Here is a 130,569-nt window from a genome sequence, read left to right as displayed (position 1 = left end):
TGTCGCCGAATGTTGAGAAAACAAGAGTGCTTCATCTGTCGCCGAAAGTTAGCAAAACATTCTAATCCGCAATCATATCTTATATCATAATTTCGCAATTTTTAGATATTATGTCGAATGTTTTCCGCATACTTTCTTCTAGTTCTTTTCTTCGATAGCGTGCTTTTGAGATCAAGGTTAGAAGGATGCGCAGAGCGTTTTTTACTTATCTTTTGGAGAGAAGAAAAGTGAATTTTCTTGAAGTATTCGATAAAATTTTTTGTTAAGTCATCTGATAACAATTCTTTGAATTTAAAGATATGTGACGGATATCATTGAAATCCTTTATCGAATATCACCAAAGTTTCTCATCGGTAATCTGATGTAATTTGGAACACACAGACTTGAATTAAAGGAATTTATACAAAATGTGCCTCAAATTAAATAACTAATTTCATACTGCTTGCTTTAAAAAAAAACTTATTTAGAAATCAGGCTATCGCATTCATTTGATTTGTATCAGGTACTTTAGAACAATTTCAATTATATATCTGATTTGTAACAAACATTTTAGATTAAATTTATATATCTACGATTCTTTATATTTTGACACTAGAAATTCATTGAACTTCCAGTGGTCGAATGGATAAGACCGCTAAATTTGTTAGTTCGATCAAGATTCAGAATTTGGAAAACGGGCTACATACAGGGATATCTTCGGAATCTGCAAACGGATTGTTTGAAGAGGTATTTAAGTTAGTTTTCCATGTGTTAAGTAAATATGAGTCAGTTATGCCTTGAACGTCTTTTACAAAGGCTAAGTTAGGTTATTCGGATATGCAAAGCCACAAGAACTATCTGCCTAAAGGAAGGGATGCCTTCGTAGAGTACTTTCTAAAAGAAACTGGCTCGTGTTCACCTTACACGTGGAAAAAAATCCAAGAAAACCAACCATGAATTCAGTCCATTCACTCGGGTTCAAACCAAGCCAGGTCATACTATCAACTATTCAAGAGGTTTTAACCAATCTGCCACCGGTGAAGCTTTTTTTACTAAGGAATCCATAACCTTAGGCAAGTAAATTTGTAATGCTTTGCTGTACTCAGTCAACTAAATAGCTTGTAATTTCAGGATAGCGTACTGTTCTTCGTTTTATATTGTGATGTGCTCTCCTGTATACCTGGCAAATCTAATTAATTGTATTATATATAAAACTAAAGGGAATGTTGATACTCACTTAGGTGGTCATCGAAAGAATTATGGTACTTCATACGCGAGTAAAAGCTAATCTATCAAGCTCTCTAACACATATAAAAGTTGAGCTGACTCTGCTTTTACTAACGCTAGCCTGATCTTTCAAATCAGAACATTGGGAATGTCATTCTGCAGTCGAAAAACAAATAAATGCTTAAAAACTCAAGGGTCTTTATTTAAATAAAAGAGATGAGTTAATATATTGAAACATTTATGCTTAATATTTCTGCAAGAGTTTGTTTCAACTGTTGAATGCTGAAACTAGCTACTGATAACTCGAATAAACAACCTTCTACTGATTTGTAAAGCACAAACACATATTCAAGGTACCATGGTCTTGTTGCAGACTTTTAAGGGTTCGACAATGAAACAAAACTTTTTCATCTAGAGTGTAATACATTAATAATTATGGTGTAAACCCTTCTGGAGCCAATACTGCATTGATTCTTATGCAAATGACAGATATAAATTTTGTTTAAGTACTAAAACTGTTTTTAGTAATTTGTCTTATAAAACAGTTATTTGACTTCAGGATGGTGGAGGAGGAAAACCTTTTCCAACTCTACGCAGTCTCAATGCTGTTGAGATTAAGAAATTCTGTAATATGTGCAAAATGTTCAAGCTCTCTTTTATGTTCTTCAGACCACTCTGTCATAAGTTTTGTTGAGCGTACTGGTGCATTATCGTTCTGATATGCGGCATGTTAGGATATGAAGTTTAAATAACTGTGGGAACCTTGTAGAGACATTAGGATTTTTTTTGAGGCCGGAGAGATAAAAAATGAGCAAACGCCTTCGCCGGGAATCGAACCACGGACCTCTGAAATACCGGCTCAGGGTGCTTACCACCATACCACGAAGGCTCTTTAAGAAGGTGGGAGAAATACCTTATAACCTGATTCAGTGATATTCCTTGATGATAATGAGACCGTCAAAAATATTCAGTATTCCTACAAACATTCCCTATGCTGCGGTCCAAACCGTTACAATTCCACCTTCATGTTTCATTGTGGGTTAAAGATAGTAAGATTATCAAAACTTATCAAGAACTTAATTATAGAAATTATTAACAATAGGATTCTCTGGACAGGTAGAAGAATGTTAAGTTCAGACATAATTTGAGATATAGTATGTTTTGGGGGTATTTACGTATTAACACAACCACCTTAGTAGAAGTCGTCAGATTTTCAGAGTGTGACTAACTCTGGCAACCATGCTCATAACCATTCTTTCAGCAACCATTCTCATAACAATCGCTCAGTCAAGCAGCACTGCCATTTTCGTATCCGTCCTTTTTTGTTGTGTTTTAAGTTCTAACGGTTTTTATAAGCAAATCGTGATATTTTTTGCCTTAACGTAGTTTTAAAATATGAACTTGTGGAATGTCCCAACAATGGAAGGAATTACCGTAAGTTTCTGCAAGAATACAGATTTTTGCTGAAAATTTTTTAAATGGAACAACGAAATCCATTTTCTAGATAACCACTTTTGCCGAGTTTCCGCAATTCTCTGATGTTTTTTAAGCGAAAACTGATAGCTGTGTACTTCAGAAGAAGAATGTAAGGGTTTTATTTTTTAAAGTATCACATGATCCTTATTTAATAATTATAATTTATATTTGAAATTGCTAACGTATGTTTTCTTTTCATATGCTCATAATTTTTAGCAACTTTTGAAAAATTTCTATATTTTGGGAATCTTTCTTAAAGAAAGATGCAAAATTTACCAACTTGCACTCGATAAGCAATTTTTACCTCTTCATCTGTTAAAAAGTCGCCAAATTGCGTCAAGGTGGTTACGTTAATGCGCAAGTACCGCTGTTTTGTATTGTTTGACAATAATTCCTTTTAACACTCTACCGTCCTTTTTAATAAATTTCCTCCCTATTGGAAGGTTTTCCTGTTATAACTGCGAAAGATACCTCGATATATTCAAAACATGTGCTGGCTTTTTAACGCATACACTAGCCAGGCAAGTGGCAACAACCCCCCTCCATTTATGTCCTATAACTCTCAATATTTGAAGTTATTACTTCTAATGTCGCTGAAAATTCAAAATTCGCGTTCTGCTGCATAAAGAAATTGAAAATAATTCAGGATTCCAAAACAAAAGTGCACATGCTGGCGTAAAATTTAAAACGCTATTTTCGCCAAATATTCAGGTATTTCAATTTCATTTCTTGGTCACTGTGTGGGTCCATCTTAAAAAGGGCGCTAAAAAAGCGCTGAAAAGATCTACATGTATTACACTAAATACACAATACAGAGTGAAATTTTAGCTATTTAAGAGCGCAGTAAAAGTACTCAGTCTAATATAAATGTGTATGTTATCTTCTCAAAATAGCACTTTATTAACGAAAAAATATACCGCTGTAATGGAGTTTGCATGCTTGTTTCATTGCAGCATTATGAATTTGAAATACCAATACTAACCAAGACTAAAGACCATATCAAGAATAAAGATAGTTGCAATAGCTTTAACATAGTTGCAACGGCTACATTTTACGTCTAAAACAGCTCTCGCAGAAGCTATATTTTTAAATCTCAGTAGTAAACCTAGAAATTCCTTTGAATTAAATTGTAAAGAAGCTACAAGAATCTTCTGCGACCTCAAAACTCATAACCTCTAAATAAAAAATCTCAAGTATTTAATAAATACACACGTCAGTATCTCTAAAGAAATCTAATAATCTAAATAAAAAATAGATAGCAATCGGGGAAATTAAATAATTCATACCTCATCGCTGATAAAATGTTCAGTTGGAACACATTAAAATTGGAATTACTGAACCCAATATACTAAAATGCAAAGCTTAAATTGAAGTTCAAATTCCTACATTCTTAAAATTAAATATTTCTGCAACAAAAACAGCAAAGTATGTAGAATCCATACGGGTATTCCCTAGGAATGGTTGGTTTGTCTGGTTTGTTTTATTTGATTATTGCAAAGAACTCAAGCACAATATGCCTAAGAAAAGGAATGTCTTTGTAGAGGAGTTTTTAAGAGAAACTGGCTTGCGGGTATACCCACATTACACGTGGGAAAAACTACGAAAACGCCCACACAGCCAGCCCGTTCGCCTGGAATCAAAGTCAAGTCGAAGAAGTATTCAGCAATTTTACCGCTCAGCCGTTGGTAAGTTCCGTAAACAAAGGCAACTGAAATGTCCTCTCTAATATTTCAGTTCCATTTGCTCTAAAAATAACAACAGCCTACAAGATAAAGCCTTTAGTAGCCATCGACGAATATTTTATTCTTTTTCCGTCAAAGGATGTAAAAACAATCTTGACAGATAACTTTCAAAGACATTACTTACTATCCATAAAATTTTTGAAATGCTTTAACACCTTATGCAACTTGTATTAATCGAAACGAATTACATTACCAAAACTATTTAAATAGCAAAGCATAGTACATACTCGATGTTTAGACACGGAAAATCAGATTGAAATGTGGATCAATGCTTAACTTTGCACTAAAATTTCAGTAGTTAAACATTCAGCAAATATCATTTTGGCCATGCCAATGGTTTAGGAATCTGTTCACTATGCTTCGGTAAATAGTCCAGCTATTAAAAATAAAATTTCGCATTTTACAAGCTTTCTGAAACATAATCGCAATAAAATTTATGATTCGATGCGAAATGCCATTATCTCAACTTTTCCTATATTTTAAAAAAATGGACAAGTAGAAAAATGAGCTAACATGTATACTAGGTCAGCTAATAGTTCTTCACCGGCGTAGAAACGAAGTTGTTAAAAACGATTTTATGCTCTAGTTTTACACACATTATATTCAGCAGTCCTTAACAAAATTGTTTTGAAATAAAACAAAATTAATTTTGCTAACAGTTTTAAAATTATTATAAGTTTACATAACCAGTTATTTTATGATTTAGAGCTTTACTGTCACTTCGCCTTTCTGTTTTCCCTAACGGAATGCAAATTAGGTTAAGAGTATTTAAGGCGAGGTTTTCGGATTATAAAACAGAGCGTGTTTCTGTTTCTCGAGGGCACTTGCTAGGCTTCTGCTAGATAGAATTACATTTTCCGGCTTAACATTATAATTGCTGAAATTTAAATTGATACGTTGGTTTGAAGTTTGAGCCAACTTTGCGTTCTTACTTTTCATTTAGCCTGAGCGTTGGTAAAATTTGTCATTTTGGGTTAGTTCATTTTCAAGAAATGAATCATTGCTCATGTTACTCTTGATACGTATAATGATTATACGAACAGTTATTATAGGATAAGATAAAATGCCACAGTTAAAAATCTTGTGATTACCGTAATGAATTTATTTCACAAAAAGAGATATAACAGGAGAGGATAATATTACAGCTTTTATGAGAATTACAAATTTTTGATGTGGATCTTTTTGCAACTCGCCAGACCGTCTATGCGGTAGTCTAGGACTAGCCATGTTCGTGATAACATTTGCTATTGTAAGCTACAGAGCGATTTATTTTTTTTACCTCATTTGTTAGAATTAGGTAAATATGCTAGAATCAGTTTTTCTGTTTACGAGTACTACTGTATTCTTATGTTTCCAGAAGTTTGATAAACAAGAGAAAGCTTAATTTATCATCTATTTCCATTTGATTATATTTCCGATTTTCTATTGAAAATGATTTTTCAAATTTTGAAGTACACTGGTTGGTGTATGCCGAAAACAGCGCGGACGAAAACGTCGCGGAGAAAACAACGCAAACATGTCAGTTCTAAACATCGTAACTACAAAATATCGTCGTCAAAAATAAAGCGGCTCTAAAACTTCGCAGTTTAAAAACATCGTTGTCGAAAATATCGTGGTAAAAAATAAAGTATCTATAAATCATCGCATGACGATAACATCGCAGACATGCGTTTTTCAGGCTTTAATAATTGTGAAAGGATAATGATTTGTGAGCACAAGAGGGAAAGAAGATTAATTTTTATTTTCATAATAATTTTTATTATTAACTAATAAATATTTGCTAAAAATGTCAAATGGAAACTTAAGCGTAGAAAATTAATGCAACTTATAAGCACTTAATAGAATTTTAAACTGACATAGTTAACTAACAAAGGTCATTAATAAATTATTTTTTATAAAGTTTTATTGGTAATTTTTCATGAAAAGTATAATCTAAAAAGGATTAGAAAAAGGAAGATGAGTAACTGCATGCCCTGATCTATAACAAAATTGCTAAGTTAATTATAAGATTATTTTCTTCACTTTTGTTAATCTGATACTCTTATAGTGGAAATTATTATTTTTTTTTTTTTGCTTAAATTTCTTGTTTAAATTTTCATAAAATTCATTTTTCATTTATTAGTTAATAAAAATATGAAAGTAAAAATTTTCCTTCTTTCCATCTTGAGCTCACAAATCATTATACGAATATCCATTTACAATTATGAAAGCCTGAAAAATGCATGTCTGCGATGTTATCGCCATGAGATGATTTGTAAGCACTTTTTTTTTACCACGATATTTTCGACGACGATGTTTTTAAACTGCGAAATTTTTTAACCGCTTTATTTTCGACGATGATATTTTGTACCACGATGTTTTAGAACTGCGATGTTTTCTCTTTGCGATGTTTTGTGCCATGACGTTTTCGCTCTGCGTTGTTTTCTCCGCCACGTTTTCGCTTTGCGTTGTTTTCTCCGCCACGTTTTCACTTTGCGTTGTTTTCTCCGCCACGTTTTCGTTCGCGATGTTTTCGGTTGTAACCATTAATTAAGGAAAAATCACAAAAAATTATTATTCAAAAAGTTACATGTAGTATTTAAGGAAACTGAACCTCAATATACAATGCACAGTAAGGTATAAAATAATATGAAATGAAATTACCAGACAAATATCAACAAATGCAACAACAGTGCAAAGTTACGATAACAAGACAGGACAGGAATAAGTGGACTGTCCGAGTGATTTAAGACACTGGTTTTAAACACTATGCTCTTTGGAGGGGAGAGATCAAATTCCATCATCTAAATTTTGCATTAGCTATCCAAGACTCAGTAAATTGATATTAGACAAGTGGTCCAAATTGAAGAAACCTTTTGGCAAAAATGAAGCTTTGAGGTTAGACGGATCGAAAGACCCTTCTTTTTAAAGTAATACTATGAAATTACGTATCATTGTAAAGATAATTTAACCCTTTTCGGCACGCTACTCTTTAAAGTTGGAATTTTAGCAAAAACATTCGTAGGCAGTCTGTTTAGACCTAGGAGAGTATGCAGGTATAATTTTACAAAGATTGCACAAACCGTTTCCATTTTGTGGGTGTGTCCGAAGCGAACACACTGAGCCGCACGAGCTGCGATAGGTGAGCATTGCTGTGAAGCACGCATTACAGTAAAATACTTTGTCTATAATTTAAAAACAGTAGAATCTGATCTCTGTAGCAGATTTAGCATAACCCAGGGTGCAGCACGGGAAGGCCTTCTACTCTACACCCCCCAAAAAAAACCGGGGGGGAAGGAAACTCTCATTGCTTCGGCAATGCTGAAGCCTCTCCGAACCATTTACACAATTTTAAAATTTATAAGAAAAATAATTAAAATACTATAATATTTACAATTAATTATTGACTAGGAAAATATAATTATTAAATATATACACAAATAAAAATCTACTGAAATCAAAACTAAGCAAACTACGCACGATGAAAGCAAGAGAAAAAAAGGGTCTGCTCTCGCTGAAAATCAAATAGCTAAGCGAAAACAAAACACCGGGGTCTTCAAAACCAAAAACAGAAAAGAATAACAAATATAAATGAATCTGTGCTTTCAGCCTTCCCCGTGTTTGAAGCACGAGACCAGATTCTGTGACTCACTCCCACGTGACAGGCGCTACCAGTACAGTGTGTTCAGTCCGAACACACCATACACTGAAGGCTTCACTATATGCAATATTTTAAAGATAAATATTAAAAGTAATACAAAATAGGCAGATTAGCATACGAACAACAAAATTATAAAGATTTTTTCATTGATATTCTTTATATTTAAAAAAAAAATCTGAAACATTTCTTTGAAAAATCAGTGTCTTTAAAAACTGAATATATCTCAACGTTAATGATTTGCCGTCTATTATTCATAAAAGAGATTAAAAGTAACCATTAGTGGAGTTTTCGTGATATTTATCGATTATTTTCAGTGTCTAAAGAGGGAATATTTTTTGTGTGTTCACACCGAACACACTGCGCCGGAAAGGGTTATATCAATATTATATCCAAATAATCAGATAAAAGAAATATAACTTGCTTAGGTTATCTTAAATATCTGTTTACTCTTATCTATCGTGTTGAATATGTTAAAATATTTACTTAAATTTACTGAAAAGTTATGCATATGAGTTTTATACTGTGCCCAGAGGGGCGCGTATAACATTTTCAGCCAGATGAAGAAATAGCTAGGTAAGACTCTGAGAGGTAATAAAATGTGCAATTACTTTACTATTGTAAAGTATTGATGTTGACATATATTTCAATTGTTAATAAAAGTACAAGAGATCGGCTAAAAAATGAAATGTTTAACTTTTAGATTTCAAGAAAATGGCACTAAAACAATGTTGTCAAGAGAACAGACAAGTTCAAAAAACTTTTATGTCGTATTTAGTTAAGCTATGTTATTTAATCTGGGTCTGGATAGTAAATTTAAAGTCTGGCCTCTACTACAAAGAGTAATCACCAGTAGATATCTTGGTTCTTGGGCTCTTACTTTATTTTTTTTTCAATTAAAGGCACACTGTCTTGTGTGCCGCATCGTGGGGACGAAAAAACTAAGAAACACAGGTGGCAAGTCAGGAAAATCATTCCTTCGTGAAAGTTCAAGCATGTAAACAAAAATGCTGAAATTAGTCCATTTAAGCAATAATGCCTTCGTAAATACATGAATGCTGAAGTCTTACACACAGTTAGCAGCTACGCCCAGCGTGCATAGAGCAGGAGAAACAAGTACATCGTAAAGTCACATGACATAAAGTCAAATTCAGATTGATCCTTGCTTTAAGCAGAGCGGTTATGATGATGAGACGCAAAACGCTGATATCAAAAATACATGTAATTAAAAAAAAATAGCTGGGATTATTCTAACTGAACTTCAGAGAGTAAGTAATTTTCACGTTCGTAAACATTTAAATGGCTTTGCAAATTCAAAGTCCGTTGAAGAAACACGAAAAGCACATTTTAAAATAACACCAAACTTGGCTATACACAAAAACGCTGCACAGTTCGCTTTGTGAAGATGATTTATAAAAATCACAAAGTCCTTGGTGCAAAACACTAAACACAAACTAGACAAAAAAAGTGAGTAAATAAGATACGAAAAAAAAAATTCGAAATATTTACATTATGTACATCACCACCATTGTGGGTTGTGGTGGATTTCCATAGCTTGCACCATGCATCTATTTCATTAATTTGGTACTTCAGCTTGTCTACAGCATTTCGAGGGTTCAGGGAGTTAGTTAAAACCACGGTGTCATCAGCATACTTTTAAACAGTTGAAGAGAAAGGCTGAGGCATGTCATTGACAAAAATGCAAAATAATTTTGGTGAAAGTACGCTTCCCTGTGGGACGCCTTTGTACATTACTTTCTTGCTGGAGAGAGAATCACCGCATCTAACTTGAAAAGTTCCTCTTTTAAGAAATGGAATAATCAGTTTTAGAAAGCTATTAGGACGTATGCAGTTTGAAAGCTTGTACACAAGTCCTGCATTCCACACTCGATCGAAAGATTTTTCGAAATCGAAGTAACATGCAGCGACTGCGGTCTTTTTCTGGAAATTTAGAGCAATATATTCTATTAAGTTTAGGATTTGGTGTGTGGTAGAATGATGTTATTTAAAAAATGCAATAGGCTATTTAAATGTTCAAACACAATTATCTCAGAACCAATTAGTTGGATGTATACTGTTGATATGTTCTTAAATTTTTGGATTTATATTTAAAGTTCTGAGAATGTAATAGGAAATGTAAATATTATTTTACAGTTTGTGAACTTCACCCTAAAAATAACAACTTTTCGAATTGTTTGTAAAACTGCAGTCATCAAACGAGTAAAATATCACACTTTCTCTTTTCATATTTGCCCTTGCCGATAAACATTTCATGATAAATTCTCATAATATTTTTAAATTTAGTAGCAGTCTATCTGCAAATGCTTTGAACTCTATACCTTACCCATCCCTTGTTTTTCTGAGACGCAAACTGGAATAGACTTTCCAATATACGTAATCTTTAAGAGCTCAGTCACGTGTAGTCGTCCAAAAATGTGGGGACTAGTCAAATATGTGTCTGGGATATACGTCGTCAGCTACTTAGTCATTATTCTGCGATCAACAAATAACGCATTATGGTGAATAAGGTCACTCAAGAAATTGGCCAATGTGCCAGTCAATGGAAAAAAAGGACAAAGGTCAAACAGATACTGTTCTTTTCATCTCCCATAAAAACGAGAATGATAGGGAACTTCAGTTTTTATGCATTTCCTTGACCTGCAGAAATAGCTCTTTCTTACCGCGACGTGTATTTTCGATTTGATAAGATTACCCTTTAATCTCCTGGAGAGTTCTTTAAATCTGCGAAAGCTTCTTATATATTAGGTAGCTTTTTTATCTTCCCGCTTTAGAAGTTTGATACGAATGTATCAAGAGAGCACGGCATCTTCCTTCTGTACGACGGTGGAATAACAAATATTGTTGTTGAGTCATAAATTATTGCTAAAATCATTAACGATTTTAGATATATTCACTCTCTGTTATCTAATCAAGCATATTTATCGATTTATAAAAATCTGTTTTAAGATAACTTTGATCTGATTTACTTAACGTATATTTTGGTTTCCTTAGAGTTAGTGCATTACCATTTCTTACATTACATAAATTTATTTCTTGCTTTAAACAATGAAAGTTTCTGTTCGAATTCGGGGTGAATGGTTCGCTGTCCCTTGTAACAAGAGCAATACGACGATAGGATGGATTGGGGAAGAAGCTCTTCGCAGATATCAGAAACTGAAACCTAAAGGTTATCATGTATCTGGTAGAGAGGAACGTATCTATCAAATCCGAAAGACGAAGGGAGGCGCTATCTTGGATCCAGATGACGATGTGAGCATCGTCCTTGATGATAATGATTTTCTATCAGTAGGTAAGTTTCAACAAACTTCCCATCCAATATTTATGCTAAATGTTGTTTTAGATTAGCACTGAGAAAAACTGATTGAATAGATCTGTTGTTTTATTATCGGTAAAGTTATTACCTTATTACCAGTTTGTAATTAATGTGTTTATAAGAAACCAGTAATATATATTTAGTTAAAATTTACCATTAGAATGGAAAAATAGGAGGAATATAATATAATAAGTACGAATCTTACAAACTAAATATTTATTTTTAATGTCTACCTGTCTTTTAACGTCAAACTTACTAACTATTTATTTTTTAATTATACTTTATGGAAGCAACATATGTGTGTTATTTAAGTAATAACACAGCAGTAATTATATACTAAGAGAGTGGTATATAATTATTGCTGTCCTTTTGTATTATATAATCATATGTTACTATATAAAGCATGGCAGTAAGTTAGACATAATTTAATTTTGTTACATAACACATAGCGTTATGTTTAACTTAATGCAGCAAATATTTATAAAAAATATGAAATTATAATGAATAAAACTAACTAGTAGTTTTCAATAATCAAAATTATCGTTTGTTATTCTTTTGAAGTTGTCAGGGAGTTCGTAATAAAATGTTGCTAAGAAATTGCTTATTACGTTTTAAATAATAAAATAAATTTCTCTGACTTTCTTTTTTTTGTATAGTTTTGGAGACAGACAAAGCAAGTCCAGTTACAGGACCAGCGGAGATTCATTATGTACCAGAACAAGTGTATCCTTTCAATATTAATTTTCCCTGCAATTCTAAATTTGGCATTCAAATAAATTTTATATCACATTATTATAATTGTATAGTTTAAATCTGTTTTATGAAAGAAAACAAAATTTCAGTTTCGAAGAAAGAAATTGAGACGGTAAAAAGCAATAGTTCTTAAATTCAAAGAAAAACGAGAAGTATTTAAACATTAGCTGTATATCATCAAAGAGTCACACGCTTAATATATAGAATATTAAATACTGCTTAGAATTTTATATATCATATCAACTGTCAGAAATAAAAAAAGATTGAGGTTCTTTAAAATCAGAGCATTTCACGCAAATATGTAGTCTCTATAGTGGTATCAGAGAAGTAATTACATTGCTACAGCAAGAAAATAAATAAATAATCAAAGTAAATAATAACAATTGTTGAAAGAGAATATACTGTTATAAAATACTGATGTATCCTGTTAGTCATTAGTATCAATAATATTTAAAAATTATTATCTCTTACGCAGTGTACAACATACTTGATCTAATATCTGTCTCATAATTAAGGACATCTTTTACTAATCGCTGACCCAGTTTTCACGATTTTAGGTAATTTACCAGTATAATGTTTATTAAGAGGCAAAATATCATGTTATGAGCACATTTTAAGAAACATTAAAGCAAGTTTTTAGCTGGTACTGACAAATTTCATATTACTGCTGTTATTTAACATTTTATCTGTTGCTAAATCGAACTATGCTTTTAAGGTATTAGCTATTTTAATAAACTTTACTATCATTTATTAATTATATATATTTTGATGATCAATTATACAAATTAAAGATTCTTCAAATTAGTTTTATAACTTATGTTTAATATATGTAAATAAATTAATAGTTAAAAGTAATAATTTAACTATAATAATTTAGTTTATGTAAATAAGCTCACAATGGCGTTAATGAGGACTGGATCTCTGAGTAGGATGAAATATATTTATTTTATAATAAATTAAAGGAACTCGTATTCATTAAAATTTATACTATTATTTGATAGATTTGTATAGGTAAAGAAAAATGAAGCTATATTCGTTTTATTCTCTTTTTCAAACCTTTGGTATTTCTCTTCGAATACAGTTAATCATAATGAAGATATCTTTTATTTTCACATTTTGTCATAAAATATTCCATTTAAGATTAATTTTATTAGTTATTTCTTTGCTAGATATATACATAATCATTATTTTATACCGAATTAAAACTGAAAGATTATTAATTTGGTGGTCATAACATTATAATCTATTTTATTTTTCATTATAATGCGAATTCGTAGTTGAAGGCACCATATTAAATTGCAGTGATAATATTAACAATAAAAAAGAAGAAAAGGCGGGGAATTAGGAAATAAGTGTACAAAAACCTTTTGATTTGTGTTTCAAGCTCTCTTATTGATTTGAAAATTTTCAGCAAACTATGCATGTAAAATAAATTAAGTATGAGCCTATGAAGAAATAAATGTGACAGAATTAAAAAATACCAGAAAATATCAGTTTTGATATTTATATGAACCAAATCCTTTTACGAACTTTAGGATTCTGTTATGAATAAGGTTGTTTTGCAATATAATTATTTATATAGCCCCTTTTCCTCACATTATTGTGTACGTTTATGAGGTAATTTCTTCTTCCTTACGGTGCCTTCGTGAAGTAAGTGGTAGCACATGAGGCAAGTAATCGGTAAGTTCACAGATAAAATCCTGGCTAGTGTAACGCTGATTTCTGACGTTTCATGCTTGTAAACAGAATCCAAAAAGACTGTCCATTGTGCCCGACTAAAATATGGTGAACGACAATTCGTCACCAATCTGTAAACAACAATTTGGTTCTTCTCCTTCCCCAGTCACCTTTTTCAGTGAAGGAGTATGTAAAGAATTTTCTGCTCCACACATTTTCTTGAGTAACAGCTTGTTACTACACACATTTATATTTAAGTATTTATAAATGTTCTTTATAAAATGCTAGAATTTTGTATATATTTATGATTTCTTTCTTTTCCTTCCTTTTCCTTTTGTCCGCCTTTTTTTTGTAAAATCTCAGTTTTCCTTTAACGTTTACTGTTATCAGTCCAGGAAAATTTAAAATTCCTTCTGAGGTAAGTATATACTTAATAATGCACCTAAATTACTTTCAAATTTATTTTATATTAATCTACACTTCCTTAACTGTTATTGTACTAATTAGTTAAATTTGTTGTTGTTTCAGTTCCTCGTGTTGGATGGTTTCAATCTTTCCCCAGAAGATTTGTTAAAACTTGGAAAAGGAATGTTTAAAATTAAAGTAAGTGTTACACAGCGATAGTTTAGAATGCCTGCAAGCACAAACTTAGATATTATTTCATTATTAAATAAAACTGATATAGAAGAAGGGATTTATATCTAAACTGATTTAGTTAAATCTCCAGATTTTTTGGACGTGAATGATTAGATGCGTAATTTGGAAAATATTAAATTTTGGGTTTAAAATAACCATAAAAAAGACAACAAAAAAGCTTCGTTCTTTTGATATAATGTATCACATGTTTTGATATAATGTTTTGATATAAATATCACACCAGGGAAGTGCTTTCAAACAAATTAATAGTTTTAATAAAGTAGTCTTACAGAAGTCATGTATTTTGTTACATTTCTTACTTAAATTTTAGTAAGCTTCATTAATCATATATTTTGAACTTAAATTTACATTATAATATGATAGTTTTACAAGTTTATTTAGAACTTAATTGTTTTGTTAAATCATTTAAGACGTATTGAATTTCTCTTTACTTATTGATTTATTTCATTTCAGTTGAGCATTGACTCGCAGGCGAGAATCAACCGCTCAAGACAGTTACTAGAAACCATTCTTAAAGAAAATCGAGTAGCATATGGCGTCAATACAGGCTTTGGAAAATTTGCAACCACTGTGATCAGCGATGAGAAATTAATGTAAGATAATTTTTTTTTCATTTTGAAATATCATAAAAAGCATTTTATGCTCAAAACTAAACAGTAATACAATTTGCATTCTAGGTAGATTTGAATTAATTGAAATTCTGTCGATTTCGAGGGTAAAGAAGTACAAGTCCCTCTTCGTCGGAAGGAAAAAAAATTCTGCCATTCTGAGCAGAGCTTTTTCTCTTAACAAAGAGGAACCTACACTAAACACAAACTGTTACTTAAAATCTACACTAAACACAAACTGTTATCTTGCTTAATTATAAGTTTTATTTTGGCATGTTTCTCTTTTCTCGAGTTATTTGTAATTTATTAAATCGAAATAAGGGCTAAGAAATGAAATTTTATCTTTGCACTTTGCAGTTTTACTTACATTTATAAACTATTTCTAAGAACTACAAGTTTTTATACGATAATTTATTAAGTATTAATTTAATCCACATTAATGCTACTCTCTTGTTTTACAGACAATTGCAGGAAAATCTCATTAGATCTCACTCAGCAGGTATGTATCCATCAGAAGTTTTAATATTAAAAATTATGAGCTTATTTCATTTGCAAAATTATTTTGTTTATTCTGTACGTATATATTATTCATTAGGAAAACATATATGAGAATAACGCCGTGTTGTTAAGACACCTAAAAAAATCAAATCAGTTTAGAATACGGTCTAGCTTGCTTGGCTATGTTTCTTGGTTTTTCCGACATGGAACATTTATATTACCCAGTTTCTCTGAGAAAGTACTCATTCCTGTTTTTAGGCAGGTAGCCCTTATGTACTTTGCCACATCCAAATAAATAGCTCTCAAAATACTTCTCATTAAAAAATAAAAGTGATTCTGTTTCATATCCGATAAAGGTAACTGGATAGCCTAAATGAATTTCATTATTGTTCCAAGAGTACGAGTAATACAAACTGCTATTTCTTCTGTAAAAATACTTCTGTGAAAATATTCATGACGCAGTAATTTTAAAGTGTTGATAAAAATAAATAGTTAAATGGAATATCATGAATTGCAATCCAGTTTACAAATATGGCCTTTCTGTATGAAGGGATGAAATGTCTTAGCTTTTCTAAATTAGTGAAAATTTCTAAAATGTATAAATAACATAAAAAGGCGTTATACAAAAAATAAACGGAATATTCTTAATGATGGCAAAATATTATTAAAATACACTTAAAATAAATACATAATATTGCAACTTAATTTACATAAAAGTAAGTAAGGTATTTTTAATAACGTAGGAAAAAAATTATATGAAACGCCAGTCTTGTGCACTATTTTATATTTTAATTAGTAAAGCTAGTTTCCATTAAGAAGGCATTACCATTTTCATAGTATGAGAATATAAAACTATTGGATTGGCAAGAAAGTAATTTCTGTTTGCACAAATAGATAGCGTTATGCTCGTTTTGTTAGTCTTCTGTCAGTCGTACATATTTTCTCCTTTGAGATTCGGCAGCTGAAAACCTTTTGATTTCTGTAGAAACAAATTCCGTGTATTTTTGCTTACAACTGTCTGTTACGGTAAATTTTAACATGGGGTGCAAAAATAAACATTTTAAACATATTTTCATGACAGAAAGAAAGCGTCTGAGGCTCGCTAAAAAGATATGTGAAGTTCATGGTGTTGATTGCTTAACAGAACGCGTGAAACACAATTCGTTTAAAAGTTTTGTTCTGGAGGTATTTCACTTGAAGACGACCAACTTTCTGAACGACCTACTGAAGTTGGTGATGACAAAATTAAAGCCATAATTGAATTGAATCGTCATGTAACTATGCGAGAGATTGCAAAAAGGTTAAATACTATATCACACACAACAACTGAAAATCACATAAGATATCTTGGGCTCGTTAAGAAGCTCGAAATTTGGGTTCCACATGAATTAAAAAAACATTTAACTCAACGAATCAATACTTGCAATACGCATTTCAAACTAATGTAACTGGCTTTCTTTTTAAATGAATTATCACTGATGATGAAAACTGGATCGAAGTAACTCTAATAAAAAAAGTTCATGATTTAAGCATAATGAAAGAGCAGAAATCATAGCGAAATAATGCATAAAGTCATATTGTCAATTTAGAGGAATTACAAAGTTGTTGTGCATTTATAAGTTTCCAAGCAACCGAACGATCAGCTCAAATGTTTACTGCCAACAACTTATGAACTTGATAGAAGCAATCTAAGAGGAAAAACCATAACTGGCAAATAGTAAAGGAATCGTCTTCCACAACGACAATGTGAGGCCTAAAACATTTTCAGTAACCTGTACGAAATTATTGAGAAGTGATGTCACATTTCCCATAAAGTCGCGACCGTACACTATCCGGATTATCATTTATTTCGAAGTTTGTAAAACTTCCTAAATGGTAAAAAATACAGTAAAAACGATGACCCTCAAAATCTCACTTGGTTGAGTTTTTTGCTGATAAAGAACAGAATTTCTAGGAGCGAGAGATTATGAAGTTATCAGGAAGATAACAAAAGGTCATTAAACAGAATGGAATATATTTGACTGACTAACGTTCATTTTTTATAGAAAGACTGAGTTTTAAAACCATTTTGTTAACACAATATAGTATTATATTAGTTACTATAGAGATAAAAAAATATTACTTATGAAAATTTTAAATAAAAAGTCTAAATAATACAAAGTTTTCAACTCAGTAGAAAGTGTAGCATATACAAATAGCAAGTAAATGTTGGCAAATTCATTAATTTTTCTAGGTGTGGGTCAGCCTTTAACTCCTGAAAAGACACGGATGTTAATGGCTTTGCGTATCAATGTCCTGGCTAAAGGTTTCAGTGGCATTTCATTAGATACTTTGATGCATGTTGTAGCTGCGTTCAATGGTAAGACAAACTCTTTTACTTAATGACGATTTACAGTAATTAGCTGTAAAACTTATCTGTTCAATTTTAATTTATAGCATTAAATGGGTTTCATAAAATATACTAAATAATATTTTTATTAAATAAAAAATTAAAAAATATACTAAATAATATTTTTATTAAATAAAAAATTAAGTTTTCTTGTTAGAATGAGTCAGATACTTAGGAAATTATTTTTTAAGCATATGCTATCATTTTACATTATTTTTTCATATGTTTACATGTTTTTGTAACTTCATTTTATTTATCAATAAATTTGGTAAAATTGTTAATATGTTCTTATTTTGAAACAGGTCTCTATATATTATTTTATCCTAAAATGATGTTTTTAAAGTTTGAAATTAAAACAAAATTAAGCCTTAACATGATGTAAATTTTAAAGCACATCTGTATGCATTTCAAAAGAACATGACATGGGTCTCTCTTCTTTATAAGACAAAAATACTGCATGTCATTCTGGCAAAATTTTATAACTTAAATAAAAGAATAAAGGTAAGTGAATATAAAATTACAGGGCCAATTATACTGAGAAAATGGAAAGGAAAGAAGAAAACTTAAACAAATATTTTTCGAAGAACACGATTAGGAAAAAGTCGTACATTAAAGCTAAAATCTTGTTAAATGTGGAAAACTTCAAGGAAATCTAAATCATCAACGAAAGAATGTTTCGAAAATTTTAGTAGAAAAAAAGTGTAATAGATAGAAGTTAAGATAAAATTTGCGGAATTAGTAATGGAAGATTTAATAATTTTTAATTTTCTGACGTAAAATGCGTGAACTTTAATAAGAAATGACATAGCTCTATTACTTCGCCAGATATATCTAAACCACTCTGAATTCCCCCAAATTAAAAAACACGAATTTTACTCATAGAAGAGACAATAATCCGGGAATTGAATTTAGGGTAATTTTGATAATTTTGTTATCAATAGAAGGGGGAAAGGAAATTGCAGCGAAATTGTTGTTACGTTTTGTAATGAGTGAGGTTTCTTTACAATGATGAGGAAAACGTTCTAAAAGATTTATAAATAACAAAAAATAAGGAACATTTATTTTTGGAATTTTCATTAAACAAGAACAAAACAATTTTTTAATTTAAATGTGGCAAAAGTTTTAAAATTAAGCAACAAAGGAATGCAAAAGTTTGAAATTTTCAATTTTTAAGGGCATACTGTGCTAATCCTTTCATTGCCAATAAGTTTTGTAAGGCACAATTAAAATAAATTACTTATTTTTATTAATATAATTTAAATTATTAATCACATACTAAAAGGAAAAGATATATAAATAATACTACAAGTAACACTAAAAGGGACTAAAAGGAAACGAAATATAATGGCACACACTAAAAGGAAGACTAAAAGGGACTGAAAGAAAATAGATACACTAAAAGCTAACGCATACTAAAAGCGATATAACACACACTAAAAGCGAAAGATATAGAGCAATATATTTGCGCCTTGTAATTTCGGGAAACTGCTTAAAAGTTGTTTTTTTTTTAAAGCTGCATCTCTGCAGCTCTTATTTTTGCATTTATTAAAGTCTGTGTAATATATTTTTTCCAGCTTCTTGTCTTCCTTGGGTTCCTGAAAAGGGAACGGTAGGGGCCAGTGGTGATCTTGCACCACTTGCTCATTTAGCATTAGGTATGATTGGCGAAGGTAAAATGTGGAGCCCGGAAACTGGATGGGCAGAAGCGAAATATGTGAGTAATTTGCTATTCATATTTTTATAATAAGCAAGTGATGTATTATTACCACAGCTTATGACACAGCTTCATAGAAACATCAGCGACTATGAGAATATTAAAAAAATATCTGTCATTATGAAATTGCAAAAATATGGAACTGAATAAACGATTTTATCTTAATTTGTTTTAGAATTTCATTACAGAAGTATCGAATTAAATAAACATATTTTCTTCAAATTTGATTCGTCTGAAAATTTCACTGTTAATATTTCATTACAGAGATTTTAAGCAAATAATTTTTGGAAGCTTTTGCCTTTTTGAATGCTTTTAGATATAAGTAATTATTGAAACAAGTAAATTTTTATAACTAAAATTATCAATCATCTGCATATCATCTTATCAATCTATTGAAACTTGAGTTTTCCCAAAAATGAGCTAATAGAAATTTTAAAGCTGAAATTTAAAAAGAAATATAAAAATGTATTTAATTTTATTCCTTTGTAAGCTGTAAAAAGATGAAATGAAATGAATCTCTTGTTTTCTTCTTTCAATATTTTATATGCCTTTTATTAAATTGTGCCTTTTAATATTCTGATATAGTATTTTTAGTTATATATACTCTTAAACTATGTAATAAAAAAAGAGAACCGATGCAACCAGTTTTAGTATCGATGTCAAATATTTATTCATAAACAACAAGGAACATTCCTTGAAGTTCAGTGGTGCCTAAAAATTAAGATCTCTTGGATTCTGTAACAGACTTGCTTGAGTAGCTAATTTCATATGCACTAGACAATTTTATGTACCCTAGATATGCACATTTGTACATTAAATCTAGGCATACTGCGTATAATACCCATATTTATTTTTTTTCTTCATTACCTAGTAAAGTAACCACCTAGCAAACTACCTAGCAACCACCTAGGCAATTTGGAAAACTCAATCAATGAGCCTAATGTTTCTTTCTCATTCCCCCCCCAAAAAATCAAAATAAAAGGTTATTTCTTCCTCGTATTAGAGTGTAACTACTTCTATGAATATATCTATATCTATATATATTCATATATATAATCAAAAATATTATGAATGACGTTTAGTGAATTCCATAAAACTTTATCCACAAACAAAAAGTTTTAAACTTCAAAAAAATGTTATAAAAAGTTTAGATACAAATAAACAGATATTAGTTAAAATTATTAATGATAATTATTTCATGAATTTGCATAGAAAATACCTGAATTTTTTAATAGTTAAATTTCCTTAAACTTTTACATAAATGTTTCAATATGTTAGAATGATTTAAAGTAAAAGAATAAATGACTTATTATATGAATTAAAGATTTTGAGGGAGAGATGGTTTGGCCATAGGTGCACAGCATCAGAATCTTTGATATGTGAGTAACTGGAGTCCTTTATGCGATATAAATGTTTCAACATCTGTAACTTACTCTGCAAATTTACGATGCACAGTATCTTGGAAGTGAAGAGCTAATCGGAATCTTTCAATAGTTCGGATTTTATATTCATACATGATGCATATCTTCCTAAAAATTTGTATTTCTCATTCAAAAATATAGCATTACAAGTTTTAACTAAATGAAACCATTCACACTGATTGCTTATATAAAAAGTTTCTTCCTTTAGAAGTGTTGTTGCTTAAGTGCATCATAACGGCTGTTTGTAATTATTATTATAGCATAAACTATAACTGCTTTAACAATATTACATTTACAATGCATTTTCTCAGATTTTGTTAGCTCAATTAAACGTTTCTACAATAAATTCATTTCATGTATTACGCATTATTTATTTGAGGGCAAAACCTAATGAGCATAAGTAACTGAATAACGTCCTTTTAGGTTCTAGAAAGCCATAACTTGAAACCTGTCTCCTTGGGTCCCAAGGAGGTGAGTAGGCAATTTATTTTAAAGTTGAATTTTATACAAAAACATTGTTTTATATAATATAATAATCTTAATTTAGGTAAACTTTATATTTTCTAGGGAATAGCATTGCTGAACGGCACACAACTAATTACTTCAATCGGAGCTGAAGGTTTTATAAGATAAAACAATTAGCATTCTTGCATATTAAAAATAAATTATTATTATCAATAATTATTGAATTACTATTATTAAACATAATAATCTACATCAATAAATTGCAATATATAATAGTAAACAATTACTAAATTTAATAATATGTATCATAAAAATAATAATAATATTTAAATTAGTATTATAAATTATTAGTAATAATTATTAAATTATTCGTATGATTTAGTAATCATTTGTATTAACAATAATTACTAAATTATTACAGTAATTATTTTTACTATTATTAATTGCGTATTCAAAATAATTTTAAAACATAGGATTAATTAAGACACAATAACACGCCGAATAAATACTGATTCAGAAGTCAAACAACAAAAATCAGCGTTAATTCACAAAATTTTCACAGGACTAGTTTCGATGGTTTTACCGAACCATCATCTTCAGCTGCAAAACCGCAAATGAACAAGATAGGAAATAATGTTTAGATAAGATAAGAAAGCCTGGACAAGAATAAGCAAGTGGCGCCATCTGTTGGCGAAACCAGAACTAAAACATAATTTCTCTAAAAGCCGAAGGCAAATTTGGATTGGAATTAGGATCGTTAACTAGAACAGAAAGATTTTTATGAATGTGAAATGCCTCTAGAAAATCCAGTTCTCCAATGGAAGATGTTTTTTGAATAATTTTGGCAGCAGAAAATTTGAAAGTGTGATTTTCGGACCAACAATGTTGAGCAACAGAAGACTTCTGTGTTTCCTTTTTTCTAACATATGCCTCATGTTCTTTGACGCGAAATTTTAAGGCTCTCTTAGTTTGGCCAATGTAAATTAAACCGCACTGGCAAGGAATCCTATAAATACCCCAGGAATTCATATCCGGAATGGGGTCCTTGAGTATAGAAGTTGGAATTTTATTGATGGGAGAGTAAACAACCCGAAAGTTAAATTTCTGCAAAATATGTGCAACTTTATAGCTAATTGATGGAAAGAAGGGAATGACAACAGAATTTTTATAATCTCCTAAAATAAGAGTGTGGCTTTTAGTGTGTTGAGATGAGAATTTTTTAACTGCTTGATTAATAATGTTGGGTGAAAAGCCCCTGTCAATAGCTATTGCTTTTAAATAATTTAGTTCTTCATCAAGGGCTAGTTTGGAGGAGCAAACTTGAAGAGCACGGAAAACATAGGAATAAAATGAAGCTAACTTTTGTTTAGTCGGATGACATGATTTAAAGTGTGGTGGAAGGCAAACCGATGAAGGTTTACGGTAAACTGTAGTACTGAAGTTGGATGTGTTACGTGTGACCAGAATGTCGAGAAACGGAAGAGAATTGCAAGTCTCAAGTTCAAAAGTGAACTGAATAGCAGGATCAATAGAATTCATTGTTGAAAGAACTCTATTTAAATCATCTTTATTACCTTCAAACAGGGTAAAAGTATCGTCTACGTAGCGGAACCATGCCGGGAAGTTTAAAGTTTCAAACAATTTTGATTCATAATAATGCATGTAGATATCAGCCAGGATGGGACTGAGGGGGCTTCCCATGGCTAATCCCTCAGTTTGCTTGTAATATTTATTTTGGAAAACAAAATGTGTTTGTTTCAAACAGAGTTGAGTGAGAGAAATTAGCTCATCAATTTCGATGCAAGAGAAATGAAATTCGCGAAGTCTGGTTTCTAGACATCTTAATGCACCCTCCACTGGGACATTGGTGAATAATGATTTTACATCAAAAGAAACCATGAGTAAATTACGAGGAGAAATGTTTTTAACCTTTTTTACAAACTCTATTGAATTTTTTATGGTGTAAATGTTATTGTCTAATAGAGTGGAAAATCTAGAAACTAAATATTTAGCTAATGGATACGAGGCAGTACCTAAATTTGATACAATAGGGCGGAAAGGAATACCACTTTTATGAATTTTGGGAAGAGCATATAATCTGGCACAATTCGCAACAGATGGGATAAGCGAATGTTTTAAGTTGCTTGAAATGATTTGCGAAGATTTGATCGCAGTTTTTATTTTGGATAAGTCCGAAGGTGAAGGATCTTTAGGGATCGGATTATATGGTCCTTCGTTTAAGAGTTTAGTGACACCATCGATGTAAGTGTTCTTATCCATGACGACTATCTGGCCACCTTTGTCGGCCTTTGAAATGTTAATATCCGGGTTAACATTTCTCCTCGTAATTTACTCATGGTTTCTTTCGATGTAAAATCATTATTCACCAATGTCCCAGTGGAGGGTGCATTAAGATGTCTAGAAACCAGACTTCGCGAATTTCATTTCTCTTGCATCGAAATTGATGAGCTAATTTCTCTCACTCAACTCTGTTTGAAACAAACACATTTTGTTTTCCAAAATAAATATTACAAGCAAACTGAGGGATTAGCCATGGGAAGCCCCCTCAGTCCCATCCTGGCTGATATCTACATGCATTATTATGAATCAAAATTGTTTGAAACTTTAAACTTCCCGGCATGGTTCCGCTACGTAGACGATACTTTTACCCTGTTTGAAGGTAATAAAGATGATTTAAATAGAGTTCTTTCAACAATGAATTCTATTGATCCTGCTATTCAGTTCACTTTTGAACTTGAGACTTGCAATTCTCTTCCGTTTCTCGACATTCTGGTCACACGTAACACATCCAACTTCAGTACTACAGTTTACCGTAAACCTTCATCGGTTTGCCTTCCACCACACTTTAAATCATGTCATCCGACTAAACAAAAGTTAGCTTCATTTTATTCCTATGTTTTCCGTGCTCTTCAAGTTTGCTCCTCCAAACTAGCCCTTGATGAAGAACTAAATTATTTAAAAGCAATAGCTATTGACAGGGGCTTTTCACCCAACATTATTAATCAAGCAGTTAAAAAATTCTCATCTCAACACACTAAAAGCCACACTCTTATTTTAGGAGATTATAAAAATTCTGTTGTCATTCCCTTCTTTCCATCAATTAGCTATAAAGTTGCACATATTTTGCAGAAATTTAACTTTCGGGTTGTTTACTCTCCCATCAATAAAATTCCAACTTCTATACTCAAGGACCCCATTCCGGATATGAATTCCTGGGGTATTTATAGGATTCCTTGCCAGTGCGGTTTAATTTACATTGGCCAAACTAAGAGAGCCTTAAAATTTCGCGTCAAAAACATGAGACATATGTTAGAAAAAAGGAAACACAGAAGTCTTCTGTTGCTCAACATTGTTGGTCCGAAAATCACACTTTCAAATTTTCTGCTGCCAAAATTATTCAAAAAACATCTTCCATTGGAGAACTGGATTTTCTAGAGGCATTTCACATTCATAAAAATCTTTCTGTTCTAGTTAACGATCCTAATTCCAATCCAAATTTGCCTTCGGCTTTTAGAGAAATTATGTTTTAGTTCTGGTTTCGCCAACAGATGGCGCCACTTGCTTATTCTTGTCCAGGCTTTCTTATCTTATCTAAACATTATTTCCTATCTTGTTCATTTGCGGTTTTGCAGCTGAAGATGATGGTTCGGTAAAACCATCGAAACTAGTCCTGTGAAAATTTTGTGAATTAACGCTGATTTTTGTTGTTTGACATAGGATTAGTTTAAAAAACTCTCTAATTTAGTTTTTTAAGGAACAAAGTTAATAACAAACTGGTTCAGAAATACGTTTAATGTATAAATAGTTTTTAGTAAAGGAGATGTATAAATTTAATTAAGTTGAAATTATCACTCTATTATATCTACCGATAATGTATTATATTATTTCCATAGCTCTACAAAGAGCCGAAATTATTGCCAAACAAGCTGACGTTGTGGCGGCGCTGTCTTTAGAAGTTTTGAAGGGCACAACGAGAGCATTTGATGGAGGTAACATAACAGTATTTTATTACTGATGATTTATTTTTTGTAATTAGAAGAAACTTATCAGACATTTTATCTCACGGTAAAAGGGTCAAAATGGCAGTAGGTGCTTTGTTACTTTATGTCATTTACTTTAGTTCTTAATTTATAAAGTAAAACACAGATTCGATTTTTCTTGGAATGATGGGATAATTTGAATCGCATTTAAACTATTAATAAATGCCTTACCTGCAGTAAATGATGCAGTACAATAAAAGAAACTGTGATGTATTTGAATGTTATGTTTTGTATGCTTAACCTCGAATATAATGGAAATGCTGATTTGAATTTTATTTCTTTTGTAATAAAGATAAGGAAACAAATTCGCTGTCATTATCTGATCTCTGAGCTTTCATATTTTAAAAAGAATGTTCAACAAATAGCTACGTATTATTTAATATGGTAATTTCTTTTAATTCTGTTTAATATGGTAAATTTTTATATTTGTGTGTGTGTATTTAATTACGGCAAAGCACACTAGGGCTATCTGCCAAAGGGGAGGGATGCCTTTCGTAGAGGACTTTCTAAGGGAAACTGACTCGTATACACGTTACACATGGGGAAAACCACGAAAACACCCATGCAGCCAGCCCGTTCGCGGGATTCGAACCTCGGACCGAACTACCAGTGTTCAGCGACTTTACCGCTCGGCCGCTGGTGGGCGGTAAATTTTTATAAAAAGATCACTTTGCTGAATAGTGGTGTTCTGAAGCGTTCGTATAGATTTGTTTTATCTAATTTTGATGTAACATAGTGGTATATAGTTCTACATAATAATACAGTTATTTTTTTACACGATTTAGTTTGGTATCATATGGTTTCAAACAGTGCCTTTCAAAAATCTCTATGCGAATTTAATTACTAAAATATTCTAAATTAAATAATATTACTATAATTTCAAATTATAATAGAGATGCCATTTAAATAAAATTTTAGAAATAGTTTTGACTTTGAAAATGCACTTTTTTAACAATAAGACTTCGTCAAACTTGCACTTATGTAACTACATAACAACTTTTCTATTTTATTATATTAAAATAAACAATATTTTCTACCTTTGTTTGCTGTTACTTTACTTCAGTTTGCTAGCTTAAGTGCATTTAACAAATTTAAGTTGACGATGAATGGTTAAGTATGATAAAAATGGTTTTAAATTTATGTAAACACAAGAAAACAGAAAATAAGTACAAATTGTGTTTGACTCGGGATAAGAAGGTTAAAAGCTAAATTCGCTTTTCTTAAGAAATTTTGATGTTATGTGTATGAAACCGATTATATTTTTGTTTATGTATTTCATTCTGAAATCTCTGATCTGTTTTCCAGTGTGCATTATTTTTTTTAATAAACTTTTCTTTTGTGTACACTTTTTTTTGTGCAAACATTTTTTTAACAGCGTCGAGAGGGAACTCGTTTCAATGAAATGTATTTGAAATTCTGAAGCCTTATAAAGAAAGTGATTTTTTGGTCAATATCTCTTTCCTAAAATATTTCTGAAATAGCTCATAAAATCAAAATTCTATCAAGTATATTGATGTGGAAACGACAAACCAATATAATGTACTCAATATTGCAAACCCTGAAAAGCAAAATTTATTGTTTATTAAGCGAATGATAATTTAAAGAGATAAAAATAACTATAAGAAGGCAATTTTACATACGTTTTTAGTCTTTGGATATATGCATTTCTAATATGTTCCTTGAACATATTTCAAGATGCACATATAAATACTTCCTTAAAGACGTCACAAAAAGTATTCTAGACAGAATATACACGACTTTGTTGGTCAGAGGGCTAGTACATGTTTTCATTTTATTTTTAGTATAAAAACTGCTAATAAGATTAAATAAATGAAAGCACTGATATGGAATAAGAATACTATAAGAAAAGATGAAACTGAATTTAGTAATTTATGATTAATAAATATTTGGATGCAGTGAAATACATATTCTGTGCTTTTATCAGGTACTTTGTAATGAATAAAAATATATTTTTTATATTATAGATATCCAAAAAGTTCGTCCTCACAGAGGACAATCTCACGTGGCTAAGCGATTGAGATCACTTTTGCATTCAGATACTCATCCTTCGGAAATGGCAGGTAAGTTAAGAATAAGAAGTTAAATTTTTAGTACCTGAGTTAAGGTGTCTAAGTTTCCTTTACCGGCCTAATTTTAATGAAAAACCTGAATTGTAAGATAAAATAACATTTAAGTGTCATAAAACATATATAGTACACGGAAGTTTTATCAAATATAAATATAGTCTCAACAAGGATATTGTGATGTGACGTCGATTTAAAAATGTATATTAACAATAAACTCTACTTTTATGAAATTATTTATTTTTATTTTATATGTTACCAGTTACTCAAATTTTTATTATTACCGTACCGTTTCGCGTATTTCTCCCCTTTTTTAACTAATTTAACTAATTTCGAAAATCGAGAGGGGAATTATGCGAACAATTTGATTTTCGAAGAACGCGGTTACAGTAAAAACATAACAAATGGAAAGTAGTAATGCATAATAAACTAATGCTAAATATTACAACGCTATTTCTTTAAAAGAAACTTACATCAGTAAGGATACATAGTATCTAATATTAACATTACAATATTTGATGAATATCCAGCCGATATCTGACGGTAAATTAGCCGGACACGTCGAGATGGAGCAAGTCTCAGGAACACCTCGCATAAATGCGTCTTAGCCGCAGTTCCTAAGGAAGACATCGGAGGAACCAAGAAGAAGGGGGCGAATCCTAGAATTTTAATGATCAAGCAGATCAGTAGTGTACACTGTGCTGAAATGTAAATGGAAGAAATAATGGGAAATCACGTGTTTGAAGAGTTTCTTAAGTGTGAGAACACTTGCCACGTCCTGGTAGCTTAACGAAAAATCTGCATAAAATACGTTTCAAATAATAAATATAAGATAAAATAAAATGGACTGACTGCTACTAGAAAAGTGCAGATGCAAACTGAATACACTGAATAAAAATAGAAATAATCAAGGGAATAGAAGTTTCCAATAAACTAGATATCAGGCTAGAAAAATTGTGTATAACAGAGGAAGGGAAAAATTATGCGAATATTTAAAAAAAAATTTAGAAGGTAACGTTAAAAAGCTAGAAAAGGCGTGGGAATATCAAGGAAATACGGTATCTTATTTTATAAAGTTATCACTATTTTGATAATATTGCTTGTGAAGTATTTTAATTGCACATTTTTATCACTTAGACCCTATCAAAGCCTTTCGCTTAAATTTAGTCATAAATAAAAAGTTATTCAGCAGGTTACTATTCTCGCCTTTCTCCCTTGAATTATTTTTTTGAAGATGATTTTTCAAACATTTCCTCGGCCTACTTTCATTTCGTGCAGTTATTAGCTTTCGATCTTTCTTAAAGCCATTGTTTTAAAAATTACGGTGGATAGAATGGTCTCAATACTTCACTCATAACTCCTTGATAACATTTACGTTTTTGGTGATAGATTGTTAAGTTTGGCCTTCTTTGTGTCAATTGATTGAAAAAAACTGCTTAGATTTCAGTATGCGATAATTCTGTACAAACTTAATTGACAATAGTGTATATTTTAGAAAAGACAAATTTCTTTCGTAAACAACATCAAATCACTTTTGAAGTATTTAAGTAGAGTTTTAGTTTAAACAACAGATTGTATTAATCAAGCCACGATATTTCAAAAATAATATTTAGGATTTCTTTTATGTTTTACTTCTGAGGCACTGTATGTATTGTACTATTGAAACGATCTGGCACAAGTGAAAAAAAGTAAAAGGTTTTGCATTCTTATTATCTGCTTCTTGCATGTTTTAAGTGAAACTGTAAAAAAGCATGAATCCGATTTGTTGTTATGGTATTTTCATTGGATGATGGACATTATAATAATATATATTTTGATTACTTTTTATCTATTTTCATGATTAAATATACATATTGTGCTTTTATAAGAGGAAGCTAAATAAGATGTTGCATTTTAACACAGCTGTCTTCTTTGTTTTTCAGAAAGCCATCGGTTTTGTAATAGGGTTCAAGATGCATACACCTTGCGATGTTGTCCTCAAGTTCACGGCATCGTTCATGACACAATTGAATTTGTCCGGGACATCATCACAACGGAAATGAACAGTGCTACGGACAATCCTGTATCCCTTTTTTCTCAATTAATGTATAAAATGAAAATTAATTAGTACATTAATATATGACACGCGTTAAGGACTGAACTAAAAAAGGAAAAATGAGAGACTTATGCTTAATCGCCCGCAAAACCTATTGAATTTTATTAGCATAGACTGGCGATTATGAAAATCTTTGCCAGTCTAAGCTTGCCTTTTTTGTCTATATTTTAACTTTACATTGCCATGTTACTCTCTGATTAATAGTTCTTTCTATACAGATTTTGAAGTTTAACAGCTTATGAATTAACGGCTTGTGCATTCGGATAAAGTCCATCGCAATAAAATAGTTATTGCAACGAAAAGAAGAACAAATTTCCATTTTCAGTTCGTGTAAAAGTTGCGTTAGTCCCACATGTGATCTATAGAATAAGAAAGTTCCTTTGCTTCGCTGCAGTTTGCATGTTCACTAGATTAGTCTTTTTTAATTTCCTACAAGAGTTTTGATTTTGCGTTCAATAGCCCGCTTGGCTATTTGAACTAAGAAACTTTTCTTTACTGCAGGATTCACCTTTTGAAATAACTTTTCTTTGTGATTAATAATTTTCAGCTTTTAATTTAAAAGGAAACTCGAAACTCTTCTTTTCGCTTAATTCTCTTTACTAAGAGACCTAATTTTAATTTCAGGTTAGTGAGAAAAATGCTTGACGTGTTGCGAAAATTAACAGCTTGTGCATTCAGTATATAAAATTTTTATGTATATTAAGCTAATCTGAAAAAAATAGAGAAATTAAAGCATTTAGAAAATTTTAAAAAGACAGAAGATTAAAATAAAAGGTTTTTCTCTAAAGTTTTAAGCAGCAAAATACAGTATTAATCATAGAATACGTTGAGTCTATCTCAAAAATCGTGTTCAGGCTAATTTCAATATCATAATAAGGAAAATATTCGAAATCAAGAATTTAGTAGATTAGGACATTTAACGCAAAATAAGCTAGTGATATTATCACAATGGCACCCTGGTTCGATGGCTGGTTCGAAGCAAAATTGATCCCATCTTTCGATATAAATCGAAAAATAGAAGTATTTTCAAGAGAAAGAGTATGTGTGTGGTGTTGGGGGGGAGGGAGAAGCGATGTTGGGTGTGGGGTGTGATGTTGGGTTGGGGGGGAGGGAGAAGCGATGTTAGGTGTGGGGTGTGATGTTGGGTTGGGGGCGGAGGAAGAAGCGATGTTGGGTGGGGGACTGATGAAGGGTGTGGGTGGGGGAGGGAGAAGCAAGAAAATTGGGATATTTGATAGATGCTAAAATTAACCTAAAAATTTGGTGTTATCGCTTACAGTTTTTAAAGCAAGTTTAGTTAAAAAAAATTCATTTTAAGATATTTTGCTTCACGATGCATGATCATGAGTTCCGATAATAATTAAAATGGAGAAGTGTTTGGAAAGAGTAACCTATATTCAAACCCTCAAAGAAAGTGACATATACTTGACTGGTATCTAATTTTACATTTGAACGCTTGGCCATCCATGTCTAGTTGAACGAAATTTAAAGAGAGATTATCTGATTTTGCTGCCAATTTCAATGTCATATCTTATCGACTGATCTCATCCGATTCCGCTTGTACACGGTTCTCTTGATCTGATCAGATATCAGATGAGAATAAAGGAAATGGTAAGTTCAATCCTATAATTAAAGAAAGAAAAGTTTTCTAAATTTTCATGCTTTGTATTACAAAGTTTTTATTCACAGTTAACAGAAGACAATTAAAAAGAAATTTATTTAATAACTGTTCTTCATTTACACTGTTTTATTCATTCTTAAGAACAGTAAGTTAATCACACGTATTTAAGATGCTATTAGGACAGGATTTATTTTTGATATAATTTCTCCCAATATTTAATATTTTACCCTTGATTTTATAAACAATTTACTTTATCCTATCTGTTTCGAACCAGTATCATCATAACATTAGTTTTCATATTGAAAAAGATAGTAACTAATATTTCGTAACAGGTAAATAGGAATACTAAATGTAATCTACAAATAATAATGTGTTAGTAATAACAACGTATAAAAACAATATACAGAATGCGTTTTAGGAGTTAAACATCATTTATTCTTCTTTTTGCTGCTTACTTTTTTATCATAAAACAGGAACTTGAAAGCTATGATTTTTAGGTGACTATTGACATTTAAAACGTGAGAATGATTTTGAATATTATGAAACTAATACCTACCTGCTGTAAATTTAAGGGAATTCAGTCGACTGCTAAATCAAGGCATTTTTGGATTTTTCATTTTTATGTTCCTTTTTGACTTTTGATTTTGTAACAAAAATTCAAGAAGATTAATTGATTAGCTCTATTTCACACTAACGGGAAGGACGAATAAGTGCTCATTTCTAAAAGAATTTTATTGCAGATTTCTTTGAGAAGGACATTGTTCAAAAACTGATTTAGAAAACAGATTTACTTTACTATAAGTAAATTAACTCTGATAGTCATTAAATCTGTCACACATCTTATGTAATTAAAATGTGTAATACTTTCTCAAGAAGAATATTGATTGAGATGCTCTTCGAAATTTCATTCATAGTTAAAAAAACGACTTTTAGGAAGACATAAAATGTGTACTCTCTTTTGATGTTTAGACTTGGAATTCCTTAATAATAAGTGAGGAGTTTGAATAATTCATTGAACTAAATAAGTTCGAATTTCTAAAAAATATAATTAAAAACTTACATGTTTTTCGATGATTTTAGGATGCGTTGGTTCACTAAGAGTTTCATCATAAAGTGTTTCTGAGTTGCTTTAGAATATTTTATATCCAGTCAAATCTCTAGATTCCAATTTCTATTATAATTCGCTATAAAGTTGGAATGGTATTGTAAATTCTTAATTCATAAAGTTTTAATTATAATTAAGCAAAATAGCTTCTGATGATCTCGAACTCGAGCATATTTATTTGTAATATGTATTTAAACACATCGATATACTTGCATTAAATATTTTTGCACTTAGTTTCATTTAGCTGGTAAAAAATTAATTAAATAAATACCGCTCATTTATCAAAGTAATAAGTTTATTGGTTAATTTAATGAAGGGAGTCTTGATTTTTGAGTTTAATTGATCTTTTATGTTAAACTATGAATGTTATGTCTTTAACGAAATGCTAAGCTTGTGTTTGTGGAGAGGGAAGAAATCATATCTGGTGGAAATTTCCATGGCGAATATCCTGCAAAAGTGAGTGTACCTATCTATAACAAATTTCAGTTTAAAACTTGATTTACTATTAGGGGATGTCCAAAAACAATGTTTACACTTCTTGAATGCTAATAATAGGAAAACTAACAAGAACAAATATTAGCTTTTTTTTATATCTTTTAAAAATTTACATGCTTAAAAATTTAGATATTCAGAATGGCAGTTATCAGCAACAGTACATGAGTGCAACGGTCGACAAAAAGACAGGAGGGAAAGCACAGGTAGTCTCAACAGTTTGTATTATGTCATAATGCGTCCGTGGATTTGTGGCATATATTGCAAGTCTATGTTACTCCCTGTAACATCGGACGTTGCTGTTCTTGTTGTTGCATCATTCTTTCTTCGTATAACATGCAGTTCCACAAGCCACTTCCGTTTACTGTACTGGCTGAGATTCGTACTTTGATAGTTTTGACTTAGGGGTATACTCTGCCCTAACTGGTTATTTATTTCCCATCGTCCGAGCAGTTGCGCAACCGGATAGTGTTTTCTAGATACCAATTCGCATATCTTCGCCTGTGCTTTGTAAGTTGATGAAGTCAGCTTCCACTGAATTTGGTAGAGATCGGCAAGATTTAGCGACATGTTTTTCCAATAAACGCTTTAATTACCAGAAGTAAGTAAATAAATTTAATTGATTCTCAAGCTTGTTACATAAACTCGTAACTATTAAACATAATTAGCGCTGGAGTTTCAAATTATATCCTCCATCATCTTTGCAGTTTCTGAAAATGCTTAAAAACTCGTTTGCTTTTTCTTGAAAAGAAACGCTTGCTCACCTCTTCTGTTTAATGTACTATGATATCTGTCTCCTGGCAGACCGTGCCAAACTTGAACAGGACAAAGTACGCGTTCTCATACACACATTCAGCTTGGTCACCGAAAGTTCAAATACTCAATGGTTTCAGTAGCTCTGGTGTAATTTATGTTCAGCTGCAAACATAAACATTAGAAACTGTAACCTAAACATTATTTTAGGACACCATGTATTTTAATTAGTTTTTTATACGAAATTTTATTTTAGGCCCTAGATTACTTGGCTATTGGAGTTCATGAACTGGGAAGTATGAGTGAAAGAAGAACAGAAAGGTTGATTAATCCAGGTGAGAAAATTTATTTAAAATTAAGCAAATACCATTTTATTTTTTCACATTTTTATTTTTTTAGAATAGAAAATTATTTTACTGCAAGGGTAGATGGCATAAATGCTTTTTAATAAAAACACAAAACTTTAATTATCTTACGTTTGTTGGGTTTTTACCTAACATTATTGACCAAGCCTTTAAAAATTCTCATCTTAACACATCAAAAGCACCCTCTCGTTTTAGAAGACAATAAGAACTCTGTTATCATTCCTTTCCTTATATCGATTAGCTAGCTATAAAACTACACGCATTTTACAGAAATTCAAATTTTGGGTTGTTTTCTCTTCTGTCAATAAAATTCGCTGTTCAAAGACCCCATTCCGGATATGATTTTCTGGGGTTTACATACGGATACCTTGCCAATGCTGTTTAATTTACATTAGTCAGACTAAAAAAAAGCTTATATAAGCCTTAAAATTTCGAGTTAAGGAACATGAGACATAGGTTAAAAAAAGACAGATATAATTCCAACACTGTTGGCTAAAAATCCATTTTCCATTTTTTCTGAAGCCAAATTTATTCAATAGACATCATCCGTTGGTGAATTAGGTTTTTCTAGATGCGTTTCACATTCCTAAAAGTCTTTCAGTTCTTGTTAAAGATTCCAATTCCGATCCGTATTTACCCTCAGCTTTTAAGGAAATTATTGCATAATTGTTTTAATTTTTTCATCAATAAATGATAGCTTGACTTCCTTCCTCTCATTCATATCGCCTTATCTTTGCCTTCTCTTTCATCATTAGCTCTTCTGCAGTTGAAGATGATGTTCTATGTTTAAACCTCCGAAACTAGCACTGCAAATTTACAAATTTATAAATATTACTCTAAATTTTATTTTTGTAATTCCTCCAATAGTATTGAATTACTTTAAATATTATTTGAAGGTAAATTTTTCTAAGGGTATTCTCCGAAAAAAAAAAAAAAAAACACTAACGGTTTCGTGAGTCGACAAAGTTAGAAGATCACTGCTCTATACGATACCTCAACGCTTTATTGAGTAATGATAGAAGTCAATTAATGCAACATTGATTCATTTCTTACAACAAGATAAAATGCTGCATAGAAAAGTAATGCTGCTCAAAAAAATGCTGTATATTAAAATCCTTAAAGGCAATTAAATGCAAATGCTTTTGTGTAAAATTATTTTCATGATTCACATGAGAAACTTACATATTTTACATTTTTTTATCAAATGCTTAAACTGCATCGGCTACCTTATAATGCGGCAAAAGATAGAAATTCCATTGCATTTATGTGTTTATTTTTAGCTTAAAGTTACATGCAGTTATCATAATGTTCCTCTCCTTTATATGGATTCGTATATTCTCAAAATATTTCTCTAATCTATTCAGATTTTCGGATTGTAGCATGCCTAATATATATATTTAAAAACACATATTTGTTAGTTTCTTGAATTGTTTGAAGTTTTTATACTATAATCTGAAATTTTACTGTATTAACAGCTTTGAGTGGTCTTCCCGCTTTTCTTGTCAAAGATGGAGGTTTGAATTCGGGTTTTATGATGGCGCATTGCACTGCAGCTGCACTCGGTACGTATTCATTTATTTATCATATATGTGTTTCTAATATACATCCATTAATATTACGCAATTTTGTTTCTCATGTAAATTTAATTTAATATGTTTAAGAAAAATATCCAGCCCTTCTTTCCACGTGGTTTGATTTTATCTTATTTGGTCCAAACAGCGCCTTTTAGAAGTCTTACCTGAATTAATTTTTAAAAATTATTATTGTTCAATATGCTTATTATTTCCATTATTACTATTACTGTAGTATTTCTGTATACACATATTTATTCTGCATAAACAAAGATTCCTTCTTTTGTTTGTCAAAACCTACTTTAATATACATAAATGAAATTCATATTTTTGTACAACTTTTGTAACATCGAATTAGTGATATATTAATTTCATTATGAAGTCTACTTTATACAGGAGAAAATGAGATAAAAGTAGGACGTTGGGGGAAAGAAGTATATAAATGAACATATTAGCAAATTTTAATTTTATTAATTTACTTTGATGAATTTTGGCTTGCATTCCACATATTTAATATAAAATAATGAAGAGCACTCATTCAAAAAAATCACGGATTTACAACATGGTTGGAACAGAATGAGACACACGGCTGATCTTGTACTTGATTTTACCCCTCGAAATTCATGTACTCGGAAATGTAATATATGCTTTTACTTTGATTACAAATATTATAGATCATTGCTTTGTTTTCTTTCGCAGTTAGAGTAGTACTATAGTAAGGTACAGTATATTTATGGTGCATAACCTATAAGGGCTATGATGCACCAAATAAATGATGAATACTTAGCATATTATATATAATTTGCACAATAGCATATTATAGATAAATATGCAGTAAACTGCATATTTATCTATAATATGAAGTTATAAAAACAACTAAAATGATATTTTGGTCACAAACTGTAAATGTTGGGATATACAAACGAATGAAACATGAAAGGTGAATATGAGTATAAAATAATTCTCATGAGAATTATGACAAGAAAGATGACAAGTATAAAAACTTTTTGTATACTACAAGTATAAAAAAATCAAGCAAAATTTCAGTATCTAAAATAGTATTTTCTAACGGGGTCGGTATTAATCCCCTAGGGGTCGATGAATTTGAAAGGGAGTCAGTGATGATAAAGGGGTCGATAGCCTAATAGGCACCAGCAATCGATCGGCATGATCAAGATCCAATTTATTACAAAAAATTATTAACAAAATTGATAATTAATTAACTATTGATATAAAGTTATATCAAGTAAAAAGGTAGAAATCATATATAATAAATATAGAGGAAAAATTCATAAAAAGTATTTAATATATTCTAAAAATGAATAAATTTTTTTAAATATGTAAATGTTTTGGATAATAAGTGCATGATAAGGAAATATCAAACAGAAACGTAAATCCACAACCGAAAAATATGAAGAACAGGAAACTAATGAACTATAACAAAATTTACGTCTATTCATTAACTTATGTCAGCCGCTGAAACTTGTTAATACAAGTTTTCTGTTAAATGACAATTAGAATCTGAGGAATAAAACAATGTGATTTTATTTCTGAAAGCATGTCTGTACCTAAAAATTAGGAGTAATTAAACATAAACCCAATAAACCAATTTTAAAAAAGTTGTTCGTATTCTTTATCTAATTGCTATCTTTAAGTTATTTATGCGTAATTATTTGTTTTAAGATATTGCTGTATGGTGTATATTATAAGGGAAGAAAAACATTCTTTGATGAAGAAAAACATTCTTTTAAAAGAGGACAATGCAAGGAAAGGGTTGCAAATTATAATTAAGATGCACTCTATATCTAGCTAAATTATTTAAAACTATTTCATGTATAATAATAAAAATCAGTGCGTCTTAAATAATGGGAGGTCAAAATTGTTGCATTTTCCAATTAAATAATAAAGACAAAGCATCCATAGAATATTTGAGACGAAGTCTCTCAAAATGTATTAAAATATATCGTACTGGCAGAATAGCATTGCGAGGCTGTTCAGAATGGACAATAACCACTAGAAGGTTCATTTACCTAAAACTGATATTCAGCTACGCGTTTATCAGCATCCGTTTTTTGGAGCTGGAATTAACGCGGTTTGCTACAGTTAGTAATTTGGGATTAATCTAGAAGTTGACCTGTGACATTTCATTTAAGGTGATTAACAATTAAACTTACGTCGACTCTATTTTATGCCTTCTTTTGTCACATAGTCGCTCAGCCCAAAGGGTTGTGCAGATTTTAATGTAAGTGGCTTAGCTTAAAATGAAAAAAAAAAAAAAAAAAAAAAAAAAAAATTAGTAACTGGCATGATTTGAAGTGAAGTTCTGGCTGCTGCTGCCGCTACCTGTTTGTTTGTAGGAAGAAATTCGCTGATCAGAAGCCACGTGAACTCCTGACATTGGCGCAGCTGATATATGTTGAAATTAATTGCGTTTGTTGGCCCAGCCTAGTTAGATTATAGGTTTGTGTACATTTACTGGACTTTAAAATGCTGGAATTCAATAAACTGCTGTGTCAAGAACATTTTAATATTGTGTTACACTGTTTTAAGTTAAACGTACCAGCTCTGAGGATCTGATGCTGTAAGTAGTTAACTTTTATATTTTGTGGTGTATCTTGTGTAGGTAGTTAGGCATCTTTGAAGGTTATAAATTTTTCCTCTCTTATTTTCATCTAATTCAGATTTAATTGGTGATAACTGTCTACACGATACGCTGAAATATTTTTTTTCTCCGAACCGCATATGGTTTACGCAGATATCAGCAGGGAAATATACAGCCAGCTTGATACTGCATTCTTCGAAGTGTTGGTTGAGCTTGATTTTGCTGTTGACACTTCTATCAATAGTGGTTGTGTAGTATGATAGTAACTGATATTTTGTAAGCTCAGTTTCGTCAACAGTGACTTTGTCACTGGTTAAAGAAGAAACAAAAATTCTGGAAGAAATAAATACTAAGATTTAAAGCAGAAAACATAATTTTTGAGAAGATACTAAAAGCATGTTGTACCATTGCTGCCTTAGAATACGCTGTTCCATTATATTTTACGATCTGAAATTGTAGCATATTTGGAGGAAATTACTATGTAACCACGTGGCATTTTTTTGCAGGAAATGTGCTTAATAAGTCCTTAGTGGTTCGGTAAAGAAGTTGGAATTATTGATCTCAGAGCAGAGGAAAATTTTATATGATAACTTCATTATGTTATGATTCTTCTATCAGCATTTGAATTTTAGTGTCCTCTAGTATAAAATCATCTTTGGTTGTTTTAAAGAAGCTATATGGAAACGAAACAAAAATAGCTCAACATTACCATATTTATTTCAAACTGAATTTCTTCTGCCATTCCTGAATAATTTGCATACTCTTATCCAATACGCCTCAAAAATAACAACAGCAAAATATAACTTCAAAGCAAGTTTAAACAATAACATATCAAATAATGTTTATTTATAATAAAATACAGAACAATTCTACCGAAAATTTACTACTGATTCTACTCAGAAACTGTTTATAATAATCAATGTTAGCTCTTTTTAATATGCAAATTCTGTTATGTGTGAATTCTAAAAATTCTGTTTTATTTTAAAGTGTCAGAAAATAAAGTACTTTGCCACCCGGCGTCAGTTGATTCCTTACCCACCAGTGCTGGCACTGAAGATCATGTATCTATGGGAGGGTTTGCGGCACGAAAAGCTCTGACTGTAGTTGAAAACGTTGAAAGTATCATTGCTATAGAACTTCTTGCTTCCTGTCAAGCCATAGAGTTCTTGAGACCTCTGAAGACCACTGAGCCTCTGGAAGCAGCGTATGCTGTTGTCAGATCGGTAGTCAAGTAAGTGTTCTGAATAATAAGTGTTATAGTCTAAACAAGTTGACAAAATTTTTGATAAAAGAAACATAATCATTTCGTACTACCTTTTCATTCCCCTATACAACGAGTCTACAAATGTTTGTTTTGTGGCCGACCGTTATTTTCGCAACCGTTGGTCGTAGATATGTACTTCCAGCTGCAGATTTGTTTTAAATGATGAAAAGATTCATGTTCTAGCATTTTTAAATTAAAAAAAATTGTAAAAATTATGAAATTTAACTTTTTATGCTTCGCTTGGGTGCCTGTACTTACAATTAGAAAAAAATTGTGCTCGTTACAAAAAACTAAAACGCAAAAGTTTTGACCCTCGTAAGCAAAAATTGACTGAGGTATCTCTCTATACATAAAGAAGAAAGTCTGTGTGTTTGTTTGTTCGCGAATAACTCAGCCACTACTATAGCTATCGTCACCAATCTTCCTACAATTCTTTTCTGGGTCCTGGAAAAGATCAACGTCCACTTTAAAAAAAAGAAAAAACCAGCTAAAATCAGAGATATTTGTTAAAAACTCGAAAAAACGATAAATTTCGCATTCATTTTTCCGAGTGGCAATTGTCTCGCAAGCTGGAGTAAAAATCTGCTTCATTTCAAAAAGTTGTTGCCACTGCCCCCTTTCAAATTCTAGAGTTTGTTAACAAAAAAATCTAGAAGTTTTACGATGAAATAAAATTGCATTGCCAAACATTAAATACATTATTACCGATTACAAAAATGGGAAGCAATTTCGACTTTTCAAATCTTCGTATGACCTTAATCAGCCGAAATATTCATTAAAAATTTTTAAAACACTAATTTTCGCACTCATTTTTCCGAGTGGCAACAGTCTCGGGCGTTCGAGAGTAAAATTCTTTATTTCGAAAAGTGTTGCTACAGCTCGCTTTCAAATTCTAGAGTTTGTTAATCAAAAGTTTGTAAGTTTTACAGAATCTATACATATGAATAATGTCTCTTTGTGTGTTTGTTTGTTTGTTCTCGTTATTGATTTCTGATCAATTATGATAATTTTTTTGGCACATTAAATCGACTAAAATTGAATATAGGTGAAATATTGGATGGAACTTGAGCTTTTACTTGGTTAGAAAGACGAAAATCATTAAAAACTGCGTGCCATTGTTGGTGAAATAATGAGAGAGAATTAGATTATTTTTCTCTCGCAGTTTTTTATGTTGGTTCCATATCGCTTCATATGTATGACTATGAATCGTATTTTTTGCATCGTTATTAGAGAAAGATTACAGCGGTATCGTTCTCTCTGTTGTTAGATACATTACTATCAGTCTAACTTAACTGGCATCGGGTACTTCTGGTAGTTAAATATAAAAACGGAAATCATATTCAGGAGCAGTACACAAACTGAAGAAAGAAAATTTGCTTTTTTACATAACTAAAAATAAAATATTGTTTAGAAAAATGTTTCTGATATTTAGAGATTATACAAGAAGCTTTTCTATGCGGATTATTATGGAAAATACTGATCAGTATAAATTTTTTTTAAAAAGGAAACTCGTGTTCTTAACAAGTCGTGTTAAAAAACTTATAGAACTCGTGTTTTAGAAAACATTGGTAGGAGTCAGTATTGTCATGCAGCGAATATTATTCCCGTTTATTAAATAGGAAAAATATATATACTTTAATGAATTGTTTATGATTACCAGAAGAGATAATAATTGGTAGGAGTCAGTATTGTCATGCAGCGAATATTATTCCCGTTTATTAAATAGGAAAAATATATATACTTTAATGAATTGTTTATGATTACCAGAAGAGATAATAAAACTTCATGGGAGTATTAATGACGTACCTTTCGACGTTTGAAAACTTATAAATTGATTGAGTGAAAATTTTTTTAGCATACCAAACGTAACAAATTTATAAATAAAGCCATTAGGAAATTAAAATAAAAGTCATTGAATGGCATTTAATGGGAAAAGTCAGTCTCGAATCACCAGCCTCTTAATGCAAATTAAAAATGATGTCAAATATGGCATATTTTAAAATCAAATATGTCGGTCAATTTGCCGTACGGGTGTTAATATTTTTTGTTTTATTTTTTTAACAAATGCAAATTTTTCTTAGATATATTATAGAGGCCGGAAGAACGTGTAAAATGTTAGATTTATATTTTATATAAAATTTATTAATTTAATTTAAAAAATGGAAAAACATGAATCTGCGCCATTTACACTTAAGACTAAATTTCCAATTAAAATTAAATTAAATTATATTACCATTAAATTTCAAACTTTTTTTTTGGAGCAGCTCTATTAAGGCCGCATAAAGGTTTATTAAATTATGGCAAAGCACTCAAGGGCTATCTGCTTTAAGGGAGGGATGCCTTCGTGAAGGACGTTTTAAGGAAAACTGGCTCGTATACACGTTACACATGGGGGAAAACCACGAAAACACCCATGCAGCCAGCCCGTTAGAACCTCGGACCGGAATACCAGTGCTCAGCGACGTTACCGCTAGGCCGCTGGTGGCCCAAGGCCGCATAAAGGATTTTATGAACAAGGTGTATACGCATATCTTTTGTTTCATGAAATTATTGGTGATTTTGAGTAAAACTGAGTTATAAAAGCAATATATACTGTATACTTTCGAATATAAGTCGATCCATATATAAGACAGTTTGGCGTGAGATTGAAAATGTTTTTAATCAGGTTAATCGTAAGAAATGTTTTCCAATGAAATCGCTATAATGTAAAACGTCAAACCCCAACGTCGAAAGTTTTAACTGTGGTAATCCTGTCTCAAGCTAGCATATTTATTCTATACATTTATTGCCTTGTATATGATCTGTGGTATCTGTGTTAATCCTATATTCTATGCTATTTTATTTTTTGTCCCAAAGGTGAGGGAAGAGACGGCAAATTTCTAATTATACATGATTGCGATCGCGTTTTGAAGAAAATTCTAATAACGGTATGCCTGCTCTGCATAACTGCAAAACCACGTTCGAGAGTAAAGAATGTAGGGCGCAAATTTCGACAACAGATTATTTGTTTTGGTGATGACGTAATAAAAGAGCGTTATAAACTATTTTGAAAATAAAACAACTCATTTTCAAAAAGCGAATAAGTTAAAAGTTAAAATTAATTTTTTGCTTGCTCCCCGCTATCGGAAAAATACCTATTGTTTTTTTTTCGGGTTTAGCGGATACGTATATAAGTCACTCCCCCCCCCCGTAATTTTAGCGTTAGAAAAAGCTTGAAAAATTCTCGGCTTACACACGGAAATATATGGTAATAATTTATATTATTGTATATTTCCTTTTCAAAGCAGTCATATTTATAAATTGCTTAACAATAAGTAGAGCAAACATATTAAACTTAAGTATACTATTTTTGTTTAGACCTTTGGATAAAGACAGATTTATGGCACCTGATATTGATGCTGTTACTGAGCTTTTGCGTGAGGAAAAAATCTGGAATGCCGTAAAGCCTCACATGGATCGCTATTTCATGGAACAAGGTGTGGAGACTAGGCCTTCTTCACCCACCACGAGTAGCACCTCAAAGAAACGACGACGTGCCAGCACAAATTCCAACGGATACGCAGTGGAGAATTACATCATCCATGCTTTCGAAAATGATGATGAACTGAATCACAAATTACCTCTTAAAATGCAACGACCATTGTATGCTGTTGAGGAACAATAATATGTTAATGAATAATCTTACTTTCATAGGTCTTATTTTCATATGGTTTTATACCATTATTTAGATACGTTTTTTAAAATTTTGTAAAATCATAGCAAATTTTGAATTATTATTATAAAAGAGAACAGGACTGAAAAAGCAAAATCCTCAAAGCAAAAATTATCTTCAATTAACCTTTAATTGTCAAATATGCTTACAAAATGAAGTATGCTGAATTTCCTTTCCTGATGACTCAAAAATGCTTATCTAAATTAAACTGCGAATACGAGAAAAATTGTATTTCTGAATTAAACATTTTAAAATTAAACTTTAAACTGTGCTTTTCCCCCCTCAGAAATAATTCTACCATTAAAATTATGCACAAAGCTTTTAAAGAAAGTAAGGAACTAACTAGTGAATTTTGTTTTCTTTTAGGACCTGAAATTGTTTAATACGTATATTTCACCAGCTCTCTTTAAAATTCTGAAAATTATTCTCATTTACAAGGCTCATGCAAAATATTAAATAATTAGTAATATAGGCTTCCCTCCCCCCAAAAAAAGAATTCTTCTTATAGCAGGAATGGGCAAAATAAATTCCACCTTTAAAATAATGTAATTGTTTTAATCATTCAAAATTAGACGAATTCAACTTTAGATTGATTTGATTTTGTAAAAAACTCACGGGACTTTTGACGATGACGGATTCGTTTTCATCTTCAAAAACAAAATTTATAATATGAAATTAAGGATTTGTCATATCATCTATGAATACATTTTTTTATTTTTACTTTTTAAAATGTCAAATTATGCATTAAAAGTTTTGTTTTACTCAAGCTTTTAACAGTGATTTACCAGATATTAAAAAAATAATTTGTATTTGTGAAACATTTTGAAAATCACGTACTACTTACAATAGGTTTAATTCTTATCCGATACCTGCGTCTACAAGAATTACTTACTCAAATAAAAGATAGGTTAAATTATTTCGGGATTTTGATATTTGTTTATTGTATCTTCTTGTTATATGCTTTAGTACTTTCATACTATTAGAGTCTTGACACACTTCTTTATTATTTATTATGTATTTAGTATGTGCTGTATTTAGTAAGTGCTATTAATTTTTGAAGAACTCTGAGGCAGAAACTGATTGAGGTGACAAAAAAGTATTAAGTGATGCTTGATGGATGTACTTTTCCAGGCAGCAAACTTTAAACAAAAAGTTACTTTGTGCTCTTATACTTAGCATATTTTATCTTTTTATTTCTTTCCTTTTTTAACATTGCTTTCTTCAGCATACGTGTAACATTTCAAATAAATTTCTGTAACTATTTGACTGCCCACAAATATTCATTACGAATTTTGTTATTATTCATTCTTCCATCACTGAATTGTCACATTAACAAGTTATTTATGCTTATTTTTATTTCGAAATTTTATAATTTCGATCTATAGCTTTTTATCTATATTTCTATCTGTCAGCTCTCGAATTTTGCCTAAACTTGAGAGCTTTGTTGAATCATTGCTTCAAACAACTAAACTAATTTCTAATTCAAAAAAGTAAATAAAAAACCAGTAGATAATGATGCAAATTTTAAAAGCAAACATGAATTTAAATTTACTAGCTGAGGCTGTAACCTTCTGTTTAGTGTCATACTTCTAGAAATAATTCAGCATTCCGTGCTGAGTGTTTGTCTTTGTTAAATATTGAAATAATTATAACATTTTTACTCTTCCTTAAATTTTAAAAATACTGGGAGAACCGCAAATAAAGAAAACCTGAGGTGTTACTCAAATAACTTATATTTTTAAAAATAATGCTAAAAAAGTTCTAGACTTTTAAATGTCAGAATTTGAGATGTTAGTTAGGTATTTCTTTTACTTTTCATTGGTATGTTCTTAATAAATATAGGCATATTTAAAACAAAGTAATATTAAATTTGTTTTTCATGAAACGCTGATTTCAGATTAATGTTATAATTAAAAAAATGTGACATTAAGTGAAGTTTTTTTGTTACAATTATTCTCATATGAAGGATTCGAGAGATTCGAGATCCTCTCTGAGATTCGAATTGTAATTTTAGAAGATTTAGGATTCATCCGCTTTTAATAGAAGCTTATTTTAGACGCAAAATTATTTAAAAATAAACTATTTTCTGTTAATGAAAAGAGCAATGGAATTTAATAATATAATTTATAATTAAGTAAAATTACTTTTGGCACAATGTATTAAAAACGGGTTTTAAAACATATATAATATTTTGAAAACATTATTTTTACATAATGTGCATTTTATGAGTTAATATCAAAATTATCAGCAAAAGTTTTAAAGATTTTTATGTCTCATGCTGCCAAGTGTACTTCTCCATATATTTAAAGTTTATCTATGATTTCATATGTTTTAAGATGATTGATTATGTTTTCATTCATGATGTAATTTATACTTTCATAAGTATATTGAAGATTCGTTATATGTGTTATGTACAATGTCATATTCCAGTGTGTCACACTTTGTTGATCATTGTAAATAACATACTGGATTGTAAGTTTTGACTTTATAATAAAATCAGTTAAATTTATGTGTTTTTTTATCTTAATTTCTAATTACTGATCTTTTAATAAAAATATGAAAAAAAATTTTTTTAGAATTTATTTTTTATTACAAATACTTATTTATAATCTATGAAAAAAAAACAGAAAAAAAATGATTAAAAAAGCATATTTTTATTCAAGTCTATGTTGTTTAGAAATTTTTGAAGGCTTTACGATGACCCCCCCCCCCCGTAAAAAGGTCATTTTTACGGATCAGATGGTCAAAAAAAATATTCTTTTTCTTAAAGAAGTAAACTGACCATTTATTTACTATATTTACTATATTTTCTATATTTTCTTTGAATTTACAATATTTTCTTTCAATCTGTTACATGTTATTTTAATTAACCCAAATATTTTGTTATTTTGATTCCTATGACTTTCATCAGCTTCAACCATAATGCAAAGAGGTTTCTTATTTTAAACATTATCAGATAACTTACGTTGGCTTATACTCTACGTTAGATTTTTTGCTGTGGCAAATTAACGTGCCTCGAATTCTTTACCAGTGTTTTTCAAGAAAAATGTCTGTTTATTCAAGAGAAACCAATGCTTATACCGGGTTTTTGATAAGCTTATATTCTATACTTGGCTTTATGTGAGTTTGTGTTAAACACTAGTTCGCTACCAACAGAACGGAGTTCTATTCCTGTTACTTTTTCAGTTTGTTTAATCAGTTTGTTTAATGACATCTGGTCGAGGTGCTAATTAAAACTTTTAATTAAGCTTTTACTTTATTCATAATATTTCTTAATTAAGAACTAGGACTGAATAAAGGATCGTTCAGCAGTACCTTATGGATAATTTGATATTTTAACGTTACTAGGCGTAACTCAATGTTCCTCAAATTGTGGTTCGCAGACCACTAGTCCTCGAAACCTAACCTTTTGGTTGTCCCAGATTAAAAAAAAAAAATGTCATGTTATTTGCAAACGGAGTTAGCAAGATTTTACATCATTTCTTGCTGATGACATTTCGCCAAGTACATTAGAATATCTTTCAGATCTATTCCCTAAATGAATTAAATTAAATATCTGTCTACAAAGTAAATTTTTAACTGTTTATATTGTCTATGAGAAAATAAAAGGTTTTGAGAGGAAACTTGATGTTGAGTTAGTTGAATAAAATAGAGAAAGGTTTTCGTTACTTTCAATGTCAGAATCGTTTTCTTGGAAAATATCATTACCGAAAAAAATTAATGCAATAACATATGTTTAAATATTGAAAATGATGTCACAGTTTGAAATTTATTTAGTAGAAATATAGCGAACTTTATGTTCGTGATTCTTTTCGTTGAGATCTTAAAAACAATAAGTAGTCATTGAATGAAAGAAACGGTTTTTCTGATGACCGATTTTTCTAATGACACAGGGAAAATAAACTAAAAAACTTCAGGCTCAAAGCATTTTTAATTTAACCTCATTATCAGTGCAGACGGAATATAGAGAACTGTACAATGGTTCTTTAATAATTATAATTCAGTTGCTCCTAAGTATCTGTGCAAGGAAGGGGTTTTTACTATTAACGCAAATAAACACGAAACAGCGAAATAGATTAGGTGTATGCGTCAGTTTCAGACTTAAGCTTATCAACATGCATAGATCAAGTTGCCCAAGAATCGCAAGCTAATGTGAATCTCGTTAACGTGAGCGCAACATTATTTAATTTTAAGATAACAGGATAAAGGTTATCCAAACAGCTTTGGATTATTAAAAATAAATATAATATTTCTTTTGATAACTTAATAGGTCAATATCAACGTACACTAAAATGAATATTAATGAAGTGTGTTTTAAAAATATGAGTATACTGGTAGTAACTTACGCTAAAACACTGATTTCGAAAAGACCAAGAATAAGACGGTCCGCAGAAAATTTTAATTCGCAAAAGTGACCCCTACTTGAGAAAGGTTTCAAAAATGCTAAGTACATAGATCTCTAATCATAAATTATCTGCATGTCGGATCAGATTTACTCATATAAATGTATCCTATAATTAAAAAAACTGAACTCTTCATTCAGTTGGTTAAACGATAAATATTATTTTACTTTTCATTAGAATTATTAATTAAACTCTTTTTTCATCTAAGAAAGCTGATGTTTGCGTACATTAAAAATATCTCTGGATTATTCATTAAAAAATAAAATGTTAATAATTAAAGGTTCGGCAAAATGTTCAACATGTGAAAGGAATTCCTAAAGTTGGCGAAGTTAAAAAACCGCTACATTAGGAAATTAGTACGGCTATAAGAAATTTTCTTTTTAAACATTTCATATTTTTTTATGCATTTCAGATTTTTTTGGAACTGAATTCTGAACTCCACGATAAAAACAAATTTCGAAATATTGGTTTTGGTCGCAAAGCCTCTCTTTATTCGAAATTAGCCTAATTTAGTCAAACTTCTCAGTGACCGCAACTTCAAGCATCCGCGTAGTGCCGACAGCAACACCAAAGAAAAACAATGTATTCGAAGGAAATGCGAAGAGTGACTGACCATCACGCCAAGATGGCGAGCACACCGGAATTCACGCAAACAATATTTTGGAGTCGATTCCTCGAATTGATAAAAATTAGTGACATAAAGAAAGAATACTATCTCACCGGATACTGCGGCCAGATAGATACGATACAGTTACTACTCGTCTCAGAAACCACGAGTTCATCATCCAAGCAGTTTTCGTTGTTTTTTCTTTATCCGGTTTTGGTTCGCGTGCATCGCATCATACCGAAGATATTGCTGGTGGAACTAATTTGTGCCACTGTATTCAAAACACAACTCGCCGCATTTTGAAGACAAAGCTTCTTCTCTGACGCTGAATTTCACCCCTCGCCTTATTGTTCTCTTATTTCATTCGAGCTAGTTTACCAAAGAGAAGAGTCAACACATATTTCTTAAGTAATTATTTTTGACTAATCTAATCATTTAATACCTCATTTGAGTTGAAAGCATCAAATTTGTAAGATAAAGAAATACAGATATATATATTTAAATGGTATTTTGCGGCGTATGGTGCATATATGAATCTCACTGAGAAATCCCAAGTGCTTTCGAACAGACCATCTACAGAGACATGCCTTTTCGCAGCTATTTGTTGCATTATTTTTATCATTGTTGGATGCATCGGAAATTCTATGACTATCTTGGCTTTGGTGAAGTGTCGTAGGCTTCAAAATGCGACAACAGCATTTGTTGTGAGCTTAGCTGTATCAGATTTTCTTTTCTGTGTAGTGTGTCTTCCCCTTACAGCCACGCGGTATATTTACGAAGAATGGATTCTTGGTGAAGAGTTGTGCAAATTGTTTCCGTTCTTCTTTTACGGAAATGTAGCCGCATCTCTAATGTCTATGACAGCAATAACTTTCAACAGGTAATTACTTTTCTATTGGTAAAATCGGTGTGTTAATAAAACACATATGAATTATATTTTATTATCTTATATATCTGTAATTAACGCATTACTTAAAAGTATAAAAGTATTCCATTAACAGCTTTAGCTCTCCTTTCATAATTCTTAGTAGTAAAAAGTACATTAGGAAACATATCTTACCACCAAAATGTCTTACTACAGAAATTGCATTTAGCCTGTCATAAGTTTTAAACATTTTTTACTTAGTAATTTAACATATGTATGTTGCCATAATGTATGAAAAGCCGATATTCTATATAATACCTGACGTTTTTAGATAAAGTATGAAATGCGAGATTATATACTTTCCCTACGTTATATATAATACCTAGGCATTCTAAAGAACGCCAAGTTTTAGAAAGTTTAGGAAAAGTACGAAAAAAGGTCATGATAAAGCTATTATTTGAATGAGAAACATTCATCAAAAATACAAATTTACTTTGAAAAATACTGAAAAAGTGCCTTTAAGAAACTTTTATTTAAAATACTCAGATAAAAATGAAAGTTGAACAAAACAAGGTTTATGTCTTTCTTTTTAAATAAAACAATGTATGAAATGAATGGAATTACGGAATGAATGTACTAAACTTGTGAATATTCGAGAAGAATTGGACATGGAATTCGTACTTTCCCGGGCTGTCATTTGGAATTTTATAGAATGCCTAGGAAATGTTTGAAATATTAATCGTTTCATACATTGCCGGCCGCTTTTTGGCAATCTATAAAATGCCTAGGTATTTTATAAAATTCAGATTTCATACATTGCTGGTAGCATATATTATATATATGTATTGTATTGTGACTTATCTCACTTGTCTGACAGTAACATCAGAACAAGCCCACGAAATTCATCGTGGCAAGGAGAGCAAGACTGCGCCTGTCGTTGGCAAGAGTCCTGAGCACCATGCAGGCGAAAGTACGACTTTAAGCAGTCCGCTCCCAATTTTGATGGACAGTACCCCGGAGAGAGACGAAACCGGGGGTTTCCCACCCCTTTTCCCTACCAACAGCCTCTTGAGAGAACTTTCGGCTCGCCGCACATTTAGAGTGCCCCCATGCCGCACGGACACTATACATTTACAAACAACCATGGCTTCTCTGGGATTTGAACCCAGGCCCTTCGGCACCGCAGTAAGCTTCTCCAACCACTACACCGCCCGTGCGGTTCCTATTACATATATATTTCGAATAAACATATTTCTTAGAAAGGAACTGTTAGAAGAATGATTAGCTAAAGATTAATTTTATTTATGCATCAGATAATTAATATTTTTAAGATAGTTTGGAATTTTTGTATCAGCAAAATACTTCAGAAAATAATAATTATAGTCATTTCACGGTTAAAATCTTACAGCGATTAACTGAGAAATGATTCTTAATCAAGACTTTACTATTTTGTGTGACTTCTGTTCATTGTGAGAACCAGAAAAAATTTAGTAACGATGTAATATGTGATGTACCGCCTTTAGTTATTTATTTATTTTTTGGATGGCGCCACCAAAAAGCTATTTTTAAGTATGAAAATGTAACAAAAAAATAAATAAATATGTAATTACTGTAAAGGTACGAAATAAATAAAGTAAAAAATCTGAAGGGGTTCAAATTTTAATGGGGCTATTTTAAACTTTAATAGGGTTTATGAATAGAGATTATAGGTAGAGAGGGCGCAGGTGGAAGCTCTGTATATTTGAAAAGTGAAAAATATATAACTTGATTCTATAAAAATATATAATGTTTTTAATTTAGATACATCATGAATACAATGTATTTATATTTAAACCAAACCGATTCTAAAGTTAAAAAGAAGTGTTAGCAAGAACAGCATCTATTGCTTTTGAATTGCCGAACTCGTTAATTAATAATAGACTAATTAAATATGAAAAACAGATGAATATCTTATATTTTGCCGTATTGCAGCAGAGTCAAATGAAAAGTGAATCACTGTAAATCGTGTTTCGAGAAGTGTAATGAAATGGCAGGAAAAAGAAATAGTTAAAAACCACAATCAGTTCTGAACAATGTCTAAATTTTTATTAATTATGTAATAGTCTGGTGATTTTTTAGTACACAAAATTAATTAAAATTATAAATGATCAGTCAATTAAGAAATCCATATTTAACTAACTAATGTTTGAGTAAGCAATAAAATAGAGAATAAAAAATCACTATATTCTTCCAATCAAAAGTTTTGCTTTTGAAATGAGTATGCATTTACAAAGCTCATTTATGGCGAAAACTTTTTATTCAGCTATCTGAAAATATGTCTTAAAATTTTGAAATTACTAGCTAATCATCTGTCATCGGAAATATAAGAAAAAAGTAAAAATTTAAGATACTTAAAGAAAGTGACTGTTTTAAGAGTAGATTTTGAAAATATATTGAATTTTCTAAATTTTATGTAGATGAGAGATTATTATTTAAAAAGATATAAAAATCCTACATATTAAAATATGAAAAAATATAATATGATCCTTTAGAATTAAATTTGATAATTAGCCTGGATTCGCCTTCTAGACCCTTACTTGCCACATTTATGTGTGGCTTGATTTTACATTAGGTGAATAAAAATTTAAATCCATACAGTGTTAAATGTGAAAACTGATTAAAAACCTTTTTTTTAATAATTAGAAGGGTGTATTCGCCCATGCGAACGATATGTAAATGAAAGAGACGGATGGATTTATTGGATTATGCAAAATACATTAGGGCTCCTTGCCTAAAAGAAGAGAGACCTTCGTGGACGAATGTAAACTGACTTGTACTTATCTTGCACATGACAGAACTGACGAAAATGACATTTGGTGGGATATGAGCCCGGAAGGAACTATGAGTATAGTAAATCTTCGAACGCGGATTTCAGGAATGCGATTTTGAGGATGCGCATTATCTTAATCGTCTTCATTAAATATGCCAATCACGAGAATCTCAGTTGTACGGAATACGCTGCAAAGGATCGACCGCCCAGACCTTGCTTAAAACAGCAAAACCTGAGCTTTTGAGCTTAGAAGTTCTAATTTTCGATTATGTTCTAAAACACGGACTGAAGCCCTTACAGCATTGTATCTAAATGTAAAGATTTTGTTACTTTCACCGAACACCACTTCTGTAATCCAACAAATGGATGAAGGAATCATAAAATCATTCAAAGCTTATTATGTCAAGCATATTTACATCTTTGAAAATAAAGCATTAGATAAAGGAAAGCACATCACATGCAGTGTAACATAAGACGTTGCATAAAAAGGATTAAATTCGCATGGGAACAAATGAATTTATCAACAATGAATATTTGCCGGGATCGGCGCTAACCAGAAGTTGTCAATAGTTTTAAAGGATTTCCATAGACTGAAAATGAAGCCAAGGCACCCCACAAATTGCAAAAGCAATAGGCGACGAAGAATTTTCAGATATGGAAGAACTAACAGTTGAATTAGTCGAGAATAAGATCGTGAAAAGACAAATGAAGAATTGGATGATCTTAAGTGAGAGCAGTGATAGTGAAGAGCACAAAGACCCTTTAACGTACAAGAAATTAAACGAATTATTACAAGAGGTACAGGCATTGTCTGCATGTATAATGGGTATCGACGCATGGAAGAAATAAGAGGATATATTCTGAGAGGTACTAAAAAATTTTACACTGCTTACCACGAAACGTTTAATGAGTTACATCTACACTGATCCAAGCAAAAATCACCTGCTATTTAAAAAAAGAATTGTACCATAAACTACATATTTGCTGTAACAGAAATTCTTTCAATATACATTTGTTTCGTTTTTCCCCTTTTAATTACGATAACATATAGGTTTATATAAATTATACATGCTTTTTAAATTTGAACTATATTTAGGCCGTTTTTTTCATAAAAAGAAAAAAAAAAGAAAAAGTTTTTTTCATAAAAAACTTTATGGAACGTGATTTAGCTGTACTCGCAATTTGGTAATGAAGTGACTCGCATTCGGCAAGGGTTTAGTGTAGTTGAGGGTTTAAATTAATTTACTATGCCACTTGTGGGCATAAAAAAGTCATAAATTGATTTTTTTTATAACGAAAATATTTATTCATGCCTACTGATAATATGAAAACTAAATAGGACTTGTAAGGACTTTAGATTCCTCGAAGAAAATTTGCCTAAAATACGAAGCAATAAGAAGTAATATAAATATTTCGCTTCTTTTTTAAAGCAAAAATGATGTCCCTGATAAAAAATTCAGTTTTTGAATTTTTGGATGTAACATATTCTTGTTTGTCCTGTTTTCTTGAATAGAAGCAAGATCTTGAATTAGCCGTGTTGCTATTAGTGACACTGACGACGCAAGTCTCTTTTAGAGTAGTAACCTTTTTTGACTAAAGCATCTACGCGAATAAGCTCTTATGGAAGTCTTTTAAGCTGACAGTTTTCATTCAGTATCAAATATCAAATACTAGAAAAGTATTTTTAGAGTTCGAAAATTCTTTCAGCATCCCAGTGGTAACAAGCACTTTTTACTTTAGAGACATACTCTGTTAAGAAGAATAATTTTGGTCTTCTGAAAAACAGAAACTTAAGCGGAATTCAGTTAAAAAATCAAAGCCAGTTACTAAGCTACAGTCTGTTACTTTATAACAGGCATTAAAAGCCATTGCTAGACCCTCCCCTTCCTCGCCACTTGCGATTTAACTCGTGTCGTCTTCACTGCTTAGCACTTTATTTTGTCCACCTGATTTGAGACTACAGTTTAGTCAGTTATCATTCACATTCTTTTCACGAAGCAAAACATGCTAAACAGAAACGGAAAGAGGTTGGGGGAATTAAAAGACTTTACCTTTTTCCTCCGGTTCGCATGGTTGCGACTCGAATCGGGTAGCGGAAAAAATATTGAAGTTCCTACTTTAAAATAATAGATCCTAGGTACAGAGGTTTCTCAATTGCTCCCGAAAGGACACGGTTTTGCTTTTATGACGAAAAAACAGTATTAGGTATAAGTACAAGATGCTTTTGATTCCCAAGGTCTAGACCTACCGATAATGAGGCCCCGTGAAAAACATGCAAAATATTTCATTCGTTTCAATTCAGAGTACAAATAAACACTGTAGTTTAAGCCTGCATTTTCCATCAGCTTCTTGCCGTGAGGACTGCATTTCCTTTCCCAGTAGAAACTATTCTCTTTTCTTTCTCGCTTTCATTAGAATTTAGTTTTGTCGTGATAATCTCTGTATGCATGAGTGCGTCGCTTCGCTTTTCTTACTATTTTACTCCCTCAGACAGTTGTTGAGTTTTCATGCCTGATCAAAGACTGCGATAGCAAGTCTATTGTCAGCATTATGGCTTCAACAAGCCTATAATTTTCAACGAGTTTGTTGAACCTTTGCATAGGAGTTCAGCTATTTCTACACTCTATTCATTCGAAAATAAATATTTTCTGCCTACGTTTGTGTTAGTTTCACTTACATTCTTTAAAACTCTTGGAAATAATATAATGATTTTGACAGGAATCATCATCCTAATTTTGAGAAAGGTTCTGATCCGCTTCTTTTATTTTATCAGTTGCAGCATATGATACAGTTTAACTTCACAATTCTTTCTTTGAAAAAATTGTACACATTAAATCAATTATTCTAAAACCTTTCTTATCCCAGAACACTTTCCAAGTTTTAAACGTTTGAGTAACATTAGAGTAAATTTGGGGTTTTAGTAATAATAAATAAAACAGAAGATATACAGGATCCGCCAGTAAAGCGGAAAATTTTAAAAGCACCTAATTTTTTCATGAAGCATTTATTATCAGAACATTTTTCACAGACTTAAGTTGGGTATAATATGCCATTTTGCTTTTTAAAAATAACGTCGTTGAAGTTTCAACGTCGTTGAAGTGAAACTTTGGCATTTCTGTGTAAACATTCTTCTAATCGTGATCGAAAGTTTTCTATCACTTGACGAAGCAGGGTTTCTATCACTGCACTATCAAGTTTATTCCGTGAAAATTCTTGTCTGCTATTCATTTGTAATTCCGGATAGAAATAAGTATTAGGACAGAACTAAACATGGACAGAACTAAAATTTTCTGACTACTGAATAATCTCTCTTAGACTATTTTTGATTACTTTCATTTTCGAAAACTTTACTTGTAAGTATTGGTTAGCTGAGTATGCCCATGTCACACCCATTTTTTTCCCTTCGTCCTTCTTTTTCTCTTCGCCTTTCTGAATCATATTAACAGTGATGCTGATGTCACTGCTAATGCCGAAAATATAAATAAAGTAACTACAAATAATAAATAAAGTGGGAAGCTGATGCCTTAAAGCTCATTTGTCTCATAATGTCAGAAAACTAACATCAAAGCAGTTCGCAGAATGTAAATCATAAATTTAAGTCCTAATAATAAGGCTTATAACATAACATTGATTGTGTTAATGGAATTTTAAAATTCCTAAATATAAAAATATAAAAACATTTTATTTCTTTTTCAATATAAAAGTCTTAAAATGTAGGACTGCTTTTTAAATTGCTTTACAAATAGTTAGCATCCTTAGCTTCAAAACAAAGAATAGTTAAATTAAACGATTTGATATTTTCCAGTATTTTCAATATTTTTGTATAATAACGGTTTGTAAAAACTTTGAGAATAAGCACGCCAGAAGAGCAAAAAAATTAGCCCAAAATTTTGAATCATTTTTGCAGTTCCAAAGTGTAACAAATTTTGCAGGTGAAGATATCCTAAGCAAATCCGGATATCTTCATCAATTTACATGTGTGGGGGGCTTATTGGAGAGGGTCATAAAAGAGTCCTTTACGATCTAACAATAATTTATTACAATGATCAAGTTACATACGGACATGGCATATAATTTTAAGAATTATACAAAGCAAGGATCTGATACAACCTAATAGGTTCATCCCATGGAATTTACTGAAGTCTTCCTTTGGCTACTCACCAGAGGGGACCCTCACTGCTAGAGTCAGTCCACCATAGTTTATATTAACAACAGAGTTTATATTAAAGGATTGGTTATATGTGACAAATATAGTAAATACTCGTATTATACAGAATATTGAAAAAAATATGGCAATACTTAACACTCTGTAACGTAAATATTGATGAACTGAATGCGTCCACACCATACACATTTATGTCTCTTTGCCTTTTGTAATAAAAGATATAAGGAAGATACTTTACTAATGGCGCCTGAACTAAAATTGGGGGGGGGGAATTATAATTCTTCACCACCAGGATTTGGTTATTGGGTCCCCTCATTCGCAGTCGTCTTTTAAAAGGAGATGCATGTTCTCCCTCGTTTTCGAATGCCTTCATGGTGTCACTAGAAGGGCTACAAAGATTTTGCTGTTTTGATCTCTGTTTCACTAAAAGCACCAAATTTAAAAATTTTGCAATAGATTACAACGTGTTGGAAGAGAGTATCAGACTGTTTGCATTAACAATAACTATGAATTTTTTTAGAAAATTGAATGTAGATATTTCTATCGATAACATTTTATAGCTGCCCTAAAAGCTAATTTTAAGCTAGAAAAGAGCCGCATGCGGATAGTGGGCAGCGGTTTGCCCATCGCTGTACTACATGATCTTTTCTTCTCCCCAAATCAGAAGCTGGCTGAAGAAAGAAATGACTCTGGGTGAAATTATTTCCGCTGTGACAAAGAGCATCTATGAATAAAAGAAGGAAAAACGAAGTATTATAACCGATGTCATATATCATATTAATGATATATTTTACTATTGAGAAGAATAGAAATGAATCGAAAAAGAAAGGAAGCAGCGCATAAAAGACGCATAACTGCGAAAAACAGATAAACAGTGTTTCACTGCCCACCGATTCACCTGTTTTTGTTAGGAAAATTTTGAGCTTTTAACATTAGATTATTGTTCCTGAATTTTATTTCGGACAATTCAGTTTTCTTTAATATAGTCATTTAGCCATACCTATGATGCATGGTGTGTTTTAGTCACTTTAATAGCTTTTTCTTAGTAACCTGATACTGATTGGAAAGCGTGCATAGGTTCGTTTTGGTAGTTATTAATCTAACAATTTTCAAATTAATTTTTTAATGCAGTATTACAGAAATCATATTTCTAAATGATTGTTAGCATTGATTTTGTACAGCACAAATGATTATTTTGCACCGAGATACGCATACATCTCAGATATATCTTTTTTATTTATAAGTTAACATGTTTATAAAATTTATCAGTTAGATGTATTATAAACCAACATTACTTAAAATGTATTATAAATTACACCACTCTGAGACATTATTAAAAATAAAGTAAAGATATAAATTATCAAGAAGTAAGCTTATTGTTTTAAAATCACTCAATTAGGTAATCAGGATACTGTTTTAATTTGAAAGATACGTTAAAGATAATATGAACATTGAATTGCAATATCTCTGAGAATTGGAAACTTTTTTATTCTTATTTGGATGATAAATAACTTAACTCCGTAATGTGAAGAAATGGTGACAAAAAATGGAAAGATTAAATTACAGGAACTTGTAATTAAAATCTTTTCGAATAATATTTAAGTATGAAATATATAAATATAATATGAAAATTATAAACGGAGCTTTTAGCAAATCATAGTAAAATTCTCTGTGTTCCCAACTTCATCGGCTGTGATTAGGGGTCAGCTGCGGTATATCGAAAATGAGGGAGAAAACCCGTTTGGGTTCGTTTACAAGTATTTCTTATAATATTAATGGATTCCGAAAAATCTACTGCTCTAGGAGGCAATGTATGATTGAACGACTGAATGGAGGAAAAAATTTTTGCAATATCAATAAAATTTCTTAAAATTTGAATTTTTAAAAAATGTGCGAAATAACGAATTATGCATAAGTAGAATTGAGCGTAAGCAGAAAGTCGAAGGCCGCATGTTATATTTAAAATTAACTCCCGATGAGGCGTTTCGTGATCTCAAGAAAGATGCCAGTTCTACAGATAGTAGTGGGCAAGGAACAATGCCTGTTTACGAATATTAGTTACGAGATATCCCTGTCTTCTGTCACCTGCTACCATCCAAAAGGTTGCAGATTTCAGCCTGACCCAAAAAAGAAACAGTCAGAAACAACAATGATCCTCATTGATGCTATCTAAAGGCAAAGATTATCATTAATACCTAAAGTGCATATACAAACAAAACAATTCTCATTATCAAACAGACATAGCCTCTTAGGATCAGGGGGTCCTAAAACTGACTGCGGCCCATCCTCTTTAAGTCGCTAGACAGATATTATTCACACTGCTTATATTTTACTTATTATTATTATGTATTTATTAAACTCAAAACATAATCAAATTAAATTAAGTTATTATATTCAGTTTAGGAATAATGAACTGGCACAAAATTTCACAATTCCTAATGGGGAAAAAAAAAAAAAAAAAAAAAACTATTGTAAAAAAGCTAAAAAAAATATGAAAGTTGTTCCAAATCCCCAGACTCAATTAATGTAGTTTACTCCGCATAAATATTGTTTTTCAAGATGATTTGCCCTTTGTTTAATTTATTTAAGTATATATTTATATACATATACATAATAATCAAGCTATAATAATTACATAATTAAATCACAATTGGTGGTTAAAAGTTTAACAGTAAGAACATATATCAAATTTGGATAAAAATAAAACAACATACTAAAAAATAATATAATAAAACAAAGAGTTGAATTTTTTTTTCATGGAGCAACAGACACATTTTCCAGAGAGCTCGTTTTAGAACTACATTTGGATGTTTATAAATTTATGAAATAAATCCGAACAAAAAACCAAATTAAAATAATTTAAGGCCATTAAAATTTTTTATAATACAAGTAAAAATGTAATAAAATAAGCTATAAAAATATAAATATGTTAAATTAAAACTAAACAGGCAAAGAATGAACCAGAACGTTGAAATTTAACCAAATTAATGAAAATTAAATATAGTGGGATCTTTTCCACCCACAATTTATAACGATAATATTTTATTTATTTACTTTTTTTTTTTTTTTTTTTTTGAGACATCAACTTGAAGTTAGGCAGGTTCCTACTAGTTTATTTCATTGTTTCTTTTTATATTTTGACGCAGATTTTGTCATATTGCATGAAAGATTATTTTAATTAAATTACAGATTGTATAAAATCCTTTTCTTTTTGAAATCGTGTACAGTTTTTCAAGTTAGCCATTTTTTTGTATACTTTACAAATTTTGTTTCAATGAATATTTGTATCGATTTTTATTAAATTTATTTGAATTTTTATTATTGATTTACTTTTGTTTCGGCAAATTCGTTACGTCGGGGTACTGGCTTTAATTTTCAAAGGTGTTAATAATTTAAAATAATTAATTTAGATGTGTCAAGTAAAGTAATTGAAAGCGAGAGAAGCTTAATTGATTATGCTAGAAAAAGACGTAACTGTTACATTCACTCACCTTTTGGAAAAGTTTCAATCTGACTGAGATAATACATCTCTTTTCTTGCTGTATTTATTTATTTATTATTATATATTTTATTTTTATCTCCTTTTTCATCCATCTTTTCAAACTTAGTCCAGATTTATGTAATAGATTCAAATAACTTTACTTAATTTTTAAAAATTTGATTAAAATTCAACGTTCTCGTTAAATCTTTGCCTGTTTAGTTTCATTTAATTTAATTAGATACTTATTTCATGACAGTCATTGCTTATAATAAGTATATACGACATAATTAATAAACGTATATACTTATTATAAGAAATGAATACAAAAAGTTGATTCCGTAACATAAATTTTGAATCCCTTACGATAAAATGTGACCGAGATATTGAAGGCCAAAATTTGTCATGTTTGTCATCGTTTCCGATATGCCATGAGCGATTGGTGGGCAATTTGAAAAATTTTAGTCTAAATTTTTCCTTTAATATAGTTCAGTCATATTCTTTTGTGATTTACTAGTATGTAACATACTTTAATTTACAACTTTGTTGGATAAAGAGAGAAAATTTCCACACAAGTAACTTATAATTTTCCAAAAAATTCACTCAATTAAAAATATTTTTCAGTTTTAATTTGAGAATTTTTTTTTCCATTGCCGGGGGTCTAGCCGTTTATAGGCGTTGACTACAACTAAGGTCGGAATTAGTGGTCTCTTTATTATGGAGGCACCTAACAGGCAGACTACCGTTACCTCCTATGAAGGGATGGACAAATTAGATCCATGCCTTCTCCGAGATTCAAATACGAGCCCTTCAGTACGGCAATCAGAATCACGAACCACCTTCCCGTTTGCATGTTTTTAAAGTATTACGAAAATAGTCAAAATGAAAAGAAACCTGACAATTTAAAATTAGTCATACTATGCAATTTAAATATAATTAGTCAGAAAAGCAGCGTTATTTTGGCGTAGATTTTGAATAAAAGTCTAGTCTATCCTTCCTAACATTTTCGGAATTCTAATATCTCAGTCACGGCAGTCTCTCTTACCTTTTGTAAAAATGCTTTCGCTCCTGAAAGAGAGTGACATGTGTTTGCGACCCTCGAAATTGGGAGAGTTTTATTCAAAACCTACGCTAAAATAAAGTTGCTGTTTTGCTTAGGTTTAAACATTACCAAAATCATAACGGTTATCAAGATTTTAGCAACTCCGATTTACTGACCATTTATGAAATACCACCATTTTAGAAACCTAATTTAGTTCTGATGCTATCGAAATAAATGAATAGCAATAATAGAAGCTTATAATCATTAGTTTTGATTCTGGAACAAACTCATATAGACACGTGACTTATTTTTTATCTATAACTTGTTTTTTTTTCTTCCACAGATTTGTGTTGATCAACTGTTATTCTGTCTACAGCACAATATACAAAAAAATAAACGTAACTGCCATGATTATCGTATGTTGGGCTTTCAGTTACATTATTTTGGTGCCCACACTCATCGGTGTCTGGGGACGTTTTGGTTACGATAAAGCTTCATTTTCCTGCACCATTCTAAGAAATGCTGATGGAAAGTCTCCAAAAAAATTTCTTTTTTCTTTTGGATTTCTTCTGCCGACTATAACCATTATTATCTGTTATTCTTGCATATTTTATAAAGTAAGTATTTTATTGAGACTTTCTGTTTGTAAAGTTGATACATACTCTTTGTTGTCGAAATATTTATTTAATTATTTTTTAATTTTAACGAAATACAAATATTGTTTTTGAAAATGTTATATTGAATCTGAATGCTGTTCTTTGCATATTCAAATATTGTAGAAAGTATTTGGAATATTTTATGCATACATAAAAATTAGAGATTAAAATATATAATTTGCTGTACTTAATATTGCATCTTTTTACTTCCTTGTACGAAGTAAAATAAGTATTGTAATCACGAAAATTTTCGGGTGTTATATTTCAACGAAAATATCCATTTTGACCGATATCGAATGTTACATGGAAAGATGGGGTACAGAAGAGCGAACAGTAATAATAGAACTTTATTTCACTAGCAATTACTTAGTTATCACTGCTGAAAGAAGATTTCACGCTAGGCTTGGTTAGCTTGCAGCTTTTTCTCGGAAATGAATTCTGCGACATGTTGAATCTTATAGAAACAGAAAGGTTGTCACAAGAACTTGCTGTGAACAGAAAAACAGTTCGCAACATCCTGAGAAAAGATTTCAACTTGTTTACATATAAACTTCAGATATCCCACAAATTGAAACCAGTTGCTTTTAAACGTCGTTTAGAGCTATGAAACACTATGTTTGGACTGAACATAGCCAATTAGATTTTTGGACAGAGGCTCATAGTGACCGATGAAACACACTTTCATTTATCTGGGTACTTGAATAAATATATATACGTGAATATGGAATACGAGAATATGGATTGGACAAAGCCAATGTGAGATTCGTGAATGCCCTTTGCATAGTCAAAAAGCTATTGTATGGTGCGCAATATCATGATCATGGATAATAGGTCCGTATATTTTTGGAAATCAAAATGGTGCTGTAACTGTTAATGTCTATTGTTTTTACAGACAAATGCTTAGAGAGTTTTTTTAATTCTCGAGCTAAAGAATCGAAACCATAATGTAAGGGACGTGTTCATTCGGTATGGCGGTGCAAGAAGCTGCACAGGTCTTGAAACAAGGTAATTTCTGCAACAGACATTTCCTAGCCATGTTCCCAGTTCATCACTTTTGTGACACTGATGTCTATGTCAATTAACCAAACAACGTAGAGGATCTGAAAGCTGCCATAAGAAATGAAATTCACTTGATATCAAATGAAATACTTGCAAAAGTTATGGATGAGGTGTTAGTAGTGTTACGAAATGTACAGGCGCGGTAAGATGGCTTCCCCGCAAAGCAGTTTTAGGGTTGCCATAAAACGACAAGGAAAGGCAGGGTTGCCACATTTGGTGAGAAATCGCTCATTTGGCGATATGGCATGGACGGATGCCATAGACGGATGGAGAAACTTCTCGAACGAATTCTTACCGGTTAAGCCTAGAATGTTCTCGAACACAAGCCGAAAGTTATATAAACCCTGCTGGTACGCAGTCAGTTAGTGTGTGTGCCTCGTCGAGAGTGCGAGATAGTTAATCTCGAGTTAGTCAGTCCGTGCGGAGTCGATCGAGTTGACAGCCGGACAGTGAGTGCCGAGTCGAACGAGTGCATCGAAGAGTCTCTTAGTGTATCGCGGTTAGTGCATTGTCGAGAGAGTGTGTTAAGCTCCAGGAACGACTGAACCGAAGAGTCGGGAGCTGTGTTCTGTGTGTCGTCGAGTGCATCGCGAGTTGCAGCGTGGAGAGTCTCGAGAGTACGTGAAGTTCCGAGAACGACCGAGCAGAGTCGGGAGCTGTACTCTGGTGCTTTGCAGTGAAGTTGACTCCAACATTATTGCCTGGCAGTGTGAAAGCTGTGTTCCAACAGGAAAATCGGAAGTTTTTCGATAGTGTCTGCTCTTCGTCTGGAAAACTGCTTGACTTTACTGATCGGGAATTTCCTTCTCTCCAGATCTGCCTGGATTATTTCTTCCTTCATCGTCGATGGGAGACCCTTAAGAACAACCTTAATAGGTTTTTCGCTGAGTAACTGGAAAGTATGAAATGGTATATTTCTTTTCTGCAAAACCAGAGTTGCTTTTCTGTAATCGTCTACTGACTTTAAATTAACATATAGTAGTTTCATTTTCATATCGGCTTCGAATTCTTCACTGCAGGTATTGATAAGGATTTCATGAATTTTAGGCCAATCCACTTCGCTTTGCTGGAAAACTATAGGGGGTGGAGTTTCCTCTTTTTCGGCTCCTCCTTCTTCTTCCATACCTTCTACTTCACTTAGCTGCTCAAATCGATTTTCCGTCGTAACTTCCATTGGAGTTTCGTTTTCTGATACTTTCGCTGTTTTCTTAGGAGAAATCCATTCTTGTTCCCTGCTGTCTGTTCCTCTTTCAGTTATCTGCCCTGGATAAAATGTTTTCGTGAATGTCTCTACGTCCATCTCACCCTTAGTTCTTTTATGAAAGTAATTGCAAATTACGTCAAATCCAAATTTCGCATTCTGGTCCCGGATTTCTTCTTCAGAACATGACTTGAATTTTGGGATGTCCTCATCATTTCCCATTGATAAATCTTCTGGTATCTGTTCATCAGTAGCTTCTCCATTCGGTGTTTGAATGTCTCTTTTTTCCTTACCAGGTTTAGCATCTTTCTTCTTACTTGGTTATTCGCTTTCCGTATCTGACATAGTTTTCGCCTTTTTCGCTTTACTTTTCTTTTCTTTGGCCATAAGAATGAAATCCTCTTTCTTCAATGGATAGGTCTTGTTGGATTTGGACGAATGCTCGCTTCGGTAGTCCTCTTCATCAGAACTATCGAGTGGTGTCCTATAAAAGGTCATTTTTTACCCAAAGGGAACTAATCAGTCAAAGGTATAATCACCGACCGCCTACGGGACTGGGTCAGTATCCGAAAAATCTTAAGCGTAACCACAGCACAACCTACTAACTCAGAGTCACAGCTCAGAATCCAATCGTTCTTTCTTTCAAATAATGTTCTTTATATTATATTTTTAATTATAATTGTTATTAATTTTAAGCATTTTTTTCTTTTTCGAATTTCATTTTAATTGTTTAAGTTGCATGGTTTCTTTCGAATAACTTCTTAACGAATTTATCCTTCGTAAGGGCTAAGAAAGTTTTACAATCTCCATCCCCTATATAATTAACGTAACGAATATTATACTTTTCTTCGGATCGCGAAAACATATTTAACATACCATTCACTTCCATTTGTGCAGATGAACCTAAATGATTCTTACTGCATACTTTGTTATGTTCCATTTTCCATTTCAAATAGCTTTCCTTTGAGGATATATTTTTTTTCAGTCTCCCGTTTCACCACCAATAATGGAAGTTAACTGAAACGCGAAGAATGTCCTCTGGTTTTCCATGTGCCATCTCCGCTGACGGTCAAATCTGAAGAACCAGTCATTTTTATTTATTCGTCAGCTGCAATCTTTATACTATTTTCCGCAATATTGCGTGTAGCAGCATGCATATGACTTACAATTTTGTCGTATGACTTCTGTGTTACAGGTGGTGGTAGATCCATAATTCCACAAAATGTTCTGGATTCTGTCAATCCTTTTCCAATACACCTCATTGCTAAAGTAAATCTTCTGTTTAAATCAGAAGCATTTTGTTTTTCACTTACAAGTTTGGAATTTCATATAGATGTTAGTACTCCACAAGAGCAGCATGAAATATTTATTTTTATGGTTAAACCATATACTACTTCAGAAGTAATATTAATTATTATGGCAAATAATGACAGCATAAGTATTCTTCTAATCCAGAAAATAATAAACTTTTATCAATGATTGCATACCCTTCAAACTCGCTGTCACCTGATACTACTAAACAATCTAGAAGTTTTTTTTTGCTGATGCAGAGACATTTGCATCTTTATCATTAATTCTTGTGTATTGATTTCCACAAAAATTATTCCTTTTCTTCGGTCTTTGACCTGAAGCTCTTTTGATATTATTATTCATTTTTAAATTTCAAAACAAATATCTTTACATAAACGTTTACTCAGTAAAACAAACTTGATATGAAATACCGAAATAGAAACACTCGAACAGCGTTAGATTTAGCAGCGTGATAATAAGAATTATCATGTAAACAAACTACCAGCAGTGAAGTTGAGTAGTTGCCATCCTTCTTCCCTACACGAAAAGGAAATAAAAAAAACAGTATTAAATATTTCTTTGCATAATAATAAAAATATGAGCTCGTATACAGGGTAACCAAAATGTAAACAACCACCATATTTGTCCCTTTAAACGAGCGTCGCTGATTTACCGTACGATATAAACTTTCATAACTCAAGAAATAATTCGAATTTTACAACGCGGTTTTTTGCATTATGTTCAGAAATGTTTGTATATTCATAAAATGTAAAAATCTGAAAATCGATGTTTTGAAGATTTAAAGGTCCTGTGCCCCTTTAATTAGAATAAGAAAAATAGTTCCGACTTATGAACATATCGGATGTCGAACGGTCTTGAGGAACAAATTATATTCGAGGATCGAGGTTTCACTGCGTTTGTCAATGTTATTATTCAATTAAAACGTTTCTTTCTAGGTTCGACAAAGCGCACTCAAGTTGCTTTCTTATACCCCTGACAGCGGATCCAAGAGAAATTCCAGTTTCTTGCCAAAGAAGAGGGAGGAGATTCGTATCACTTGCACTATGCTTACAAGTTTCTGCACATTTCAGCTCTGCTTTCTGCCACTTATGATTGTCAATGTATTTGAAGAGAACATTGGGTAAGACAGATTTATTTTCATTAAAAATTTTAAAACGCAAATTTGGAATTGTTTCCACATTTGAGAAATTACCGAATTATAACGCCAAAGGAAAGAGCGAAATCTTTCACTGACAGTCTTGTTTCAAGGTATATGTCAGCATTCCAGCACTCACTATTTGCCATTCCTCTTCTTTCAGTCGTAGGAATACAAATATCATTAAAAATTATACTACAAATTATAAACATTTCGTATCAGCAATAAAATGAGCCTTCTCAAATGCCATCTTTAACTACTGCCTGATTAACATATGTTCGAACAGTCGACGTGATTGGCTGCAACATACTATATTTGCATACTGGCATCTACATCCGCAGCGATCTTCAGCCTCTCAAATTGAAATGTACTTTATTTTAAGTTGCTAATTTGCATTGCATGCTTAACTTTCAAAAGCGGAAAATCGCCTCTGAAAATTCGCCAAAATGCTCAAGTGTTTGCACTCCTAGAGTCATGATCTCGCATAGCCAAGGATTTAGTGCTGTGTCTTATTTTCATATAAGGGTGAAAGAATTCGAGCAAAACTTTTTTCTCGCTTTGGAGTCACATTCTGGAGCTCAAAGAGAATCAAAAGTAATGTCCACATTTTCTAAGAAACTAGGATGACAAATACTTATTTTCTGGAAACGCGTGTAAAATACCAAAAGTATTGGTTTGAAAATTAAAGTTTCAGATAATGGTTGAACATTTTACTTTTCAGTTTTTCTGGTTAGTTGAGACTATAGCGCTGATAATTCCTCCCCCCCCAGTTTACACTGGAGACTTATGATAATATTATCCATTTACCAGACCAATTTGAGATAAGAGCTCTCTTCCTTAGATACAATGAATACTTAAAACAGCTTAATATTTATGAACATTTAATTAAATGAAAAAATAATTCAATGAAATAAAATAATTGCAAATGTTCAGTTACACAGAAATATTTCAATCAAATATCATTAATAAATCACTTATAAGGGGATAAGCTAACTTACCAAAAGGGCATACTTAAGTATACACCCAGTAAAATTACATGTATTGCGTAACTTTTTGACTAATTAAAAATACAAAACATCATAAATTCTAAAAATGATTAAGGCAATTCTTTTAAAATAAATCTTTAAGATAATTGTTTTTCAATTTTATTGCAAACTTAACTGAAATAAAATTTCTCCTACTTAAGATTAGGAAAGCAAATAAAATATGACTAATAAAGACATCACAGGAATTCAATAATTGTCCCTTTTTCTTGTTATAGTTCAAATTAAAGAAAATATAGATTTCATCATTTAATCCCACGCGTTACGTTACGAGCGAGGACTCAATATGCTATGAAGAAAATTACGTAAAATTGAAGGGCAATCAGCTTTGGTCGCAGACAGCTCTAAACTTACTTTTTAGAATAATCAATGCTAAATGGTTCTGATTCAGAATTAGAAGAAAGAGAAGGAATTTACAGTAAAATTTAGTTTTGATTTTGGTGGATTCATCTATTTCACCGAAAAAAGTGAAATATCTTCTTTATTACTGGGTTTAAAAGAAAGCATTAAGATTGTGCCTGTCGTTATTTTTGTAATGTGTTGTCATCTAATCAATTAATCAGGTAATTTATCTCTAGGAAAAAGAAAAAATGCCATAAATATACTATCAATGAATGATGTATTGAAAATACATAGTAAGACCAAGCAGATACATAAAATGAGAAAATTAATAATTATTCATGTAATAAAGGCCTAACAAATTTAAAAAAAATAATCGACGTTTCATTTGCACATATAAAGGAAACAAACTGATAGTTTAAAATTAGGAAAAAAATTACAGAAAGCTAACAATATGCTGAATTAAAATATAACCATAATTATAATTGGAGAGGATTCGCAGTAAATGGCGGAACTGGAGAATTTGATCAATAGATGGCGCTACTAGCTTTATTTCCTTCCTCTCATTATTATCGCAGGAGCACAGGATTCTCTTTCGTCATTTGCACTTTTGCAGCTGAAGAAAGAAGTTCTATATACTTAAACCTTCGAAACTACTGCAAATTAATAAACAATACGTTGATTCTTGTTGCCCTACCACTTCCAATTAATAGTATACATTCTTAGTTGAATTTTCACTATTTCTGTATATATATAATTCATTAAAATGTCAACATTTTATTAAATTATATGACTAGTATCATTATTTGGTATCCCATTAACCAACAAAACTATTATATGTATTTCATCATTTAAAATTAATTTAAAAAGTCAACTTTCTTTCCTTTCAGGTATCCTATCCTCCATACATGCGCATCGATTTTGGCCTGGATGTCAGCATGCACTAACCCATTTATTTATGCATTGTTAAATAAGCCTTACCGAGACGCATACTGCCAGCTACTTTATGACTGGAAATTGTTGAGAGCAAATCGCGCTATGTCCTGTGACGGTTGCTCGGATGCCAGCAAGATATCTCAACTGAAGACCATATGTGGCGATAATAGCAAAACATCTGAACTCAATATATCCAAAGATATGGTTATCTGATTTTATACTGAGAATTTGAAATGACACGTTCAAGGACTGACATCACAAGCTTTATAGCAGTGTAATTGTTTGAGTTATGGGAGAAACAACAAAATTCTTTGCTATTACCCTGCAAAGAATTATTACCCGAATTTTGACTGGAAATAAAGACGGAAAAATGTTTTCAAATGCTGTAAGACGGGTATTGTATAATTATTGACTATTTTTTAACCAGATGGCCATCAAGTATAACAGAAACAGTTTGGCTCTGTTGTTTCTGTTGAAATCTTGCCACGAAAATTTTTGGAATATTAGATACTTTGTACCTTCGGATGCGAAAAAACTGTCAGTTGGGGAAAACCTAAAAACCACCGGGAGTATTAAACAGAATACTTAATATGTTTTTACTTTTTTATGCAATAAACTAATTTTTTTAAAACACTAATTCGTTGACGGAGACTCTTTAGCAATACGTAAGCAAATCCAGCAAATCTTTGGGTGTAAGATTCAGCAGAAGAAGATGCTTGCAAATTGAAGTACACATTAAACTTATGTACTGACTAATTTTAACAGCTAATCAACTGACCTAAGTAATATCTCACTGTTTAAGCTGTACCGACAAAGTAAATTAAAGTGGAATTTTCTGTAACAATAGTTTTCCAAGTAGGCAAGTGGAGACTGTATCCCGTCCATCAAATGTTGGAAAGTCAGATGGCAAGAGATTGATCAACTGATTGAAATTAAACACAGTTTTCTTCTTGGAACCGAATAAAACGTTTGAAATTGAATTCGTGTACGCATATATTTAAAATTGACTTTACTAGTATAATTTCACAAAAATATGTACGCTTGTCACCACTTCTTAGTATGGAAAATTCTGCATACTCTTTTAAAGTTTATTTCGGAATTTTAAAAATAAAAAACTTCTTAAGAGGGTATAAACATCTTTTGCGGGAGCTTCTTATCCGGGTTCTACTGATCCTTTATTAATTTCTATTCATCACAGCTATGCATATATTCATGCTAGACTGGTCTCAGTCACCAACACCTTGGGGAGATCAAATGAAACGACAACTTTTATCTGTTTTATCTGTACTAAACAACTGCAATAAAATTAGTGAGATCTGGATAAGTTAAGTGTTTCTATGTTCTAAAAATTTGATTCATTACAACTTAGGAAACATTGACATGTTCAAATGCTTCAATAAATTTGAAGAAAAATTATTGTAATTATTATGATTAAAAGAATAACTGCCATTTTCTAGGATTACCGGATTTCATTGATTATAAGATTCCAGTTACTACGATTATTATAAGAATAAGAGACAAACTTGCAGCGCATGCAGTTTATTTCATAAATTGTTTTGTAATGTTTCAAAATTAAGTCCAGAAATTCATTAAAGATTTATTTGAAACACAGTATACTTCATATAAATAACGTAGTACACGTCTGAAGACTCACTTCTAAAAGAAGCTGCCTGATTGCCAATTCTGTGAATTATTGCCATTCTATGTTTCAAAAATAAGCCTCGCTTACGCCACATAAAATTCAAGACCAAAATTAGAAAATATTTAGAAAGAGCATATTCTTAGAATTTCGATAGATTGCTAGGGGTTGCCACACGTTTTTACATATTTGCTATACTATTTGTCTGAAAACTACAGCCGCTTAAAGAAGTTATCATAAAAAAGAAAAAAGTGTATAATGATTTTAATGAGTCCAACTAATGTAATTTGGATTAAATGTTGATCAAAACTCTTCATACTGAGGGTAATCAATCATAGATCTAGGTTCCTGATTTTAAATTTTACGCTGGCATGTTTCTTTTCCAATTCGAAATTTATATGTTAAATCACGTTCTTAAACTTCCTTTTCTTTTCAGTTTCAGTATTCATATTTTATTGCACAGATTCTAAAATACCCTTACCAGAAACCATATAATTATATTCTTATGGAGAAATGAAATTCTTATGGAGAATGAAACATTTTCTAACATATCGAGCATCTTCAGGTTAGACTAAACACAAATTGAGGATTTAGAAGTCTTGTCGACAATCACATTTTACGACGTATTAGTGTCTTCGAACAGATGTCATTTATCTAATTTTTTTTTTTTTTTTTTTTTTTTTTTTTATAAAAGAACCGGGCCAAACATCCTATCATTATTTCTGTGAATATATAAGTATACTTATAGGATCATAGATTTCTGGCCAGTGTAGTTTTCTTTCGCATAGTGTTTTCTTTTTCTTTTTTTTTTTTTTTTTAATATACAGACTATGTTTGTGTAGTCCGAGAGTAAAGAGAAAATTCTGTCAAAGATTTTTTGAAGAATACACCAGGGGAGGAAAACAAGTTAAGTAAAATTTTAAAACAAACTCAAGATAACAGTACGAATTTAAGTAATTATAAAACTACTAGAAATACTAGTATTAGAAATATAGTAAACGACTACACAATTAAAAATTTCACAAAAGATCTGACAGATTCTTCAGTTTTAAATAACAAAGATTAGAAATGAAAATGCGGTGTTGCAAGAGATTGCAAATAGAGCGCGAGTTATTGGAAAAAAACATTTGTGGAAATGGAATTTTTTTAAATTATAAATTTAAAAAAGCGATTAAATAAATTTGAAAAAAGCTTTTTTTTGGAGGAACGAGCTCAGTTTAGGAAAGAAAATGTCACATTACAGTTTTTTACTGCAATAAATAATGCAGAAAAATAATTAAAAAATTATTAATATATAAAATATATACCTTGAGGCAGACGTGGTTATACGGCATTTCTATACTGTTTGCTGCAGCATTTCGCATTTCCGCGTGACATGATGTACTTCTACATTGGGCTTTGTGATGAGATTTTACCTTATGGTATTTCGAAGTGATCTTCACACTCTACAAAATATTTTACATAAGTATCTGTATTATTTTAATATCGAAATAAAATTATAAGTGATAATAAATTGTGTAATAATCTAAATATGCTACAGAAAATACAATTTTAAATGGAGCCACGTTAGGCGGCCAAAATTATAGCGTAAATTAATTTATTTTTAATCTTAGCTTTATTATAAGGGCAATCTTAGAATACAATTTTTCTTCTCTGGTAAAATTCAATAGATCCAATTTGATTTTAAAACGAAAACATATTTTTTTACTAATTAAGCATAATTTTTTACTTATTTTTTAGGTGCATTTATCATTTGTGATTAAAAACAACCGCTACTGTTCTGTTATGGGGACCGGATACAGAAATGTATGAAAGTGTGTTTTTATGTATATGCATAAATGTTGTATATGTATACACACACATACATTCGTACTTCCACATACAGTCGTATACATGCATACATTTCTGAACCCGGTCCTGACAACAGAACAGTACTAAACAACGTTTACCAATTGTTAAATAAATGAGCTTATGGTGTTGAGGTCAAATGTTCACAAGAGATGGCGCCACAGAAACTCTTAAATTTTAATCCACGCTCATGGAGGTAGGAAGTCTTTTCTTACCTCCATGCCCACACTATAACTGATGTTCTACCTAGTGCTTTAAATGATAACTTACAGAAAATTTTTATTGGTTTAATGTTCCTTGAAAACTGTGATTTTCGCTCCGACAATTTTATGTCCTCATGCCAAAGATATTAAAACTACTACTAGTACAACTAACAACAACAACAACAACAACAAAAATCAGAAAATAAAATATGTACTCCTAATTTTTTTAAAAACTTTAATTGATTATTAACGATTTCGTTGTAATTATTACAATAAATTTCCGAATTACTTCGAAATTAAACTCCATGTTTTATTCCGATATTTAAAAATGTAAAGTAAGACTTAAATTCGAAGCCAATATTTCAAAATTTTATTTCTAAAAATTGACGACTTTCAAAGATTTATTTATTAGATCGCATTTTATTTATATCAATGCTTAGACAAATAAATATAAGCGTGTCTTGTTTTTCTGTACCTATCATAAAATAATTTTTATGATTTTTCTCAGTTTTCAAATTTTAAATCCTAGTCGCTTATAATGAAGGGCTGCTATTTTTTATTAGTTTCTGAGTTTTCCAGTTAATGATCTTAATCAGAAGTCGCATAAATAGCCGTTGCCCCTTGATGTTGGCAAGTAGCCATTTGGACGGCGATTAGTTAAGGATAAAACTAGATGTCATTTTTTAGAGGATTTGAATTTGATAGTATAATTCAAAGCAGAAAATTCTAAGCAAAGCAGGTAATTGTACATTCAAACCAGGTAATTCTAAGCTGATTGCTAGAAATTATTACTGATGAGTAATCGATCCTTTAGTTTGGTAAATCATTGCTTTAACTGTAATGTACTAAGAGTAGCCATGTAAAATTTATTGCGTTTTAAAGCTGTGGCTGTATAAATTTGTAGTCTGGACTATAATACTTGACATTTAGTTAGTCAAGCGAATGACATACGCTTCTCGTTTTCAAAACAGAATAAGTCTCTACAACAGTGGGAAAGAAGTATAACAAATCACGTTAAAACATGCTCTTCCCAGTGACTTTAAAAAAATTTTTTGTGAAATGTGAGTTGGAATATGGAATATTTAAAGCTTTCCGAAATATGGTAACGAAATCTGGAGCTTGAAATCTATGGAATAGACTCTTACTGTAATATGATATTTGTTTTCTAAACAATAAGTCTTTATATACTGTGAATTGTAAGACATTTTACCAATGTACTTTGCATACAAAATACTTTTCATTAACATATCGTAATCACAATATTAAAAATTAATCATCTGCGATCACAATATTAAAAATAAATACATAATTTTTTCCCTCTTATTGAATATTTTATTTTGAATTTATTCTTTTTAATGCATCTTAAAGAAACGAATAATTTTATATTAACCTTTTTGGCAGGAATATAAAGACCAGTTTCTTATTTATTCGAACCATTCAGTCAATTATTTAAAAAAGACGGCACAGAAAAAATAATCAGCGTGGTTTTTTACATCCTACCCTATATTAAGTAGTAAATTTAAAATCTCTATAATGGGCTAAAATTGACCCTTATTCATAGTAGTAAATGCACGGGATATATATTCCTCAGCCCCAGGAAAAGTTTAACGAATTTAAACTACGATCGCGAACGATTTGTTAAATCTGGATTTGATTCTATAAGTATATATAAGACGTATAATAAAGTTCTGGGATTGGTAAGAAATACAAAGTGAGCCAAAAGTTCGTTAAAACTTTAAAAAAATTATATAAAAGGAAGAAATCATGATAAAGAAATGCGGTTCATAAAAAAGTCGTATTCTTTTTAGCAGGGGGAAAAAGTTAAAAATGCCACCGTTAGAGATTAGAGAGCGTTGACATGCGAAAGATTTGTGGTGATGGCGATAAGGAGCGCGCCTTGCGCCCTCCGATAAGTGTGGCAACCCTAGAGGAGAAGTTTTTCTTACGAGTAGCGAGCAGAGCGAAACAGGCAGGTTGTCGGGGAGTATGCGCGATGTTCCTAAATAAAGCTTAATTTTTATTGTGCACTATGTCTTGTTAATATTATATTAATGCAGTAAGAACATAATCTGTGATATGGAATTCGAGGATTGGTGGTAAAAACATAACAGGAAATTACCATAATGGTAACCCGGACTGTGTTAAATCGTATGAACAGTTCTCAAGCACTTTCGGTTTTGACTACAAGCCATCACTCAAGATCTCCAAACCAGAAGTAATGGATTACATCGGTTTTCATCCTCCGAATCACAGATGAGTACTAATTATAGATCATTTTATAATTCTGTTTTCTACTTATCATTTAATTTCATTTTCTTTAGTTAAATTTTTCCTTTTATTTTGGCTTAAAAACCTTGCACAATGTCTGATGTTCATGCCGTCCAAATTCCGGTTTATAACCGATCAGACCCATCTTTATGGTTTATTATGTGTGAAAGTACTTTTGCTCTTGCCACCCCCAAACCTATCACAGAATCCATTACTAAATATAATTATGTAGTTTCTCATCTTCCTCCAGATATCGCATCACTAGTACGGGATTTACTTATGAAACCAGACCCTATTGATCCATATGCAAAGCTTAAAACTGAGTTAATAAATCGTTCAGGAGAATCTTCTCAGCAAGAAATTCGCCAGTTATTATCTGGAGAAGAATTAGGTTCTCGAAAACCTTCCGATTTGCTTAGAAATATGAAACGTCGAGCAGAATCTTTAAATGTTCCTGATAACTTAATGTTAGAATTATTCCTTCAACGTTTGCCTTCGACTGTTCAGTCTATTTTGGCAGCGGTTTCCAATTTAACTGTAGATAAAGCTGCAGAAATTGCTGACAGAATTTTAGAAGTAAATCCAACCCCAGGGACTTGTGCCGTTTCTCGCACAGTCGATCAGTCTCTTGAGGATAAATTATTTAAACAAATAGAAAAATTAAACAAACGTATTGATCGCATTTCTCTTTCTCGTGGTCGCTCGCCAAATCGCGGAGATCGCAATAAGGAAAGAAGCAATTCCAAAAGGAGAGATTATTTTGTTTGCTGGTATCATAGACGTTTTGGGAAAAAGTGTAGAGATGACAAATGTACAAAACCTTGTTCATGGCAGGGAAACGAAACCAGCAAAGAATAGAGGCGACTTATTCTTTGCCTCAAGTTTCACGTCGCCTGTTCGTTCGTGACCGTAGAACAAACCTTTCATTCTTGGTCGATACCGGCTCTGACGTGTCCTTACTTCCAGCAAATAATTCTCAAAAACGGAATTCGTCCCAACAAACACTTTTCGCTGCTAATTCTTCTACTATTCATGTTTATGGTCAAAAAACACTTTCTTTGGATTTCAAATTAAGACGACAGTTTACATGGACTTTTCTTATAGCAAATGTTAGTACACCCATTCTTGGAGCAGATTTTCTCCATTTCTTTGAATTGGTGCCTGATCTCAGAAACAAATGTCTCAAAGATTTAAAAACGCATTTTAAAACCGTCGGTTGCGTGAAAAATGCAAGCATTTATTCAGTAAAAACTGTATTTAGTGATACACAATATCACAAAATTTTAAAAGAATTTCCTTCAGTTACTAGATTACCAGATCCTAACCAACCTGTTAAACATAACACCGTTCATTATATCATAACTAAAGGTCCACCTGTGGTTGCAAAACCTCGTCGGTTAGCTCCAGATCGCTTAAAAATAGCAAAACAAGAATTTCAAACTATGATGCAATTGGGGCATTTGAGACCTTCGAGCAGCAATTATGCATCCCCACTTCACATGGTTCCAAAAAAGGGAAGTCTGGAATGGAGACCTGTAGGAGATTATCGAGCATTGAACGCTCAAACGATAAAAGACAAATACCCTATTCCATGCTTAGCCGATTTTACTGCTGCATTGCACGGTACTAAAATTTTTAGTCATGTCGACCTGATTAAGGCATACCATCAAATACCAATTAACCCAGCCGACATCCACAAAACCGCCATATGCACACTATTCGGTTTATTCGAAAGTATCCGTATGCAATTCGGCTTATGCAATGCATCTGCGACTTTTCAACGTTTTATAGATGAAGTCACGCGGGATTTAGAAGGCGTTTACGCTTTCGTCGATGACTTGCTCATAGCCTCTAAAGATTCTGAGGAACATTGCAGGCATTTGAAAGCTTTATTTTCCAAACTTCAGAAATATGGACTTTGCATAAATGTTTCAAAATGCACCTTTGGTCAAACGTCTATTGATTTCTTAGGTTTTCACCTTAGTGAAAACGGAATTGAACCTCTTCCTGACAAAGTCAAATGTATTTTAGATTTTCCTCAACCTACCACTCTCACTCAGCTTCGCCGATTTTTAGGCATGTTTAACTTTTATAGATGTTTCATACCTAAAGCAGCACATATTCTTTCTCCTTTAATAAAATTGTTAGAAGGCTATATTAATAAAAAGAAATCTCGTTCTCGTGTTCAGGATTCATCCCCACAATTAAATTGGAACGAGAATGCTGAACAAGCCTTTATTGCTGCCAAAAATGCCATTGCTCAGGCTACCCTTTTGAGACACCCTATTCCCGGAGCCCAGCTAAGCATCTGGGTAGATGCCTCAGACGTCGCAATCGGCGGCACACTTATGCAGTTGTCTCAACAAACATGGGAACCTATAGCATTTTTCTCTATGAAACTCAATAAAAGTCAACAGAAATGGTCCGCGTACGATAGGGAATTATTTTCTATTTATTTTGCAATTAAGAAATTCCGACACATGTTAGAGGGCAGAAATTTTATAATTTATACGGATCAAAAACCGTTAATATACGCTTTTAAACAGAACCCTCATAAATGTTCACCTCGACAATTGCGACATTTAGATTTTATTTCTCAGTACTCTACTGATATTAGGCATGTGCAAGGTTCAAAAAACGTCGTTGCTGACGCTCTTTCAAGAATCGAAATTGATTCCATAACAAAATCTCCATTTTTGGATTTTAAAAAATTTTCGGAAGCTCAACGGCATGATCCGGAGGTACAAGACCTTCTCAAAAACAACACATCATCTTTGAAACTGGAATTTAAACCGTGCCAATATTCTGATGGTAATATTCTTTGTGACATATCAACAGACATTCCTCGTCCATTTGTTCCGAATTCCTTTCGCAGACTCATCTTTAATCATCTGCATAATCTGTCACATCCAGGAATTGCAGCTACTACGAAGCTTATTTGTTCTCGTTATGTATGGCCCGATATGAAACGTCATATCAAAAATTGGGTGAAATCCTGTGAATCTTGCCAAAAATCGAAAATTACTAGGCATACTAAAGCACCACTGGGCACATTCTCTCTTCCTGATGCACGTTTTTCAGAAATCCATATGGATATCGTCGGACCGTTACCTCCATCAGAAGGCAATGTGTACCTTTTGACTCTAATAGATAGATTCTCCAGATGGCCTGAAGCGATTCCCATCCCGGATATGAAAACGGAAACCATTTGCAGAGCCATCTTCAACTGTTGGATATCTCGTTTTGGCTGCCCATCGATCATAACAACAGACCAAGGTTCTCAAATGAGATCCGCACTTTTTGCAGAATTCACGCGCATTTTGGGTACGAACAGAATCACAACAACAGCCTATCATCCAATGTCCAACGGCATTGTTGAACGATTTCATCGACATTTAAAATCTTCTCTCAAGGCTCACGAGACCAATAACTGGACTGAAACACTACCAGTTGTTATGCTTGGTATTCGGACAGCCGTAAAGGAAGATCTACAGTCATCTTGTGCTGAACTAGTGTACGGCACAACTCTCAAGCTGCCTAGTGATATGATAACGTCATCTAAGATATCTCCGTATGACACACAATTTATCACGAATCTTAGGCATAGAATGCAACAGTTGAATCCAATAGCAACATCTGCACATTGCCAAGAAAAATGTTACGTAAGTGCTACCTTAAAGTCGTGTACGCATGTATACTTACGTGTCGATCGAGTAAAGCCACCTCTGTGCCAACCATACACAGGTCCGCATAAAGTCCTTTCTAGAACGGACGAAACTTTCACAATTGATGTTAACGGTCTGAAATCTACTGTGTCTATAGACCGTGTGAAACCAGCCTATTTGCTTTCGGACTCTAATTTGCCTGAACTGAAAACAAATAAAGACTTAAAGACAGTTCAGCAGAATAAATCTGCAAACGAACTCTCTAAGACACAAACTGTCACCAGATCGGGAAGACATGTTCACTTCCCTAAGAAACTTGCTTCTTACATAACAATTTAAAACACTTTTTTTAAATTCATATCTTAACATATTTCTTGTTATTTCATGTTTATTATATGTGTCAATACCTTGTTATACATTGAATTTCATTTTGATCTTTTCTAATTTTATATTTTAATTTTGTAATCATGTAAAAATACCCGACAGTACGGATACTCTGAGATAATTTCATAACCTATGTCGTTCCTTTGAATAGCCATTAAAGGAACTGGGGAGAAACTCTGTGGTGATGGCGATAAGGAGCGCGCCTTGCGCCCTCCGATAAGTGTGGCAACCCTAGAGGAGAAGTTTTTCTTACGAGTAGCGAGCAGAGCGAAACAGGCAGGTTGTCGGGGAGTATGCGCGATGTTCCTAAATAAAGCTTAATTTTTATTGTGCACTATGTCTTGTTAATATTATATTAATGCAGTAAGAACATAATCTGTGATATGGAATTCGAGGATTGGTGGTAAAAACATCACAGGAAATTTCCATAGATTCAGCAGAATTATGCAAATTAATCTTGCAATAAAATTTGCGATACATGAAGGATTTCTCATTCGGTTTCAGAATGCTATGATTACCCGAGCGAGCGTTCTTGGTGAAGTTCTTCTATTTGAAGAGAGTCAGCAGCTGTTGCGTAGCGAAAATTTCGCATGGCGAAAGGACTGAAGACAAAGAATTACCTCATACTGTGTTCTGGAATATTGAAGCTATTCAAACGATTCGAAGAAATTGGCTCTTTGGAGTATCGGCCACGAAGTGGAAGACCCTCGTTGGCAAAGGGCCGAATTACTGCGGTGGAAATCATTGTGAATGAATCATCTACAGTGCTGGCATAGCTGGAAGGATATTGGATGTGTCTCAAGCATCAACTCGACGTATCCTCCACGGGATATTGCATCTCTATCCCTATTAATTGCAATCACCAAGCCATCCACCCAAGTTGACAGTCTCATCTTTCATTGTCGGACCATTCTTCTTTGAAGAACCGGCTGGAAACGTCCTCAGCAACATCTGACCGTTATCTCACTTTTTTGCGTGAAAGTCGCGCCCACATTAAATCAAAGAGGTGTGTTATCTGTAATAAGTTTTATGTAGGGTTGCGCACCGCCACACTATGCCAATCTAGTAAAACGATTCCTATTGGGTACCTATGGTGAAGACAGAATGATCAGTCGAGGTGGCAAGATCGCATGACGATCACCCGATCACGATCACCCGACCTCAATCCGGTCGACTTCTGGTTATGGGCTATTTAGAATCACTTGTGCACTTTTCATCCCCTTCAACATCGGCCGAACTCAAAGATTCTATCTGTCGTATGCTTTTCGCAATTCATTCCAAACTTTTGCATTCAGCTGTAACAGGTGTTGTGAATCGCCGTAGTTGTGTCGTAAAATGCTATTGAGGTCATGATGAACAATTGTTATTGAAAGAATAAATAAATAAAACGTATTGTTGTCCTGTTCATGAGATTTTCGGGTCATCAACGTCCTCTAGCAGGGCCATTTGAAACTAAAAATTTTTTTACTGCTAAAAAAAATCCGACTTTCTTGTGAGTCCGTTCTTGCAAACCACACTTCTTTATAGCCTAAAGGCTATGCTGCTGAGTGTTTCAGCGTGCTTGTCGTAGTTTTTCGACGAATACAAAAATGTCTTCTGAACTCTTCTGTGTAATAGTGCTTACTTGAGAATAAATTGTGTTTTGATTCTTCATCAATTGTTGTCATTAATTACTCCAAATCCACGAACTCGCAGAACGCCACAATATGTATTTTAATTTGTGTGCTAAAGGAAAATCCAATAAATAAGTAGAAGTGTCTAGGTGTCATTATTTATCTTCGAGTTTTTTTCCACATGGAAAGTTTGTAGAATTTGTTTATTTATAGTTATTGCTTATTTAAAGTAAATTATTTAACGATTAATTAAATATGTTAGAATTAAATAAATGTCATTTTTAAAAATTAATATTTAGTTTTCAGTATGCTTAAATTACAAGGTGTAACCAATAGAAATGTCTTGCAAAAGCCAAACTTTAGATTTCAAATAGAAAAAAAATAAAAAATCGAATTTTTTTCCTTTTATGTTATTACTATCACTGTTTATGTTTACTTGGATGAGTATTTAATATAAGGAATTTAAAATTTAATTAAAATATTTTCTATCGTATTAATAAAAGATTTTTCATTTTGTTTAAAACAGAAATCTGGCCTGTCAGCTGATGCCTTTTTTCAGATCGTGCATTCGGCTTGCATGTAGTTTGAGTTTGAGACCACTGCCTTGTATCATAATACATCTCCTGTTTCACCGATAAAATAATTAAAAAATAGTATTAGGTTTGTTTCAAATTAACTTTTAAATGCAAAACTATGGTATAGTCACAGCATCAATCAATTCAGTGTGTAACTTTTTATTTTATTAAAACGTTTCTTAACATCTTATAAGGCGCATTGTATACTAGGCATAATAACTGGATTTTTCGTTTCCTTCTTAACCTTGCTTAGACAACAGAAAATCGATTGTTTTTAGTTATTCCATTTATTTCCTTCTTCCATTTGTTAAGCACACTAATCTCTGGAAGGGATGTCACTGTTAATAGTAGTCCGCAAAATCTGCTGACAGACAGGAAAAACAGAACTTAATCAAGCAGCTTGGCTGCAAAGAGGAAAGAAAAGAGACAAGAAAAGAGATTAGTGCTCATGCAGTCACGCTGTTCGTTCCTTTCTACCGCTTCATGTAAGAAGATTTACGTCAAAGGGCTTTGGTGATTATCCTCTTTAAAGAGAGGGTGTTCTTTAAACGCTTCTCAAAGCTGCAGAAGCACTTCTAATAAATGCTGATACTTTACTTTTATTCTACGCATGTGTCTTATTGGTGCGTTTAAATTTCCAGGACATGTCTCAGTTGTTTAAACACGTCTTTTAACAGGTATAAGAGTATGAAGAATTCCACTATCCTTCTCAATGAGTGACAGCTGATTTTCTGCCTCGTCCTTTCGAATTTTATGTCACTTCTAAAGCTAAACACTATCTCAGCTCAGCTTCTCAATCAGGCATGTCCAGTCTGCGACTCGAAAACTAAATGGGGCAGTTTGGCTCCTTAAAGGGGTTCATGTTGTAGAAAATAATAGTTTTTATTTTTTAAATAAATCTGAAAAAAAAAATGCTGACTGAGATACACTTTTGTAATATAGCACAAATTTTAATATCTAAATTACATCATATGGATAACGATTGTAAGGAATTTTCCTGTTTTTGCGACTTTTTGCCACAACAATGTTTCTTTTAAAACATGTACAGTGGGTGGCGATTAATGATCACGTTGTGAAACATTTTGATAAAACTAAGAGATGAGAAAAAATATCCTTCAAAATAACAATGGAATTTAACAACTGTAATATAACTACAAATATATAGCTAAGTATTTTTAATAGCATTTTAACTAGGAAAATGTTAAAGTTTGTTTATGAATTGTTCATAAGACTTCTGGAAATTATTTAACTGATGCTGCACCCCTAATCTAAACATTTGGTAAGCATCTGTCATTTGAGAAGAACATGCCAATGCAAAATTTAAACTTAGACCAAAAAATCAATTTGGCGGAAATGTTTTCAGAGAAAAGACATTCTGCAGAAATTGTTTTTCTCCCGTAGAAGAGGGACCTGTGTCTGTCGGTCTGGAAAGGAATAGAGTTATTAAAAATTTGCGTCAAGTAAAGGGTCTTTTTTTCTTATTTTAAATAGTTGACTAAAATCGAATTTAAAGTCTTTGACGATTTAATCCCTTACTTCGCCACATTTCTTTCTCATTTCGATATTTTTAAAATCAATTTTGAACTTATTTGACTGTTTATCTTTTATTTGGTAACTTTAATTCAGTTTTAAAAATATTCTTTAAGATTTTGATCATATTAACCGAATGACTGATCACAACAAGCAAAGTATTTTCCATATTTTTGTCAACAAACGGATGGGACTTCGACAATTCGGTAATAATATCAGAAGGATAACTTTAACCTCGATCACATTAAACAATATCTACTTTAATGAATATCCAAATAACATTAAAAGGAAAATATAATCAAAATCCAAAAGCAGTAATGAGGTACGCCGCGGGACAAAAAAAGAGGACAGTTCTATATCTCCCGTTCTACAGAGTCGATTCAACTTGCGCTTTCATGTCTCGAAAGTGCTATCTAGGCTATACATTATCTCTCTATGTAGCATTGTTCTAATATAAGTATTTTGACACAAAATCTCACTTTTTCTGAAATAACATGCCAATATTATTCCATATTTCGATTCTACGACTCAGATTATGCCAAACTGCCAAGTTGTGTAAAATTCGCACGAGTAGTTTCTAAATTAGCTCTCAAAATTTTACTCCTCAACGTTAATTTAATTTAACGTTAATTTAATTATTTGTTAATATCTGTTTTTTATTAAATTTATTTGATTCTTCCTTTCACATTTCGAAATTTAGGTTCATTCCAAATAAAATTCGCTCATTTTTTATGATTAATTTTTAAAAATAGGAATTTTAAATAATTTTTATAATTTTTGCGAAAAAGATTTTGAATTGTAACCTGTAAAATTTTTAACATCATCTTAAAATAGATGTATTTCTAGACACACCTGAAAAAATTAGAGTTTTTTCTTTATTCAAAATTTTCTAAGATATACATAAATTTACATATTGGAACGTTTTGAATTTCGGCATATTTGTTATAAGCGATAATAATGCCAAGTGTGGTTTACGCACTTTTTAAAAATTATTTGAAAGTATGAACGGTGACTTTTTTCCGCTCGTCTACAATGAAAAAATGAAAAGGAAAATAGGTTGTCATAAGTTAAGAAGTTCGCCAAGAGGATTATTCTTGGCGTAAACTGAAAAAAATGCGCCAAGATAAATTCTTGAATTTCTCCGTAAATTTCGCATCAGATTTTACAAAATTTAATATTTATGCATAATTTGAGTCGTAGAACGAAATAGGGAAAACAAATTGGCACGTCATTTCAGAAAAAGTCCGATTTTGTGTAAAAATACCTATATTAGAACAACACTATATATAAATCTAATAATATATAACCTAAGTCACGCTTTCGAGACATGAAAAACGCAATTAGAATTTCGTCAATCTGCCAAGTAGAACGGGAGATATAGAACTGTCCCATTATTTATTATTTTTTTTTTTTTTTTGGCGCAATCTACCTCAGAATATATTGAACTGCATAGTAAATATTTACACTTCAAACTTTCATTATAGAAAATAAGCTAATTTATTTTTCATTTCTAATTAAATAAATTAAATGATTTATGTCTAGTGAAAAAAAATGGAATTTCAAATCGGAGAAAGTTACTTATTTTATATCATAAGTGTTATTGGGTATATATTTTAATTTTAGTTTGATACCTGTCCTAAAAATAGCTCATAAAACTACTTACAGATAGGTTTTTGTTTCTTTTCTTCCGCTGGAAATTTCATGGCGACCGCTTTAAGAACGGATTGAAACCAATGGGAAACCAGTCGTTAACACACGCTTCGCTAATTCTTTACTCCAGTAGTATATAAATTTGATTGCTGTAGTAATGATTGTTCTCAAACCAATTACCGCTTCGAATATCGACGTGTTCGTTACACTTTTCGCATTGCATTTTTAAAAGGGTTATTGTCCAAAATACACCTCCATCAAATGCGAATCTGAACATTCGTGCCTGTGTGGTGTTATATTATATTCCTGCAAAACTTTCGCAGAACTTTCTTCGTTTGCAGGCACATCCCACAAGCGCATATTTCAAAATACACTTGAATATGAATAATATCACATACTATATATATATCAAAATTTGCCTTTAGAGCTTCTAATACAATTGAAACAACATGTACGAAAATGGGAGACATTGTTTTCAGACTTCAGACAGTTTCACCTGAATATGGTTGCCACAGCTGGGCGACCAAGCGGTTGCAATAGTACCAAAGCACCAAACAATTTTTGTATCTCGAATTGCAGTTTTGCTGTTTCTCTTTTTATTTAACTAGAAAAGCTGTTAATTAAATTCATTTGGGTTAAGAGCAAAGGAAAATAGCTAGTTCCGCTTTTCAAATATCTGCCTTATTCTTCATCCGAAGGAACAAACAAAAAAGAGCATGATTATGAAAAATCATAATCTTTTTCTCTGGTGTGAAAATCACACTCTTGTGTCTTGTTTCATCCCATTTTACCTCCATTAATATCAATCAGTAATGTTAATCTCACTAACAGTTCAGCGATAAAATTGCTAAAAGCTGATAGCTTTACGGAGGTTCGGAGCCCACCGAATGGGTTAGCTTCATGTGAGTTTCTGCGATTTTCCTCATGTGTAGCACGAATACAGTAAGATTCCTTTATAAACTCCGCCACGAAGGCAGCAACCGAGTAGTAAAATCTCTGAACATTGGAACTTCCAGCCTGGGTTCGGTGTGGTGTTGGTGTGGTGTATTTAATTATGGCAAAGCACACTAGGGCTTTCTGCCTAAGGGGAGGGATGCCTTCGTGGAGGACTTTCTAAGGGAAACTGGCTCGTATACACGTTACACATGGGGAAAACCACGAAAACACCCATGCAGCCAGCCCGTTTGCGGGACAGCCTGGGTTCGATTCTTGTTTTATAGTGACGTATGACGCAAAATGGCGAAACGAAATTAATAGCCCTTCTGGACAAATTGCCCCTTTGGGCTAAAAATCAAAATCATTGGACGCGAATGTGAAAATGGATTTACTGCTCGGCATAACATTCACATGCGTGACGTTATTTTCTTCAAAATGTTCCGATCTGTCCGATGATGTAAGATAGAATTTAGTTTATATGAATTTCTCTTTGAGAATTATAATTTGAATAATAGTTAGTGGTATCAGGTGCCTGCTGAATTTAGTGGACACGAGTGTTATTAGATCAGGGAGATTTTCACAAAATCTTCAAAAATAAGGAAATTATGTTTGAGATGCTAAATAACTTCATTCGGAAGTTTATTTTTCAACGTGTAAAGAAATGCGTTCTAAAAACTGAGTAATTGAAATTATTTCAGATTTTTTTCTCTGAACATACAAAGTATCTAAAATGACAGAAAAGTTTAGTTTTTGACTCAAGTGAATATAATGGGGTTAGAGATATAGGAAAAAATTGAGTGATCATGCAATTTCAAAAACTAATATTATATCGTGATAAAATTTTTAATAAACAGATGATCTCATTCATATTAGGAAAAGTAACCCTGCTAAATATTTAATTCCTTCACTAAATGTAAGACTTTTTTAGGATTAATTTAGTCTCGTTTTGTGCGTCAGTGGCTTAATTAGATTTCCTGTTTCTCGGCATGTTGAGGGGATCTGGAATAAGTATTTTCGAGAAATAAGAGTAAAAGCAAAAAAGGCAATTAATTGTTCACCTTGAAGGAAATTTTTTTTCCAAACAACGTCGTAGTAAAAAAATATTAATAAAATATTAAAAAAAGATACGATTTCTTTGATTTAGGAAAATAAATTTCTGACGTTAAAGTTAAAATATTTTCTTCATTCCACGGTTAAGCCAAATGTAAAGTACGAGCAGCGATAAAGTAAATAAAATGCTTCTACGAGTGCTTTAACATAAATTATTTAACTTCTATATTTAGTCTTAGAAACAACAGCATGTTTTTGCTGAAACCAAATGGCAAAACCATAATCAGTTTTATTGCTCGATCTGTTAATAAATGCACTTCTTTTAGAAGAGATTTAGATAGAGTATTTTTGGCAGTATAACTAAAATACTAAAGACTATTAATTTTAATGTTTAAAAATTGCATGATAATAATTAGAAATTAAAATTACAGTTAAAAGTGCAAGAGGTAAAAGCTTCTTGGCTTGAAATCATACCAGAACAAAGATACTACAAGATACAGATTGCAGAAACTAACAGACTTTTTTTTTTCGAGAATAAAGAATTTACCACATCCTCTTCGAGAATTGCACCATGAACCTTCCAACTGCTCCTTGAGCGTACTGATAAACGCACTGCCTTGTTTTGATAAGTTTGTAAGGTTTATCCTAAGTTTCTAACAGTTAATTAGAGGGATAGGAATTAGGAGGGATAGGAAAGTAGTTAAAGCTACTTTCCTATCCCTCCTAATTTCGGCTTACAATTTCCTACAAGAATGTGTTTTTAGAATCGCGTTTAAAGCAAATGAGGAAGAGCAGTATTTAAGTCGAAGTTCCACTGACTTCGAGAAAGAGCTTCAGAGTTTCTGCCTAGCGCGCATTTGCCTTTTGGCTAAGTCTCTCTAAAGCTATTACTACGCTCGGCCGTATTACAGGCCCTTGATAGCTTCCCTAGCTTATTCGATATTTAGGGGCCAACTACTTAGAATTTTGATAGCTTCGGCTATATCTTTTTAGCTAAGCTTATCTTTTTATTATTTCTTATTGCTTTGAGTTCAAGCCCAAGTGGAGCCTTTGTTGTACGCCTTGAGATGGGGGCCGTCTGTTTAATTCTTATTTTGAGAAATGAAGGGTAATTAACACTTCTTGGGTTTACTTCTCTGTTCCAGAACTAAAGCGATTATTCCTTTAGCTGTTCACGAGGTTCTTCCACATTTAGCTGTTAGATAAAAAGTTGGAACCCCACAAAAGGTTCACTGTGTTAATTTTACTTTAATGAATGGTTTACAAATTTCGTAAGAACCTTTTATACAAGCAACCAGTGAGTGGGCCAAAATTGGATCGAAAGTGAATTAATGTATGTTCAGCGGTATTTAATATTCTTGTACATATCACTTACGTTGCTTATAGATTATTAAGAAGACGTAAACGAATTAAGAAGAAGACACAAACGTCTTAACAAGAAAAAGGCAGTTTTTCTTAGTTTAAATTGTGAAAATATCACACATGGTCTTCCGAGGGTGTACCAATGAATGCATCATATTTTATTTAAATGTACAATTACTAATCATTTAAATTTTATATAAATCATTCCAAATCTACGAGCTTCAATTCTGACTTTGTTAAACACCATACTGGCTCTTTTAAGCAATGATTTCATTGGCTTAGACAAATGCATTCCAGATAATAAAAAGTTTCATAAAGTTTATCTCTAGAATTTAGAAAGTTCTTCTTTTGTATTTTATCATATTGGTTTCAATGCGGCTTAACTTGGCTTACTGTTTTGTTTCTTCTTTAGAAGTTGGAATATCCGTGGCTCAGATACCAGTGTCATAGTTAACTTGTCACGTTTGTTGCTTTGAAAATATCTGATTGTCTTTACATTAAAGAAAAATTCGCAAGTCTTTTGAAGCATTCTTCAGTCAGAGTAGCTTAGAGCACTAAACCGAACTTTGAATCCGAATATACACGTTCACTCCAGAAATAAAGAGTCCAAGTTACCTTTTCATTTCTACCTTGATAATAACAGCAGTATGTTGATAAAGATCAGTTGACACAGACTGGATATATTTTAAAGAAGACTCTAGCCAAGTATAAATGCTATTATGTTCAAATGTAGCTGTTTCAGTAACCGTTAAATATAATTAAGTTTTCTTCTATAAGAAATTTCCCACTTTTTTAATGGACGAAATTTTTTCTAGGAGGCCTTGCCAGAAAGCTGGAAGTTATTTTAGCAGCAATCTGGTGAAATATGAATTCCAGCCCAGTTTCAACAAGTGCATGGAATGTCCTTTTGTGACCTGGATGTCACCTTTCGAAGCCCATGAATTGGGCGAGGCAATCCATATCCAGGCTCTCGCGATCGTTCTGCTGCCATTGTTTGGATCTTTTTCTGTGGTCTCATCTCAACAGCCTTGCCTGTAAGACTTCCTTGAATTTAGCCTGTAAGAATTCCTTGAATTTGATGAGGAATCACAGAATCACATCACAGATGAGGCATTACATCAACAGAATCGCCAATCGGAGCTGATAGCATTAACCATGGAAGAACTTAGACTTACTTAATGTCTTTAATTAATTTTGAAAACCATTTTCCCTTTCTTAGCATATCTTTTGGGTTTTCTATTTCCTTGAAATGATTCCAGTTTTGGTGATATTAGTAGAGTTACCTTTTTCAGCTACAAAGTTAGATACAAGTCGTTTTGGATCACTTGGACTTCCTATTATGCAGTGCAATGTGATGGAAGAGTCCAAAATAAAATATTGTTCACTTAGAATGCATCTTGCAGACAATCAACAATTCTACCTGTAATAATTGCTTCTATTAATTCTAAGCTCGGCATTGTCATTTTTTCCCAGCAAAGGAAATCTGGTTTCAGACATCAAGAAACTAGTGCTGGTATTCTTTCCCTCTTGAAATCTGAGATATGCGTTTGCACAGTAAGAGGTTGCAAGAGAAACCATAAGGTCGGCATCGCAAAATACGTGTAATTGCCATGTACACTGCTCAAAAAAAAAAAAAAAATGGGACAGTGCTATATCTCCCGTTCTACTGGGCCGATTGACAAAATTCAAACTACGTTTTTCATGTCTCGAAAGCGCGACTTAGGATATATATTAGATTTATATATAGTACTATTCTAACATAGGTATTTTGACACAAAATCGGACTTTTTCTGAAATAACATACCAATTTTTTTACATATTTCGATTCTACGACTCAAATTATGCCAGAATACCAAGTTTTGTAAAAATCGTACGAATAGTTTTTAAAATATTGGCTCTCAAAATTTTAGCTCCTCAATGTTAATTGAATTTGGCAAATATTTATTAATATCTCTTTTTTTATTAAACCTTTTTCATTTTTTCTCTCACATTTCGAAATTTTGGTTCATTCCAAATAAAAGTTACCCATTTATTGCGTTTTATTTTTTAAATTTCTATTTTTAAATAATTTCTATAGATTTTTCGAAAAAAATTTTGAATTATAACCTATAAAATTTTTACCATCATCTTAAAGTAGGTGTATTTTTAAGCACATCTGCAAAAAATTAGACTTTTTTATTCAAAATTTTCTAAGATATACACGAATTTACATAATTTCGCGTTTTGAAATTTGGCACCTTTTTTTTGAGCGATAATAACGCCAAATGTGGTCTATGGATTTTTGTTACACTGAATTGCCACAGCTATTTTTAACCTTAAACTTCAAGTAAAATTTTACAGAGAATTAATTATATGACATTTTTTCCCTCAATGATGCGTAATAAATATTTATTAATACTATATGAAAGGCTATTTTTTTTTAAATTATAGATGATATTATTCAAATTTTTAACTATTTTTTTTTTTTTTAAATTTCTCTCGTATCTTTTCTTTTTTTAAAAAATTTAAGAGTAAGTTTTTGAAAGAGTAAATTTTTACCTTCGGCGTTTTATCGTCTGCTACTTTACTTCGTTTAAATCGAATTGTCTAAAACTGAGAATTTTCGTTTGATATTTATTTGAATTTTATGACATTAACTGCATAATTTATTTCTAAACAAACTGTTGCTTTTGAAGTGGCTGAAAGAGCGGCTGATACTATTATCCATATTTTTAAAGCACAATATATTTTTATAGAAACATAACATTTAGAATAATCATTTTTTATAAAAGTCAAATTATGATATAAACATACAACCCTCTAGAGACTGAATTAATGGAAGTTCAATGGTTATGTAGAAATGATCTGCAGCTACTTAATGGCTGGATAAGTCAGCAGATTCTGTGGACAAGTAAGAATAATTATATAAACGACACCAACATTCTGGATTCAATAAACAACGAGGATACGATGTTTACTAAATGAATTTAAGAAGTTTTAAAACATAAAAAATCAACTCATTTTTTTTCCTAAAATGTATTTTTGTGCATAGCGTATTTTCATTATATCCTTAAAATTCTAATTTAGAATGTAATTGTCAAGAACTGAATCCTAATCATCAGTAATATAATAAGTAATTATTACGGTTATTAATAAATCCTTCTTATAAAGTAATTGCAAATATTTCAAAATACTTTCTGTCTGAATGCAAACATTTTTCTATGCAAATATTTTTAATTTTATATTAATCAAGATTGCACACCATATTACTTATTTCCACTTCAATTCTTACCGTCAGTTCTAGTAGAATTTACAAATCAATTATATTTAATTAAGGATTGGATTGGATTATTTAATTATGGCAAAGCACACGAGGGCTATCTGCCTAAAGGGAGGGATGCCTTCGTGGAGGACTTTCTAAGGGAAACTGGCCCGTATACACGTTACACATGGGGAAAACCACGAAACAGCCCATGCGGCCAGCCCGTTCGCGGGATTCGAAACTCGAACTGAACTACCAGTGTTCAGCGTCTTTACCGCTCGGCCGTTGGTGGGCTATTTAATTAAGGAATGACCATCTAAGTTAAGAAACAGCGTACCGTAACAACATTTCAATTATTGGTTCCGTATTTTTCATGTTACTCCCGATTGGCTAGCTACGTGATTTTTAATGAGTATTCGGATTTTACTAGTAACTTCACTTGGAAATCGCGCTTAAACTACGTTAGTTGGTTATTTGAACATAGAAAGAACATGGGAGCTATTTGATTAAGATGCTTTCATAGAGAATCTTTGTAAAGAGAACCTAAAAAACTACGAAAACCAACCATGCAGCCTGGGTTAGACTGAGCAGCAAACAATTAGTATTTAACAATCTTTTCTTTTTCATATGCTAGGCAACTGATGAGGCTCCAATTAAATCTCCAATTTAATATTTTATTTGTAAATATTTAAAATATTGTTGTATTCTTTGACACAAAAAGCAGAATTTAAGTTTTGTTAACTCGTTAGTAAACTACCAAGCCGTAGTGCAATAATTGTATTCACTTAATATTCTTGGAATATGAGCTAAAGAAGGAACGTTCTCGGAAGATTAAAGAAGTGTTTAAATCCAGTGATATTAGGTTTGTCTTACAAGCTCAGGATCAAAACGATTCTGCAATTGCCCGAGTAGTTGACTTGTAAATGGATGTGAATTAAGCAGATGACTTTAATCTTACGTTATTCAGCCAGACAACGTATTCCAAATGTTTTGTATTGCATGACAATGCATCTTTTCATTATTCAATAACCAGTCGGAGAACCGCTTGTGTTCGGAAAATAAGTATGTATATTCAATCGTCCTGCATGTTCAATTCAAATTTGTCCTTCAATTTGTTCCTTCAAATTTGTCTTCTTGTGATTTTTTCTTTCTTTCTCAAAAACTAAAGTTGCCTCTCAAAGGAAAGTTTTTTGACATTGAAGAGACAAAATTAATATGACATCTACTTTTAGAGGCATGTCAAAAACAGATCTCTACGAACCTTCTCTTCCATTACATGCTGTGCAGTCAGACAAAAAGTTACATTAGCGTAAATTCTATAATCTATTTTTATTACACTCTGATTACTTTATTAACATACAGTGAATATATACTAAATCTTTTACTTTAGCTTAAGTAATTCGGAATTTTTGACGGAATTGTTGTCGGAACTAGGACTTAGAAGATAAGTCAAATTGAATATTTCGATAACCCAATAAATTCAAGTTCGAAATTTCAATATTTTATTTTCGGAAGGAGGGGAAATGTTTTCAGTTTTGGTCCATTATAGTACGAAGTATATTTGCTTCGATTTTTTATTTTTCCATAAAAACGAAAATTTTACGCATGGTATACATATAACGCATAGCTTCAAATTAAAATTTAACAATATACAGAGTGGTTATAATTAAGTTCCACATTGAAACGGTCATAAAAGGAAAACTACTGGATCAAATGTTATCAAACTTGGAAATCGTGTAAAGGAGGTCATGGGAATTTATTTTCCGCGAAAAAAGGAAGTTCGAAACCTCACCACCAGGGGGGAATGGCGCTGTATGCAATATTGTTAAACGAAATATGGGTCGGAATCTAACTTAACCTTTTGTTAAACGGGTTTAATACGTTGTATAGCCTTAAGAAACTTTGAAGTAGGCAAATTACCATTTAAAGACGTTAAATTCGATAAATGTCGTGTGCGCCATCCCTGTAGGTGAGAATTTCGTCCGTGAAAACCACGAATTAGCGATTAGAAAATGTGAGATCGCAAATCACTCTCACAAGTGCGTACAATCTGGAAATCGTTTTCTTACAAATCGCTAATTTGTAAATTTTTAAGCCTGAATTCGGTACTAAAACATGAAGATACTGATTCAAAACGCTTTTAATCAATTTGGGCCAAAGAAATTTCTCATGTTATCTATCTAGTTCCATTGCATTCTCCTACTGCATTCGATTGCATAACAGTCATTTCACACCGTTTACTGTTGAATGACAGCTAGTTTTATAACTGAACCATTTTTTTTCTGAAGAGCAGTCGACAGCTGGACCACTGCGATTGCAGCTCACTTAGAGCCAATATTAAAATGTTTCGTGATACATGAACTGCAGTAACGTGGCATTTTAGATACTACGATTTTTATGCAGGGCTGGGCACCACCTCAAGAGCGTCGCATAGTTACTTAGGCAACATTTCACGAATGAACGTCTTATAGGCCAACACTTCCCCTCTTCCCACCAGACCTCAACCTCTGTGACTTTTGTCTCAAAAGCACTGTTTATGGTGATAATCTAAACAATTTGGCAGAAATGAAAAATGTGATACACTGATAACATTCCTCCTGATATGCTATGTGTAACGTGTATACGAGCCAGTTTCCCTTAAAAAGTCCTCCACGAAGGCATCCCTCCCTTAAGGCAGATAGCCCTCGAGTGCTTTGCCGTAATCTAATAAACCAAACCAAAACCAAACCTGATATGCTAAGAGCTGCTGTTGAGAATGCAGTAACATGATTTAACTTGCTTTCGGAAAATGCTGGACGCTACATTGAACATGCTTTGTAACACGTTTCGGAAAATATTAAACACATTTTAAACAGATGTTTTCGTGTCTTATTTCATTTAACAATATTGTATACAGCGCCATTTTTCCCCTGATGGTAAGTTTTTGAACTCTTTTTTTTCCGCCGAAAATAAATTCTCATAACCTCCTTTACACGATTCCCAAGTTTGATAACATTTGGTCCGGTAGTTTTCCTTTTATGACCATTTCAAAGTGGAACTTTAATAATAACCACCATGTAAAATAAGCTTTAAAAGTCTGACAGTTTGGTTCAAGTCCCAACTTTAAAAAATATATATATAAATATAAATTTTTATATTAATTCTCTTAGAAAGCATGTTTTAAGAAGCTAATTTTTCTCTCGCGTTATAGATTGTATAAAAAAACATGATCTTTAATATGATTTAGATTGTTTCAGCCGATATAAGAATCGGGTCACTCTGTGGTACAGAATAAACCCTGCTGGACTGTTTTATTTCTTTGTCATTTAGCAAAAATCTTTTAATTAAAATATTTATCCTTTGGACTTCGCTTTAAACTTTATTTATAGCTAAAATGACTAGAAAATGAAAAGCTGGCTTTAGCTGAAACGCAATTCATATAATTGATATTTTAAAAAATTGACAAGAATGCAAAATGTATGGAAGTCTAGCAGTCGAAAAATCTTAATTTTCTTGTGTGAGCACTGAAAATAACTGTAGAAGGAAAGAAGAAAATTAGGGAGAAAAGTAAGCAAAAATTTGCAGGGAAATTTGGCTGTCAGACGTACCAAGATGTTCAAAAAGTTGGACGCTTTCGAATATACTTTCAGGATACTTCAAAGAATTTAGGTGTTCAAAGAGAAAACACTTGGACGAGTACACCAGCAAATACCATCAATTGAGCTTGTGTTAACAGAAAAGACAAAACGATATCATTGCAGATTAAAGGGAAGAGCGACTGGGTTTAAACTATATGGTTGTGTAAATTACGTTATAAAACATCATATCGTATCATAAATGGTGAATCCCATGATTTCCTCAGTCGAATTATTTGAAGATTCAGGAGTTTATCCAGTGATGTATGTGGATGTCACTTAAAGATGTTTTTTTTTTTTCCATTCCTGATGAAACAGCGGCCGAGCGGTAAAGTCGCTGAACACTGGTAGTTCGGTCCGAGGTTCGAATCCCGCGAACGGCCTGGCTGCATGGGCGTTTTCGTGGTTTTCCCCATGTGTAACGTGTATGCGAGCCAGTTTCCCTTAGAAAGTCCTCCAGGAAGGCATCCCTCCCCTTAGGCAGATAGCCGTAGTGTGCTTTGTCATAATAAAATAAACCAAAACCTTTTGATGAAACCAGTCTTTCCTTTCATCTCATAGCTTCAAAATGTTTAGCCTCTAAAGACTGATAAAGGCTCTGACGAAATACTTCGTGAATAACTTTCTAAGGGAAACCAGCTGTCATACGCGGTACACATGAGAAAATCCACGAAAACGCCCATGCAACCAGCCCGTTTACCGGGATTCGAACCGCGGAGTGAACTACCAGTGTTCAGCAACTTTACCGCTCGGCCGTTTGTGGGCCTTTATGAAATGGAAGGCGATAACTTTATTTAAAATGATTGTCAGAAATACCAAAATGTTTCGAAAAGTTGGATACTTTTAAATATAATTTCAGAATGCTTAAAGAAACAGAGAAGAAAAATAAATTTTTTCGTAAAATTTAGTATTCGTATTTTTTTTTAATTTAAAACTTTTCAATCTTATGATATTTGATTCTTGCGATTTCAAAAATAAAATATTTGACTAAAATATGAATAACATTTTAAGAAACCAAATGTAGGATAAAATTGTGTAAAGCAATGGGCACAATGATAAAACTGTTTAAAGCAGTGTATGCAAGTCATCCTAAGTTAAAATATCGGTTATACATCTCTCTTATTTATATATTTTTTTTTTCTGAACGGAACACTGAAAGGCGTGTAAAACTGTGCTTTACTGTATTTTCTCTTTTAATATAGTATGCAGTTTTCAAACGCATCGTAGTCTGGGTTACAAAGTATTCTTCCGAAAAAAACGCAGTTCAGATAAATAAAATCAAATTCTGGAAAATTGATATTAATAAATATATATAAAATGCTCAGTTCGAATGAATACATAGAAAATTTTAAAACAATTATCTGAAGAGACAATGCAACACAAACAATTAAAATAAAAGTATAAAAATTTAAAAATGACCTAAAATAATAGCTATGACGAAAAAAATATATAAAGAAAACTATTTGAAAAAAAAATAAACGCTACACCTTTATTTACGCAGTTCGAATAAGTAAATAGAAATTTTTAAAACAGTTATTCGAAAAAAAAAAAAAAAAAAAAAAAACGTGCAACTTAAACAATTAAAATGAAATTCGAAAAAGAAAAAATTACTTAAAATAATAAGCTATAATTAAAAATATAATATAAAGAATATTATTTGGAAAAAAGGAACGATGGTGACTTTTTTTCCTAAGGAAACTAGGTTGCCATATATTAAGAAGTTCGCCAAGTGAAGTATTCTTGGCGCAAACTGACAAAAAAGTGCCGACATAAATTTGTGAATTTCTCCGTAAATTTCGCTCCAAATTTTACAAAATTTCATATTTAGGCGTAATTTGAGTCGTAGAATCGAAATATGTAAAAAAATTGGTATGTTATTTCAAAAAAAGTCCGATTTTGTGTCAAAATACCTATGTTAGAAGAGTGCTATATATAAATCCTAAGTCGCGCTTTCGAGACATGAAGAACGCAATTTGAATTTTGTCAATCGGCCCAGTAGATCGGGAGATATAGGACTGTCCCATTTTTTTTTTGAGCAGTGTACCTTCAGTCATCTCATCTTTCAATAGAAAGTATTTCCTTGCGAATAAAAAATCTTGCAGGAGTTTGATTTCGGAGCACCAACGTTTCCGATTTTCCTTTCTTGAGGTAATTCTTCAATAAACTTCTCGTTCTTGGAAAATTCGTTCCAACCTGAGTAAAGGGCGAAAGAAAACCCGCTGGTCAAAGATTATAGTTCCCCACATGCTCCCTTTTCAGTGATGAATTTCCTGTGAATTCTATCTTTTCCAAAAAATTCTCTGACTTCATTTGGTTAATTTTCTGCCATATTTCCTTCAGTTCTAGACTTGCTCTCTCTTGAAGGTTTTGTGTCATCAGAGTAAATCGTACAATATAGTCTACATTACGAAATGAATTTTCGAGGTGTTAGTGAAATACGCTTCTGCGTTGAGATTAGAAACTAAACGAATTCTAAATGGATTACTCGTGTTACTGCGCATGTACATACTAAAATATAGTGATTTTTATTTTTCTCTCTTGTGAACAAAGATCCAGTAAAATATGTGCCAATCCTACAACTGTGTACAATGCATATGGTGTGTTTTGAAAAAGTTCATCAATCGCCGCTGTTTGTTGATGGGTGCTCTTCAAACAATTATTGTAATCATTAGTAATTAATTTTTCTTTAATCTTCTGTAAAATCCTTGTGTATCACTTTCTAAAATTCATCATCAAGTGCTCGTTAGCCCTTTTACTTTCATTTTTGACCATGCAGTGAATGAAATAAAAGATTATAGTATTTTTTGTTGTGTTCTACCATCTGTTACACTTTATCCCATTTTTAACGTAACACCCTATATATAGAACAACAATTTCGTAAAATAGAAAACCAAGAAAATAAACTACAGAACGGGATTTCTGAGGTATAATATAGAAGTTTTCGGGGGAAAAATGCCAGGAGGATAAGATTTACGCTATCGAAGGGCTACTCTGAAAAATAAATGTAAAAGATTTTAAATGTATCTAACTGTTTTCGCTGCGCATTAACAAAAACTACTTCTGCAAAAACATTTTGATAAATTTCTAAAGATAAATGGGGAGGCAACGTACAACTGAGTAATTAAAAAGCTCTGAATTTTGATTGGTTCTTTCCTAACTTACGTTAAAAGCAGAAATAATTTGTTTCGTAAGAATTTCATATACTAATTTGTCACCGTTTGTAAATGAAATATGAATTATATTCCTTAGAAAATCTATTTTTTCAAGACATTTTCTGAGAACAAAGTATCCATTATGTATTTTGGGATTTTTAAATAATCATTATGTAAGAAATTAAAGAATTTCTCTCACATGCTGTTGAGAAGTAGTAAATAGCACATCATTCCAGAAATTCGAAAAGTTTCCAGTCGGGCGAATGTATGGTTTATCTTCTTATAATATCATAATCATCTTTAATACCTTCTGCAAATTCCATTTGCATTAGTAATGTCAGTTACAATAAAGTGTTATGTTTACGCTGTGCTGTGAATTACCACCATCAGAGTTGCGAAATTTCGGAAAACCAGATATAAAATTAAAACTGTTTAAGTTTATTCTGCCTCATCAGTTATGAGGGATTAAATTAAAATACACAAATAAAACATTTACCAGCCAAATTATATTGTCGGTTTCAGCACAAAGCCTCCTTTCACAATGGATATAAATTCAACAATTTAGATCTGATTCGACTAGAGAATACAAGACTGTCTAGAACACGAAAGAATTTAGAACGCACCCATCCAAACAAGATATAACCTCAATTCAAAGTATTCCTAGCAAAACCAGCATCTGTCACCAACAGTCTTTCTTCTTCTACCGGCAAAGTAGTGGACCGCAGGCCAAACACTCTATTCGTAAATATCTGAACTTTACAGTAAAACTGCTCGCCACTCATATCTACATAACTGACAGAAAGAGGAAAACCTCATGGTATAAAGATGCACAAAGGAAAGAAATAAAATAACATGTCGTTAGTAAAGCATTAAATGTCTCAGTCTCTCTATAACGATAAAGCGATAATGTAACGAATAATATCCATCTGCAAGTGTCTACAAATTAATAACGTCAAGCCTGAACACCGGAATGCAAATAAAAAGTTATGAACATATTTAAAATCCTTTCTTTTCAGAAATTACTACGCACAAGAATCTATAAATGAAAATTTATGACTTGAATTTTTACTGACTGACACCTGATGACTGAAATTGCATTTGTTTCAATTACATGCATATGTGCGCTCTTATATTAGATATATTAGATTGAAAGCAAGAAGTTTGAATATTAGTAATAGCGATTTTCGTATCTCGTTTCCTTCAAGGTACTGAAAATCTAGATTCGTTTAATTCTTCCCATTTACAACAAAATCTGCTTGATATGGAGTTTGCGTTTTCTCATGGCAGTGAAAGTGGGAATGTTTCTTAATTAACTGACCCGTTTGACGCTAAGGAAGTTTTGAAAGTGTTTCAACGCGAAACCAACGCATATGTAAATATATGCTAATGAAAGAGGAAAACTTTACCACAATTCAAATTTACTTCTTCAAGAGAACTTTCGAAGTAAAGCAGTGTTTGTAGCAGATGGCGAATTCGTAAATGTGTTGCTTTATTTTAAGCAATATGATAAGTCTAAAGCAGAAGGAAAATTTTGATGCCAGAGCTGAAGGAAAACTAATTAGTTCACAAACTACTTCTATAATACAAATCAAAGAAAAGCAGTAATTTAATCCACACCATATCAATTTGGGGCAAAATCGCAATTGTATATATTTTAATTTTATTTTATTGTTATATCCAGGATAAGTTTATATCAGGCACTCAGGAAAATTATTACATATTATAATAAAAAATTTTTAGGTAATAAAAGTGTTCCAACGCTTTTTAAAAAAAATAAATGTTTTCGCAAGGGCTTCTTTGAAATCTGGAAAAAAATATTACAGGCAAACACAGCCTGGGTGAATTAATTTGTTCCTAACAGAAATTAGTAAAATGGAAATTCGCAAACTAAGATATAATTAGTAATAAAATTTTGCTTCCAAAATGATATTACCATAACAGTAATACCTTAATAGATGTTCTTTCAATTTGGATGGAAAAGATTTATAGTTTTTAAATTTAATTATTTTTTACTTTTAGAAAATGAATAAGCAATTCCAAAGTTCCACAAGGGGAGATAAGTTTGTATATCCAGTAAGAAACTAAATTTATGAAATTAGTATGTATTTTTAAAATTTGTTTCCTAAAATGCATTTATTGAAAACGTATTAATTCCATACATATGCATCCCTGTATATGTATAGTTAGATTGCTTATAATTTGTATGTTATGAAAAAGTGAGAAACTCTGACATATAATTTAATTCATACACCTGTGTAAAAAGTGTATACGATACACTTTGTATGCACACTGTAGTGCGGGTTTTAATAAATAATAATATTTATTAATTTAATATGTAATAATTTTTATTAAAATTGATATTTTGTGTGTTGTCATGGATTTGCATTTAGCATGACGCTTTTAAACACAGCATTTAATTTTGACATCAGACCACAATTATCCTGAAAGGCGTTTTTAACAAGCTAGTAAAAGGGGAGTACAGCTAATTTAAAAATATGAATTCAAGAATTAAATAACTCGAAAGTTACCTTGCCAGTTGGTATCACCAAATGTTTAATGTTTAGCTGCTCCGACTGTTATGGTTTCCTTCTCGTATTCTTCATTTTTTAAATACTGTTCATGATTATATATTGAGTTGTAAAAATGCTTAAAAATCAAACTCCGCAACCGATAATGGATTGCATTATAGTGAATTAGAAGGGAATTCCTCAAGTGCTCTTAAACTATTTCTCAGCCGCCCAATGTAACCATAGATAACGTAGACATCTAAACGATGGTTTGTTCAGTCATCTGTTTAGGTGATCTGTTGTTAGTATATCATGATCCATCAGAGACACATTATCGATAGTACGATTGCAGAGATTCTGGAAATTAATGGAAATGCAAAAAGAAAATTTCCTTATCTAATCTCTATAAGAAAAGTCACGTGGAATTAGATCCGACGACTGAGCTGGTCAATGCCTTACTATTTCATTTGCTCTGCGGTATGACCTATTTAAAACAGTAGCAATTCAGATGTGAGCAATCAGTAGCAATTCAGATACTCTCGTGAATGGTTTTCATTTTAGGGCAAAATTTGATTGAGATACTCAACACAAATTATGTTGATAATGATATTTGCGGTATAGAGCTGGACAGCTTTCCTCTTGAAAAAGGTAAGATCTACTATCATATTTCTAATATATGCTACTGAATGCTCCTAATTCTTAATAGTGGATACATTGACAGCATGGCAGCGTGTGAGATATTTAAAAAAAACTTCTATTTCAATGCAATAAATTTTAATACATGCTGTGTATCTTATTTGCTGTGACTTATATCACTGACGTATGAATTATATCACTGACGTATGAATAATCTTGCATCTTGAGCTAAAAATGAAATCACGAGAAACTGAAGGTATTCCAAAAGTCTTCCATTCTCTTATAAATTACTATCATCAATCCACGGGTTTTCAAAGAATTGACGAACGTTTAATAATTTTCACTACTTTTTCATACTTTGATGATGCTAATGATGAGTGAAACAAGTGTTTTTTGTATTACACATTTGCTTTCAATTGAGATTAGGTATTTTAATTAGCACTTAGAGAAAACTGTGAATGATCAATTCTCTTTTACATTTTTATCAAGAAATGTGAATCGTCTTCAGTCAGTTGCGTTAGTCGTTAGCTGAATATGAGGTTGCTAGCGGTTTTTCACTGATTCCAATTACAAATTGTTATTTAACGTTTTCAAATTACATAAAAGTGGACGAGAGTTATCATCTTGTAATAAAAGCTGATTCATGCTTTATAAAAATAGAAACGAATGTCATGAATTAAATGTGCTAAAGCAAGCAATCAAGAATTTCTGCTTTTATAGAAGTCTTTTTTAAAGAAACGAATGCTTTTATAGAAGTCTTTCTAAAGAAAAGAAGACTATATTTATATTGTATATTGAAAAATTTTTAACGCAACGAATTTTTAAGGAACCTAAATTTTCATTTGCTACAGCTGATTCGCTAAGAGAAATGGACCCAAAATATTAAAATACTTGATTGATGACTTGGATATTGATTGCGACTCCATCAATTATCTGAAATATTTATAGAATGTAAGAAGCTAATTTACGTACTTTATGCATTTCTAGATCAGAAGATATGATAAAGATATGTTTTAAATAATACAGGAAAAGAGCTAGGGGAAAAACGAGTACAGTTTATTTAGCACGTCAAAGAGTTTTATATTGTTGTGTGCGTGCGGCTTCGTAATAGATTGAATGCACAAGTCCGATAACAGGTTAATAAAAATTTATTCTTATCAAAATAAATATTTCAGAACACTGGAATTTTCAACAGAAATATTCGTACAAGTGTTCACAATATCATACAGTATAATCAGTACTTACACTACAAACTAGTAAGAACTAAGCGTATTTAAAGAGAAAGCTAATCCGATTTCCCGCTGAACTCACAGCAATAACAGCAGCAGCTAACTAAACAACTGACTGAGAGCAGATGTCCTTTCTTCGGCCTTAAATAGTTTCAACCGGCCGCGAGATATTTCTAAGATTTTATGTTTTTAGAAATTACTGGAAAGTAATACGAGAGTGGAATTACGATTACAGGTAACATAGTGGACAATTAAATTTATGCAGTCTCAATCTAAATTACCGAGATACCAATTTACGCAATGTGAAATGCACGTAACCCTGTATTCTTTTAAAATTTGTCCCACGCTACATTATACAAAAAACACAACAATTTTACTTATAATTCTACTAAAGCTACCTATCTAAGGAAAAAATTCGTAACACTGCCCCGTTCCCCAAGGACGGCACATCGCGGACAGTACAATCTCTGGACAGGAAGCCATACTTACAGCTAAAGCATCAATGCAATTAAAGTATTACACCATCGCCAAGTTGACTCGCTCTCGTGCAAAATTGTGCATCACTTCAAACCGGGCCTGGAGATCTTGGATGCACTCCTCATGCAAAGAAGGCGCATCCGGAGGGTGACTAAACAAGAGATCTCAAGGCAAACGAAAGTCATGACCGAAGAGGATATGGGATAAAGGATAGCCGGTAGTCTGGTGGACAGCACTGCGATAAGCCAGTAAAACAGAGGTAACTTCTTGTCCCAGCCATGATAGTTTCTGAAAACCACTACCGAAAGGTTATTAAGTATAACGAACGAAGGTTAGCGAAATGTTCGATTAAACCTCTCCACCGTGCCGTCTGACTGGAGATGCAAAGGTGTCGTCTGTACTTTACCAATGCCGAGTAGCTCGAAGAGTTCTTTTATTACAGCCGATGCAAAATTTCTTCCTTGATCAGAATGTAACTGAAGAGGCACTCCGAACTTCGAAATTCAATGCAGTGTCATTACCTCAGTTACTGTGACAGTCTCTTGATCAGGAATAGGATATGTTTCAGGGCAATTGGTGAAGTAATCAATGACAACGATGATGTATTTGTTGCCATCAGCAGTTCGGGGCAGAGGTCCCAAGATATCGAAGGCGATACGTTCAAAAGGTGCTCCAATACTGTAAAGTTGCAGCTTGCCTCGGCTGCGTTTCTTCGGTCCTTTCCTACCAGCACAGGCATCTCAAGATTGGCCCCACATTTGCACGCCATCCTTTGCATCACTCCAATGGAAGCGCTTTGGAACGCTCAGAAAAGTCTTCACTATTCGGAAATGACCTCCTGTAAGGCTGCTATGTAGTTCTTTCGGGACGTCCGGGATACGAGATCTTGGAAGTCTTTCCATCGCCCGATTCGAATTTCTGGTAAAAGACGCTTTTAGAATACGGAATCAGTCCCACAGAGAGCAATAAATATTCGCACTGAAATATTCGTAAAAGTGGTCACAGTATCAATCAGTATAATCAGTAGTTACACTACAAATTACTAAGAACGTAACGCATTGTAAAGCGTATCTAAAGAGAAAGCTAATCCGATCTCACGCTGAACTCGCAACAGCAACAACAGCAACTAACTAAACAACTGACTGAGAGCAGATGCTCTCTCTTCGGCCTTAAATAGCTTTCAACCGGCCGCGAGATATTTCTAGGACTTTCTGCTTCTTGAAATCACTGGAAAGCAATACCAGGATGGAATCACGGTTATAGCTAATATAGCGATGAATTACATTTATTCAATTTCAATACAAATTACAAAATTCTCATTTAGTCAATGTTAAATGCACGTACCCCTGTATTCGTTCTTTTCCGGCGTAGTTTTCTCTTAACATTTGTCTTGCGCTACATTACGCAGAAAAATACAACAATTTAACTTATAATTCTACTAAAATTACCTATCTAAGTACACTATTCGTAACAGTATTAATACACTTCAGAATAAGCACCGTTTATTTCTAGGGTAATATAAAGCCTGTTCACGATTTCCCTCTAGACATTATTAAGCATTTGAGGAGCCACGATAACTGTCCTTGTGGTGATTCGATTTTTTAATTGTGAGATCCTGCGAATATCTGCAGCATAAATTCGATTCTTTAAGCAACATGAGAAGAAGAAATCGACTAGTGTTACGACCGGAGAACGGTGTGGCCATGAAATTGGTCCGCCTCTACTATTGAAATTGGTCCTATTAATATGAGAATGTTTCATCGAGGAAGGCGTACATGTGTAGCCCAATGCCAGGGCTTCCGTTCCTGTTGAGAAAAAGCGTTTATCTACATTTCTCCTAACTCTAGTGCTGGAAACAATCTCAGGATACCAAGGTAGCGACTCGAATTAATTGCAAACTTCGAGAAAGAAAATAGACCAGTCACATTGCTTTGAGTTATTACTCATCAAACATTAACTTAAAGGTTATTTCGCTCAGCTTTGCTCTGAAAATGCGGAGTTTCTGAACTTAAACGCTCCAGTTATGTCCGTTGACCTGTTCTCAAACATGATATGTTTCTTCATGAACGAATACCATTTTCTGAAGGAACTCTTCATCATTGCTAATACGGTCAAGAATTTTTACAGAAAATTTCTTACGAATTACTCGGTTTGTTGTCAAATCTGGAATTTAAACACAGTCGGTTTCAACTGTTCAAGAACTACTTCATGAACAATCGACCTGGGAATTCCTCTTTGGAGGTTGGCAGCGCGAATGAATTTAAAGGGACTGAACACAAATACATCTCGAAAGGAGGAAACATTTTCATTACTGGCGTTTGGTCTACCTGTACGTTTTTTATGCAGAACATGTTTTTTTTTTATCGAAACTGTTTTAACCCTCTTTTAATTGATTATTCATTTGGTGGAGGCTTATTAAATTTATGCCGGAATCGCCTCCAAGCTGTTTTCGAAATTTCATCTCCCGTAATTAAAGAACGAACATTACTTTTTCAATGTATGACGCCATTTTGTTTGTAAACAAACAGGTACTCTGTTGTCATTTCCAAAAATTTAAAAAAAAAAATTCCTTGATTTGAAGGTAATATTGGACATAAATTATTTCCCGTTACTTCATAAAATTATGTTTTATTTTAATTTTGTTACCTGGGGATTAAATTACGCACACTTTGTATATCTGAATTTAAAAATAGAGCCACCTCATTAATAACATTAAGGTAACATAGGTAAAAAGACTAAATACATGAAATTGAAATATTCCAATTACTTTAAACTAAAAATATAACATTGCGGTTTTAAAAGCTTCTAATTAAATCTAATACTTCAAAGAAGAACTTATCATTAGTAATGTAAGTATATTAAGAAAAATAAATTTATTTAAATATTAAAAAATGGTAATTTAATCTTTTTATTCAGATTACAGTTTTAAGTTAAATTTTAAGACATGTTTACTAGTATTCGAATTAATCTCCAATACAAGATATATAAATTAGTATACAATCACATATTTAAAATAAGCAGTTTAAAACAACAATACGAAATGTACTTGCAGACTTATGTAAGTAGGATAAAAACTGTGCAAATCAAGTTATACCTTAAATTTCCAGTAGCCCCTTAGCGTTTCATTTTAATTTCGGTACTACCCCTTTCTATTCTAAAAATAGTAATTGCTTAAAATAAAATTTTCTAGACTGAGTCATTTCTAGATTTATCCATATCATATGACTTTTGCATAATGCTCTGAGAAAAATAACTTACATATGTTTTCAGCCAATAATTTAAACCTTTATTAATCAGCCAATCAATATGATCGGAAACGAAACTAAATCATTCTGAACTAATATTTTGGCTCTAACACAACACATTTCACTTCTTCCTTTTCGACAAAGTTGTCACAAACACAAATGATTTGAAACCACAATTAGTGTATCAAATTATTTGTGGCTACAAATGTGAATTAAAATAGAAGTGAATGTTTAAACCTGCCTCGACTCTCAAGTTTTGTTTTCTTTATGAATGAACATTTAAACAATCACCATTTCTACATCATTACATATATATGTCTGCATCAATACACATTTTTTAACAAAGAAAAGAGCTGTTATTCGATTGTTCAAATATTTGGAACTCTTTTAGAATCTTTTTACTTGGTTCGCTTCGCAAGGTGTTTGCAACATACATTTTCCGCAAGTGAAACGGCAACAATTTCTATTTTGCCAGGTTTAACCATTGACCTGACTTCGCTGTGAAAGTCTTACAGTGTTAATAGTCATCCTAACAGAAGGGATTATTTCTTCCATATATAAAATATAAATAATTCATGGGCATACAAGGTCTATCTATAAGCATAGATGTGCTAATTAAAAACATTGTCTTGTATAAGTTACATGAGATACTCTGATATAATCATGACAGTTATGTGCAAATTTAAACATTATCTGATTCCATATTTACAATACCGCTACTGAGATAACCACAGCAAACTTGTACTTCAGTTACACATTGACAGGAATTTCTATGTTATTTTTGATTGCTTTTCAATATTATTTTAACAAGTATATGCAAAATGGATAGTAATAATAACAAGATTGACACAAGCTTATTTCAAAAAATTTTGTAAATCCACGAAAAAAAATTCAAAATAAAAACACAAAATAGTAAAAATTGGAAAAAAAAAAAAAGAAATACGTAAAGCAGAACAGAAAAGGAATCTTATATAAAAGAGTATTTAAAGCACAAATTAATTCAATTCATTTCAATAAATAATAAATGTTAAAACTTTTTGTATTAATGAACATAGTTTGTATACGTTTAAGTGTAATAAATTTCTCAAAGATTTAGCACTTAACGTTTAAATGGAATGGAATTTTTAATACTCCAGTTAAATATGACTGAAGATACTTACTGCCTTAGAATATTTTGCTCCTGATTATTTCATCTGGCTGTCTTTTGTCTTGTATAACCGCATATTAAAAAATTAAATTATAGAAACAGCAAATCAACACTTAATCACTACCACTCAAATAAATAATTACTTTTCGTTAATTATTTTTGCATATTTAATGCCATAAAATAAAGTCACTCTACAGACGCATTTCAAATATTACAAATTTCAATAAAATCCTTAAAGAAGCACGCTGAATCAAATGTACGCAAAATATAAATATGAGCAACATACATTGGCCGAATGGATATGATTAATGAATGTTGCTACTTTGTCCCAGTTGAAGAGTAATATTACGGTTTTCTATCTAAAATATATATTACGCATATATGTATTTCCTATAAACATTCCTTCTAAAATATGTATTAGATTTATACCACATTTCCGTGTTTTTGTTTTTCCTCTAGCGGTTTAGAGTCAGGTTTTCAAAATTAAAAAATATATTCCAATAATTTTCCCTTTCCTCAATGCGTTCAGGAAACGAACTCCCCTAAATTTAAAAATGGATTCATCCATGTAAGAATTGTTGTCAGCTTACTAGCAAAGGTAAGTCCTCATAAACTACTTGTGAAGATCACGCCGAACATTCCGCGAACTTTACGCCAGCCTAACGCAAGAACCAGCCAGTCACAGCCAAGCAAATACAAACTGAAATTCAGTCTATGATTTTGCAGAATGCGCTGCACATTCGCTTTATCCAGTTACTTATTTATGATCTGAGGCCATAGACGTATTCTAAGTAGATATCTTGTTTGTGATAGCTCTATGTGTCATGAGAGAGCTCTCCACAAAATTTTCCATTAGATTTCTCGGATATTTGCACTATAAATCAAGTAGAATTCTTTAAGGAATTGTCATATGTTGAATCTTATACCACAAAATATTTCGATATCAGCCATTTTGAGCAAATAGACACGGGAAGCAGCTTAAGGGTGTCTATTTATTACACACGTGGAGAGTTTCAAAAATATTGTCTCTTGAGCTATTGGCCACAGCCTTCTAATCCGAGTTTATGAAATAAACTGAATAGATAAGATTTTGAGCTGTTATTTGGTCATGTGACACATTTTAATAAAAATATATGAAATTTACAGGTTTATACGTCAGTCAATAAACTTTTCTTTGCCCTAAAACGTTCCTATTATTTTATGATTTAGGTCTGTACTATCACTTCTCTCTTCCGTTTCCCTAGCAGAATGTAAATTAATTAGAGATTATACGACGCGGAATTTTCGAATTGTAAGCCAGAGCATGTTTCTGCTTCTCGAAGCCACGTTACTAAGTTAGCTAGCTTAGATAAGATTATATAGCTAGCTTAGATAAGATTGCATTATTCTGCTCTGCATTGTAGTTGCCGACAGTTTAATTGTTGCGCCGGTGAAACGTTTGAGCCAACTTCGCGTTAAAGCAATTGTGTAGTCTTCGGCTACTAAACTTAATTCTAATTTGAAATTTGAACTTACTATTATTTTAAGTAGTTGGCTGATCCTGTTAAGGACAAGATGTGCATTTATATTTAAAGTTCTGATTTAATAAAAAGGTTTCTTAAACTTTCTCGAAACTCTGTAGTTCTGTCCAGAGATAGTGATAATTCACTCAACGTCTGTTGGGATACTAGTTTGTGCTACCAAAACAAGTTAAACTTTATAATCCTGACAAATAAGTTTAAGGAAAGAAATAAAAAGCTCTTATGCAATATGCAAAACTGCCCCAAAGAAGATCGGGATCATGTGACTTACTATGTTTTCATTTTTTACGAGTAGCATCAATTTTAGGAGTTGCACAAAATTTAAGTTGGGAAGACACAAAATTCCAAAGTTTAGCATTTCACCAGCGGAAAAATAAAACAAAAAGTAAAAGTAATAAAAGTAAAGTAAATAAATAGTAAAGTTTATCTTATGTGAAATGTTTCATTCAAAAATTTCACCCCAGAACATTTGTGTATCTCGATAACTGTCCAAGCATACAATGCGTTTTGTTTTATTGTATTGAAACATTAGATTAAATCAATTAAAAAACATTTCATCCTCATAGGACCAAACATCGTATTAAACACAACAAAATTTCATAATCTGTTACTGCGTTATTCGAATGAAACTATTTTGAACAAACTACTTATTCATCTATGAAAAAAAAAGTTTGATACGAAAATTTAAATTTCATTATTTTATTCAAAAACATTTTACTTAAAATTACCATATAATCCAAACTGTCGCAGTTTTGAAAGGCAAGTCCTTCAACTACCTATTTGATTCATTTTTTTTTAACTGGAACCTTGTGTTAGGAATGAACACTTAGTAATGCAATTTTTCGAAATATCCTACATTATGAGTACCGTACATACCAGTGTATAAGTCGAGATATTTTGGACAAAAAAAAGACTTCAAAGTGGGGGGGGGTCGACTTATACGCGGGGCCATTAAAAAATTAAAAGAATCGGAAGTTCAAAAATTTTTTTATGTAATGCAGTTGTTTTCTTCCCGCACTCAAATTAGACGACTTATCAAGTAAGTCACTTAATTGAAGTAATTTCATGACTGTGGTGTTTCCATCAGGTGTGCTGGTTCGCGCCCATGAAAAGTGATGAATGGATGCTGACGGAACAGTCGATAGGCTTAAAAATGTGTGGGATAAAATACCGGGAGCAGCTTTCAAAAAACCTTCTCTTTTAGTATATGATTCTTTTCGTGGACACTTTTCTGAGGAAGTGACAAAACAACTAAAAACGACTGTGGCCGTAATTCCGGGAGGATTGACATCCGTCATTCAACCCCTAGATGTCTGCCTCAACAAGCCCTTCAAAGTAAATGTTAGAAAATAATGGGCAGAGTGGATTAGTTCCGGTCGACCAGCATTTACAAAGGGAGGCAACATTAAAAAGCCCGATATTACATTAATTGCTCAGTGGTTTCAAGATGCTTGGAACAAAATACCCTCTGAAATGATTATAAAATCATTTAAAAAATGTTGTATTAGCAACGAACTAGACGGCACGGAAGATGATGCTGTTTTTGAAAGTGAAAATGATGACGAAGGCTCTAGTAGTCATTGTAACAATACAGAGTTCGAGACTGAAAATATGTATGACGACAGAAGAGTTCTATGAAATGTTTGGCGAATCTGACTATGAATCGGACGTTGAAGGATTTTGATTTTGTTTATTTACCAAGGTATTTTTTATCGTATATTTACTTTTTTTTCTCAGATGATTTTGAATAAATGTAGTACTTAAAAAAGTTTTTTCGAAGTTTCTCGATCGATTTCGGAAGTGGGGGGTTCGACTTATACGCGGGTTTCTTATTTTCTACGAATTTTTTATGGCGAAATGGGGGGGGGTCGACTTATACGCGGTATCGACTTATACGCGGGTATATACGGTAAGTCGAATATTTAAAATCGATATACTCAATACTCTGTAGAAAATATTAAATTTTTGAGAGTGAACAACATGTAAAATTCATTGCCGTCTTAATAACGTTATTGGCCCCTGAGCAAACCAGTATGCTGGGCCCCTACAACAAATGCCAACTTAATAATGCCAAATGAATTGTCATACACAGATCAGCATGGGGTTCCACGACAAGTGCCCTAGCAGGCACATACGTTAAAACGGCCCAGTAAAATCGATTCGTCTGTAATCGAACCATATGTTCTTGCAAAGGCTAAAATAGAAATGTTAACAACTTACACCCCAGAAACCCACCAAAGAAAATGGAATAATCTATTATAAGGCGATAATTCCCTATTTAAAGGTTATCACGAACTTACACCCGATAACACCAATTGGCGTGTAAAAATTAATGCTAGTAAATCGCAACTATTAATCCTCAGCAAAACCAAGAAGCATATAGTTTTTAAAAATCTCTTCTTTTTTCAAGAACCTGTTTCATTGGTCACAAAGGCTAAGTACTTAAAGCATTGTTTTAAATCAACGACTCACTTGTTCTAACCCCATTAAAAGTGTTAAAAGCAAGGCCATGGTATCATGTGTATATTTCTTCCCGTCATCGGAAAATAATCTTAGCCTGCGTAACCAAGAGGCATATCTACACCACCTGCATTCGACCAATACTGTGTTATGCAGCTCCTTCATGGAATAAGCTTACTCAAAATCGACTTCACCAACTGCAAGTTGTTCATATTAAATTTTTGCGTATTATTACTGATTCCCACTATCTTATTCGTAATGAACTTTTGCACACAGACTTAAAACTTGAGACAATTTCAGATTATATCAAAAAATCCAATGAAACATTCTTTACCAAAGCTGTACAATGCGACTTCGTAAATTATTCTCAAGTTTTTAATTATGAAGTAGTTCTTTTTGAAGATCGAAGTATCCGGCCACTAGCAGCTCACACTTTCATGGATGGAGATCACAACTTCATCACTTACCTCCTCAATTGGTAGCTGTCTATACTTCCAATTTCATCTGATTATTGCTTTGTTGTTTTTAAGCTGTTTCGAAGTAGTAGTAACTGAAGTTGTGTTGTATTGAACGTAGTTGTGTTGCATTTGCTGTGTTGTAAATTCGTAGTCCAGGTTCCTGTAGTATTGCAGTATTGAAGCTGTGTTGTATTTTTCGTAGTATTGATTGCCGTGGTATTGTGGTTTTTGAGTTTGTCATTGAGGCCAATATTTGTATGATGTATTTCTCTTATTGTTGCATTGTACCTGCATTGATTTAGGATTCGTTTGAAAAACTCTGCTTTCTTGTCACGTTTGAGAACTTGTCAGATACTTTGGTCTTGCTACTTTTACGTACTTTTCTCCTTGTCCTTTACTCCGTTTTCTCTTCAGAGATCGCCTCCACATCCAGAATTCTATATGTCATGTGCCCTAGGGCTTGAATTCACTAACCGGCAACGTTGCTCTTCGCAATATTTCTGTATAATATTGAGTCTAATTCTAAGTCTACACCCGATAAGTAACTTTTACCTTTTCACCTGTAAAAAATCGCCAAACTGTGCCAAGGTGATTGTGTTAATACTTAATTATCCGTTTTGAGATGTTCGGGAAATTCTAAATTCGGACTCAGTTGGAAGACCGAAGTCCATCCTACCGATTGAAGTTCAGACCATTTTTAGTAATTAAAAAAGTAATAAAAAATTCAAGAAAGAAAATGAAACTGAGGCTTATTCCCCGACATCAATAACGTATCGGTAGGAATGGTTACAAATAGGCGCTAAATTTAAAATTAGGTTTAAAAAAATAATCTTAATTTGACGTAGATTTTGAACTAATTTCGAGGGTGATCAGATACAAGCCCCTCTTCTTCAAGGGGATATAGTTTCTGCAAATATGGAAGCAGAAGCAACCGTAAGCTCTTTTGCACTTTGTTTTCAGAGCACGAAAATGTTTTAATAACGCTTTAAATCCTCCTGACAATTACGAATAATAGTAACATAATCAATTCAATAGAGTTTTAACTAGTGAGATTTGTAATCAAACCACCAGGATCCCATATATCAAAGGCATAAAAATAAAGAATATGTTTATTAGATATCAAGATACTAGATTTCGTTCTTTTACAAAAACTACATTCCAAAATTTTGGAAGCGCAACATAGTCCCACTCTCTGGTAAAGTGAGCAGTAAGTAATTCCCATTTATCCTACATCTAGCCGGTGAGAAATGCTTTAATGGAAATGCGCTTGTTTGAAGAACTGAAGCAATTTGCCATTTTCTTTTCGAGCTCCGAATTTATTTCCCGCTTAGCTTTACTGCTCTAACATTTACGGCATCTTTGTGTCTCAGCAAAGGCGTATTTTCTCATTAACTCCGAAACGATCGTCGCGTGTTTGATCAATTACATCGAGGACAAAGATCACCGTCTATATCACTTAAATACTGGTGGCTCTGTTTGGTCTGGATAAGAGATTCTTTTGGAGGTTTATTGGAAACAAGCTGTACTAGAAAACAAAATTGCTGGGAAAAAGTTAAAAGAGCACATACATGACACTATTATTCTAGAGGATAGGAATCCAAGCATTGTCGAAACCAAATATCATCAAAACGAGGTTCCAGTCTTTTCTTAGTTGGCAATTATCTTAGCTCCATTTTGGTCGATGACAGAGTGTATTTTAAATTGAAAATCATTTCTAAAAGCTTAAGAGAATTTAATCATAAGAATTATTCGTGCAAAAATATCGTGAAATAAGCAGATGTTTATATGACACTTTTGTTCATGAAAGTTTACATGGTATTTTTTATGTGAGTTTTCATAAAAAAAGTCGAAAGAAAAGATATGCGTTGAATATATGAGCTCATTTCATAAAAGAATATTCGATAGAACGAAGAGTAGAAAAGGAAGAGTTTATCTGTATATATTACTCCCAACTAATATATAGATAAGGAAGGTAATGTTTTCTGTCCAAAACTTCGGTAGTGGGTTTACAGTGAAGAAGCAGGAATTAGTGACCGACGACGCGTTTTTACAATCATGTCTCTGTATGTGTGTGTGAAGATTTGTTCGTCAACGATAACTCTTATGTCAAACTTTTAAAAATTTATAGGAAGAACTCGCTAGATTTTATGCAAAACGGGACAACCGGAAGATATAGTACTTAAAGTATTTAACAATATTTAATGGCCAGTTGAAAGGGGCCCTTTTTTTGAAGTCCATAATTTTTCTTTTATGAAAAACTATATTGAAATCTAAAATTTTCAATATGGAATTAAAATTTTTATATCAACGTAAGAAACATATTAGGTTTTAGCTGAAATTGATAAAACAAAAGTGATATTTTACTTGAAGCTCTGAATAAATTTTCATAAAAAATATATTATAATGTAATCCAAAGTTTCTCAGATTTGATATGTAGACTCGTATACACACATATGATGCATGTACAGTCATGACGTACAGCAAGATGTTATATTTTAACTACTTTGAGTGGAGATATAGTTGGAAATCAATATGAATTTCGATTTGTTGATAATGTAGAGACAGCATGAAGGAAAATTACATTATGATATTCGTTTCAAAGCATTTATTTTAAATATATTACAAACACTTAAGTTAGTTTACTTAAAAATCAGTTAAATTATATGTTATTCAATTTCTAAATAAAATGGAAATTTTTAATAAAAGGAAATAAAAAAGATAAGCATTTGATTATATTGATATAAATTTGGAAAAACCAGTTTTTACGCATAGCCAAAATTTCGTATTACTGAACTTGCCATTTTCTAAAACAATAAATTAGATTTTGTTTACAAACTCTCCACTGGACGTGATATTTTACATGAAGCTTGTTGCTATTTAAAACATGACAAAACAACATTTAAAACATTGTTATATGCTGCCAACATCAGATTTTTTTAAATTTGTAATTATAATAATATACATAAATTACTTGTGGCTGTATTTCAGTATAGAAAAACATTGTGGTAAAGTGTTTCTGAACATGTAAAATTGCTCCTTTCATTAAACAGTTTATAATTGTTCTTTGTTTATTTTAATGAAAAACATTTTATTTTAATAAACATAGAATATAAATTGATTAATGCACCCAGAAACTTTATTATGAAAATACGCATTTTGAAAAGTAAAGAAGACCTTCATAAGATGGAAAAATAACATATTTAACTTAAATGTGCTAAATAAACAAAGTATCAGCTAAAATATGTTTAAGAGTGATTTAATCTTTATTCATCTCCTTACGAATCCCATACTTAAGACTACATACCTACACATAGTTTCCCGCAGATAAGAGTCAAACAAAGCACGATTAGGTAGAGGTATTAAGTTAGAGCCAACTTTAACAAAATTACTTTCTTTAAAAAATTATTTGGCACATGATGCTCTAAAAGGAAAAAGATATTTATTATTAATAAAATTAATTGCATTGTACAGCTGATATGCCAGGGGTAAAAAATGTAGGTAGATGATACAGATTCCAGCAAATCTCAAGGAATTATTGATAGGAGTTGATTATCTCAGGCGCATGATCATTTATAACTGATGGGATACCAAACAATATTCAGAATAAATGATCCGGCAGAAAACGAATTACTACTGTTCTGAAATTATATACTGCAAAATAATGAATGAAAGTTATGCTGGAATTGTTGAAATATATTTTAAGCTTGTAATTGCTTAAGAATATCATTCATCATGAATTTGAATAATCTCAATTACAAACGTAGCACAACCACGAAAGAAAATGAAATTACTACTGAATGGTTAGGAAACATATACCATGTTTTGACAATGTATGAAAAAGTTTGAGCTAGTGTAAATGAAATAGCAAGAACTGGAAAAACTTAAGCGCTAAAGAATCGAATACTCTTAACTTCTGATGACTTTTAATTACTTCAAGTGCGTAAAAATTTAGCAGAAAATTAAGGAGATAAAAGAAAGTTAACATATAGAGCTTTCATATAGAAAATATAAAACTGGAGATTATGAAAAAATAAGAACACACTAATAATGGTATTTATAAGTTACGATTGAGTTTTGATTACTTTTGTCAAAATCGTGAATTAAAATAATATTGGTAAGATTACAAAAAATCTTCCTCATTAACAAATTAATTTATGTACTTATTTTTTAAGTTTGGTATTTCTTGAAGCGAAAAAGAAATATGCATTATGTTCATTCGTTTAATTATTTTGAAACATTAGCATATTAACAATAACTGGAAGAACTAAAAATATTAACTAGTTACAACTGACAGTGTCTTAGGTAGAAAAGTAAATTGAATAAACTTTACAATCTATGGCAATAGAAAGAGTTTATAGGTGCATGTAAGTCATACAGCATAGGTAAAACAAATCCCAGAAGTTAAAAATTCGGTATACATATTCTGCAGGTAAGACGAGAGAAAACGAAAGCAGGTTAAAAAAGTGTTTATGAAATTTATCTGATTTTTATAACCGTCTTTAGAAGGCAAAGTAACCATTGTAAAGAGCTTCTTTCTTTGAAACATCAGAGAGTACAGAATGTAATTTTCCAAATAAAGTTTATTCCGTATCTTTAGTATAACACAACGAACATTTGACAGTTTTTTCCCAAAGCACATTTCAGATTTCAGTTCTTATGCAAAAAAGGTTTTGCATAGAAAAAACATATTCTATATACATGTATATATATACACACACACGCACACACCGATGAGCCATTACATTATGATCACACTGTTAATAACATGTAGGACCACATTTAGCCCTCAAATCTGCCAGCTACCGGCGTGGCATTGACTCAACAAGGTGCTGATATGTAGTCTGAGGTATCTGGTACCAAGCTCTCACTAACTGGTCCTGCAATTCTCGAGCATTGCAAGGGGGTAGCGTGGCAACACGAATTTTTTTTTATAAGTTTGGACTACAAATGCTCTGTTGGATTAATGTCAGGGGAATTTGGAGACCAACACTCCCTGACGATTCGACCCTTATGACATGGTGCATTATCCTGTTGGTAAACACCATACTCCCCGGAAATACTGTTGTCATGAATGGGTGAACCTGGTCTGCAAAAATGTTCACGTAGCGCACAGACTTCAGGGATTGTTCTATGGGATTATGGTTTCTAATGTGCTTCATGAAAACATTGCCAAGACCATGATACCCTCATCACCACCGGCTTGTCTCCGTCAAGCTGTGCATCCCGAAGCTAGGGTATCGTTTAGAAATCGGCGTATTAGCATACGCCCGTCGATGTGATGAACTAGAAAACGTGATTCGTTGGACCATGCAACTTTCTTCCATTCTTCTAATGTCCAATTCCAATGTTTCTTGGCTCATTACAGACGCAGCTGGCAATGACGTGCCGTCAGTGCAGGGACATAGTTCGGTCTCCGGCTGCGTAGACCCGTACGCAGCAATGTACGCTGCATATTGTATTGAGAAATAGAAGCCATAGAAAAATCCCTTCACAGTGTATTGAGATTGTCTAGGTCACCATTGTTGTCGATGGTGGTGATTTCGACTGTTGTAGCTCTTCGGTCACGGCGAACAATGCGTAGCAATCTCCAATCTACTCTGGAATCAATGCGCTGTCGACGACACACTGGTGGCCGGCGACTTGTCGTTTCATCATTTATACACCACTTTCGATAGGTGCTCATAACAACTGTACGTAAACAGACTACTAAACACGCCGTTTCTGATACTGATGTTCCCAGTCGCCTAGCCATAACGATTTGACCTTTATCGAAGCCTGATAAATCAGCTGTTTTTCCCATTATACCGCTAATGGCACTATATTTGGAAAGACAATGCATAGCCGCTTTATATACTCCAACATAAGCCTTGCACACTCAGTGGTTTTGTTCCTGGGCGAGTCCATTATTATAGATGGAGGGTGATCATAATGCAATGGCTCTTCAGTGTCTATACATATATATACATGTACATTGCTAGCCATTAAAATTGCAACATCATGAAGGGAAGCAAATGCAAAAACGATATTTATTGTGCATAAAAAGTACATGAAGGTAAAACTGATTGAATTTGTAAGTAGCATGGTGGTTTACAGGAGTGCAAAATTAGTAAAAACAGCTGCCACCTTATCATCTAAAACGGCCCTTACCTGGTCGGGCATGGAGTTGAACTGGGCTTGGATGACAAAAACAGGCAACTCATTCCTTGCTGCTTCAAGTTTATGCCACAATTCATCAATCGTATTAGCTGGAGAGGAGTGATGGGCCAGTCTCTCAGCAACCCGGGACCAAATGTTTTCAATGGATGACAGATCTGGAGACCGGCCAGACCAGGGCAGCAATCAAATACCCTGTGTATCGCGGGAGGTCAGAACACAACATGCAACATGTTGTCTTGCATTATCTTGTTGAAAGATAGCATTTGACAAGCCTCGAAGATAGGGCAAAACCGTTAGACGTAAGATGCTAGAAATGAATTCATCTGCATTCAAATTACGGTCGATCTTATTAAACTATGTGATAAAATACTTTTCTACTTTTAATTCATTAATTATTTTATGATTTTTAAATGAAAGCTTTCTTTTAAATCGTTAAATCTTCCCCCGTTTTTATGTTGTATAGAAAGGTTCATAAGCAGCTGAGCGATAAAGTCGCTAAACACTGGTAGGTCAGTTGGGATTCGAATCTATTGAAAGGGCTGGCTGCATGGGCATTTTCTTGGTTTTCCCTACTATGTGTACTGTATATACTAGGAGACATCTCTTCACTTAAGCAGGTAGCCCTAAAGTGCTTTACCATAATCAGTTAAGGGGACTCCTACACCTTAAACCTCTCATGATCTTCGAATATGTGACTGTTGCAAGAATTTTGATATTTTATTTATTTTAAAAGCATTTACTTCCAACTTTTTACAGCTGACTACATAATATACTGCTTTAGAAACTAGTAACCAGAAAGTTTGTGTTGCCACAAATATTTTTGTAATTTAATCCTTTTTGTGACAAAATATTTCTCCATGTTTCCACCTTGCGCGCATGATATTTTAAAAATGGCTAATGGTACATACTTGAAATTCGATGGAATTCTTTATATGGACACTATTTTCGAACTGAACCAACAATCTGATAAATATTTTAATATTGAAAATTTTATGGACGAAAACATTGCAAATTTTGTTAATAAAATACATTTTATAAACTCAACTCAAAATAAAATAAAAATTGAACATGGAAGTTTTAGAATTTTAGGTTCCCAGTAGTTTCCAAATGTTATAAAAGCTATATGTTAAATATGGAATTAAATTATGAAACAGAATGTTTTAAACTGTGCGCGCAAGTTGGAAACATGACGAAAAATGTTGTCGCAAAGCGGATTAAATTATAAACTCTTTGTGGCAACACAAACTTTCTGATTACTATTTCAGAAAGCAGTTATATTACGTAGTCAGCTGTAAAAAGTTGGTAGTAATTGCTTTTAAAATAAATAAGTTATCCCAGTTCTTGCAACAGTCACCTATTCGAACATCTTATGGGTTTTAAGGTGTATGAGTCCCTTTAAACGAAATCAAACCTATGTTGTATAACAGGAATTCTTCTTCATTCAGTAATAGCAGTTCACTTACGAGTTTCGTTTTGTATGGATACACTTCGATAGTGATCCAAAAAGTCATTCACAGCAATTCTGATCTGTAGTTTTAAGCTTTTATCAGTTAATGTTCGTGAATACGGCTTTATCTATTTTACGGTAACACGAATTCAAATTTTAATTTTCTCGCTGAAAGAAACTTCAAGGGAAGCTAACGTATTGAATTCCTCTTTTTCATGTCTAACTGTATTTTTTCAGTTTTGCAGACTTTTCCATCACTTTTCGATTTTTCTATAATAGTTTGCATTTTGACCAAGGAGAAGGCATTAAGGGTAAGCTGAAAAAAACTTGGCGATGTTCGTTCTATTATCCCTGAAGGCCTCGAAGCCATTTTTAGAGAATTGGGTTTTCGCAATTCTAAGTCAAAAGGTTACTGAAGACAAAATTTCAGAACAAAAATCTGAAATTTATCATACTCGTAACTTTAATCTGAGCTTTGTAAACATAATCTGCTGTTAATTTATTATTTGGCGAAGTAACGCACAGTTTTGCACAGTCTTCTATAACAGCATAAAATTAACTAAATCTTCAGAAACACCAGTTTAATTCTAATCCTATTTTATTCTCTACTAAAGTAATTTCGTATGAAATAAAACTTACATTCAAACGCATCGGTTTATCTGGTTCTCTAAAAGTACTTAATGCTTTATTTCTCTTAGTTAGAAAATGCAACAGCAACACAAGAGGGTAGATTTCTACCCTGTGATTAAGCTCGCCATTTAGTTAAACGTAACGCTTTCTTTGAAGTATATTTCTAGTCGTTTTTTTGTATATCTCTAAAGTAAGCGCTAAAAAACTAGAAAAAAAGTATGAATTGGAAAACTTAACAACTGATCTGAAAACCAAAAGGGCAGGTAAACAGTGAGCACTCAGTTAGAATATCCTTTCCTATTTATTATCTATATATTATTTCCTATTTATCTATATATTATTTCCTATTTATCTATATATTATTTCCTATTTATCTAGAATTTTAAGTAACATTATTACTCTTTCATTTAAGAGCAAGCTTACTTTTCAAAGTAACAGTAATATTACCTTTTCAATTAAATACCAAGGTCATCTTCAGAAATAATACTGAGACTTGCTCAGAGATTTCTTGCCTTACATATAGCACTTATCATTTAATTAAAATATGGCTTTGATGCATTTATTTACATTTCAGAACAAAAGCGCTGAAATGTTTACAAAAATATCTCGATAACAAATATATTAAACTGTCTTAGAGCTTTTAGTTAAGATTTTAAAATTAATTTATCTTAACAAAAATTTTTAAAACAATTTTATCTTTAAAGACAGAAACTGATTTTAAAAGGCTTTATTATATAATAAAAGCCACCATAAATTGTAAAAATAAGGTGTACGATACGTCATTACTTATTATATAAGTAAATTCCTGCACTTTTATGCGAACTTATAATCTATTTATTGTTTATTTACTTTTAATTTATTTTTATTGTTTATTTACTATTTATTGTTTATTATGTAATCTATATTTATACTCCATCTGGAATTTTATATGGATATCTGCAGCTGTTATGATCTTAGAATTATTTCATACTTCTATAGAATAGAAGAGTATTTGGGCATTTTTTATATTCAATTTATTCCCATTCTTCTTACCAATTTAGAGAATGAATTCTGTTTGTCTTGTTTTGTTCACATTCAGTATTTGCATTGTAGAATTATCTAAAGCTTAAAAAACGAAAGTTTTCTATCGCATTAACGATCCTTCATTCATTCTTTCTCCTATAATTACTTTAATTGCTTATTGATAGAAGATACGTCTAGGATAATGAGTTTCATGAAGATAATATTCTATTTCAATAAAAGTGAATATGCCAGAGTTTAGATAACATTTGAGGAATTTTACACGGATACCTGTTAGATATTGTTACAGATTTTGTGTTTAATTTGCTATTTTTAGTATAGTTATAATTAAAATTGTTTTATATCCCGTGCAATACGAGACTTATTTTTAGAAAAAGCTCCGTCGGAAAACTAAAAATTCAGGAGCACGCGCATTTAATAAATAGATATCTCGTAATTCTACTCTTTTGTTTTCCAGAAACCTCGAGAAAGTACCAAAAGCTTCTCCTGACTGATTAAAAAGCTTTCAAAACCTGGAGAAAAACATCCCAGTTTAGATGTTGCTACTAAGTTGTTTATTAGTTGTTGTTTACTCAGCTGCGCTAAATTTTGTTGAACGGATTAGCTTTGTTTGAGCTTGAATTGTGTGCTTAGTAGTTTAAAATATAACTACTGTGTGATATTGCATGAATATCTGTAAGGAAAAAATTTAGCATTTTGTTTTATTTCTTGTGAGAAGAATACATTTTATGAACTTGTGTATTCAATCTATTACGAACCCGTACGCACACAACAATATGTTTTTTTAAATTCAGATAAAATTCGTAAATCTAAAATATATAAAAACATATTTTTACCTTAATATAAATTTTTAAAGCAATTTACTGATAAAATAACAATTTGTTAAAAATTTAAATATCATATGACGTCTGAATATACAGTGTCAGTTTCTTCCTTGAGAATGAATAGAACAGTTTAAATCTTGACAGTTACACTATCGATGTCAGTAAGTGCATTCATTGATGTTTGTGTTATTTAATACTTCTAATTCATGAAGAATAATTAAAATATGGAAACGTTTTTCCATAATTTGAACTAGTACATCACTTAGGATTCCATAAATATTTAGGATTGATCGAAAGGAAGTAACCCAAGCTTGATGAAAATAAAAATAAGAAGTTTCTGCGATTCTAGAGAAGTAAGTCATTTATTTTGATAAAACAGCTACAAATGCAAAAGAATTCTGCGTATCAGTATCGTCGTATGTGGATAGATTATAAAAGATTAACGGGAATGAAACAGAGGCATACAGTTTACAGCTAATCTTTCGAGATACAGAGTACCAGGTGTGATTCATACGATAGAATTCCACAATGACTTAACACAAGCCGCCTTACGCAGCCTTTACATACGCAACCTCAAACAGCTGTTATAAACTTCAACCACTGCCATTACATTTTCGCCTTCGAAGCCTAATCGATCAAAGATTATCAAACTAGCTCAGAGGTACATATCGACAATACGAAGCCAGTTTCGGGGAAAATCATTTCAAGATGTGGCAAACACCCTCTATTTGAAAAATTGCTTGAGCATGTTGAGATTAGAATAATATTTAGCAATACAATAGTTAATTAAAATTGGTCTAAGATTATACGTATTAATAATAGTTTTTGATAACATACTGTATTATTCTGAGAGTAATAAAGAAATCTACTAAAGGCTTGTTGACTATCCTATAACACCTCTTAGATAATAATTCCAAGGGCAGGAGACGAGTGGAACAAATCCTAAAATAAAAGCCAATCTTAGCATCAGTGCTAGCCGGAGACTTTGTAAAACAGGCCCGTGATCCCTTGATGCTGTGTAAAAGCCATGTATTATCAGTGAAGACGATTATCTGTAACTATTTCAAGTTGATCATTGCACACACTTGCTGCAAAAGGCGCCAAAATGCTTACTGATCATCGTCACTTTCATAAATGGTTTCCTAAAATATGTTTTTATGGTTAGGATAAACATTTACCCGGAGTAAATGTATAAATGTACCTCCAGGCAGAGTCACAGGTCACAGATTATGGAAAAAAATATGGTCGTTATTGTTTACACATTTTTTTTTCTCAAAAGCTGCATTATGAAGTTCTGTTTTTAACTTTGTCTAATGAGCCAAGTGAAGGTGGATGATTCAATGACGTTTGATGTTTTCCACTAGCACTAACATCATTCTTACCCGCATATACTGATTGATAGGTCGAATGGATCAACTAGCTTCTTTCAAGTTAGTAACACTATATACATAGGCGGTTCACGCATTAAGGAAGAAGTCGGAAACGACTTTGTCCATCTGAATCATGGCAACAGCTTCACATACCAATGAAAATGACACATGAACTCTTATCACTGGAATTTCTAAGCAAAGGCAATAGCAATAGACAAAGCACTCAGATAACTCGATGAATAAAACATACAGCAGCCATGCATTTACAATGACATTATGCCCACCCAATACGCCATCGTCAACAACTCGTATCATCAGTAATAACAGAAATCCAACATAATCTACGAAGACTTCCATCAGTTCTACGAAGATCTACGAAGACATCTCATCAGTTTCATTGGAGAAAAGCACATGTAAGCGACATTGGCAATGAATTCGCCGCAAGCTATGAAGGAAATTGTTAATAATAACAACATCGATATTTATTATATTCCACGTTGGCACACGTTAGAAATAATAATGTAACACCTTAGAAAAAAGGCAGATGTACACATTCCCACACGTATGGAAGAAAAACATAATACCTTAGAAAAAAGCAAACGCACTCATTGCCACATACTAAAAGTAAATATGCAGTAGAACATTTTCATTCTACAGTTAACACCTTATATTAGCAAAATCGGACCTTTTCGCTCATATTTATACAAATTTGGGATTTCATATACAGGCCATTGTATGTACTGATGAATTATTAAGAAGCCACTAGATAACAGATCTTCAATCCGCATGTAGTTCCGAACAACAGTCAGCAAGCATTCAGTAAATTACGAAGAACCATCTAATACAGAAAATTTGCAAGATAATGAATGTGCTCTCCCAGCAGAGAAAGGATATGTGTCATGCTATGTAGCAGTATAACTCAGAGCACTACAAACATAGCAGCAAATGCTTTGTAGCATAGCATTTTCGAAGTGTATAATATGCAAATGAATGCTTATTCTCTACGGACCATTCTCTCTCTGGTTAGTGGCGGGCATGGGGCTAAACTTACTATGGTAAATAAACAATGTTACCGTTTTCTGTCAGAAGTCCCCTGACGTAATTCTGTCAACCTCGTTATAAATGCTCAGGTCCGATATAAAACATTCGTAAAGTTCGCACTATTCAAACAAACTTCAATGTGTTTTCTTAAGTAATTTTATATTGTCTCGTATGCTTTTCTATCATAAACTAAGCTCGACGTTGAAGACTGTTCAGAAAATAATCTCTAACTCTTGACGTACGACAAGTCAGGGAAAGGATGTGAAGAATCCTTTAATAACTCAAATAAATTAAGGTTAACATAACGGGTTCACATGTTAAATATCGCTCAAACTAGCTGTGACTCGAAAAATCGTCGTAAAGTAGCCTAATGGTAAGAAAGCTCAATGCCACAGAAATTTAATCGGTAGGAATTCAAGGATAGCAATGTGGCCTTCAGGCAGGCAGAACAATCTCTGATTTATCTTTCCGAGACCTTCCTTTAAATACTAACTTCTTTCTACCTCATTTGAATGCACACGCACCAGACATCTTGCATTTTGGCAAGAAAGTGTGACTAAAAGGAAGAGCGACAGTGAAGTGGCTTAAACATAAAAATAACTGTTCAGTAAATTAAATAAATTCCAGCAACTTGTTTTGGAAACCGATAAGAATTAAACTCATAAAAGGAATTTAATAATTTCTTTTATGAATTAATTAAATTCATAAAATGAGTTTAATACTTAGGCAGAGTTTATTACCTTTCCCTTTATCATGGTCCTTTGAGCAGACCGACATGACAACTGGGCATAAGAATACCGAATTCTGCTTTCAAATATGTTGACATTATGTAAAATTGCGTTTATTCCTTATATCTAGCACAGGGGAATGCTATTTGGTGTAGTAAATGAATAAGTTTAAATGTTTGTTTGTTTCTAAATGCTATGAAGATTTCTGCCTCAAGTAATTTCTTGAATATTTTGAGTAATTTCGAAAATTATGCCATTTAAAGAGAACCGATTTAAATTTACTTTACAAAATTATGAAAATCAGTCTTCTGAAGACGGCCTCGGTTTATTTGTCATAATCAAGTACATTAAATATATTCCTAGCAAAACTTATATAAAATATTTATTGTTTGGCATGACGTGATATTGATTTTAAAGAGAGACCTAAATATCCTAAGAAAATAAGGGTATATTAATCGCAAATATTAGTATATAAAAATAATAAATGAAAAGATGAATTAATCGATGTTTAACGAAGCAAATTAATCTACGTAGTTCATGAATTTACCTTTCTTCCAAAAATGTTTTCTCCGAAGTTTAATTAGTTCTAAAGCGAAAAGTATGCAAAAAGTGTGTTAGTAACAACGTGTCTATTTATTACGAGGATGTAATTTTATCAAGAGGAAAGCTTGAAAGGTATAGTGGGTATTTACGAAGATTACTCGCAGTGAAATTAGGAATGTCAGAATAGTCCACGCTTATACTAAAACATATTTCGAGGAAAGAAGAAATCTGAATTTTTTTAATTAAAAAAAAATATTTATCTTGCCTTCCTTTTTTCATGAACCTTAAAAATCTACATTTATTCCAGTTATAAGTTACACTTTAAAGAAGTTATTTCATCCGCTCCCGAGCGCACTTAATATACTAGGTTAACTTTAGAAGATCCGTAGTTCGAATACCGGCAAAAATATTTACACTGGCTCAACAAATAAGCAACAAATGCTAAAAGAAAAGGCACAGACGTAAAAAGGGATATTAAAACATACAATTTATATATGGTGTAAAGATTGCATCACTGAATGCAAATAAGCAAACAAAATTAGCATAAAACGCAATCTCCCAGTCAAACCACAACGTTTTAAAAAAGGGCATGCCTGATCAATGCTTCAAATCGCAAACAGCGGATAGTTCCGTGTAATCTGAGATTGCCAAAGTGGAGCATGAGAATAAGACACCATTTGAACGATGAAATGCAGGGCTGTCAGGAAGCTGCAAGCTGGTGCAAGACAATCCGATGTTGCTAGACAGCCGAACTGGCATTGTGGTGTCACCATTAGGCTGTGAAATCGTTACCAAAGGGATCAAAACCCCTGTAAAAGAAGTGGGTCTGCACGCTGAAGGATTCCCACAACGGCAGACTGTTGTGTGCTGTAACACATGGCAGAGTGATTGTCCCCAAATTTGGGGATTTTTGTAGGAATGTGGTGTGGGTATGGATTAAAAACGGAATGGGGCGTTTGGAGTGCTCTCTTGCTTCTTAGCTACGTTGCTTATTGTTTTGTAACTTCCACTTATAGAACTCGAATATTTCCGTTATTATGTACTCAATTCACTCTCTCGAGATTTTTTTATCTCGAGAGATATATCTGCTCACTACGGCTGCGATCTTTTCCGCCTCTGTTTGACTCATCTGAGGTTAATTTCGAGCACGGCTCCCAGTTTGGTTTTTCGGGAAGCAACGCCCGTATAGGCTATATGACGCTCATCATGAGTTTGTCATAAAATCAAAACAAGAAAAAATACAGTTAAGAAACTATTGCGCCAACTTTGCTTACATATGACTAACAACACCTCTCCTTTCTATTTCCATAAAAAAAATTGCACTGATTACTTTAGCTTCAAACCAAAAAATAAAATCTTTACTTAATTTATGACATTTTTCATTTACTAGTGATGCAAACACCGAATCAGAGATTGATTCTGGCATTTATTTAGGAACCTTATTTCAAAACATTAAGTAAGTGGCTCATTACCAGTTTTTCAATTATTCAATATATTTCTCTCTCAACTGAGCTAGTAATCCTATTACCAAGTTATCTGCTTAAAGCTACTTGAAAGCATCCAACTCTTTAGTTAAGGAAGCTTAAGTTTCTGAAGTTACAAGGAGTTCTTAAGTAACTTAGTTAAGGAAAACCAACATTATGACTTATTTGGACAATTCTTGAGTTCGAGGGATCGCTGTCAATCCCCTTCCACTAGGCATCCCGTAGAAATCCGCAACGTACTAACGAAGAGAGACAGAAGAGCACTTAAAGCCAAGTCCTTATATCACTAAAACTTAAAGAAGCCATAAGGAGCCAACGAAGACTGAGTATCTTGGAGGATCGGAGCCATAATTGTATAGCAGGCGTTTTCAGGTATCGTCGAATTCCACGCAGGTAATTATAACTTTCCTGGAGCAATTGAAAGTACACGAGGAAGTCCAGGAAAAAAATTCGGAGCCCGCACCATTGCATCTGATTTGGTAACAAGGTTGGAGGACAGGATTTGCCGGAACGGTTGATGTATAACAATCGCAGGAACTAGTCTACAAACTCATGATGAGCATTATATAGCCTATATGGGCGTTGCTTGGAGAAACACAAAAGGGGGAGACGAGGTAGAAGTTAACTTTCGATGAGTCAAACAGAGTCGGAAAAGGCGCAAGTCGTGGTGCGTAGATACATATTAAAAAATCTCGAGAGAAAGTCATAGAATAGCTATTAAAACACAAAAATCAATTTCAAATTCTGTAATTCATATTTAACTATTATTTCTTTTACATTTTCTCACTAAATTGTAATGTTTTACTTTTCTAAATTACTAAATTAAATCGGAGCTCGCACCCTCCGATTTTTTTTCCTTGACTTCCTCGTGTACTTTCATTTGCTCCAGGAAAGTTATAATTACCTACGTCGAATTCGACGATTCCTGAGAAAGCCTGCTATACAATTATGGCTCCGATCCTCCAAGATACTCAGTCTTCGTTGGCTCCTTATGGCTTCTTTAAGTTTTAGTGGTATCAGGACTTGCCTTTAAGTGCTCTTCTGTCTCTCTTCGTTAGTACGTTTGCGGATTTCTACGGGATGCCTAGTGGAAGGGGATTGACAGCGGTCCCTCGAACCCAAGAATTGTCCAAATAAGTCATAATGTTGGTTTTCCTTAACTAAGTTATTAAGTTTGAAAAGTCATTAGTTTTCAATGCAGGAGACGGGAAAGCTGTTCGGTAACCTTACCGGGATTCGAGCTCCGGACCTCCTGATTACGTGTGAAACGTACTTCCAGTTACACCACAAAGGCACCAAAAAAGTAGGAAGAAAATGCCTTTTAAACGGCGACTGGGGATGAGGGGATCCATTTGCCAAATCCTGGTTGTGACGAATTATCGTTTGCCACCTTTTAGATGAGGCTCCAGTGTATAGTCCTTTGAGAATTCTTCGAAGTCAGGAAACTGAAGAAATCCACAGTGCCCTCGCTGGGAAAAACCATACCTTCCGAATACGAGTCGAACATTATTGTGTAGCAAATTAACGTAATTAATCTAATTACAGCTATCAAAATTTAATGTATTAATTATCGTAAATTTTATGCTACACAACATGTATTAGTTCAATTAATTATTGGTGTTGTTTGGAAAATTATTTATCTGAACCTGCACGAAAATTTTTAACTAGCGTCATTCATTCTTACTTGTATTCGCGATTACTCACACAATGGATCTCGGTAAATTTTCACGTAAAAATAGGATTTTCATGACTTAAATTAAGTTAAACCATTAAAATTAAATATAAATAGATGCAGAAAAATTAGCACTTTAATTTGAGACTACTTTCATAATTCTACCTTCAACAGAATTTAAGTTATAGCCATTTAGTTAACGTAAAACTTGCAAAACCCATTGTTTGGTTTAAAAGGGGGAGGAATTTTATTTTAAGGAGAAAATATCGTGTTTTTGGACTTGGGTAAAGCTACTTCCTGTGAGGGAGATTTATGGTTGCCAGTTTTGACATGCAGATGTTTTTAGGCGCGTATTTGGCGTCGTCATATCTAAAAGGAGTTGTTTTCGCGGGAATTGGTCCTTCTTGTCTCTCGCTCCTTGGTGTGGCTTCCACTTTTGGAAGAGCTTTTGCTTGGCCTCTGGTCCCTGAGTTTCACCTAATGATTGTCAAGGTAGCGATTCTCGTGGCCTCCGGCGCGAGAATTTTTTCTGCGTCTGTTCGCAGGTGAAGCCTCGTGATGAGATTAAGAGATATTTTTTAATTGCTTAAACCTTGATACTAGCTTAATTTCCATCCAACTAATTTTTCAATATGTCATCAAAATACTTCGAAACATTGGTCTAACTAACTGCCTTGAAGAAAATGGCTAATACACCGTTCCCAGCGTAACGTGAAGATCCTCATGTAGTGCCAAAAATTTCGTGCTCCTCAGAGTTCAAAGAACTTTTCATCTTTAACGTTGCTCCTGGAAGGAACTTTCATCTTAAACGTTGGTTAAGACTCACTTCAGCTTCGATTGATTTTCGCTAATATATCTTCAGGGTTCCTCTGAGAGTCATCCTAATGGAAGTATGGTTCTACTCAACTGATCTTGCTGTGAATTCTGCACTTTTTGAGAGATGTGCTTCCTCCGGTCACCATCGCCTTCCAGAACTGTTCTCGCTTGCATCCTGCTAAGTCTTAATGCAGCTTTCTAGAACTCTTCCCACCTGCTTCTTGTTAAATGTTAATGTCTCTTGCTGTTATCCAATGTTATTCCGATTAAATTCCAGCTAAGTAATATGGAGAAGCTTTTACTTCGGTCTACAATCTGTTACCAGAACTGTTCACCCCAGCATCCTTAGAATTGTTCCTATCACCAGCTGGAGTCCGGATACGTTTCAGATAAGTAAAGCTTAGTTAATATCCAATATTTAATTCCTGTCTTCTTTTAACTGGTAAATCCAGGGTTGTTCACTTATGCTGATTAATTATTAATTTAACCTTTCTTATGTTAGTTAAACCTCTGTTTTATGGCACTATTGGTCACTGTTGGGTTAGGCTGAGTTAATTTTTTTTTACTAAGTAATTTGTTGAGAGGATAACAGTTAAGGAAAAAAATGAATAATTTAAAGCTGGGCAATAAATATAAAGTTAATTACCTTATATCCAATCCGGTTGTGTACAATTAATTATTCTGGTAATTTTCATTAGAATAATTTTCTTCTTAAGATAATAAAAAAAATATCTGTACTCTAACTTATACCCGGTCATCCTAGCTTTATTATGGTAATTGAAAAATGTGCAATAATTAAGTATTTTGTTTTGAAATCTGAAAGTGTTCTTTAATACCAGTGTTAACAACTAGTGTTTTTTTAAAAAACAAAAAAAAAAAAAAAAAGGAAATGGTTACACTGTTTGTCTAGGAAACTGTTAATTGCTTTTATAATTTTTTTCTCCCCGGGGAGGGTATGTTTTTCTTTTCTTTTATTTTAATTGATTATAATAGCCTTATCATATTCAAAAATATTTGACATATTGGATGAAATACTACTTTGAAAAACATATTTTTATTTTGAATTTTATCACTTTGATTATTGAGTATTGAGATTATTGATGCAAATTATTAAATAAATTACTATTTTTCTTTGGATTATTTAATTGTATGTTTTACTTTATCTTTCTCCATACATTCACTAGTCTACAGATTAGGGTATTTACGGTTCAAAAACACAACGCAATGTGAGTACTAGGTTAGCAAAATTTAATTTTTGTGTTACCGTGTCATTTCTTAAAAAGGCACGAAACAACATGTACCCAGTTACACCACGAATACATGCGGAAGAAGAGAGAAATTACCTTATAGGGCGACTGGGGATGAGGGGACCCAATCGCCAAATCTTTGTGGTGTCAAGCTATCGTGCACCACCTTTTTATTTTGGGTGTCACTGTAAAGTCGTTAGGTTATATCGATGTCTGCAAACTGAAGAAATCCGCAATGCTCTCGCCAGGATCCGAACTCCTTACCTCCCTAATACTTGTCGAGCGTGCTTCCAGTTATACCAGGATGAAAGGAGAGAGAAATTACCTTATAATTTTAATTTACTTGGCTCACACCAACTAATTCGCAATTTTGTGCTGTGGTTTGTTTCTTTTATTCCTTCATCGACTTCAACTCAAACAGCTCTGACGCAAGAATATTTGTTTATTATTGATATTTTTTATAGTATTTTTAGAAAGCATCACTGCTCTAATTGGGTAGAGCCATGTGTTCAAGCACTCAGGCTGTGAGCTCTACTCCATGTCGAAGCTCTTCGCGTGATATCATGGTGTAAGCTGTACAATTTCCAACTAATACTAAACGATCCGTTGTTCGAATCCTGGCAAGTATAAAATTTTTATGTCTTCTGCTAGAAAAAAACCTTTATGCCACTGCAATTTTATGAAGAGTTTCATAAGTTACACTAACATTGTTTCATTTTTCTTATTCTTAGGCGCTTTTTCTTCACCTAACATATAAATGAAAAATATAGGAAGCCACATAAAATCAGAATTAACAAAACATTTTCAAAATATTATAAATTTAAAAAAGTT

General features: G+C 32.3%; 2 protein-coding genes across 2 annotated transcripts; both read left to right on the top strand.

The window, feature by feature from the left end:
- The first annotated feature begins 10,709 nt into the window (after positions 1-10,709).
- On the top strand, positions 10,710-45,811 carry LOC118201772 (histidine ammonia-lyase-like). Its single transcript, XM_035373924.2, has 18 exons — positions 10,710-11,371; positions 12,052-12,118; positions 14,216-14,243; positions 14,354-14,428; positions 14,936-15,075; positions 15,552-15,589; positions 17,822-17,947; positions 19,552-19,691; positions 21,536-21,583; positions 21,680-21,731; positions 25,492-25,587; positions 27,624-27,719; positions 29,645-29,784; positions 32,934-32,999; positions 34,045-34,123; positions 35,629-35,715; positions 39,314-39,557; positions 42,948-45,811. Exons 1-18 carry the CDS (start codon positions 11,128-11,130, stop codon positions 43,252-43,254), a joined length of 2,073 nt encoding a protein of 690 aa, XP_035229815.2. The 5' UTR covers positions 10,710-11,127; the 3' UTR covers positions 43,255-45,811.
- A 2,625-nt stretch (positions 45,812-48,436) lies between these two features.
- On the top strand, positions 48,437-69,675 carry LOC118201773 (protein trapped in endoderm-1-like). Its single transcript, XM_035373925.2, has 4 exons — positions 48,437-49,192; positions 61,015-61,288; positions 65,834-66,018; positions 68,306-69,675. Exons 1-4 carry the CDS (start codon positions 48,843-48,845, stop codon positions 68,562-68,564), a joined length of 1,068 nt encoding a protein of 355 aa, XP_035229816.1. The 5' UTR covers positions 48,437-48,842; the 3' UTR covers positions 68,565-69,675.
- The last annotated feature ends 60,894 nt before the right edge of the window (positions 69,676-130,569 follow it).

This window comes from Stegodyphus dumicola, chromosome 4 (assembly GCF_044657685.1).
Source record: "Stegodyphus dumicola isolate Sdum_Otavi_A_Nest chromosome 4, ASM4465768v1".
NCBI classification, from domain to species: domain Eukaryota; kingdom Metazoa; phylum Arthropoda; class Arachnida; order Araneae; family Eresidae; genus Stegodyphus; species Stegodyphus dumicola.
This window is presented reverse-complemented; position numbering and strand designations above follow the sequence as displayed.

Bases quoted from the DNA above. Each gene is read 5' to 3' on its own strand.
- LOC118201772 (XM_035373924.2), top strand. From the start codon at position 11,128: ATGAAAGTTTCTGTTCGAATTCGGGGTGAATGGTTCGCTGTCCCTTGT. The intron at 14,244-14,353 runs GTAAGTATATAC...TTGTTGTTTCAG, and splicing joins AATTTAAAATTCCTTCTGAG to TTCCTCGTGTTGGATGGTTT. The intron at 39,558-42,947 runs GTAAGTGTTCTG...ATTTTTGTTTAG, and splicing joins GTTGTCAGATCGGTAGTCAA to ACCTTTGGATAAAGACAGAT.
- LOC118201773 (XM_035373925.2), top strand. From the start codon at position 48,843: ATGAATCTCACTGAGAAATCCCAAGTGCTTTCGAACAGACCATCTACA. The intron at 61,289-65,833 runs GTAAGTATTTTA...GTTTCTTTCTAG, and splicing joins ATTCTTGCATATTTTATAAA to GTTCGACAAAGCGCACTCAA. The intron at 66,019-68,305 runs GTAAGACAGATT...CTTTCCTTTCAG, and splicing joins GTATTTGAAGAGAACATTGG to GTATCCTATCCTCCATACAT.